The 144,179-nt window shown below is 34.8% G+C and overlaps 3 protein-coding genes across 6 annotated transcripts; 1 reads left to right on the top strand and 2 right to left on the bottom strand.

Moving 5' to 3' along the window:
* Positions 1 to 571: 571 nt before the first annotated feature.
* LOC141386564 (protein RER1) lies at positions 572 to 14,047 on the bottom strand. 2 transcript variants are annotated; one of them, XM_073955291.1, is made up of 5 exons: positions 13,858 to 14,047; positions 13,106 to 13,285; positions 12,766 to 12,976; positions 6,002 to 6,216; positions 572 to 1,678 (listed from the first exon to the last, which is right to left on the bottom strand). In XM_073955291.1, exons 2-5 carry the CDS (start codon positions 13,181 to 13,183, stop codon positions 1,592 to 1,594), a joined length of 591 nt encoding a protein of 196 aa, XP_073811392.1. In that variant the 5' UTR covers positions 13,184 to 13,285; positions 13,858 to 14,047; the 3' UTR covers positions 572 to 1,591. The 2 variants fall into 2 exon arrangements, with proteins under 2 accessions (XP_073811392.1, XP_073811393.1); XM_073955292.1 differs by having other exon boundaries at positions 13,106 to 13,306; positions 13,858 to 14,036.
* Positions 14,048 to 57,878: 43,831 nt separating this feature from the next.
* LOC141404603 (MOXD1 homolog 1) lies at positions 57,879 to 103,046 on the bottom strand. Of its 2 annotated transcripts, XM_073988067.1 has the most exons (12): positions 102,882 to 103,046; positions 101,184 to 102,788; positions 63,589 to 63,744; positions 61,870 to 62,082; positions 61,692 to 61,804; positions 60,197 to 60,390; positions 59,963 to 60,064; positions 59,716 to 59,879; positions 59,400 to 59,615; positions 59,000 to 59,303; positions 58,767 to 58,933; positions 57,879 to 58,696 (listed from the first exon to the last, which is right to left on the bottom strand). In XM_073988067.1, the coding sequence occupies exons 2-12, from the start codon at positions 101,607 to 101,609 to the stop codon at positions 58,502 to 58,504; spliced, it is 2,250 nt and encodes a 749-aa protein (XP_073844168.1). In that variant the 5' UTR covers positions 101,610 to 102,788; positions 102,882 to 103,046; the 3' UTR covers positions 57,879 to 58,501. The 2 variants fall into 2 exon arrangements, with proteins under 2 accessions (XP_073844168.1, XP_073844167.1); XM_073988066.1 differs by having other exon boundaries at positions 101,184 to 103,046.
* On the top strand, positions 62,606 to 63,552 carry plu (plutonium). Of its 2 annotated transcripts, none has more exons than XM_073988069.1 (4): positions 62,606 to 62,722; positions 62,832 to 63,032; positions 63,100 to 63,303; positions 63,385 to 63,552. In XM_073988069.1, exons 1-4 carry the CDS (start codon positions 62,707 to 62,709, stop codon positions 63,465 to 63,467), a joined length of 504 nt encoding a protein of 167 aa, XP_073844170.1. In that variant the 5' UTR covers positions 62,606 to 62,706; the 3' UTR covers positions 63,468 to 63,552. The 2 variants fall into 2 exon arrangements, with proteins under 2 accessions (XP_073844170.1, XP_073844169.1); XM_073988068.1 differs by having other exon boundaries at positions 62,622 to 62,722; positions 62,799 to 63,032.
* Positions 103,047 to 144,179: the final 41,133 nt, after the last annotated feature.

Genomic DNA, 144,179 nt, shown 5'->3' with positions numbered 1-144,179 from the left:
TAAAATTTGTATTTAATTTAACTCCGAAACCGTGCAAAAACGTATCCGTATCACTTCTTTTTCAATATTTATCTTTATTTTCACTTCGAAAACGAGAAAAGAAATTTATCCGACCGTATCAATATTAATTTTTAAATATTTTTTATTTATTTTCGTAAAATGACAGTTAAAACTTTTGCAGACATAAAAGGCTTTCTATGTACATTTTAGAAAAACTTCGATTATTTTGCTATCCCTCAGTAATCTATAAAGTAGTCGATTGGCTACACGTTGCATTACCTGTAACTAGTGAGGTGGCCCAACATATTTAGCAATTATTCTTAATTAGGAAACACATATATTGTCTATTTTACGTGCCAAGTGTGGGGGGTAAAGTAGCTAGTGAGAACAGTAACTAGTTATGTAATTAAGAAAAAAGGGACAATTGACTTTTTTAGAACAACTGGGAAATGATACAACACAACATACATACATATATAAAAATTAAAACAAAATAAATTCAAAACATCATGCAAACTAAATATAAAAAGTAGAAAAATGAAACGACAATCAAATAATAAAACTACAAAAATTTACTATTTATTGGTTTATTTTTTATTTTCTTTAGTTTCATTTCCATTATTTTTTTTTTTGTTTAATTTATAGTACAAATAAGGAAAAAAAGAGAAAGAACATAACAAGAATAATTTAAAAAAAATATCTTCAATTTAAAAATTTTTTAAAGAAGAGATTTATATAATTCTGATTAAACTTCATATTGGTGGAACATAGCAAGAAATAATAACTATTTTTGTTTTGTTTTTAATAACAAATTAATTACATTTTAACTATTTACTAAGGAAAATTAAAAGAACAAATAAAGGCATTTTTTATACGTTCGTTATATTAAAGAATTTGTTGTTTGTTTTAGAAAATGTATAGACTACAATTGCATTAACATAAGAATACGCGTTTTCCAAAACTCATTACGATTCCAGTTAAAATAAGAATACATATTTTAATTATTTAAAATTATTTGCACAAGACACTGCAACGACAGTTAGAAAAAATATATCCCAAATTGATAATATATCGAGATAAATTCTATGTTGGTGTCATCTAATTTAAAAAAAAGTAAACACAAAAGAGCAACAACATTAACATACTAAAAATAATTTACAAAACCCACTCAAATTAATAACTAAGAATTTGAGAATAGTTTCTAAAAATTAAATGAAACACACATTTTAATTCCATTTTCTTCTTTTTTGCAATCGTTATAGATATAGGATTTAACGACGACAATGTTACAATATAAGAAATTATATACACATGGCCATGTTAAGGTAGTTCTGTTTCTTTAGGAAAGAAAGAAAGAATTGTGGATCATGGAAAATTTTGATTTTGTATAGAATTTATTGTTGTTTCATTCATCAATCATTATAATTTGCGGTGGTTTTGCTACTACATTAGTTGTGGTTGCTGCTGCGGCTGTTACCCCCGATAACAATGACGATGGTAATAGGGTAGATACTGTTGTTGTTTCGGCTGTAGTTACTTTTTCTTCACTTCGACTGTCGTTTGTTGTAGGCAATGTCTGTGCGGCTAATTGTCACTTTGATGAATCCGTTGGCTCACCAACACGTTGATAACGAGGCTTATTGCGTGTAAAAGGCAAATACTTGTATTTTATCATATGCTGAAATGAGAAAAAAGAAAAAATAATGATAATATTAGTTATCTTTTAACTTGGGCTACATAAGTCGAAACAATATGTACACTTCAAATCGCAAACATGTTTCACAGACCTATCCATCTGCACCCCTTGCACTTGAGAACGTTGTTTCTGAACTTATTGCAGATAGCTAGTTATGGCGTGCGTGGATGATCTAAATAGACTACTAAATGTGACCCCCTAGAATTTTAGGGCAATTTTTTTGTCGAATTTCCAACTCCTATATAATTCCAACAATGATTTTGGTACATACAGTACCGTGCAAAAGAATAGCAGTGCAGAACTTCTATGTGCGAAGATTGCAATAATCCTTAAAGTAATTTAATTATCTGCATCAGGCGAATGCTTATAAGGTGCCAGACCTCACGGCCTAAAATAAAGGGTGTTTTTTTAAGCTAGATAGAACTTTAAATTGTAAAAAGTAACACAAAAAATTAAATTTTGATGAAACTTTTTTTTTATTTGTTTCAGTATACTCTGACAAATCATCATGAATAGACTCACGCTTGAACAACGCTACGAAATTATCCAAATTTACTTTGAAAATCAGTCGTCGATTCGCGCAACTTATAGACGACTTCGTCATTTGTATTGTGTTCAGCGATGAGGCGCATTTTTGGCTTAACGGGTTTGTTAATAACAAAATTGCCGCATATGGAGTGAGACCAATCCACAAGAGACCCTACAGACTCCATTACATCCCGAAAAATGCACCGTATGGTGCGGTTTTCACGCTGGTGGCATCATCGGACCTTATTTCTTCAAAAATGAGGCCGGAGCTCGCGTTGCAGTCAATGGAGATCGTTACCGCACCATGATCAATGATTTTTTGTTTGAAAATATTGACGACATTGATCCGGAGGAGATGTGGTTTCAACAGGATGGCGCTACGTGCCATACGGCGAACGCAACCATCGACTTATTGAAATCAAAATTTGGCGATAAGTTGATTTCGAGAAGTGGACCTGTCAATTGGCCTCCAAGGTCGTGCGATTTGACACCTCTCGATTATTTCCTGTGGGGCTACGTGAAGTCACTGGTTTATGCTGATAAACCAGCAACAATTGATGCCTTGGAGGCCAGCATTGTTCGTGTTATTCGTGACATACGGCCAGCAGTGCTCGAAAAAGTGGCCAAAAATTGGACGTCCAGAATGCACTTCGTCAAGAACAGCCGCGGTGCCCATATGCCCGAAATCATTTTCAAATGTTAATGTCACGTATTGATCTTTCGAATAAAAAAAAATTTTGATTACAATTTAATTTTTTGTGTTATTTTTTACAATTTCAAGTTCTATCGGCCTTAAAAAAACACGCGTTATTTTACTTAAATATGCAACTATTATGAAATACCATTAAAGTTTTCTGCTTTGGAAGGCTTTTTGAGGTCAAAATAATAGCAGTAAAAATAAGCCATGTAAAATGGACATGTTAAAAGCTATTCATTTATAGGGGGTTATCATGAATGAAATTTCCCCGTGAGTTTCGTCTTTCCGCCGTTGCAACTTAAGGGAGAAAGTGAAAAAATTCACGGGGAATTGTCGTTCATGATAACCCCCATAACTTTTTGCAGTTTAAAAGCATTTTGGAATGAAAATAAGACGAAATACAGACAATATTTTTTACACATATTGCGTGGATCGTCTCTGCCTTTAGTGCATCACTGCAGCACAGATGGCCATAAACATAAAAAAATTAAATTTTTCTAAAGTGACCGGAGTGATTTTTTTTAGGAAAGCCGAAAAGTTAGTGTGTTTGTCATTTATCTGAGAATAGTAGAGTTCGGGTTTTCGCTAAAAAAGGCATAATTTCAAAGAGCTGAAAAGCCAAATGATAATGCCCTTCGCCGGGATGAAATCATGATATTGATAGCGATCAGTAAAATTTTGCAACAGTACAGTTCGTTTTGAAAAACATTACTCTCTCTAATAGAAGGTAATATGAAGTTAATCCATACAATATTAACGTAGCATCTATCAGACGACACATAAGAGATAAATCGAATCCTTTAGAATTGCCATCAGTATTGTGAGTATGTTTGGTTTCCAACATTCATCAAAATAATTATTAATTTTTTAGGTTTAAAGCCTATTTTCGGCTTCCAAAAGACGCTGTTATTTATATAGGCATTAAAAATGACTTTGAAAAAACTGACAGAATCAACAGCCACTCTTTAAAGTCAAAAATCCCATGGCAATGACTTTAACCTCGGGATGGCTCAACCCACATTGTCAAAGGTATTAAGCGAAGTTCTGGAGTTAATAGAGAAAAAATTGTGTAAAATTTGGATTGTTTCCAAATTAACAGAAGAGGAAAAGAGTAAAAATAAAAACTATTTTTATTCAAAAACAAATTTCCCGGGGGTTGTTGGATGCATTGATGGAACACACGTACATATAATGGGACCAAAGGAAGATGTTCGCCATTTATATTTGAATAGAAAAGGATATTGTAGTTTAAATTGAGACATTTTTTCTTTAGTTTGGATTTAAAATTAATTCACACTCTGTGCCATTCATCTGGTGTACGGGTTGGTGGACCACAACTATTTAATTGCTCCGCAACATCCTTCCACACCTCATCAAAAGTGCCTTTAGTTTCGCCAAAAAGTCAGACTCCACCAGCTACGTTTGGGTGGGCTTTCATTTTTTCAACAAGCATTTCAAATTGCTGTTTTGTAGTAATTTTACCATTATAAGTACTGAAACACCAAAAAACTAGAGTTGTTAAAATCTAGTTTGTTTGAACGACCTAGTTCAAAATATAGTTCAGTGGACACCGGTTGTTTCCATGAACGAACTGCGAATGAGTTATATTATCTCTTTGTTTTAATAAAATAAATCATACGCAAACGAACTATGGTACTGAACTAGTTCACAAGATTTAACAACTCTACAACTCTACTCTCGTCTTTATTCATTTTTAAAAATGCAATTTTTTTTTTGTTGTATGGCAATGTAATGTAAAAATTGCATCTGTCAACGCGACACGCGACGCTCGCAATACGGAATAGACCCAATAGTTATATTCAAAAAAATTTTAAAATATAAACCAATTTTCACAAAAACTTCAAAAATTTGGCGAAAAAAATAATAGCACCATTATTAAAAATTCTTTGAAAATACAAATTGAACAATTATCTACTCTTTATCTATCACCCAAGAATAGAAGTACATCTATAGAAACAACAAGTGTCTACTCATTAATACTTCAGTTGATTTCGTTAGTAGGCTTGGTATCAAGCCAAGCAGATTGTGGTATTTGTTCATCTTTAAGGACCTCCCAATACGATTTTCTGGTTGTTTGTTTTGATACTATAGTTGACTTATTGACTTTACTTGACATTTTTTTGTCATAGTCTAGGAACAACGCACAACCCTAGAGAATGGCCAGAACTTCTATACCACAATTTCTTTGATTATAACCCAGATTATAACCCAGATTATTACTGTTCATGACCTTTTGGAAGAAGTGCCAACTTATCTTCTAAATGAAATATAGTAATATTTTCTAGGATGTCAACGAAAACATGTTAATTCTTCACAGTTTTGTTGCCATGTATGTGGTTTATTCTCTAACGACAAACTCAGATCCATACTATTACGGTTAAGCAATCCTCTGTTAATAGGCGTTGCTATATATTTCTGGTTCTATTCCAAGCTTTTTGAGGAAATCTAACTGAGAAAATAAAATATCGCCTCCAAACATACATATTTAGCCCCACATCTACAAAAACATTGTTTCACAGTTGTTCATGGTGGTGCTATTATTGTTTTCGAAACTGTATGCATAATGAAAAAACAACTTTTCACTACTTAAAATCTAACGCTATTTCCTCAACCGTTTAATATATTTTCTTACTGAACACAACGGACCAACCGTTAAGAAAAACCGAAAATTATTGAGACCACAATATGGTTGTTGATTTGCATATTGTGTTTAGTCTTAAATTTCTGCGCAAGTGACTAAAACGTTCTTAATTTTATTTTAGCATTAAGGCGAAGGTCCTTTTGAATATTTTTTATTTTTTGTCTTTCGAGTCAAGCTTTATGACCTAAGAGGTACATTGAAAAATTAGGAGTCTACCGAAGTCATTCACATCAACCATTATGGTACACGTTTCACGGTGGAGTTGCTAAGTTTTTCGGACAAGATTTCAATGTGGATACGATAAACAACAAAGTGCTAAGTATTCTCATTAACTCCGATGTGACATTGTTACCGATTCGACAATTTAAACATTTCAAATGCATAAATCAATTGAAATACCCACATAAATAAAACTTACCTTAATTTGTCGTTTCATTGTTATACAGAATAACGTTATGAAGTACATGACCAGTATAGGCCAAAATACGGGTATATTGAAACAATCAAAGAATGTACAGATTATCGCTATTGTTGTACTTTTTGTAATGCTTAGCCAGAATTTGAATTCAGGCAAGCGTCGTATAAACGGCCGGAATTCCTCATTACTACGTGTTGGCAAATTTGGACCTTCATCTAAAAAAAAAAAAGAAAAAAAAAAATAATTAGAACATTTATTGTAAGTATGGAAATTTATTGTAAATTACATGGTCATATGATTTATTAGATGGAAATAATTTATACAGTATAGATATTAGCATATAAAGTTATTTTAGATTCACCTTGCCCATTTTGTTGAGATGTGCCTGACTCATTATTCGTGAAGTAATTATTTGTAAGCAATTCTATTAGATAAAACTGAATTACTTTTCAAGTAATAAAATGACTATACAATTCTTCGAAAAGGCCAAATTTATTACTATAAAATTATGAAACGGAGCGTTAATTTCGCCATTTCTTATAAAACTCATCTAAGTATTGGTCCAAGATTTGGTCATTGTGCAATTCTTACTAGATAATTGGTAAGAACAGTAGTCTACATTTACATGTTAAATAATAACAACATTCTGAACTCCTTCAAAATTGAAGGGTGAAATTATTATTTACTTTTAAACGGAATTACTTCCTTTTTTTCCACAAATTACTGGAGGATTCACTTTTGTTATTTACAAGTTGAAACTTTGTTTTTTTTTTTTACAAAAGAATTTTGCCTGTATAGAAAACATATCGTCACCATAAATGTCTGAAGACGTAACCACAAAACCAAAACTTTACAGGAGAATAAAAAAAACGTTATAGAATGAAAATCTGTTTTATAGAATATCAATCTTATGAGGGCGAGTATTTGCAGTATTATCAATCACGTACGAATCGGAGTATAGTATGAAACTAAAACCGCCATTACAACATCTGCAATGTTATCCCATTTTTTCCAAATGTCATTTCTTGAATAGGATCGTTATTTTTGAACGTAGAAGCTTGAAATTTTGCCAGAGCATGTATTTAAGCTTTATGTATCAGTTTCCATTAAAAAACGAATATCGATTTTCTTGTGCGTTACGTCTTCCTATGTTAAGCGCAAAAACATAGAAACGGGGCTCATCTACATCAATCAAGTGCACATTTTCCTTTTGGCATAGCCATATCGATTTTCTAATAACTTTCTTTTACAATGAAAAAACGCAAAAGCATTAGTAGACGCTACAGAATGAAAATATAGTTTTAAAGTAGTTTGTTTTGATTTTGTTTCCCTTAGAACAACAAGACGATAACAAAACAAGTAAGAACAGACTATAGTCGGACGGGGCCGACCATGTGATACCCTATACCACTATCCCTGTGCACTAGCTTTCCGGGCTAGCTGTTATAAGATGTGCATTAGAAATTTTACCAATTTTCACACAAAAGTTTTGATCAATTTAACCCGCTAAATATTATCCGATCATACCGTTGACTTGCACGCTACTTCTTCATCTCAAACCAAAACTACGTTTAAAATTTCGCGCCGATCGGACTATTATTGCGACCTACAGAGCGGCTACAAAATCGAGCAAAAATTTTGTTTTTGGTCCATTTCATCCCTTTAACATTTCACGATCATCGCCAAAAACTAATCAGTTCTATTCTGGTCCAAACCCGACCTCCATACTAAATTTCGTGACAATCGGTCCATAATTGCGGCCTCTAGCTTGATTACAATTTTTAATGGACGGACAGACGGACGGACGGACGGACGGACACACATCGCTAAATCGCTTTATCTCGTCGAGATATGAAGTTTGGTATACCACATGAGGGGTCTACGACGAATATTTCGCGGCGTTACATGAATTTTTGGGAAAACAAACTTATTATACCCTTTTCCACATTGTGGTATAGGGTATAATCAATATCCACTGACTTTAGCCCAGAACCAATGTCGAACTGGCAATGACATACAATTCTCATATTCACGAGCGCACGTTTACTTATGCATTTATATAGGCCACATAAAATATGTATATGGACATTTGTTTTATGGCAAAAGAAAGAGAAAAATAACAAAATGAAAATAATAGTAGTCTTAAAATATTTTAAAGAAACAATAAATACTAAAATAAAAGATTTTTGAGCTTGAGGTCTTGTGTTTGTTGGTATTTTATTTTAAATAAAATACCAACAAACACAAGACCTCAAGCTCAAAAATCTTTTATTTTAGAACAAATATAAAGGTCGAAGAAATCACAAAAATTGAAACAATAAATACTGAATAATAATGTGAGAGATACAACAACAACGTGTTATGTCGTTTGTCAATCCTCGCAATGTTTTTGAACAAACAAAGTAGTTATACATTCTTGGTCAGCCTGAAATTCTTAATAAAATTGTATTGAACTAATCCCTTCCGATGATTTTGTGTACAATAATGGTATGAGACTGCTCTGTTCCAGAATCTGAAAGAATGTACTGCTTAACAAATTTTTACAAGTTTTTCTTTTAGAAAAAAACTTTTACAAATATTTCTGTGAAAAGAAGCTAAAAATAAATCGAATTGAGGACGGACATCATGAGGCTCTACATTATCTCTGTGTGTATATATATCCACATAGTTTTTTTGATAAATTGTCCCATTCCATTTTCTCAAAATTTGAAGCTGACTTGTTTGAATAGTACCTGAAACGTAGGAGCAGATATTCGCCAGGAAATCTTAGGCGAACAATGACACATTAAAAACACCAAGATCGGTCCTAAAACTAAATTTAGGCGAACAATTTTAAACTAGCGCGTACCTTTTACAAAATGATATACTTAGTAAGATGAAGACAGATAACGGCTAAATCACCTCCAAAAATATACTTCGAAAGCCGTAATTTCTGATCGTGCGTGAGCAGCACTTTGGTCTTTCATTTAAAGTCCATAGGCTTATCGAACTTTAAATCAAATCCAGCTCAGGTTAGTACTCGCTTTACATGAGTTAGTGGGTTGTATGGGTCGGATTTCAAGTTAGCTAACATTGAATACGATTATAAGCTTGTATAAAATTAGAGAGTTCTGGTAGACTTGGGTGTCTTCTTTATCCTCACTGATCTATGGGATGCCATAAGCCAAAATCATTATTCCGTGGTAAAGTGAGAAATCCATTAAGAGGTTGGAATGGAAAATTTCATTGTGAATTGTTTTTTTTTAAAGGTCATTTTTAAAAGCGTTTGCCTACTGTAGCTCGAAAACAGATGACACTATCTTCATAAGTTTTTGTGGGATTATTATAGACAGACTATGCAATATTTTAAATAAAAAATCCCAAAGTAGCTCAAAGTGTGACCTTCAGATGAAATAAAATATATATGTATACTTATGTACATATGTACATATATTCAAAAAAAAGTTTGTCTAAAAAATTATGGAATTTTTTTTTGCTCAATATGTGGCTATAACCCCTTAAATCTGTTACTAGAAAATACTTTTGCCACATCTACGACTCATAGTAGTCAATGAGATATTAAAGGATTTCGACGCCTAAGAGACTAAAATCATAGCGAATTTTTCAATATTTTTAATTTGTAGATAGACCGATAATAACAAGACGAATTTTTCAATATTTTTAATTTGTAGATAGACCGATAATAATGAGCTTAATACAAATCTAAAGAGAAGTTAGCTAGCTTGCGCATCGGTAGCTTTCAATTTTAGTTAGAAAGCGAGTGTTTTGGTGTTATTCACGACCACAAATTAAGATGGAAGAGAAAGCACAAATTAGCTGGGGACTTGGATTTGAGGTTATACATCGAATATGTGAAACTGCGTATGTCTTGAAATATATGTGTCTCGTATGATTGGACGTTCTCAATTCTAAGTCAAATCAAACGTACATTGAGAAATTTCCAGTCTGCTAAATGAAATGCTAGATATCAAACCATTAAATATCTTAATTTAAAATATATCAGCCCGTGGCGCTTCCAGTCGTAGGGAGATGGAAATGTGGAGCGACTATAAAGGGCAAATGTTTACACTTCGCCTAGAAGTGACTGGACCAACAGTCCGCAGAGTTTGGCTTTCTATACACATCAGATACTCGCGTCTTCCAAGGAAAACTAGAACTAATTTTACTCAGATCTAATCGATTGATTCTAAACGATGAACCTAAGGTTGTATCGAGACTTGTTTGTTTGAGTCGAGTTTATGTAGGATTCATACAGAACACTGTAACACCCATCCTGTAAACTCTATCACGCTATCTCCTATTATATTTATTTTATTTAGTTTAGTTTGTTTATTTATTAAAGAAAATATAGCACAATGAGAATAAAATTCTTATGAATTAGTGCTAGTGGTACAAAGAATATTTCTTGAAGAAAATTATCTGTAAAAATAGAAACAACTTTACATTAATTCAAAGCCATCTGGCCAAAAAAAGGTTGAATTATATATTATGTTTCTACACGATGGACTAATAGTCTCCAAGTGGAGTGGTTGCAACAATGCAGAAGAGCGTTCTCAAATCTGGCCCTGCAATATACAATTCGGCTATAGTTCAAATTTAACCTATTGACAATGTGAGTATATCATTCCTAATATTTTTCACGTCAAGCCTTAGTCCATATTTATATTAGACAACTTTCCTTGCGGCAATTGTCAGTTTGAGGGAGAGAGAGGTGAGGCGTATGGTAACCCTTTCCCTCTCAACACCCTCTCTCACCGACAAACTGGCAATTGCCGCAAGAAAAATTGCGTAATGTAACTCTTCAGTTCGTATCAAAATCACACTTTAGCAGGAACAAGCAAATTACTGTTCCTATAATAAAGTGTTCTTTGTTTGAAAGATCCTTTATTGCTAGAATTGCCCGGTATTGGAATGTGTTGCCCTATAACCTGCGCATTTTTTCTCATTCGAATAATGTGTTTCGTTTGAAGCTAATGCTATACTACTCGGGTAGGAGATCTACTTGAATACCATATTTTTATGCTTGAGTGTATAACAAATTAATCTAATCTCGGAGTTGTTATTATGTTTTAAACCGGATTCAAATTTATTATTATTATTTTTTTCTCTTGCGGCTGGGGAGCCATATGTTAGGGATATTAAATATAATATATTACTCAGGATTTTTTTAAGCTATGTAATATGTATTTTGGCGTGGATGGCTTTGTATTACACTATGGATTTATAAATAAATAAATAAATAAATAAATAAAAAATGTGGATTAAATCCAGTATGAGAGCCCAATGCAAATGCATATATATATTATATTCGGAACTAATTTTGTATTTAAAAATATTTCTTTCTGTTTTGGGGTTTATTCTTTTCTATATATAGTCCAGCCACAGGTTGCACTTCAGTTCCTAATTAAGATAAGATTTTTTATTTTCCAATATATTGGCCTTATGTGGATCCTGGGGCTTCTCAGGGAATTTAAGACCATCAACTACGGGAAGATTACAACAGTGGCTACGATAAAAATGGCTCCTTTCAAATTTTACTTAATTGAGCTTATCATGCATGACCTAAGGAGTTTTGTATTGAAAAAGTGATATCTAACGAAGTCCACACACATCCAACCAATATGCTACGATCGTTTCGCTGGTTAAATATTATGTGAATCGTCGAACATCTACAGGGAATTTATGACCATCACCCACGGACAAATTTTAACACTGGTTATGGTAAAAATGGGCTTAATTTCCTTTAGCGCAACCAAGGTAGGACTTTCAGGAGAAAGACTTAAATCCCCGGCCGAAGGCCGGCTACTTAAAGAAAAATTTACAATTTAAAAGAAAGTTTGTTCCCATTCCTGAGATTTGCACCTGCCCATAGGGCAGGTAGAATCAAGGTTATCTGCTGTGAAAACAAGAAGTCCCTAAACTTCCTTGTCCACACGGTGGACAGCCTTGGTGAACTGTGGAAAGGGTACCAACAAAAGAGTATTGTCAGCATGGGTGCCACCGCTCCCTGTGGACCCCGCAGGCGTGCTGACAATACTAGGTAGACAAAATCCCAATCTCCAGACTAACTCCTGGAAACTCGTCAGTCACCGACCGGAGAATGGGGGCCTTACGATATGGGTGTTAATAGACACACAAGGCCAAGAATACCTGGAAAATCGTGATGGCAAACTGCATTCCGTCTAGGTCGGAATCAGTAAAGGAACGTAAGCGGCAGCCGCTTCGCTTAATGCAGATTAATCTGCATCACTGCAAAGCGGTTGCCGCTGAACTTCTACTTGCCCTCACGAAGACAGAAGTTGACATAGCCCTAGTCCAGGAACCCTATTTACACAAAAACAGGGTTGCTGGGCTGAACGACAGCAATTATACCTCCTTCGCCACGATTCGTTTTTACGAATATCTAGATCTAGAGCAAATGATCAAGGGACCGAAGGTTACAAATTATTGATGTTTTCGAATTATACCCATACTATTGCGTACATGAAAACTGTGCAAAAAAATTGAATTACCCGATGTCATGACTCAATTTTCAAACATTTGTGCAAATAATGTGAAAAAATATGTACACATAGGTTGCAAGAGCCAATTAAAACTTCAAACTGAAACTCACTAATGATAATGTAAGATAAAGCTAATTAATTGATTTGACAGGCATTGAAATGTGCCTGATTAGGCGCACAAAATAAATTTTTTATTGCGAATGCTTATCGTAAATCTATGCTATAGAAAGCAAACCTCTAAGTATTGATAAAGACGCTTACCTTCATTGGCATATGGGTCGAATTCCGGATCGATTTTTGGTGTTAAAAATGCTATAAACAAATTCAAATGAAAAATGCCCAAAGCATAGCAGATAATGTACCATCCTTGGTTTAAAAATATGCGCAGCAGGAATATTAAAACTAGTACACCCGCTGCACTCCAACGCAGTTTTGTGTGTGGTGTGGAACGATCCAAGGCAGATTGATAGATCTGTAAGAGAATCGGAAGCATTAATATAAACAACGACTAGCTAATATAAACAAAACATGCCGACAGTTTTGTTTGTTATGAGCCAAAATGGTGGAAACCTTGTACCCCATTCACTCAAAAGGAACTTACTTGTGATAATCGTTGAAATAACTTTCTCACACCGCCATTGGATGACGTTGACGCACTCGTCGTATCTTCATTCATCATATTCCTCTTGTGAATTGTTTGCTTATGGTGTTGTTGTTATATTGCTATTTGTATTAAACCTAATTACTAGCCTCCACCTTCTCCTTGTCTCGTCGTCTTATGCTAAATCCAAAATAAAGAAAACTAACTTAACTAAGCATATTTTACACGAACAGCATGTAAGGGGGTCTTATCGATCTGGAATCGGAAATGGCTATGTTTATGAAACTTATTTAACAGATAATAATATGGAATCGTATCGTTCTCCGTCTATAGTACAAATATTAGAAACTGCAGATGAAAAAGAATGAAAACACGTCACTTTTGTACTTTTTTTCTCATTCTCATTGAAATTCGCTGAACAACACTCTCTCATCGGTCGTGACTGACTTTTTGTAATGGGGAAAAGTCTCAGACCTGCTCGCGTGCTTTAAATGATGTTCCATTCCATTTACACTGTTCTATGTTCTGTTCTAGACTTGGAATTAGCACAGTCACGGTTGGGCACTTGACCATTTGTTATAATTGGCCTCTTGACTCCTCGATACGTGTAGATATGTTAATATTTTTAGGCACAAAATGACGAAACCTCAACACAACACAGACTTTTTTCAACAATCTCTTAAATTCATCTTTTGATTGTTCTTGAAAAAACTTCTATTAATTCAGCAAATCTGCTTTAGTATGATGCTTACACTTTTTTACAACTTGCACATGGTATTTTATAAAAAAAGGATTTCGTTAAAAAGAAAATTTATTAAATTATTTTCACTGACATTCGCTTTTTTTCTTTTGATTTCTTTTCCAATTATGCCTCTCTTTAATTTTCAACCCCACAGACACGTCACTTCACGTTAGGGATTCTTAAGTTACTATTCGTCTTTCTTCATTCCGTGATTCTCGCCATTTTCGCTAATCGAATCGAAAGTTATGCTGCGTTTACATTAGGAAATGTATTGTAAAACTCGTAAACACATGCCAAGTTCCGTAAAGTTGCATGTCATTTCTAATAAAAGACAAAGACAAATATTTGTTGCTATCATTCTTCAGTGAATGGCTTTTGAATTTTACATAATGTTATGTTACGATATGGTGAAATGAAATTTTTTTCTTTTATACACTTTTTACGTATTTAACCGAATTTACCGATCCAATTGACATGGAATTATTCTTGAATAGATCCTTGAATTCATACATTTCGTTTCTGATACCATTACATGAAATGTTCCTCCTTGGTTGCGATTTTGAATTAACTGCAACCTGTTAAGGGTAATGTTTCTATACATAGTTTCGTAAACATTGTTTTGTTGCATGCATTTTGTCTAGTCTTATTTGTTCTGTCTTTGAAAAGAATAGCCCTGTTCCTTTACCAAAGACATAAAGTAATAAAGACCTGACAAAATGCATGCAACAAAAAAATGTTTACGAAACTATGTATAGAAACATTACCCTTAACAGGTTGCAGTTAATTCAAAATCGCAACCAAGGAGGAACATTTCATGTAATGGTATCAGAAACGAAATTTATATATTCAAGGATCTATTTAAGAATAATTCCATGTCAATTGGATCGGTAAATTCGGTTAAATACGTAAAAATGTATAAAAGAAAAAAATGTTATATCACCATATCGTGATATAACATTATGTTAAATTCAAAAGCCATTCACTGAAGAATGATAGCAAACAAAATGTCTTATCTTGTTGTATTTATGTCTTTGCCTTTACGTTCAAGAATCTTCAAGTTTTACCACTTTTTACTCGAAAAGCGTTCCTTTACTTCAGACACCATACAATTCATATGAGAGCAGTTTACAACTTTTCCTACTTTTGCCGGTTTTACCACTTTCTAAAGTAAAGGAACAGGCCGAATAAAGAAAAATTCGATATATGTTGCCCTTGCTCTTTTACAGCCAGTTTCTGTATATCGAAAGAAGAATGTGTGCGAATGAAACGAATGTGAACGGAAAACAAAAAGAAGTCGATGGTTTTCATTAAAAATTTTACAACTGTTTTTGTAGTTGTCGGGACGCCTACGTCAAACAGGCAAGTTGTGGGATTTTGACAATCAATACATGAAGTCAACTGTCCTGTCATTTGTAAACGCAGGGTAACAAATGAGAGAATTTATCGAAATAAATTAATTATGACAGAAAAAATATAAAATTTAAAAATTTATTAAAAACCCAAATATTTTTAGAAAAACTGCAAAACGTGAATGAGAAGTTAACGGTTTAACGACTAGTATACATTCAAATCATAGCAAATCTTCTCTTCTCTTTTACTACAGATGCATTTCTTGTCCACCGTTTTAAATACGCGTACAAATCAAATTTAGAAACAAAAATCAAATGCCTGCCAGAAAGTCTGTATACCAAAATGTTATTTTGGCAGGTCTCACTCTCGACAATTTTGAAAATAGAAAAATTAAAAAATGTGCTGAAAACACCAAAATTGTGAGGAAAAATAGAAAAGATGAATGAAAATAATACAATTTAAAGTATAGTACACATTGACAAGCAAAACTGACAGTCATCGAGGTGTATTTCGTGAATATCAAAGCCTAACTGAAAAATTTCTTTTGTAATCTCTAAATAATACCGTATATATTGTATTTCAAAAGTTTTTAGCTAAATAAAAGTTGTTATTTGCAGGAAAATTGTCCTAAAAGTACGTTGACTGTCAGTTTTGAATTATAATGTGTACTCCCCTTAATATTAAATAGATATCTGAAAGAAGGACAAACATTTTCTCAGTTCATATCAATTAATTTTACTCGTCTTTGGGCTGAAACGTTCTTTAAAATCAGTAAATAAAAAGTATAAATATATGAATCATGTTTCTATGAATTGTGTACCATGTCGTATGAACGGGTTAATTCGTGTACATAATTATGAGAGCGAACAACGTGATACAAATGCTGGTATGAACATGGCATTACAAAGTCCCGGGCCACACTAGAGTAATTTCATTGAAATTTTTACATGAAATTATGCGTCTCTAGATCGAGTTCTATAGTCGATGGTCAGACTAGCAAGGTTTCTTGAAACCAATTTCGTTAAAATTTCTTTTCAAGTTTCGTTAGTGTCCACACACGTTAACGTGAAATTTCAGATTTTTTTCGTGTCCTCTTTATTTTACCATTCGCGTTTGTTGTGTTTCTCATACCAATAAAAACAAAACAAACATAAATAAACTAAAAACAGCACAAAATAATTAACATTTATAATTAAATTAATATTAATACATAGTTAAATTTTCACTATTTCATTAATTTAATGTTTATATTAAATCTTTTTATGCTTGCTTTGTTCTTAACGTTTGCTTGAGAAAATAAAAATGAAAGAAAATGGAAGAAAAAATCTTGCAACGAACAACAAGAAGAGGCAACACAACAAACACAGAAAACCATGTACATGGGTTTCACTACTTCATACCCCTCGCCTATAAACTTGACGTCGCCATGTTGAAATCGTGCTAGTCTGACCATCGACATAGTAGAGTAAAATCATGAAATTGCTGTAGTGGGGAATTTGACCTAAGAACACCTAATTTCATGAAATTTTGTAATGAAATTCACTCTAGTGTGGACCGGCATAAACTGGGACTTGCCGCAAGTAAACTCGCCTAATGTAACTTGGGACTTTGCATTAAGCTATGCATGCCTAAATACGTCCGTATTCCCAGAGCGTGTGTGGTGAAAAAAGTAGAACACATGTATTCTTATGAATACTACCGAAATACGTCGAGCGTATTTTATTTCAAGTTGAACAAATTCAACTATGACAGAACGTATAATATGTTTTGTATGTATGTGTTTTGTATTTTGAAAACAAAAACCCAACAACGCCTGAAGTACAATTCATTGCAGAGCTATAGGTTTGGCCCTAAAGAAATGGGTACATAAGCTGCTTTGCCTGGTTGCCCTGCTTTCCTGCTTCATTTTTGACATAATAAAAATAAAATAATAAAGGAGGCCGAACAAATTTCGAACTGGGTTGCGCTGTTCTTTTTTATTCTTTTATCAGAAGCAAGCAAGGCAGCTTATGTACGTAGGCCTTAACAAATGAAAACCATGGTAGATCAAATATAAGGTAAAGTAAATACTACAACAAATACAACTCAACAACAACCACAAAGAAATTTGTTTTTGTTTGTAACGTTACTGTCACCGGTACATGTAAACAAAACAAGGAAATGTCTATAAATTATTGGAATTTAAAAAACTAGTATTTTTCACATTTGATTCAATATTTTGGAAAACGTGAATGAAAATTTGTTACATTTTCAATTTGAATGTTTCCACATCATTCCACTAAATGCATAATTTCGCGCAGAAAGTAGAATTCTTTCAAAAATGTTTGGGGTCGCTGGAAATTCATTGAAAAAGCAGAAGCTGGCTCAATCTTTTGTTTTTGAAATTAAAGAAGCACATGTTTATTAGGGCTTTATTTTTTCAAATTTAACAAAATACCTCACATATTAACAGGCGTTGTACCGCCTCTATAAGCGGTGCTTTATTGTGCGGCTCGTCGTTCGGATTTGGAGGAGGTTACATATCATTGATATGAAGAAGTCTTTCTGGGAAATAGTTTTTTTCGGAAAGATATATTTTTTCCTCAAAAAATATATATCCCTAATGTACATCGAAATAGAAATAAATATATAAAATGTCCTATGAAATTTGACACTAACGTTACAACCCAGTTCAGTCAGCTGTGTATTGCTGTTACCTTTTATTGTTCTACCATGAATGAAAACATTTAAATAACTTTTGGTCGCAGATTTTGTGTTTTAAATGTGATTTTGGACCCAACGTATTTGGGTAATAAGGATGCTCAGAGAGCGTTGTTGTGGTAGGAAGGTGAAATATTTGTGTACGTCCCGTCGTTAATTAGGTATAGCAGATAAAAGAACCCAGCAAAAAGTTTGCATCCACGGATACAGTAGAATCACTACAAATGTACGGTACATTTGCCATTGGAGTCATTGGAGTACATCTTTTCCTATGAATTCACTTATGAATTTTACAAGAGAGAGCGCAGCTAGGATGCACTCCATTTTGCTTCCACAGCACACAGCTAGGATGCACTCCATTTTCGATCCAAATCACGGATTAAGATGCAGTGCTTTGGATTGAATTTATATGCATTCTTCGGATTGCATTTTTAATCAGTCTAAACATGCAATTAAAATGCAAGCCATTGCGAAATATACCAAAATAAATAAAATGCACTAATTATTTGTGTAAAACAAGAACACAATGAACTTTATTATATAAACACAAATTAAAAAAAAAGGTTCCATTAAATTCAATCACATTTGAGCTTACTTCCTTCGTTCTCGATTTAATACATGCGCGTCTGATCATCATCCTAAAGGTGTTTTATGTTGCCTTCCCATCACTAGTTCAGCTTTCGACACGGACTCCAACTCCACTCCATCAAAAATTTTTGTACAAGTTCCAATATGGTCGAAAGGACTTGTAGGGGCTCAAATTCTACAGAGTAGATTTTGAACCGAAATTATTGTTGCACAAAGACGAACAACAATATTACCTTTTGCAAACTACAACAAGTATTCTGACGATACTTACGTTTTGTTGTCTGTAAACAAAAGAAAACACTTTGCACCATGGTTTAATAAGAAAGGTTAGCCAAAGCTTTATGTCAATTTAAATTTTTTCATTCGAGTATGCCTAAAACTTCAAAACAATATAAACAAACTGTGTATGTGTGTGTGGTGTTTGAATAATATGCCAAACAATTTTAAAGACAATCGAATTCAATGATTTTTAAAATTGTTTTTAGACCATTTGTATGGAAGAAATTGATGAGATTTGCATTGAAACAATCAGTTTATCATATTCACAACTCGATTATGTGGAGAAAACTTAACTCTTCATTCATTTTTCGCGTTTTTTATAAAAAGATCAAAAATGCATTGTAAACAAACCCACTTGTTGCTTTTATTTTGAAGTTTTAGGAATTCAAGAAAAACAAGGGTTCTATAGATTTTTTTCATTTAAATCTACCTCTTTACTTATACCATGCTTTGCACTGAATTACAATTCAATCAAATTGACGCAGTCGGTCAATTAATATATTGTTACGAATGTAACTGATAGGTTTAAGTTAGTTTAGTTTAATTTCCGTTAATTTAAAAATTTGAATTGTAACGTAAAGTTTTTATTACGCAGTTACTTTATTTAAGCAACAACAACTACCATGTAGAACTCTCTTCATTATTCTTGATGTTACTTTACCTTTCATTAATGTGCTTTTATTTTGTTTTGCCATAATCATGTAATTATCGTTTAGTTTGTTACTTCTTTTCTTGCATTTATTTGTTGTTGTAATTACGTCATTGATCATCCCCCATGTATGTAAGTCTGGTTGTTCGCTTAGGGGTAGTTTACACTATATGTAAATGCCATATGACATGAAATTTTCCATCGTTATATATTCGCTAATATGTGCAATATTGGAGATTTTCCTTACGCCATTTACTCTGTGGGCCCACACCAGCAAAAATGTAAAAAAACTATGTCTCCACATTGCCTCCGTGGGTAGATATGGAATGTTTTTATTTCGTGTCATATGACATTTACATATAGTGTAAACTACCCCTTAGTGCGAATGTGCGTCTGTGTGTTCGTTGTACATATTCGAGGAGTTGCCAGACATTTTCTAGAGGACTCTCGAACAGGGAGACTTTGGGATATAAATATAGGGGAACTGGCAATGACGAGTTGAGTTGTGTTTTAAGCGTTGAACTGAACAGATCGGTTAAATAAGAGCTGCGTGCTAACTAGAGACTTGCTGTGTGCTTTGTAATTAAAGTCGGTTCTGAATAAGTGTAATAAAGTAAATAAAGCATTGTAGAAACGTAATCTAAAACGAACCCTGTTTTATTTGGTACAAATCGTATCGGGGAATAAAACAACGTCTACACGGAGATTAGTTAAATCTAATTCCGTAACAATTGGTGTCAGCAGTGAGATTACGATCATCCTACAATGAAGTTTAAGGATCTGCGAGTGGAAGACTTGAAGAAGGAGCTAAGTAAGTTGGAGTTGTGTTCTACTGGCAACAAGGCCGAACTACAAAAACGCTTGTTGGAAGAGTTCGAGCGCCGTGGAATGAACATCGATGAATATGAGTTCGACGGTAAGGAGGAAGTCGAGTTATCGGCAAAGGACGAATCCAGCGTTGAGGAAGTTACGTCGGTAGCTGCCAGGGGTGACGATTTGAAATCAATGCTGGCTATGATGATGCTGGAAATGAAATCTGACAACAGTAAGATGTTAGAAGAGATGTCTAGAAAGAATGAAGAAACTTCCAGACTTGTGATGGAAATGAAAGCAGAAAATTGTAGAATGATGGAAGAAAATTCCAGTAAAATGTTGGAAGAGATATCCAGAAAGAGCGAAGAAAATTCCAGAAAATTAGAGGAAAAATTAGAAGAGAACTCTAGAAAAATCGGTAAGGGCATGGAAGAGAAACTAGAGGTAAATTCTAGAACAATTAACGAGAAACTCTAGAACATCACGATGGTGATTGAAAAGAGAGTTGAAAACGTGGAGGTACAAATTAAAGAGTTGGATAAAAAGATTTTGTCTGTTGACGAGAAATTTCTGGCTCAAGATGAGAAGATTCTGGGCAAAGAAAAGAAAATCTCGGAACTGGAAATCAAAGGTGGCCCAGTGAGAGCTATTCATAACACGTTAAAAATTAAGCCTCCAGTGTTCGACGGCTCTACCCCTTTCAATGTGTTCAAATTACAGTTCGAGACAGTGGCTGCTAGAGATTCTTGGAACGACAACGACAAGGCGGTATCACTCCTGATGGCATTGAAGGGTGATGCTGCTGACGTATTACAGAGTATTCCCGCCGCTTCTAGGAACAACTATGGAGATATAATGACTGCTCTTGAACGTAGGTACGGTAGTGAACACAAGCAAGAGATCTACCGAATGGAACTGAGGGGAAGAGTCCAGAAGCCAAATGAGACTTTACAAGACTTTGCGGCTGATATTGAGCGGTTGGCGCAGTTGGCATATCCAGGAGAGACACATCCATTGGTGGACCGCATAAAGATTGAGACATTTGCAAGTGGTATTCGTGATCCAGAGATAAAATTTGCGACGTATGCGGCACCGATAGGAACATTTGCAGAAACCGTGTCATTTGCCCTGGGCCAAGAAACCGCGAAGATGCTGGTGAAACTTAAAGCCTACAACGTGCGGAGGCTGCAAGTGGAGGACAACAATTCCCAGACCGTTGTCGACCTGCTGAAAGATGCACTGATGCGTGTGAAACGAGGGGCTGCTAGAACGAAAAAGACTTGTTATAATTGTCGGAAAATTGGACACATGGCCGAAGAATGCAGATTGCAACAAGCAAGGCCCAGATCAGCCTCATCGCCTTCACAAAGCGACGACCAACCGGTGGCCAAGAATCTGGAAAGAGAGATATCAGGTGAATCAAATAAAATGAATTCCGTCGATCACGAGGCGCCGCTGGCAGAGGATGAAAACGACGGCCCCGCAATCTCCATAGCGATAGTCCAGCAGAAGAACCACAACTTAACGGTGAAAGGCTTCGTCAATGGTGTATTGCGTACCTTGACATTGGACACCGGTGCAACAAAGTCCATTATTAGACCGGATTTGGTAAAAGGGAAGGTATTGCCGTTAAACGGAGTCAAATTGCAGACGGCCACAGGCGAGACTACAACGGTGCATGGAAAGGCCTACCAAAGGCTGAGCATGGGTAGAAAATCTGTAAATTTCGATTTTGTAGTGGCCGATATTATGGACGAAGTTATACTTGGTGTAGACTTAATGATTGCCATCGATATACACCTGGACATAAAGCACCGTGTGATGACTTGGTCCAATGTGGAAATACCGATTAATGTGGGCTACAAAGAGAAGAAAAGCATGTGTCGCCCTAGCGCAGAATCTTACGAAATCGCTGTAGATGTCCGTACGCTGAAGGTGGAAGCCGCCGAAAAATGGCCAGTACGAAAGCGGAAAAATCTCGCAACGAGGAGGAAAAAGCGAAGATGTACGTCGAGGAAACGTCCATCGAAAAGCGGCCGTACAACAAGGAAGGACAAGTCCGATGAAGACCAGGTGGCACTTAGGAAGGTGACCACAAAGAAAGAAGGTATAACGTCAAGATTCCTGGAGAGAAAGCAACGTCCAGAAGAGCAGAAGTCCAAAGCTGACGCAGTAGAGGGTACATCTAAATCGGTTGCCACCACTACGGAACGAGAACTGCGTCTAGTCAAGAGGAACAGGCTTAAGCGGGAGGCAGTGTTACCAATGCCCATACCACCGAGAGGGAACTGTGCCTATTCGGGACGAACAGGCTTAAGCGGGAGGCAATGTTACGAATGTAACTGATAGGTTTAAGTTAGTTTAGTTTAATTTCCGTTAATTTAAAAATTTGAATTGTAACGTAAAGTTTTTATTACGCAGTTACTTTATTTAAGCAACAACAACTACCATGTAGAACTCTCTTCATTATTCTAGATGTTACTTTACCTTTCATTAATGTGCTTTTATTTTGTTTTGCCATAATCATGTAATTATCGTTTAGTTTGTTACTTCTTTTCTTGCATTTATTTGTTGTTGTAATTACGTCATTGATCATCCCCCATGTATGTAAGTCTGGTTGTTCGCTTAGTGCGAATGTGCGTCTGTGTGTTCGTTGTACATATTCGAGGAGTTGCCAGACATTTTCTAGAGGACTCTCGAACAGGGAGACTTTGGCATATAAATATAGGGGAACTGGCAATGACGAGTTGAGTTGTGTTTTAAGCGTTGAACTGAACAGATCGGTTAAATAAGAGCTGCGTGCTAACTAGAGACTTGCTGTGTGCTTTGTAATTAAAGTCGGTTCTGAATAAGTGTAATAAAGTAAATAAAGCATTGTAGAAACGTAATCTAAAACGAACCCTGTTTTATTTGGTACAAATCGTATCGGGGAATAAAACAACGTCTACACGGAGATTAGTTAAATCTAATTCCGTAACAATATGTATTATTTATTTAAATAAATATTTTCAAAAACCACAATTCAATTGATCTGACGATCTGCACTTTTCAACGTGAAGAAGAAGAGTGACTAGTTTTATTTATTGGTGATGGGACCTCATCGATTACAATGACTTATCGAGGTTGATGGGGGTTGGGTGAATTCCAAACAATTTCCGTCTCGTGAATTACCGCAAAAATGTTCGCAACTTAAGTTGTTATTTCTTTATTTTATAACAAATTCTTCGAAATGTATACACTCTTGTTTATCTTTTGAAGAAATGTGTAGGGATCAACCAACTGTTTTTTTCTGTAGGGATCTCTACAGCAACTGCTGATAAAACGTATCGAACGGAGTTCATTATTCATAACTCTATTGGACTACATCGAAAGATGTTGTGAAATCATAACTCCAATTGCACAACTTCCAAAATTTTTTGTTGGGTTCATTTCCCTCAATTAGTTACTTCTTCATTCTAAGGAAGCAACGTTGCTACTACTGTAGCCCATTTTAAATTGCAAGATTTTGTTGCATATTTGTACATGGGGATGTAGATCCAGAATAAAAGTGGTCAAAAATAATGAAAGTGGTCAAAAAAAACTATTAAATTATAGTTACTGTCATTTTAAGTGAGGAGTGATGAGATGGATGACAGAGATATTCTCGAAGAAATTATCAGGCATGTCACAGAAATCAATTCCGATCGAAAGTGGAATTGATTCCGTATTTAACTTCTTCAGAAACCGAAAAACGAAAAAATGTTTCGGAATGAAACCACTTTTGGTTTCTCAAGTGGAATTGTATTTTTTGGAAACATGTGCTTTAAAACACTCCAAAAACACTTAAAAATTATAAAAATATTGTTTTATTAACAAAATCACATTTAATTTCATATTTTTATGATTTTATTTAAAAAATTCGCACATTTTCATTATTTCTCAATCAAGGAAACCAATTATTAACAATGTGTTGCCACATAATTGTTCGTTATAAATTTGTAGAAACTAAACAAGAAAACAAAAGAAGAAAAAGCTCAAACAAGATATTTTTCAATGTTATGTTCATTTTTTGCGCCTCAATTACACAAACAATAGAATAATTGAAAATCCAACAAAAATAACTTTCTTTTCGCACAAAAAAGCTTTCTTTAAACACAATATTTTCACAATTTCCACTTCTATAGTGTAGAATGTTTTTTTTGTTTCTTTTGATTTCTCTAATTTTGCCATATTTATACTAAATAATAAGATTTTCGGAATTCACCAAATCGATCGAAATCTGAAGAAGCTAAAACAAAAACGGTCGAAATGGAAATTACTGAATTAAAACCCTTCTGTGACATGCCTGTATTAACGTCAGAAATGCCACCGAAAATAACGAAATGTACAATAGTCGTCCAATGTACAATAGCAGTCCCTCCTAGCTTGAGCGAAATAAAAAAGAACAACTAAAAAGTAACAAATCAGAAGAAGAAGAAGGTTTACCGACGGAAACTCTACAAGCCGACGACAGAAACACAGCTGAGTTACTTCGATCTTACATCATATCAGCGTGGGAGAAAGGCATCGTTGTGAAGTTACCAAAAAATTGTCACTTGAAAGATTGTAACAACTGGAGAGGAATAACCCTGCTCACCATCATATCCAAAATTCTAGCAGCCATAATACAAAAAGAAAGAAAGAATACAAAGGCAAGTAAAAAACATTCTGAGAGATAAACAAGCTGGCTTCAGGCGAAATAGAAGCTGTTTAGACCAGGTCAATGCCAACACCCTATGAGTCATAACAGAACAACCCATGTAATGGCCCACCCCCTGTATACATTGTCTTCGACTTCAAGAAAACTTTCGATACCATATGGAAAGCATTGAGTAAAACGAGAGTACCCCAGAAAATAGTCCGATTAATAAGAACGTGTATAAGGATGCAGAAATCGCAGTTCTTTACAACGGGAACATATGCCAACCGTATCTCACCAACACGGGAGTAAAACAAAGTTGACCTCTGTCACCCCTACTGTTCACAATTGTACTGGATGAAATAATGATTGAAGTCTACTATCAGAAAAGAGGCATAACATGGAGTCTTTCACGACAACTCGAAGACTTGAGGCCTGCGTACATAAGCTGCCTTGCCTGCTTACTTTGCTTACTTCTGATAAAAGAATAAAAAAGAAAAGGGCAACCCAGTTCGAAATTTCCCCGGCCTTCTTTATTTTTATTATGTCAAAAATGAAGCAGGAAAGCAAGGTAATCAGGTAGAGCAGCTTATGTACGCAGGCCTTTAGAATATGGGGATGATATTTTTCTTCTCTATCACAAGATATCCAACATGCAGTCAAAATTAGAAGACCTGGAGAGACTGTTGGACTTGAGATTAACATCAAGTTATAAGGCCAAGCAATTGAATACGTCTGCAGCTTCTGCTATCTAGGAAGCACTGTACCAACGAGTGGTGCAGAAACGGACGTAATCAATCGGACGACTGCAAGGTGTATGGAGAAGCTCACATATATCCATGAAAACTAAGCATAAATTATTCGAAACATGTATAAAATCTATTCTACTATACGGCATCGAAACCGGGATTGTGCCTAAAGGCCTGGGTACATAAGCTGCCTCGCCTGCTTGCCTTGCTTTCCTGCTTCATTTCTGACATAACAAAAATAAAAGAATAAAGAAGCCCCAACCAATTTCGAACTAGCTTTGCCCTTTCTATTATCAGAAGCAAGCAAGGCAAGCAGACGAGGTTGCTTATGTATCCAGGTCTTAACACCATCCACCAAAACTATAGGTAGGTATTTATAAACAAATGCCTCAGCCCAACAGAAAACCTTAGAAAAATTCCTCACTATTGTATGAGAAGTTTGACTTGGCAGTGCTAGATATAGCGGCGAATTCCGCGGGGAAAATATAAAGACAGCGTATCGAAACCGCTGAAAGAAAGCGCATCGAAATCGCTGAAAGAAAGTGCATCGAAAGCGCTGAAAGAAAACGTATCGAAATCGCATTAAAAGGCACGGTTCCGATCCATAACACCCCAAATATATTCATAACTAGAGAACCCGGCGAACTTCGTCTCGCAGTCTGTTAGGTATTGAACTTGATGACTTTTGTTCAGACATATAATACAGTTATTGCTATCACGTTGCAGGGTATCCGAGACCAAGTGCAAATAATTTTTTGCTTTGAACAATTTAGGTTGATTTAGAATCTTTACACTAAGCAATTTTACTTGTGTGAATTGTCAGTCTGTCGGAGAGAAAGGGTATTAAGAGGTAAAGTGTTTCCGTTTTCCTCGACTCTCTCTTGTAAACTTACAATTGCCTCTAGGGAAGGTGCCTAATGTAAATTAAGGTTAAGATGCATTTTTTGAGTAAATAATGCATTTCCAGGTGTAAATTAAAAATGTTGAAGCAAAGTTATATCATCACGGGCATGTTCGTTTCACAATCGATGGTTTTCAGAAAGGTTCGGAAGACGGGATCCTTTTTGGTTGAGATAAAATTGTGACAACTTTTAGCGTTTTCAATGCTATAATATAATAATTAACTGAATTTCAACGCGGTATGAGCGATTATTAAATATGAGCGATTATTAAATGCAGGTAATGCCGTGATTCAAGTGCTCAGTTTGGAACTTTTTCAGAAAAGTAAGTCCGATTTGAAGAGATAAGTCCGATCGTTTTGTGGTGACCACATTCATTATTCGTCTAAATTTCTTCCTGACTTTGTGGTGTACAAATTCCCTGTTATATGCGATCTGCCGAATTCTACATGCAATTGGTGATATAAAATCAAACATTATTAAGATTACTATCACGCTGGGTTGAAAGACGATTTAGAATCGTTGACGATGAACTTGTATTTAATTTTTGCCCAATTATGCGAAGTTATTATTCATCAGATTTTAATTAATGTACTTAATTGAGCCATATGAACTAAATAGTTTTTATTAAAAAAATGGTATCTAGCTAAGAGATGTGTATCACACATCAGTCTCTAAGAGACGATCGTTTTGGTAACTGGTTAGGTTTATCGCATCATAGATGTGGTTAGACAATTTTCTACATTCGGAAACTCATATTTATACGGACACTCTTGCTATTTATTTGCATATACGATTTAAATTTGATAAAATTAGTTGCACAGTTGATGCAAATTAATATTCCCGTTCGATAGAGTTCATTTATCCGCTTAAAGCAAACTCAAGCAGTTGTTGCTAATATGGGTAGCTATTGGGTCCGGGATTTCATAAAAGGATGGATCCCTTTTCGTTAAGATTAAATTATGAATATTTTTCGGAAACTTAATGAATCCATTTGCAATATAGAAATAAATAAACGCTGAGATTTTGTATGGTTTAATTTTATATCGAACATGTGTTTTAACTTTAATAACGCGGGAGTGAATTGGTAATAGTCAAGATGGGTGGTCGCTATTTTAGATGAAGCAACTTCTACTGTCATTTCTATTTTGGACGTATGTCACCCAAGTGCCGTTTAGAATCAAAGATTTTGTATAATGGAACATGAGAATTTAAAGTCAAACTTATGCCTGTAGTGCGATTCTCTAACTAATTTTTTGAGTTAACGACAAATATCGGTAAAATTAAAACGCAAAATTATGAATGAAAAGTTAAAATAAAAGTTGACAACGCTGTTGCTATCTATAGAACTTTACCACTACTTTCTCTTGGTCGCTAACTTACCGAAAAATATCGTTAATTACCGAATTTATAAGCATTTTAATTTTGACGATTTTTGTCGGTAACTCAAAAAATGTGTTAGAGAATCGCAGTACTGATGTCTATGATAGGGAATGTTATGACTCTTATTTTTTATTGGTATAGGCAAATGTCATAATTAAATTGTCCACTGAAGCTGTATAATCCAGTAGTTGTCCCAATAAACTGGCAGAATCCAAACAGAAGAGTGTGAGCAGTAAGTAGTCAGTTATGCAAACGTAATAAATCTCCATTCAAACCGCCATTTGGAGCATTTCTTCCAGAGCTTTGGTGTAGATTTGAACGTTGAAGTTCTGACTCCCGGCATTGTGATTGCGACAGGAAAGTTAACGACATACATAAGTAAATTATAGTTAAATATTTATGTGAATAAAAATCTTCGTGGTTACTTACTTGTGGTACAAAACATTTCGCATAAGCTGCACTAAGAATAGAATTCCAACCCCTTCTGTTTCTTGATTTCATTCATTCCAATTTTAAATATTACGTTTTTCGATATCGTTGATAACTTACTCATTCCAATGGAGTTTTGGCCTTCCCGCTCTGCGTTCTGCCAAGACATTCATTTTACAAACACATGAGATCCTGCATAATTTTCATTGCGTACGGTTAAAAACTATTTCACGACAAAACAATAAGCAGCGAAATCTCTTTGCTTTTTGAAATCGATTAGATAATGTTTACACCGCTGAAACAACTAATATCCTTTTTGGACTAAAGTCACCTTTAATTTTCGCTGTTAACTTGCATAAAGAATAAGTAGAGGGGTAATGCCGATTCCAGATCAGTAATTTGATACCTTTTTACCTCCTGTCTGTGTGTGTGTGTGTGAGAGAGAGTGTGTGTGTGTGTGTGTGTGTGAGAGAGAGAGAGAGAGAAGGAGAGAGAAAGTGTGTGTGTGTGTGAGAGAGTATTTGGAGAGCGAGGGTTAAATTTAACTGCACAGTGGGTCAAAACAACAAAAAATTACAAGAAATATGATAGGCTAAGCCACCTATATGAACGGATGAGGGGGAGAGAGCCCGAGAATTTGAGAGAGACCCACATTTTTTCGATAATATAATCAAGAATACATACATACATATGTAAGCGTTTAAATATAAGCGAGGCAAAATATGAAACAATGTTGCATATTTTACCTCCTGTATGTGTGAAGCAAAATATGAAACAAAGTTGCAAATTTTACCTCTTGTATGTGTGAAGCAAAATATGAAACAAAGTTGCATATTTTACCTCTTGTATGTGTGAAGCAAAATATGAAACAAAGTTGCATATTTTACCTCTTGTATGTGTGAAGCAAAATATGAAACAATGTTGCATATTTTACCTCCTGTATGTGTGAAGCAAAATATGAAACAAAGTTGCATATTTTACCTCTTGTATGTGTGAAGCAAAATATGAAACAATGTTGCATATTTTACCTCTTGTATGTGTGAAGCAAAATATGAAACAATGTTGCATATTTTACCTCCTGTATATGTGCTACAGAGAGCGAGACCGAGATTTGAGGAGAGAACCACATTTACCCTGTATATGTGTGGGAGGGAGCCAGACCGAGAAGTTGAGAGAGAACCACATTTGATCGCTAATGTAAACAAAATACATTTATTTTAATATATGTCTGTCCGTAAGCATGCCGAATCATGATCGTAATCAAAGTGGATTTTTCCGTCCGTCCGCCAGTCTCTCTGTGAGCATGTTCATTCATGTTCATAACTTAACATATGTATACCCAATTAATTTCACAATATTGTGAAATTCATGTTTTAGCATACTACAGTTTTCGTATAAAAAGCAAATAATCTTAAATAAGATTCAATGTATACCCAATTAATTTCACAAGTTTGTGAAATTATTGATGATGGTCAGGTTCGTTCGTCTTTTGAATTTCATAATGCTATGAGTTGAGATGAATGTCAGAGTTTCTCATATTGCAACAAAAACCCAAGAGTAAACATTAAGTGGCCATGAAATGATTCGTACAAATTCTTTCCATTGTTTTACTCCATGTTAGCGTACTGGTGATCGATACATTGACCAAAAATTTGATTTTTGTCAACGAGCATTAGGTCATTTGTTTACATTTAACAAATGTAAACAAATCTGCAGTATTCTATGCTACAAGAATATTTCTTTGTTCGTAGGAATTCTTGCCCTTTGTGGGTATTACACAGTTTGAGTCTGCAATGCATGTGTTTATGTTGACCATCATGTGGAGGGGGATAGGGGGTCAAGTGTGATGTGGGGATTAGGTTGAAGGCGGATTTTGATTCTGGAATACAATCAATACTTTGATTCATTCAAATAATTATATATTGATGGGAATTGTTGAGAACATCATCAGTACTTAACAAGTCACGGATTATTCAACATCGCATTCCAAAATTCTAATTGCTTTTAAAAATGGCTAAATATACTTGCATTTATTGTGCTACTACTTTCAATGTTAAACGCGAGTTTTTAAAACACGTAAAAATGCATTGTAAAAATTGTGGTCAACTGTTTAGTAATTGTTATCAACTAAAATTTCACCAACTGACAAAACATGCCCAATCAAGTGAAACAAATATACAATTCATTAATCAACATCAAGTTTTAAGTGTTACCCAACAACAACAACCAACTGAATCATTTATTCAAAGCTCAGAACTTCAACAACATCAACAAGTTTATACTGGTATCCAACAACAACCAACTATTGCATCTAATCAAATCTCACAAATTCAACAACAACAAGCTTTAACTCTTTCTCAACAACAACCAACTGTAACATCTAATCAGAAACCAAAACAACAAGAACAACCAACTGTATCGCAGATGAATGCACCTAAAATAGACAAAATTAATCGGGCCGATAAGCTATGTGAAGAGTGCAACGTTACAGTGAAGAATATGATATCTCATATTCGAAGTGAGAATCATCGCGGTGTTGTTAGAAAAAATTTGGAAAAAAATATAAAAATTATAAAAAGTGCGTTTAATCAAAACATCACATGTTATGAAGTGGAAAATACTAAAGACATAATATTACCCCGTGATTTTCTAAGAGACGCTAAAGACTCAATAATAAAATGTTTAAAATTTGAGTTGATTGAAAAAAATTGTATCAAAGTCAATATGGAGCTGCAGGGACAATATGTGAAGCCCACCGCTGTAAAAGAGAATCAGTCAAAATCTACAGAGTCGATAGAAACAGAACAAGTGTTTAATCACATATCAAAGACTGTAATCCTTTCCCTAGGTGATGATCTAGATGAAATCTTTACCAACCAAGAGAATGAACTTGTCGACAAATCAGACGAGTTTCAAGAAAGAGGTTCTGGATGGGCCTTGGAAAAACTTATAAAAATTGACATCAATATTAACAAAGTCAATTTAACTCGTGGGTCACAATACATCCAAACGCCAGCATCATTGAGAACAAAAGGCGCATGCATAAACATAAAAAACAATGATGAATACTGCTTTAAGCTGTGTATGGTAGCGGCACTAAGTTTCCCGAGAACAATGAATGTCGATAGACCATCTACATATAAAGTCGATGTCAAGCAGGATGTCATCCGTCTCGATTCAGGAATAACATTAAACTTTATGGGTTTAAGTTTTCCATTGGCTCTAAAGGATGTAAAACAATTTGAAAAAGCCAACCCCGAAATCAGTGTAAATGTTTACGGATATGAGCGATATTCCATTGAAGGGCCATACTACCTTACAAAAGAGGAAAAGAGACATCATGTTAACCTGATTTTACTCAACGATGGGGAAAAATTCCATTACATATGGATTAAGAACATGTCACGGTAATATATCAACATTTAATAATGCTCAAATCATTAACTTATTAATTGTATATTTCCGTTAATTTCAGACTTCTATCAGCTCAAATATCAAAACATGGACACGCGGTATATATCTGTAACGGATGCGTTCAACATTTTCATAAGGAGAAGGACCTCGATGTTCACAAAAAGCAATGTGGAGGGGTAGTTTGCAGCATGCCCAAGACAAAGAAGGACGCGATACTCAAATTTGGAAACTACAAAAAGATGCTGAGGGTGGGTATTAGTATATATGCTGATGCTGAGAGCGTATTGAAACATAAGGAGCAGGAACCCAATAACAGCGGAAAAACAGAGCAAGTAAAAGAGCACGTACCATGTGCTTTTAGTTATAATATAAAATTTAGTTTTGACTCTAGTTTAGATAAGTTCTTTACTTATACTGGCCCTGACGCGCCTAAAGTTTTCTTAGAAAATTTAATTAATGATTGCAAGTTCTTTTATAATAACTATTTGTCAAAAGTTAAACCAATGATTACATTAACACCCGAAGAAGAATTACACTTTAAAACAAGTGTCAGATGCCACATATGCGATGAACCGTTAGGTGGTGATAGAGTTCGTGATCATTGCCACCTAACTGGTAAATATCGCGGGCCTGCACATAATCGTTGTAATCTGCAGTATCAAATACCTAAATTCATCCCAATTTTTTTCCATAACTTCTCATCTTATGACTGTCACCTTTTTATTAAAGAATTATCTAATTTTGGTGGAGATATAAAAGTAATTCCTCAAAATAAGGAACTTTATATATCCATGTCTTATTTCATTAATATGAAAGATGATGAGTCGAATAACACTACTAGCTCCAATAGTAGTGTTGTTGTAGGAGAAGAGGATGAAGAAGAATGGAGTGATGAGGGAGAGGATTCAGAGGAAAAAGATGTAGGGGAGGAAAGACAATGTGAAAAAGACAAGAAGAAAAAGAAGAGACAAAACAGACTTGAACTACGTTTCCTGGACAGTTTTAGATTCATGCCTACAAGTTTAGACAAATTGGCAAAGAATCTGCCTAAAGACGATTTTCATGCGGTGAAATCATATTTCCCTAAGGAGAAAGATTTTACGCTCTTGACAAGGAAAGGTGTTTTTCCTTATGATTATCTTTCATCATTTGAAAAACTAAAAGATACCCAACTACCACCCATAGAAGAATTTTACAATAAAATGACAGATTCTGAATGTTCAGTAGAGGACTATAACCATGCAAAACAAGTTTGGTCACATTTTCGTTGTCAGACTTTGCAAGATTATATGGAGTTGTACCTGAAAACAGATGTCCTCTTACTAACAGACGTCTTTGAAAATTTTCGAGATGTCTGTATGAATATTCACAAATTAGATCCTTGTCAATATTTCACAGCTCCATCTCTATCTTGGGATGCAATGCTTCTCTGCACCAAGGTTGAGCTTGAGCTTTTTACAGATATAAATATGTACAATTTCTGTAAAAATGCTATTAGAGGTGGACTAACCCAGTGCTCCAATAGACATTCCGTAGCCAATAATGAAGATGTCCCCAATTATGATAAAAGCAAGCCAGAAGTAAACATATATTATTTGGACGTTAATAATTTATATGGAACAGCCATGACAAAACCTCTCCCAGAAAAAAATTTCAAGTGGGAAGAGGACTTGGAAATATTTAATGATCCTAATGTGATACAATTAATTCCAGATGATAATATAACTGGCTACATATTAGAGGTTGATCTCGATTACCCTCAGCATCTTCATGACAAACATAATGACTTACCCTTTTGTCCAGAAAACAAATGTGTTGGGGGGTCTAAAACTAAAAAGTTAATTGCGGACTTGACAGACAAAAAATCGTACACAATTCATTATTCTGCTTTAAAACAATGTTTGCAACATGGACTGATTCTTAAGAAAGTACATAGAGTTTTGTCATTTACACAACGTGCCTGGTTAGCTCCCTATATATTAAAGAATAATATGCATCGAGAAAATGCTAAAAATGCATTTGAAAAAGATTTTTTCAAATTGCTGAATAACTCGGTATACGGTAAGACTATGGAAAATATAGACAAGAGGAAAACTGTTAAAATTGTAACAGAGTGGGAGGACAAGAATAACAAGAAGAAAAGAAATGTAGCTAGCAAGCTAATTGCTAAACCCAATTTCCATAGTCTTTCTATATTTTCTGAAAATATGGTAGCTATCCAGATGCAAAACGTAAAAGTAAAATATGATAAACCATTATATTTAGGCTTTTGCGTGCTAGAAATATCAAAGCTGTTAATGTATGCTTTCCTTTATGACTTTCTGAAAGCAAAATTTGGCGACGCCTTTATTTTAAATTATATGGACACGGACTCTTTCATCATAACATTTAAAGGACTTAATCTATATAGGGTATTGACTTTGAAAGAAATAGAGGAAAGGTTTGACACATCAGACTTCTCACCCAACAATAAGTATGGTATTCCTCTCATTAATAAAAAGAAATTGGGTATGATGAAGGATGAAAATAACGGAAAAACCATGATTGAGTTTGTAGGTCTTCGTCCTAAAGTCTATGCTATCAAAGTAGTTGATAGCGACGATGTGAAGAAATCTAAGGGTGTTAAAAAATCCGTAATAAAAAAGTATACAATAGATACATATAGAGAATGTTTATATGATAAAAAGGTTTTGTATGACACAATGTATACATTTAGGTCAAGACAGCATACTATAACCACAGACAAAATTACAAAAATATCTCTAAGCCATCAAGACGATAAAAGATTTATTCGAGAAGATGGTATAAGTACATATGCTTGGGGCCACTATAAACTAAACAATATAAATGAGGATTTAAACACGGATAATTTAGATTCACCTGTCCCAATGGACATTGATTAAAATGTAAATATATTAAATTAAGGAATAAAATAAATTAAGGAATAAAATCTAATGTATAAATATTGGTTATTAATTGCCTTACTGCTAGTATTTCAACATATTATCATTAAAATTTCAGCATTATTTTCATGTTACTTTTTAGAAATTACACATGGTATTTGTATTAATCTTTTTTAACAATGTTTTACTAAATAACAATATATTATTAATAATACTAACTTTACACATAAAAACCATTATTTTTACTAATTATCTATGTACTATTACAAACTACATACATTTATAACGTTTTTTGAAAAAAATAAAACAATACTTTTTTATAATTGAAATTACAAAACAATGTGTTTTATTTCATTATTGAGTTTACATGATGTAATGGTAAGTATACAAAGAACTTATACTATTTTTCGAACGATTCCAGTCAATGGAACATACTCCACCAGACGATCATGGATAATTAAGCAATATGCTGAGGTATTTTGAGGAATTGGTGTATTGGTTTCAAATTGAATTTTTAAATCGATGGGTCCATTCTTCACAGTTTCGTTTTGATTACTGATATCAATAACAGCAATTGGGTTGTCTTTAAAACTTGCATATGTGAGAAGTGGTTGTGGTTCCCTCATATAATACGATTGTTGAAACTTGGCATACATGTCATAGAGTACTGCATAACGATTTTCTCCAAACTTTAGATTCAAATCATCATATGGATAAGTTTCAGAGTTCAAGTGAACTTTAATGTTTTGAAGTTCACAGTGTTGTAGCTTGTTGTCTCTTTCAAATATCAAAGCAACGTATCGAGGTCTTTCATGATTGGCAGACAATTTAACACTCCAGCTGTGTTGTCTTCCACCAGCAAAAGTTGGATTAAAGTAGCAATCCCAGCTGCGGAAAGCTATCGGTAAAGTTTTTCCATCCTTGATTGTTTTCAAGAAATTGATTTTTCTATAGTCTGACAAATGAATGTGTTGTACTTTCCAAACAATGTTTGTAATGGTGAGTTGAATTTCTTCGTTTTCAGTAGTTGAATAACATACATTTTTATCGTTGGCGCTTCTCAAGAGAATCAGGTCATGTTTACTGTTGCAAATTACTTTATTAAAGTCCTCTGCAAAGCCCAGTAGACGATTCAAGGGAACACAAAAATTGAATGAGCTTGTATTAACGTCACCATCTGGAGCCCATCCTGCATTACTCATAACCTTGCTTTCAGATTCACTTAGAGAAATCCAATTTTTAACTTTTGTTGTGGTACCCAGATAACGAGTACGATCAATTTCAATTCCATTTAGTTCATAGCGAATTTCATCAAACATGTAACCCACACAGTTATTCCTTAGTTTAGCATTCTGCGAAACACCCCCCTTTGAGTTTTTCAAATTTCCTTCAATGTATAGATAGCTCTCCGATGGTAGTATGTAAAGATCTTGATTTTGTATACTTATACGAATTTCATCGTTATTTTTAAATGACTGAATATATGGAACATAGCTATGGTAGTCTCTCTTTACAATATTCTCGTCAGAGAGTGGGCGCTCATTAATATCGAGTATTTCAGACATTTGGTTTGACTTTTAATTTTATAAGCTTTAAAAATTCTTTATTTTCCTTGCTGAGAGGAGGTCTTGACGGTTTGGCTCCTTGATGATGAATGTGTTTTGGTGTTTGTTTATGGGTGTATTTATTGTAAATAATCATGGCTGTCTGGGTCTTATATGAATTCGTAGCGTAATTTCTTCTCCTCTAAAGTTTATCAAGCGGCCTTCTTGATCTAATATGAGTATCTCCAGATGACTTATTTCTTTGACGTTCACCGGCAAATAAATGAGATTCATCGGTCTCTCTGCCAATTTATAGCCTGGAGGGACGTCAAGAGCGAATTCGTGTAGAATATGAGCAGGCGACCCATTCATGAATGATCCGGTAACAATATTGCAATGTATTTGTATGGCATTGACCTTTAAAATGTTAACTGGAAGGTTTGAAATGTGCTTTTTGCCAGGTTCCAAAACTTTTCCGGTGAAACCAAAGAGTTTTGCAATGGATTTTTCTTTATCAAAGTATATGGGATCATGAGAGGATAAGATCTCTATCTGTAGCGTATTATTGTTGGCTTTAATCTCAATAGATCTGTTAATGTGGATTGCTCTATACTGTGTCTCCAAGTAGTGAGCAATGTCTTGTAGTTCATATGATCCTATGGGTATCTTTATAATTTTGTCTCCGATATGGAAGAGACTGTTATCATTGTCCACATTTGGAATGGAATTGTAGGATTGAAAATCTATTAAACAACACTCATAACTACCCTCTCCCAATTCAATAGGAGGTGAATAGTTTGAGTGTAAAATTGATGATTTACCCGTCAAAGTAAACGTTGTTGACATTGTAAGATTCTTTCTAGTAATAAGTAAAACATCAAATATACATATGTTTATATAAGGTTTTTATTTATTTTATTAAAATTATTTAAATGTGTTAAGTTTACAATACATTTGTCTTATCTATCCAGGAATTATGCTTGTTTGAAAATCCCAGCCATTTAACAAAGACTTTATCACCCTTTGTTTTTAATATTTTTTCTACTAAATATGTGTTGGGATATTTTGTGGGTAAAAGTTCTTCTTTATAGAAACATCCATGTATGGGATTTCCTTCGTAGTCTTCTAGTAAATAAGTAGCAGGGTTGGTTAATCGTATTCCTCTTATTTTAAATATTTCTGTAGTCCAATTTGGCGTATACCCCTTTTCAAATTGATGTTTATATTTGCTGATGCGAACATGATCACCAGCACGAAGATTTTGCCTCTTAAAGATTTTTATGTGGTTATATACAGTTTTTAACAACATCTGCTCATTCGATGAGTTTACTTGAATAGGTGCCATTTTTATTGTTCGATGACGTGTTTTGTTGTATTGATCAACCAGGTCTCTATAAATATCAATCCATTGATAATTTCCATTGAAGCTAAACTCCTTCCACATCATGCCCTTTAAAGTTCTATTGAAGCGTTCAACAATTGAGGCTTTCAAGACACTGTATGTAGAGTAGTGTTTTATTGAATGTTTCTGCATTAATTTTTTAAATTCCTTGTTGAAAAATTCTTTTCCATCATCAGTTTGCAAATTCTTTGGAATTCTTCCATCTTTCAAAATTTTTTCAAATGCTCTATATACTTCTGTTGCTGTTTTTGTTTTAAGTGCTTCGCACCAGGCAAATTTCGAAAAGGTGTCGATAACAGTAAGCATAAATCTATATCCCCTGTTTGTTTTGGAATAGTTGCCCATTTCAACTAAATCAGCTTGCCAAAGGTCATCGATCCCCTTTGTAATAACCCTACGTCTTTTAAAATTTCTTCGTGCTTGAGAGTGGAGTTCGTTTACCAATCCTCGCTTTTCCATTATTCAAGTTTTGGGGGATATATTAGAGCAATTGAGTTGAATGGGGGTTGAGATAAGACTTTAAAAATTTCCTTATGTGATTGTTTGAGATGGGATATTTCTTCTCTTAGTTGAGTACACTCCTGAATGATATTTTGGTTTAATACTTCTTGTATGTGCTTGATTTGTGAATGTATGTATGCTTGGTTGACCGCATCCGTTCCTTCTGTTGGGGGTGCAACGTTCCTAATTTTTTTATTTTGCACGTCAAGGTTGTTATCTTCGTCAATATTAATTCCCAGTATTCTCGAAACATTTTCTCTTACTTCTATTGAGTGGGTTTTTGGATTATAATGATGACCAAACTTGTCAACAGTCATAGGTTGTGTGTTTCCTTTAAAGTTTACTTAATAGATTATGTTGCCTTCTCGCAGTTCTTCGATAATCGAAACAATCTCATTAGTATGATTATTGTTTCCGGCTTGTTGTGATGCCATCAACAGCTTTAATCGTTCTACCAACTCGTTGGGATCGTCCCAGTATATATAGTTGGGTTTACTTGGATTTAGTGTCATTAAGCCTTTGCCACTGTGAGTATCCCCCATTAACTTTTTAATTATCCGCTTATATTTTTGTCCTTTGTTCCCCTTGATTCTACCATTAGGGTCATAGTTTATTTTAAATGCATTTGAGTTCAACAAGATTGTTTTATATATGTCGAGTTCTGTAGGATCATATTTTTTGGGGTTTTGATAAAATAAGAGTTCAAACAGTCCTGGTGTAAATGCCCAATTTTTATTTCCAATTGTAATCTTTTCGTCGCTGATTTTCAGTGGTTTATCTCCAAACATCCATTCTCCATTTTCATCTTTATGCGGTCCATATACTGTATCTAGTTTTTTATTTTTCTTCAAGAGTGTTAGACTAATTGGATCGTATACATCATCCTCATTTTCTGAATAAAATGTGTCATCTTTTGAGGTATTGTAAGTATCATCATTTTGTGAATAATCTCCATTATCCTCTTTCCCCTCCAATATACTTGGCTCAAGCTTAATCTCCGGTTTATATTTTTTAAAGGGTGTACTCGCAACAAAAGATTCTCTAAATGAATCCATATTCTCCTTCTTGGGTGCAATCATTTTGCTTGCATTCTCAGTTGAAAGCTTTAGTAGTTTGTTTATGGGTTCTGTTAATGGTTTAAAAGTATTTGTCAATTCAGTAGTTTTAGCATCTTCGCCCATTTTAATGCTTTGAAATTTTCTTTTCAAAACATTTTTGGACTTTACAAGTCGTTTCAACATTGCTTCCTCCATGGTTGCAGGTGTACTAATGTAAATATACTATATAACATCTTTTAAATAATATTATGGTTGAATAAATGTATGAAAGCCTTTTCGATATCTCCCAGAGTGAATTTCATCATCTTTAGAAATCGTTAGAAATCCATATTTTTCTTTCCAGCATTCATGACACATGTCTTTGAAGATATCAAAACTCATGTCACATCCAACATGATCGTTGTATATGTGTTTTAAATTCAGATCGTCTTGTTTAAACATGATTATCATATTGGCATTATCACGCAACAAATGCTTTGGGATACGGGTGTATGTTTGACATAAGTAAAATGAGTCAACATTCTTATGTCGACCCATACTAAAGTAGTTTTTAATATTGTTCTGTTTATCACACGCTACATCGTCAAAAATCATGATTGAGTTTGGTTTTATTTCATCTGGTTGTATAACATCATCATTATTGGTGAATGTAAACAACCCCATCCCTTTTACAGAGGAAATCAGTTTCTTTAGGTACTCATATGACGGTTGATATAGCGATTTTGAATAAATGTAAACATTTTCAAATTTTAATCCATTTGGGCTTTCAATCAAACTAAGCATAACATTCGTCTTTCCACAGTTTGATGGACCCACTATTAATGCTCGTATAGTATTGGGTAACAAAGTACTATGTCGAGGGGTTTTCTTTTGTATAAAGTCCCCATTTCGTACTGTAATTTTAGCTTGTTGCTCAACTAATCTCATGTTTACAACTAATGACTAGTATAAGAACACATGACTATTTATAATATATATAATCGATTTACATATACATTTTGTTTAGCACATGTGAAAAAGTATAAAATGATTGTTTACAACGCAAATCGATTTATTAGAAAGAAAGCCGTTAAAGGAGGAGGACTTGTAAATAAGTTGATCAACTCTCTTCCAGTCGAACTTCATCTACCAGGTTACCAATTTTGTGGACCAGGTACAAAGCTAAGAAAACGCATACAAAGAGGAGATCAAGGCGTTAATCCACTGGATGCTGCTTGTAGAAAACACGATATTGCTTATTCACAGAACAAAGATATAGAACAACGACATATTGCTGATCGTGAACTAACTGAACGAGCTTGGGAACGAGTAAAATCAAAGGATAGTAGCATTGGAGAAAAAATAAACGCATATCTTGTAACTAATATAATGAAGTCAAAGACAAAGCTTGGAATGGGGATGGGTAATAAGAAACCCAAACAAATACTTGGTCAACAAATATTTAAAAATGCTATAAAAAATGCAACAGATTCCCTTAAAAGCGTTAAACCAACTGATATTAATGCTGCCATCAAAATAGCAAGGAAAGAAATACAAAAGACATTCCGAGGAAAAAAGTCAAAGGTGGTCATACCAAGAGTAATAAGGGTACCCAAAAGGGGAGGATTTCTTCCTCTCATACCTATTCTAACTGGGTTGGGAGCGTTGGGTGCATTAGCTTCGGGCAGTTCAGCGATAACCAATGCAGTTTTGAATGCTAAAAAAGCCAAAGAAGAGTTGCAAGAGCAAACCAGACACAACAAAACCATAGAAGCTATAGCTATGGGTAAAGGTCTCTATCTCAAACCATACAAAAAAGGCTATGGAATTTATGTTGATGAAAATGAAACGCCAAAAAACTAATAAAACAGCTGCCCAAAGGTCCACTTACCGATACACATATAAATACCTTTGGAAAAAAATACATCCCTTACTTTAGAGGTGTTTATATGCGAGATAAACTACCTAAAAAGCCTTATCGAATCGAATGTGGTGTCGTAAATTTGGATATTGACAGTGGGCCTGGCACACATTGGGTGGCATATTATAAGAATAACAATATCATCGACTATTATGATAGTTTTGGCAATCTTCAACCTCCAGCTGAAATTTTACGTTACTTGGGATCAGCTACAACATATAATTATAAACGAGATCAACGTTTCAATACATACAACTGTGGACATCTTTGCTTAAAATTTTTGTTGCAAATGAGCAAGATTTTATAAATAAAATACACCAACAACAAAATTACTCACTACAGTCTAATACAACTTATCCAAGATGTCGTACCTAATCCAAAGATCGGATGTCGCATTTGCCGACTTTCAATATTGTCATGGAAATGATAAAAACATTTTCATGAAGGAGCTATCATTTATGTGTGGAACTTCTGTTATTCCGAATCATTTTTTGTTTCGACCACCTTATAGTGCAAAGGAGCTTGATGGAGAAGCACTCAGAACAATCAACTACACCAAAACTTATGTTAATGGATTAGACTGGACCGATGGAGAAATCTGCTACAATGATATCGAGGATGTTCTCTCACCATTAAACAACTATCAATACGTTTTTGTAAATGGGAAAGAAAAGAAATGCTTTTTGGAAAACTATCTTCAAACTAATATTGTTAATTTAGAAAGTAATATGAATCTTAGAACTCGTCAAGATTATTTCACCAACTGTCCAATACATATAGATTCTAAGTATAAATGTGCTGTTAATAATGTATTTAAGATATTTGTTTTCATTGAACAGAAATGGTATTATATTCGTGATATAATACAAGATGGATTGTAAAAACCAAAACATAAAATAAAGATTATAAATAAAACAACAAAGATTTGAGTGTTTTAATTTTTCTCAAATTTTATTCATAGAAGTGCAAGCAATGAATGTGAACAATAATACTAATATTGTTTAAAACTCTCTGGTGCCGCAAACATCTAGACCAATTTCAGGGAGGATATCATCTAAAATATCTTGATTGATGGGAATATTGTTTGTATAAAGTCTTCTCATTAGCGGACAGCTGTATGACATTCGTAAATGCTCTGCAACAGGACAGTCAGCTTCTTCCCATTGATGAATAACTAATTCACAAAAATAACATCTGGTCAAATCTCCTATACCAATATAATAAAATCCAACTGCAGCCATCGTCTTTGTATCTGGATACGGTAATGGCCAACCATTGAAGGTTTTTAAACGCTCGTCTTCCCTATTAAGCGCAGACATCTTTATAACTAAAGTACTATTTTCATACTGAAACCTCTATCCCCCCAAATTTAAATAAGAAGCCACAGAAACTTTAAATTTTATAAAAATTCTTTATTTTTGTTTAATACGGTGGATAATAAAATGTTGGAATTTCCAATTGTTTTAACTCTAATTTATATACATCTGCTCCGCTGGAATCTTTCAGGGTAGATTTTGTGATAGCATATCCTCCACCAGCTAATTGTTTCACATGTTCATCTCCTAGTGAAAGAAATCTTGTTGGCAAGTAAAGAATAGAGTCATTTATCCTCAATACAATTCTCTCCCCATATTTTGTTTTGCTCTTGAATGCTCCGGTGATGATGTAATCCTTGTTGTCCTCCATATCCTTCAAAGGAATTATTGATTTGATGTTGAAGGAATTGAAGAAAGTAATTAAATCTCCGCTCGCCATGTCTTCACTTGTACTTTAACTTTTATACTGTGAATCTTATTTAAGATTATTTGCTTTTTATACGAAAACTGTAGTATGCTAAAACATGAATTTCACAATATTGTGAAATTAATTGGGTATACATATGTTAAGTTATGAACATGATTGAACATGCTCACAGAGAGACTGGCGGACGGACGGAAAAATCCACTTTGATTACGATCATGATTCGGCATGCTTACGGACAGACATATATTAAAATAAATGTATTTTGTTTACATTAGCGATCAAATGTGGTTCTCTCTCAACTTCTCGGTCTGGCTCCCTCCCACACATATACAGGGTAAATGTGGTTCTCTCCTCAAATCTCGGTCTCGCTCTCTGTAGCACATATACAGGAGGTAAAATATGCAACATTGTTTCATATTTTGCTTCACACATACAAGAGGTAAAATATGCAACATTGTTTCATATTTTGCTTCACACATACAAGAGGTAAAATATGCAACTTTGTTTCATATTTTGCTTCACACATACAGGAGGTAAAATATGCAACATTGTTTCATATTTTGCTTCACACATACAAGAGGTAAAATATGCAACTTTGTTTCATATTTTGCTTCACACATACAAGAGGTAAAATATGCAACTTTGTTTCATATTTTGCTTCACACATACAAGAGGTAAAATTTGCAACTTTGTTTCATATTTTGCTTCACACATACAAGAGGTAAAATATGCAACATTGTTTCATATTTTGCCTCGCTTATATTTAAACGCTTACATATGTATGTATGTATTCTTGATTATATTATCGAAAAAATGTGGGTCTCTCTCAAATTCTCGGGCTCTCTCCCCCTCATCCGTTCATATAGGTGGCTTAGCCTATCATATTTCTTGTAATTTTTTGTTGTTTTGACCCACTGTGCAGTTAAATTTAACCCTCGCTCTCCAAATACTCTCTCACACACACACACACTTTCTCTCTCCTTCTCTCTCTCTCTCTCACACACACACACACACACACACTCTCTCTCACACACACACACACAGACAGGAGGTAAAAAGGTATCAAATTACTGATCTGGAATCGGCATTACCCCTCTACTAGAATAGTATGGATACAGCAGAAAGCAAATTGTTTTTAATTAATTTATTCAAAAAGATTGTAAATAAAAGTATATCCAGAACTTTCAAAAATTGACATAATAGAAACACAAAAATGTCATTCGCTGTTGGTGCATGTAAAATTTTCGCCAAAATCTGTCCAAAAATGTGTCACGGTATACTCCAAACGCAAAAGCTCGATAAAAATGTGTAGAAAATTTGACTTTTTTCAAAAAATATTTTTGCACATTTTTCGCAGATTTTCGCGGTTTTTTTAAGTTTTATCTTTTTCTGCCATGAGTCGATTCCGAATTGGTACGAATTGTCAAAATCTGTTCAGCCGTTCTTGAGTTATAAGCGTAGTAACTAACATCATCCTTTTTTATATATATAGATTTAAGGGCGAAACCTATAGCTCTGCGTGCTGCGTGTGCGTTCAAAAATACAAAAACAAAATATATAGGTTTCGCCCTTAAACAAAAAATGTATTTATTTGAATACAAAAAGAACAAAAATATACTTAAATATTAATTTTTAGAAACTATTGCTCTGTTCCAGAACCCGCAAGAAGCTACTATTTTTTACTACGATAACATTTTTTCCTTTATGTTATCGAGAAATATAGTACAAAATAGTAGATTCTTGCAGTACTGGAACAGACCATATATCATTCAATATGATAGGAACATATGTTATTCTATCATAGAATAATGAATGAATAGACAGACAGAGAATTTGTACTGTGTTTGTTTTTTTTTTTTGTAGCGGTCGCCCTTACACTCAATATGCTCTGTGTTCACTTAATTGCATTTTGTTCTGGGGTAAATTTCAAGATTTTGTTGATTTTATTTGATTGATTTGATTTATTTTACCCACATATTGTCATTTACCATCATAAATAGTTTAAAAATGCATAGTTATTGCCATTTTAGAAATTGAGTACCTCGTCAACTGACTCAATTCTCACTCAATGAGAGAATTTGACTGAGAGGATTTCTTTGTCTATACATTCATTAGTCCATGATGCAATAAATACTAATTTGAATCAAAATTTTCTACGAGTTGGATGGTCTTGCTTAAGTGTTTTAAGAATAAAGAAGAAAAGGGCAATCTATTCTTTTATTTTATGTTATGTCAGAAATGAAGCAGGAAAGCAAGGCAACCAGGCGAGGCAGCTTATGTACCCATGCCTTTAGTTCTACACCCTTCCTTTCTGCAACCTGTTGCACTTTTGTGCGATATACTCAGATGTGAATAGTTAACGTTTAGGGCTACCCTAATTTCTTCCAGACATTTTAACATGTTTTCTAAGTTGTTGTTGTAACAGTGTTTTATTATTATGTTTGTATGTTCGTTCTTCAGTTCAATCTGGCTCTAAGTCTATCTCCAGTTCCAGGAAGTTGGCTACTTCGATGGGATGTAACCACAGATCCACTGGAGTCAGATGAGTAGGTTTGGCTGGGCAGTTGAAAAGGTGTTTTGCGTCGTGCGGGCCCATGCCGCATATTGGGCAGATGTCTTGCACGGCGCGATCGATGGGAGATGTACTCCGAGTACTTTATTCACACTATAATTGCTTAAGGCCTTGGCAACTGCGACCGTGTGAATGCTATTCAAACCTGCTTGATATGCTTGTTGATCTGGGGTTTCTCTCCTGTATCGTTGGACCTCTCCCTCTAGCATGGATATCCTTCCTGATCTGCCTGAATGTGTCGGGCCTACTCACAAGATGGTGATTGGGATGGCTCACACGGTAACATCCAAGCAGGTACTGCAACGAAAGCATCTCATTGTGTTGCTTTACTGGAAGAATCTTTTCCTCCTCATGTAGATGGTCCACTGAAGATTTGAGGATGGCATTCTGGCAAGTTTGAATCTTTTTCCAATACGTATCACATAATCTCGGGGACCAAACTGGCGCCGCATAGCTTCCCACAAACCGACCTATTGCGTTATATGTGGTCAACAAGGTTTCTTTATCTGCACCCCAAGTGCTGCCGGCTAGGGACTTGAGGACCTTGTTCCTACTTTTCAGTTTGTCGCAGATAGCTGTGGCGTTCGCGCGCGACGTGAAAGTAGTGTCGAATGTGAACCCTAAGATTTTGGGGCAGTTTGTGTTCGGAATTATGCTACCGTCGACCACGACATTCAATTATCTTCCAAACTGCGCTGTCCATGTGGTGAACAGAGTGGCTGTTGATTTTGTGGCGGAAATCTGCATATCGGTTAAATAGTTGTTCAGTCTCTCACTGATGTCATCAGGATAGGTACCCGACGCCAGGATCGTGCCGTCTGGAGGGGGCAGAATACAGGAGAAGTAGAGGTTAAACAGTTCCGGAGATATCACCCCACCTTGGGGAACTCCCTGTTTCACTCTACGGGGTTTGGACTTCTTGTTCCTGAATTTCACGTACGACTGGCGTCCACACATATAATTGACTATCCAACGTTTCAATGTCCTCATTCCTCCTTGGCAGGAAGAGATCTCTTCGCCCTGTCACTCTCGGGGTGCTCGACAAACTGTCGATTGAAATAACTTGCGCACCTCTTCGGGTCAGTCAACGTAACGTCGACAAACGTGACTGAGGTCCTATCTTCCCTTCTCCTTTAACCACTTGTTCCGCTTATGCTCGCCGACCAGCCCGTTAACTTCCAGTGTCAGCTCCCTGAATCTGGGGTCATTGGGGTGGTTCAGCGAAGCTCATCACGCTCATTTGCTAATCCCGTCGCTTCTGCTAGGAAGTTTGGTCTTACTTTGGGTATTCGACCAACAGGGATATTGCGAGCGGCTGCAGCAGTGATGATGTCTCGGAACGTCCTTTCCGCCACCCGAACATCAGAAGGATTGGGCAGTTCTCTGAAGACGTGATTGGTGAACTCTCTGAAACCCGGCCAATCAACTTTCTTATGATTGACGAATGTGCGGCGTTCAGAGGTAATGAAATCGGGTGGTCTGCTAATGGAGACAATTATGGGGAGATGGTCCGATCCAAGGGAAATGACGGGTTGCCAGGTAACGTAATTTGTCAGACCAGGTGACACGATGGTTATGTCTGGCGTGCTGTGACACTCCCCTCTACTTCTGGTAGGGGCGTCCTCATTGACCGTGCAAAACGTAGAGCTGTCTATCTGCTCAGCCAGCGCTGTACCTCTCTGATCGTTTCCGAGGGCCGAATGCCACATCTCATTATGCGCATTAAAGTCCGCCAGGACCAGACGATTATGACCTTCCAAAAGCGGGCTAATGTTAGGCACGTAATCTGAGATACAGCTATTTCTCGGTGGAATGTATTCGTTCAGCAACTCTATCTCGGCAGTTCCACACCTGACTGCTACCCCCATACATTCCATGTACGGGTCATTAGAGACAGGTTCAAGCGAGATAGGTCTGTATTGGACAGACTGGTGCAATAGGAAAGCTAATCCCCCACATCCACTTCTGGTGCGATCCTTCCTTAGCACGTTGTAACCATCGCAACGTTGTAGGCTACAGTTGTTGTTGAGCTTGGTTTCTTGCACGCCAGCGACCTTGATATTCCTCCGACTCATGAAATCTACTATTTCCTGGATCTTACCTTAAATTGCAAAAAAAGCTGCATGTGCGGTTGTTGACGAGGGGACTGCGGCGGAGTCTCATAATCAGACGACGAGGGAGTTTCGACAAACTGAGTAAAAATATATTGGTCCTGGGTTTTTCTCCGACCCGGCACGGACCAAAATGATTCGGAGCAGGCATTCCGGGATATGCTGCTCCCAACACAGAAAAACGAAAGAAATACAAACATATGTACACTGAGGTGGCAGCCGCTGGTCGGAACAATGATGTTGTGTAGTTCCGGGTCAATCCGGTACAAAGAACCCGCTGCCGTGGGATCGAAGTTTGTTGGTGTTCTTTCTTGGTTTCTGGCCAAAGCACGCCACATTCAGACCTGTGCTCAAAGAATCAATTAAAGAATACCCCTTTGGCCACATGGTTCTAACGTATGATTTTTCCATATAAACACTGCATCCCACAAATATCGATGCTGACATTTTGAAGTTTTGATTTCGGCGTTTTTTTGAATTTTTCTTATAATTAGAGGGCGCAACCAGATAATGACATAAGCAATTCATTGTAGAACTCCTGATTCCACGTCGTTTGATGTACATCTCATGAGTGTGCTCTGTACAGCTTCCTAGTAATAGGAATCCAAGGACGAAAATTTAGTGCGTAAATTTTCTTAAAAAATCAATTTTTTGGTTTTAAAATTTACAACTGCCATACAGTTAGCCTTGAACTCTGCGTGAATTTAGTTTTTTTTACGCGCCGGATGTAATGAGAGCTTCCGCGTTCGAATCCATCCACTAAAACGGGGGATATAGATACCTTGAATATAGGAAAATCTGCAAAAAAATATGTTGACAATTCCGCGGATAAAACCGCGATTTTCTTTGAAATTTTTTACATAAATGGAATCCTTTAGACGCAATTATAATATTTGCCAATAGGACTTGTCATAAATTACAGAGAATATAGTGGCACATCAGCGGTTCTTGACGAATCTGTTTAAAATTTTTTATATTGACGCATTTTTATTAGGCGGTCACTGAAATCGGATGCGCCCTACGTAAATAAAATATATAAATCGCGAATTTTTACCCATTTGAAGGTTTTTTGAATGATAAGATGGACCAGACGGCACACCTTGGCCGCTGAATGAAACATGGATAAATGCATACATATTGATAGAGTTGCACTCGCTGTATCCGAAAAGCGCATGCGCCTTAACTGATTTTAAGTCGATGGTCAGACTACCACGATTTCAACATGGCGACGTCAAGTTTATAGGCGAGGGGTATGAAGTAGTGAAACCCATGTACATGGTTTTCTGTGTTTGTTATGTTGCCTCTTCTTGTTTTTCGTTGCAAGATTATTTCTTCCATTTTCTTTCATTTTTATTTTCTCAAGCAAACGTTAACAACAAAACAAACATAAAAAGATTTAATAAAAACATTTAATTAATGAAATAGTGAAAATTTAACTATTAATATTGATTTAATTATTAATGTTAATTATTTTATGTTGTTTTTTTGGTTTATTTATGTCTTTTTTGTTTTTATTGGTATGAGAAACACAACAAATGCGAATGGTAAAATAAAGAGGACACGCAAAAATCTTAAATTTCACGTTAACGTGTGTGGACACTAACGAAACTTGAAAAGAAACTTTACCGAAATTGGTTTCAAGAAACCTTGCTAGTCTGACCATCGACTAAAGGATTCGAGAATTACACGCTTTTTAACTTTTGTGTATTTTCTTTGGTTGTAATCAGTGTTGCCAGTATTTGGGGATTTGTCCCCAAAATGGGGATTTTTTTACAAAATGGGGATGAAAATGTTGAATTTGGGATTTGATGGGGAAATAAGCTCAAAAAATGGGGATTTTATGGGGATTTTCTTCCGCTTTGAAAATACCTGTTACATTACGCATTTTATGAATGAAGCTGATTTTACTGCAAAAAATCATCAATGAACAAATATGTAATAAACAAATAAAACTTTATTTGGTCTTCTTGTCCCCTAAAAATGAATATTCTTAATATTACTTTCCAAAGTAATAAAAGAAAATATGTATGTACATATATATGACTAATTGCTTATATGCATCTTCTCGTTGTGTACAAGAATTTTGAAACCGTATGTAGGGGTAAACCTCGAGGATGAGGATGACCTTGATGTAATAATAATGGAAACTATTAATAATGATTCATCGTTATCATTAGAATCAACTGATTTAGGGTATGATTTCGAAAATAAATAAAAAACCTGCCAGGGCATTCATTAAAAAGGTTAAAAACACCTGCTTTGAATATATGAAGGAAGCATTTTCTGGCTCAGATACTTAAACGTTTACCAGAAATGTGCAGTTTTATAAAACATACAAAAAGTTTTCACGTAATATATGTTTTAATTCTCTGTAGCAAACAAATTTCAGTTCCATAAGAGGATTTTTTGGACACTTTGTAAATATTGTTACGAATGTAACTGATAGGTTTAAGTTAGTTTAGTTTAATTTCCGTTAATTTAAAAATTTGAATTGTAACGTAAAGTTTTATTACGCAGTTACTTTATTTAAGCAACAACAACTACCATGTAGAACTCTCTTCATCATTCTAGTCGTTACATTACCTTTTGTTAATGTTCTTTTGTTTGTTTTGCCATACTAATGTAATTATCGTTAAGTTCCTACTTCTTGTATTTCGTGTAGTTGTTTGTTGTTGTTACGTCATTACTGTGCTTGTCTACTTGTATGTATGTGAGTATGGTTGTTCGCTTAGTGCGAATGTGTGTCTGTGTGTTCGCTTCACAGATTCGAGAGGTTGCCATATGTTCTAGATATTTCTAGACCAAGGAGATTTTGGGTATAAATAGAGTTACGAATGGCAACATTGAGTAGTTGTGTTTTAAGCGTTGAACTGAACAGATCGGTTAAATAAGAGCTGCGTGCTAACTAGAGACTTGCTGTGTGCGAATAAGTGTAATAAAGTAAATAAAGCATTGTAGAAACGTAATCTAAAACGAACCCTGTTTTATTTGGTACAAATCGTACTGGGGAATAAAACAACGTCTACACGGAGATTAGTCAAATCTAATTCCGTAACAATATGAAAAACTCAGTGAACCTTTATGAATCACAGTGAAAGAAATTCCCGTTAATAAAATATAATGATATATTTTGGGAAGATACAACCAATAATATAAACACATTTTGGGACAGGGTATATTCTTATCAAAAATGCAACATGATCAAAGCCTTCTGAACAACTTGCAGAGGTGGTTTTAAACTCGCTTTCGGTGTCAACCAGCAATGCTTGCGTATAATATCGACACCTCCAAATAATACTATGCTAAGTCTAAAAAGTGAGTTTTGCAGGAGAAGCTCTCAAAGTTGGAAATTTTTTTGAACTTCAGTACTATGCTAAGTCAATATTTGTTTATAACTTCTGTTCAGATTTGCCGATCATTACCAAAATTAGACAGAATTTAAGTTAAAGGACGTTCGACTACTCCAAATAATAGTTTGCTAATTCTGAAAAGCGAGTTGTCCTGCAAGCTCTAAAAGTTTGGAAATTTCTTTGACCTTCAGTACTGTGCTAAGTCAATATTTGTTTATAACTTCTGTTCGGATTGTCCGATCATTACCAAAATTTGACAGAATTTAAGTTAAAGGACGTTAAATATAAAAATGTAAAGAACTTGAAAACATGCTAAGTCGACTTAGCATACTATTGTTTGGAGGCGTCGATATGTCAGTTATGAATCCCCTAAAGAAATGTTAATACTGCTGATTCAAACAACTTCTACTAGGCATTTTCTGAAAGTAAATATTGAGGCTACAAAAATCGTAGTTGGGTTATTCGTTGTTAGATTGGGTTTGGATTTTATAGCCTCATCTAGAACAGGCTAAAACGACTGCTTTTGCTCAGATTAAAGCTATATCTCTGAAACTAATGGAAACTTAGCTGTGCTATTTGCATTTTCTTTTATGTTTGTTGCTTTTTATGAGTAATGCGAAACATATACTTGTCTGTGAATTGAATTCCACTGTACAAATATTATTTCAAATAAATAGATTCTCTTTGGTTTTTCACAAGGCATATTCATATGGCAAATAACAAAATTCCTTGCAATTCCATTTGAAAAAAATTAAAAAATTTTTTCGCGAGCACATCTACGATTTTTGGTATAGAGTTAAAGGAAAAAAATCTGGTTTCAAATCTGCTCGCGTTCAAGAAATTGACCGATGCGCGCAAAAGTTATAGCGGTTTTTATCCTCTTATAAAGAAAAAATAGTTTAAAATTTCTTATTTTTTGTATTGAGAAAATGTAAGCGTATATCAGTAACAGCATTTGATATCCATCCGTAGATGCACCAAAATTTCCAAAATGTGTTTTTATTTTCGCGGAAAATCAAAAAAATTAAAAAAATCTGGCAATAAATTCAAATTATACTAACTCAGAGTCCGTATAAACCTCTAAAAACTAAATTTAAAATACGTACAGAAACTAGACAACGCGTAAAAAAATGTGAAACCAAAATTATAAACATTGGCTTTATAAATTGCATATTATTACAACAACAAAAGAGAAACAACTCATTGTTGGAAAATATTGTTACAAATATATTTTTTGGTTTGTTTCGAAAAATTAGAAAAAAATATTTGAGAGTTATCCAACTATTTCGCTAAAATCTAATACATAAATATATGGTTTGCCATCGTGAAAGCTTAACTGCTTACTGTGATAACTTATAAGGATAGGAAATTAAGAGTAATATTGAAATTACTATCATTTAAAAGATATGAAAATTAAAAAGCCTGTAATTCGCGAATTAGTTAAAGTCGGTTGATGCGCATCCGATTTTGGATAAAGCGAATCAATCTCTTTCAATATTTATGCATATTTCGATGTTTCACTCAGCGGCCATTGTGTGCCGCCAGTTGCATCATGCACTGCAAAAAACCTTAAAGTTGGTAAAAGTCGCGCAATGTGCATACGGTTTTGATGCGCATTCGGTTTCATCAGCGCCCATCAAAAATACGTCAATATACACCTATTTCAAATAGTTTCTTCAAAAACCGCGGATGTGCCTCCACATTCAATTTTTGGCGAAATACCCATATTACTCGCGTATCTCTGTTTTTTATGACACGTGTTTTCGCAAATATTATAATCGCGAGTAAAGGATTTCATATATGTAAAAAAAAGAAAATCGCGGTTTAGTACGCGCATTTGTCAAAATATATTTTTGCTGATTTTCCGATTTTCAAGGTATCTATATCCGCGGTTTTAGTAGATGAATTCGATCGCGGAAGGCTTCATTAGAACCGTCGCGTAAAAAAACTAAATTCACGCGGGTTTCAAAAGAAATTGAAAGACAGTTGTTAATTTTACACGCAAAAAATATGTTTTGTAAGAAAATTCACTCATGAAATTTTGGCCTTTCGACTCCAATTACTAGGATGCTGTAAGGAGCACACTCATGAGATATGCACCAAACGACGTAAAATCACGAGTTCTATAATCGTGTTATGAGTTTGGAATATTATCTTCTTGCGCGCCCGGATTATTAAAAAAAATCAAAAAACCCCGAAATTCCGGCTTCAAAATGTCAGCATCAATTTTAGGTGGATGCAGTGGATATATCGAAAAATCATACACAGCTATCTTATTGCCCATGAAGAATTCTGTGATTCATTCCTTGGGAATAGGTCTATAAAATGTAAGGTTAAGCCAGAAATCGCATGGGAACATAAAAAAACTTGTTGGCTTCAACCAATTTTTACCCATTTTTCTACATTGATGCCAACACAGCTTCCACGAAAATTAATTTTAGTGGCCGACATTATGGGATCCCTCCTAAAACACTTCATTTTAAAGTATTGTAGTCATAGTTTATAGAATATGTTAACAGTTCGCGAATTCTGAAAGGGTGAAACTCGGATTTATCGATTGCAAAACATTTTTGTTATTTACCATATAAGGTAAATGCATGAGTTACAACAACTAACAAATTTACAAAAACAACATTGTTGTTATTGAAAATTAATTGTCAAATATAAATATTGAATAATAGGGTCGTTCCAAAAATTTGTTCAGGAAAAACATAAATACATTTTGAAAATCCTCTTAAATATCTCTTGTGCCAGACTCTGAAAATAACACATGAAAATATTTTAGCTTTTAGGAGAGAGCGGAGGTGAAGGAGCTCCCTTTCTCCCTTCTTACCAATAAGCTCAAAACATTTTCATGAAAATTTTCATAGTCTGGCACAAGACTATAACAAATTTGAATCAAAATTTAAATATAAAGCATACAGAACTGTCGTAGGTCATTGTTATTACACGTTTACGGAGAAAAGAAGAATTTTATGGTAGCAAATTTCGAAGTTTCAAATTTCATGAGTAGACCCTATTACATTTTGAAAACTAAATTTACAAAAAAAGTAAGAATACAGCTGATTGTCACTTCTACCTTGTACGAGGGCAGTTCAGAAACTTCTTAGCCTAGCACAAAAAGCGCGGTATAAACAGAAAAAAGTTAAGTGTTTTGGAAACTTCCATCTCTGTTATGAACACATGTTAAATTTTGTTTCGATCTGGCAACTCCTTCATAAAGAAACAGGTGTTCAAAAAGACGCATCCGCAATTTTTTTACAATGGAAGAATTAGAAATGCGTGCTGTCATTAAATATTTACATAAAAAAAGTTTATCGGGACAAGAAATTCATAATGATATGGTGAATGTGTTAGGTGAAAGTGCTCCTTCATATGCAACAGTAAAAAATTGGGTTGCTGAATTTAAACGTGGTCGTACAAGCATTGAAGATGAACCACGTAGTGGACGTCCAAAAATAGCAACAACAACAGACATTGTAGCCAAAGTGCATGATATGGTATTAAATGATCGACGAATAAATACGCGTGAAATTGCTAATATCATGGGCATCTCAAATGATCGAGTCCATTTAATTTTGCATGAAAAACTACAGATGAAAAAGCTTTCTGCAAGATGGGTGCCGCATTTGTTAACAGTCGATCAAAAACACATAAGAGTGAACATTTCTCAAGTTTGTTTGGATCGTTTTAAGCGAAATAAAATGAATTTTAAGCGTCGTTTCATAACTGTTGATGAGACATGGATCCACCACTATACTCCAGAGACAAAAGAACAATCCAAACAATTGACTGAAGCTGGAGGAAGTGCCCAAAGAAGGCAAAAACAATTCAATCGGCTGGTAAGGTTATGGCAACGGTTTTTGGGACTTCAAAGGTATTTTCTTGATTGACTATCTGCAAAAGGGTAAAACAATAAATTCAGAGTACTATTGCAACCTTTTGGATCAATTAAATGTACAAATTCGAGAAAAACATCCTGGCTTACAACACAAAAAAATAATTTTTCATGGAGACAACGCGCACCAGCGCATAAGAGTGTTTTAACAATGGCTAAAATCAACGAATTAAAGTACGAGTTGCTTGACCACCCACCTTATTCTCCTGATTTAGCTCCCAGTGACTTTTACTTGTTCCCAAATCTAAAAAAATTCCTTGCTGGCAAGCGTTTTACCTCAAATGAAGATGCAATTACAGTTGTAAACCACTATTTTGAAGACCTTGAAGAAAACTATTTTAATCAAGGGATAGAGTTGCTAGAAAAGCGTTGGACTAAGTGTATTGAAGTTTCAGGAGATTATATTGAAAAATAAAAATATTTTTGAAAAACTAACTATTCTCTTTCATTGATAGGCTAAGAAGTTTCCGAACCGCCCTCGTATACATATGCCTTGGTTTTTCATAATGCGTATGAGGGGATTTATTTAGGGGAAATTCGATAAAACATGGGGATTTTTGGGGAAAAATTATTTTGAAATTGGGGATGAGAGACCGAAAAATACTGGCAACACTGGTTGTAATTTCAATATTAGGTGTGTACGATAACCCAAAAGTTTGTACAAATTTGTAAAAACTAGGAGGGTTGGCGTTTTTTTGTTTGGGATGACGACTTCTATTTTGTTTTTCAAAATAGTCAGGCTTAATCCCATAGTCGTTGTTTTAATATTTTATTAAAACAACTTTAATTTATTAGTGGGAACAAATTGGCGGTGTTTACCAAGGGGTAAGGCAGGGAATACTATAGTTTCAGATCTCGCCACAGATCTTCATCAGAAGTCGTCATCCCAAACAAAAAACGCCAACCCTCCTAATTGTGAGACCGGGCACCGTCAAAATGTTGTTTATTGCTGTAGTATGCAATACCAACAAATTAGTTATGTGTTTTTTCGTCGAGAATCGACGAACGCATAGCAGTGGGAAAAATTTGGTTTTGTTTGCAAGTGAAGTTGCTAGAGTTTAGGTAGTGCCAAAGAAATTCTCGATCAGAGTGTTTCTTTGCGCACGTATCTATTTGAGCTAGCAATTGACACTTGGGTATAAAAAGTTTCTTGTTGAAAAACAAGAAATAAGGGAACTGATGAAGATCTGTGGCGAGATCTGAAACTATAGTATTCCCTGTCTTACCCCTTGGTAAACACCGCCAATTTTTTCCCACTAATAAATTAAAGTTGTTTTAATAAAATATTAAAACAACGACTATGGGATTAAGCCTGACTATTTTGAAAAACAAAAAAAAAATGTAAAAACTTTTACAAAATGCTGTTCGATAACAAACTTGTAAAGTAAAAGAGTGCGAATTTGGAGAGAATTGCGAGAGAATTTTGGAGAGTTTTGGAGACTTTTGTTACTGAGAACTTACAAGTTTTTGCAAGCAAAATTTTTCTTGTAAGAATTTGCAAGTTTGATCAGCTGATTTTAATTCGAATGTTTTGTGGCGGACATTGCAATGCTTGGCAAAAACATGAACAACATTTGGTTATTAAAATAATTACAAGATAAAAAAGAGAAGACTGAACTAAATAAATTATGGAAAATGGTTAATTTTGAAAATAACCTTCGATTGTTAAATTAAATAATATCCGCCAAACTTCTTGTTTGACAAGTAATCTGACTTCTTGCAAGTTTTTGCAAATTGTTGTTCGATAACATTCTGCAAATTTTTAGCTTCGAGAGAGTAAAATTAGAGGAGAAGTTACTGAGAACTTGCTGAGTAGTTGCAAGTACGTTTTACTTGCGAAGTTATCGTACAGACCTATTACTAGGTGTGTACGATAACCCAATAATTTGTATAAATTCGTACAAATTTTTACTGAATGCTGTTCGATAACAAAATTATCCGGCAAATGAGAGCGAGTTTGGAGAGATTTTTTGAGAGTTTTGTGACTGAGAACTTGCAAATTTTTGCTGGGAAAATTTGTCCCGCAAAAATTTGCAAGTCTGATCAGCTGACTTTTAATCACCTGTTCAATGTAAACAAATCGAAATGTTGACATTTTTGACCAAGAAAATTTCACAATTGAAATTGTTTTTAGATTCTAAAGCGTTGTCGATAGTATTAAAGCATTAAATAAGTAAACTGCAATTATAAAATTTATGTTTTTGTTCCGTTTGGTTTAAAATATCGAAAGAAACAAAAACAAATTTCATACATTTTCGGAAACAGCTGACTTTCTTGCAAGTTTCTGCAAAATGCTGTTCGATAACTTTCTGCAATTTTTCTTGCTTGAGAGAGTAAAATTCACTGAGAGAGGTTGCTGGAACTGACTGAGTAATTATTGCTGGGAAAGTTATCGTACACACCTACTCTCTACTTCTTATTTCTATTGCTTATCATAGAAAGCAAATATTCTTTCACGATGACAAACTATTTTCCTTGCAGAAGTTTTATCAAAATACTTCAGGTTTTGTATGGAAATTTAGCGAAATAGTAGAATAACTCAAAAAAAAAAAAAAAAAAAAAAAAATTCTCAAATGTTTCGTATTAAACCAATGGTAGGCAACATATTTTTCTATTGCATACTTTAGGGGGTGTCATTGTGTGAGTGCTATGTGCTATAGCAAAATATAAACTAAATCTTTGTAATTTTGGTCTCAAATGTTTCGACGCGTTGTTAGATTCTGTACGTATTTTTAAATTATTTTTTAGAGATTTTTATAGACCCTGAGTTAGAATAAATAAAATTTACTCCAAGATTTCTTCATTATTTTTTTATTTTCCGCTAAAATTATAGCAAATATTTAAGCATCTACGGATAGATATCAAATGCTATTGACGATTTATATATACATTTTCTTATTACAACACAAAGGGTATTTTTAAATATTTTTTCTTAATAAGGTATTAAATCCAATTTTGTGAACACGAACAGTTTTTAAACCACGATTTTTATACCAAAAAACGCGGATGTGCTCGCAAATTTTGTTTCAATGGAATTGTAAAGGAAATTTGAAATTTACCATATACCCTCGTTAGCATAAATGCTGAGGGTATAAAAACAATTGATCCACATAAATTAAAATAAAAATTCGGCCAGTTATTTTTGTTATGTATTTATTGTTTTGTTGTTCCAAAAACATCTTATAACTAAACTTAGATTTAATTCTTTGGATTCAAAATTATTATGAATAACATTTTAAACTTCTAATAAGTACAAAAGGCTTACACAATAAAATTACTAAATTACCTAGATTAGAAGAATTAAAGAGAGATTCTAAATGACTTTTCAAAAACCTTAAATTTTATGACTCATTTTGTTCTCCGGATATGTTTGTTTTGTTTGTTTGTTCGTTTTTTACTGACTTTAACAATGAAGTGAAATCTAAAACAGCCACATTTGAATACTTCTTAAAATATTGAATGAATGATAGATATATTGGACAGTTCCTGTAATCATCAGTATGAATTCAGCCTTAAGGCAGATACTAAGCTAAAAAGGTCTGTTGTTTTGAGTTACGAATAATTTATGTGATTATGGGTAAGTTTTCGAAATGTAACTGTTGGAATACTAACAGACCACATTAATGTGAACTTTTAAAACTTTTAAGCTTAAAAGTTCAACTCAACATCTACCTTTTCAATTTAATACAATACTACTTAGACGATGATGTTATTATTTACAAAGGAGTGAAGAAGATGAAATGGGTAAAGTTTATGGCAAACTTAAATGAAATATATAAATAGAGAATAGTTTAATATTATTAAGTAACTTAAGATGTAATAGTTTAGTGGTAAAGTTGTTGTTGTTTTTGTTGACTTTGAGCTTAAGGGAGCACTGTCCATTAACATTTGATAGGGACACAGACTGGGTGGTTTAACAAATGTGGTGAAATTCGGATAACGTATGATTTCAGAGGGCTAAAAAAGGAAAGGGGGAGCATGTTAAATTAGTATTTTTAAATATCAATAAAAAGATTCTAATACTCACAATTGATAGGGCATCATTGGACACACGACAGAATGTCATGTGTTTGCCATTTATCATGCTTTGTTCTACACGCTTTGTAAATAATGGTTCCGACCAAGGCAATTGATTGAGATGTGATAGGAAAGTGCGATCATGAAATTCAACTGGATCGGAAATAATTAATTTATCTGCAAAGAAATATTGGAAATGAATTAGTTCAGTTATTTTAAAATGTTTACACAAAATTTACTTACTTAGCAAGGATTCTTCATAAAGGATGTCTTCTTCGGTCATATTGGCACGGTTGGGTTTTGTTTTTGCATAAATAGTGTTTGGTATGTAGTCCAACACATTTCCATTGTAAAGGAATAAATTCTCAACATCTGTCATATTCAGCGAATAGAATTGATATACACCAAAAGTTTCGAAAAATTCTCTCACTGGTGTCATACTGTAGCAACCGGCCAAATCAATGCGTGGATAATAGGTAATGAAGGACAGACACATTTCCTGTTTGGTCGAATAACCACCAAAGGTTGGACGCTTTCGTGATGTGGTCTGCAGATAAAAGGCAGGTAGATATATTATAATAAAATGTTATTCTAAACCACATAAAATGTTATTCTAAACTAAGTAAGTTTGCCTCCTTCTTACCTCATATGCACAATCGGTTATAATATAGTCACCCGGCAGGACCACGGTTTCATTTTCCAATTGTCGAACTTGCTGGTAGTTGTAATCATAATTATCATCTTCAATGATTCTGGGTAATTCCTTGCCATTTCGTACGTGTCGTAGCGTCATTTTACGGCCAGCACGATGTGAATGTAAAGTTCCGGAAATTATTTTAATACCATCTTCAGGAAACATCTGTTGTGCAACACAAAATAAAAAAAATAACAAAAATGAATACCTGCATACATACATATATTTGGAAAGGTTATGGTTAAATTAAATAAAACACACATACCACGTTTGAACACGATGGACCACAAATACCAACATTACGATAGAGCTTTTGACCGGGTGGTATTAATTGGGTGTCGGATACGGATACTCCAGAAATCATAACACCACCATCATGTTTTCTCAAATGTTTGCTGTAGTGAATACGGAATCCGGAATGGTCAGTGGCTACAAAAATGAAAAGAGCAAACGAAATGAAAATGAAATTGGCAGTAAAAATAAAGAGAAAAGCTATTAGGATATGGTGTTACCTTGCAAAGCTAAAGGATTATCATAGTGTATTTCAAGCATATAGTATTTGGCACCGGTTTTACCGCCCACTGGTATACCAACATGGGGTGGCAAGAATTGACCTGCAAAACACAACATAAAAATAAAAGGGATCAATGTATGGTATATAACGGCATCTACGAACTGCAGCATTGTAAACAAATTGATTTGTTTGTTTTTTCTTCTCCGTTTTGTTATAACGACCAACAACTAACCTGTCGAGCCAATTGACCAGACGGCAACTGGTGTAATACATGCATCCCAATCGCGTGGCGTCAATAAATTGCTATTGCAAACAGCACCACTGCTCTTTACCCACACATCCCATGAAGCCGGATCAGAGCCAGGATATGATTTAGTAGAACATTCAAACAATGTCATGTGGTGTACCAGCGGTTGTGAGGATACGCTGCAAATAAATTACAAATATGAAAATTAATAAATTTCTCATTTTATAGAATGATGCGATTGAATAAAAGAGTGCAGGAGGAGAAAAACTAATCAATTTTGAAAATAAATTAACTCATTTTCGAAAGTATGCACAATCAACGAATAGATGGAATATTTATTGGTTAGAATTTAAAACGAAGATTTATTGATGGAAACTGCGTAGAAACTACCGATAAATTATGACGACACTGTATATGTAATATGTGTAAGGATGAAAATGCTTTTGATGATGGAAATGCTTTTGCAAACCAATATCATCGAAAAAAGTTCCGAAAAAAGGATAGATACAATTAACACGCTGTCTAGGAGGTACCTGAAGATGTGGATCGATATAGACCATATACGAACCTTTGTAGGAATTCGCTATCTTTTATCGATTAAAAAGTTACTGAATTCCTACCCTGATCTACTTCTGGAAGAAATATTTCAAAAAATATTGATATTTTTTGGGGAGGTTCCCAAAAGTGTGGACCGAAATATTACGAGTACCAAACTTAGGACCAAATCGGTTGATCCGTTCGAGAGTTACCATGCGCACCAAACAGCCAGACAGAAGGACTAAATCATGTCCGATTCTAATCGTATCAAAATGTATAAACCCTTGTTAGTATAAGGGATGAGAATATAAAAAAATTTCAAATATCACACTTGGTTTAAATTCTAGCCCGACGACAATAGAGAAGAAATATAGGCATAGTTAAAATTCCTTCTCGTTACTTCAAATGTTTTTATAGAATTAATTGCCAGTTTCTGTAAGACGATTCGAAATGAAATTCGTTCGAATTACTACCAAACTCTTGCTGTTGTAGAAAATATTTGTTTGATTAAAAACGAAAATTAATAAAATATTTTTAAATAACAGAAGTTTGGCAAAAAAATTGTATTCTACTAAAAAAAATTTTCATTTTTTTTGCAATTTCCATGCCAAATTTTGCACAATCTTTGCATGTCTAACCGTTTTTGATGAAGTGGGTTTTTGTCATCTAACCATACAAAAACACTCTTCTATTACGAATTGTTTATCGTCATTTCTTCTTCTTGTATTGGCAAACGACGTTTGCATTGCTCAGCATTATGTCTTTTGTAATGTCATTGTATTGGACTGATGCTTAAGTAATGCAGAGAAGGGGGTACAATGGGGAAAGTGGCAAGGACATAGTTCCAAACTGTCAATAAAAATGACATGAAACCTTTTGTCACAACAACAAATTTGTTTACAAAACTCATCAAATGAAGGGAACAGTTGATGTCAATACAAACCTTGCTCGTGTCAGTAATGCTTCGTAACCAATAATGTGATGCTTCTCGGTGAGACTGGGTGCTTTAACAATTTTACACCAATATAATGTGTCCATGGATGAGTCAATGGTAACCTGTTAGATAAAAAATAAAGTAAGTTTAAGAAGAAAAAATATATAAATTTATTTTTTTTGCTTACATTTTGTACTGTAACGTCCCATTTTTGTGTGTCTTGCTGATGTCTTGCTGCAGTTGTTGATGATGAGGAAGACGAGGAGCTGCCATGATTTTTACGAAACATTGGCCCCAGCAAATGTAGTGGTTTGAACCCTCGATTCTTACCATGACCCTTTAAATTTCCATGTATGGGATCAGTGTCACCAAAAGCCCATAAAACTTTTATTGTGTCGGTCTGCAAAATAAGAGAGAAAACGTGAAAAAGAATCAATTATGAAATAGAAACAAGTCAAAAAATGTTGAACATATTTTTCTATTTCAATAGATACATGAAATGGATTAAGCGGTTTTTTACAAGTCACCGATATCTTATAATACTTAATGCTTCATTGAACAATATTGGCTGATAGGATTTGCCTTGACAGTTGCAATAACTAATTTTTATTTTGTTTTTATTGTTCTCTTCAACCTTTTCATTTTTAAGTAAATGAACGATTTTATGGAGCAAGACACAAGAAATTACGAGGCAAATTAACAAAAAGACTTCAAGCTCGATAAAATCTTTCGTTTATTTAATTTTTAATTTCCTTTTACATCCGTAACGACTTCGTGCGTTAACGACAAAAAGTTACACAAATCCAATAACTGATCACTTGAGTTGTTCGGTTAATCGATATTTTAATTAACACCAATAACTTCACGCAGCCATAAAATAAATCGGTTATTGATTTTTATCTCTCCTTTATCCTCTGATTCTTTTGGGAATGAGAGGAGATAGAATTCTCTTCACTTTACTTAGAACAGTTTTACAGTTAAGCGTAAACAAATTCTCGTTAAAACAAAAAAACTATTTTTTATTATGTCGAAAATAAATGGTAATTTTATACTTGAATAATTTTAAATTTACAAAGCTGATATCTTAATGGAATTTCTATGGTATTTTTTCATGAGAACGAACATCTTGTTATTTCACGCCTTTTCTAGCTCTTACATGCGTCCAACAAAATGACATCTGTTCCCTACGCATTGTCTGCACCATGGCTGGTGACAATAAAAAACATGAATTGGAAGAGGTGGATTGTTATGGTAATACAGCCCTATTAAAGGCATGTTACCTGGGTAAATTGGAAGCTGCTATAACCCTATTACAATTTGGTGCTAATGTCAGAGCTGTTAATCATTATGGTAAGAAAGGGATGAGAGAGTAAGCCAGCAAATAATAACCATGACTCTCGTTTATACACAAACACAGGACAAAATGCTTTGACCTTGGCAACATGTTCGGGTAATATGGATTTAATAAGGGAATTGTTGCGCTATTGTTCGTACAGAGAATTTAATAACAGCACCCTGACACCGGCATTGTGTGTTGCCACAATGCGCCAAAATTGGCCTCTGGTTAAGTTCTACGAGGATTTAGATAATCACAATAGTGAAGATATACAGACGGCTCACGGTAAGAATGGCTGGCAATAAATGCTGTGAATAAATATTGAAAAAAAAAAAAACAGAATAAATTATTTTGGAATTTTTACAGGTTTAAATTGTGAGGATATTATGTCGTTCTTTAATCTACGTAAGCCAGTGGCCACAAAACAGTTTAAATCCATACATATCTAGCCGTATAAGTTTTCATGTATTCATTGTTTATATTCTTTTTATGTTTTTTTTGTAATTTAAATAAATGGAATTTTTTATAATTCAATTTGTTTTTGTCTGTTTTTATGGCTTTACTACTTACTCCCAATGGTATATCGTAGGGGTCACATGTTTCAATTGGTCTATAAAATTCCACCTGTGTATGAGTGCCATTTTGAAAGCCATCCAAGACAATATAATTTTGTGTATCATCTTGGATGGGAGCTGCATTTCGATCCGTAAATGAACCATGACAATCCTGAAAAATTAAAAGAAGAAGTGAATGTTAGAATTGAGTTGAAAACAAATAAATAGTAAGTTTGGTTGCTTATTTTCCTGCAACAATTTCGCAGTAACTTCTTTTTCGGACAGTAAAGGCGCATTTAGACTGAACCCTAATATAATGATAAAGTACATTATCTCGATTAATTTGACGTAAAATGTATAAAAATGTATAAACACTCCTGCCACAAAAATCAGGACACGAAAAATTATTGTAACACATCGAAATATTTTTAGAAGACTCTATAAGTTATATATGTTCTTGATCTAAATCTATGCCGGAGACCCTATAATGTATATATGTTCTTGATCTAAATCTATACAAGCATATACATATAACCACCTAGGATGTTTGGTATTGAAAATGGGCTATATCGGTCCGCGTTTTGCTATAGCCTTCATATGACGGTACCTCCCGATTTTCGGTTTTAGCCTCATTATCACACCAACATAACTGAAATTTAGTATTTAGTTAGTATTCAGTACAGGCTAACGTTTGATATAGCCACCATAGAACTGCACCGCCCGACTTTCGATATTTTCAGGGTTTAGCCGCATTCACAACAGAAATGGTTGCCATTTAGTATTTATTCTTCCTTGGGCCCACAAAACTTTTCCCCAGCAACTTTTCAGTACAGTTTCACGTTTTGATATAGTCCCCATATAACGATATCCCCCGATTTTCGGTATTTAAAAGGGTTTATTCTCATTATCACACCGAAATGGCTGAAAATTGGTATTTAGTCAGAAGAATTGGGGCAACAAATCGTTTCCTCAGAAATTTGTCGGTACAGATGTAAATTTTGATATAGCCCCATAGAACAATACTTCAAGGTTTTCAGTATTTTGAAGGCTTTAGCCAAATTCTTTAACCGAATTGACTGACATTTGGCACTTAGTCTTCGATATGGGAATAAAACATTCCTCCTTTGTGTGTGGGTATCGATGTTTTAATATAGCCCCCATATAAAAGGTATACCCGATTTTCAGAATGTTTTAAGGATTTTAGCTTATTTTTCATACAAAAATGGCAGTAGTTCGTCATTTAAGGTTCCAAGGGGTCAGACAATTTCTCTATGAAAAATTAACGCCATATGTCCACATTCTGGTATTACCCCCATATCACGATACATGACGATTTTAGCTACTTTGAGGTCTTTAACCAGCAAAAATTTGGATCCGGTAGTCATTACTTAACCCTTTACAAAGTAATGTAAACAAGCTTCTTTTCGCATTACAAGTAATCTGAAAAAACCTACTTACTTTACTGCTCACTAAGTAATGACGACTGTGGCACAGCGAGTGTGTGTCCGACTATAAATCCTACGGTTGTGTGTTCAACGCTCGCCGTCGGCACGCGAGTTTTTTTTTAATTAAAAAATAACATTTCGTGGTGCACATGTGTACTGCACATTTAAGTTCTTAAGCAACCCTTAATATTCGTGTGCGTCGCATAGTGTGTAGTGTCTTGGCTTGAAATCAGAGGGTTCGTGGGTTCAATTCGGGCAGACAGCGAAATAAAATAAAGTAAAATAAAAGTAAGAAGTGTGATAAAATTAAAAACATCAACTGTTCTAAAAATATAATTTTTTTCACCTTACTTTTCAACTTCTAGTGGCCACAGAATAACTAGTTATTCTAGTGGTCATAAAATAACTACAAACTGAGTGCGACATGCCCTTGTAAAAATAATGGGGAAGAAAGGGGGTTTGAGTGTAGATACGGCTGCCAAAAATCCCTTACGAAACCCATAATTTTGGGAGGACTTTTTTTGCTGGGTAGCTACATTTCCGACCAAAATAGCTCTAATTTGCAATTTAAGATTTCTAGTGGATAAAAAAACTTATCCACAAAAAATGTAAGCATGCTACTTTCACATATAACGGTTCTTTCCGACCGATGTTGCTGTAATTTCGTACATCGGGTTCTCAGATTGGAAAATAAACGATAAACGTCTTTTATACGAATCCTAGAAAAATTTGTGATAGAAGGAAGTTGTCTCCATGCTGTTGAAATTATTTCAATTAAATTGGACCATAAAACAGCTGATTGTAGTTGTAAGATGTTTCTAGAAGAAATTTGTTCCGCAAAATCTTTCAATCACTCGGTAAAAGAACTGTCAAAATTTCTCTCTTGAATTCCCCTCTTCTATTGGGGTTTTGTGTTCACAGACAACATTAATAACAACAGTAACAATTTGTTTGTTTGGGTTATGAGACAGACCTATTATTTATTAAAAAAAAAGCAATTTGTTGGCATAACTAGTAGATGATACGAAATATTTTTATTTTATTTATTTATTTGCTTTGCAATTGAAGCCAGTTAACAATTCTATGGCCAATGTAAAGATAATTACAAAGAATATACCTGAATATCATAGCTACTCGAATTTGATATTTGGTCTGTCTCTTTACTTTTAAAAATGGTAAAAGTAGCAAAAGTTGTGAATTCTATGGTATTTGAAGTAAGGGAAGCTTTTCCAGTAAAAACTTGAAGATTCAAAAATGCCACAATTTTTATACTTTTCGCACCGTATCTCCAAAACCGTTAATTTATTCTGAATATTTTCTTTTGGAAAAATATATATTATTATATATGGAATATAATACACAACTCTTCAGAACATGTCATTGTTGTAAAATGCCTCTATCCCTTTGTTTTCAGTACATTTTTCAACGACGATTTAATAAAAATGTCAATAATGTAGTGAAATGCGAGAATAAACTGTTGGTGTGAACTGTGTTTGAAATACGTGTTGTAAAATATATGATGCAAAATACCGCTGAAACAACATGAAGTAAGCACTTTAGAGTTTCAGAATGTTGTAAGGAATTGTTGAGAACTTTATTTGGAAGATTTTTGCAAAAAGTTACTTGGTTCAACTCCCAATAGTTTAGCCGATACTGACCAGAATTTCAGCAATTATGTAAAATTTACTATATTTTATAGATTTTGATGCCCTAGGTGGAGTTTTTCTTATGTGGTTTTTTGAAGAGATAAGTTCTACTAGTTTAGGGCTACAATATTGCTAAAGACAGCAAGGCCAAATTCCTATTCGTTTCTGAGATAAAGGCCCGATAAATGCAAAAAAAGTGTAGATTTAGCCCGGTTTAGATGAGGCCATAAAATACGAACTGGATCTGACAGGACAAAACCCTACTAGGGTTTTTATAGTCTAAATATGTACTTTCAAAAAATGCATACTAGAAGTTGTTTGCATTTTCAGTGTTGCATAGTGTTATTAAGGAAATATGTACGTTATTGAGTGAAGATATACGATTAACTCTATCATGAGTAATAGTTCGTTTACATTTACATCTGCATCCCAAATCCAATGGATTTTATTTGACGTATACGCAACGAATTTGACATTTGAAATCTACTCGATTTCGTTAATGTTAAAGCATTACAGCAAACTCTTCATATATTTTTTGACGATTTTCAGTTATACTTTGTGCTTTAATCGTCAATATTAACATTAATAACAGTGGCTAATCCTTTGGCAAAGGTGTTGAGAACAACAACACATCACTCCACTGCTGACATTCATCCATCCATTTGCTGCCACCACTAAGTTTTATTTATTAGCTCCTCAAAAACCAAAATCATTTATTTACAAAAGTCTCTTCTGAATAAAAGCAGCAGCAGTAGTTGATCGTTTGGTGTTTGGTGTAAAACTTCTCATTTTTAATATTTTTTGGTTTATTTTCTCCACATTGCATATTCCGCAAAATTCCCACATGCTGAAGTGACATAGTTTGTCATAGTCATTCATTCTCCCAGCCGCCTTACTGACTGTTTTACTCTTTCATTTTGTTCCCTCCAAACTTTGGTAGGTTTTGTTTTTTATTTTTTTTTCTGGCGTGGGACAATGAAACAATAATTCAAACTGTCACCTGACGAGACATACGAAATGTAATAAAAAAGTCTAAGCACCAAAGACAATGATTAAGAATGAAGGAGCGAACTGCTCACAATAAAAGCAACAACACCAACCACATACTCTATATGAAGTGAAGAGAAATATAAATGAAATCAACTTAAACGGGGCTTTGAATTAATAAAACGAGAAAAAACTGTAGAAAACAAAGAGCAAAAATGTGAATACGACCAGTATTGTTCTTTATCACACCAAGAAAATATTCTATTTTTACAGAACAATTTGAGACAATGCATTGTTGTTGTTGGTGTTAAACATTTACAACGTTGATTGTCCTACATCATCAACATATCATGTGAACAGAATTAATTTAATGGATTCACTTCATATAGACAATGATGGTGATAAAGAAGACGGCTTATTCATATTCACAACTTACTGTTGTTTTAAAGTCGATTACAGCAATAATATGTAGTAGGTTAGATAGTTAAATGTGGGTTGTTGTTAGTGTGACTATATTTATAGTGGCTTCTAAAAATCATTTTGATATTCAGTTATGTTATTTCAAACCACACATAGAAGTTAATAAAACATACACTGCCGGACTCCTTAACTGAAACCTCCTTGGTACTGCCCAATTGAGAGAGTTGTTATTTGTTCGTTTTACAATATCTATGGGCTGACGTAGGGTATGAAAGATACCAAGCAACGGTCCTGTTAAAGCTAGTGAGCTAACATGTGCCGCGCGCTCGCCCATAAGAACGATAAAAACTGACTAGGCGTCGAGATAGTAACCCACATGCTACTATGAAAAAAAAAACAAGGAAAAGAAAATACAAACCCCTCTAAGTTGATGACCTCACAAACGTTTTAAGAACCATGAGCGGCGCATCAGCACCTGGAATGTTCGCACTCTTTATAGAGAAGGTGCAGTTTGCGCACTGGCAGATGTACTTGAAAAATACAAGGCCGATATTTTTGCCATATATACGACCCACTGTATTATAGCTGTCATTCAAAATGGCACCTGCCTATCTCCAGTCCAACACGGAAGTTGGACATCGGAAAGTTGCAATCACAAGAGATAACCACAGCATATTGTACTCAACTTGCCCAATTGCTCAATGAAAGCACCCCTTGTCCCGATACACATTAGTACAGTGTCATAGCATTGATCACTCCATGAAAACATACGCAAAATCCATTCGTTAATACTAGAGGCCTCCAAAAACGAATCCATGGTATGACCAGGGCTACTCTACAATCGGGAGAAAAGGAGAGAAAAACTTCTTTTCCGCAAGAAAAAGGGAGAAATAGAAAAGCGGGAGTGTGAAAAAATCGAGATGTACAGGAGCCAGAATGAATTCCGAAAATTCAAACAAAGAGTGAAAGAAACATCAAAGAGTCCAACAAGGTTATTTAGCATTTTTCAAAACTGTTGGTATTCAATACTAGCGAAGACGACGAAGATCCATGCCAAGTATCCAATTCCAAAAGATGGTATTGAGTGTCCAAGATGAAGTAAATACAGCAATAATAAGGCAGAAGGAGTCGAGCTGTTCAAACTGGATGCAACACGCTGATAAGGTGTATGTATCAGCTAACTATACGCGACGATTGGAATCTGAGCATCCTGAGTTTCGTCAACAAGAAAGAAGGTAAGACTGTATACTAGGGTTATGACTTTTTACAACCTCATATCCCTGTATGATATTTTGATGAGTTTTTACCTAAGATTACATAAAATCTTAATTATAAAGTGATTCGGTAAAAAAAGCTTCCGCACAAAAAGCTTTTAAAGTTTTTTTTTATTTCTCAGAACTTTTGAAAATTTTTTGAAGTCACTGTAAGCAGCTATTTAACTGAAAACATATCTAAAATGACATAACCGCTTGTTTCTCACTAATTTTATCATCGAATTATAACATATATATAATTTTATATTATATATAACTTTATTTCATATATCATAATTTTTTTTTTTTAAATTTGAGTGGAATAAATGTTATTTTTTTCATTAATAGGTAAAAGGCAATCCATTCGTGCAACAGGAAATAATTTTTGAGATTTTTTTTCATTTCATAGAATTTTTTCAAAAAAAAAAAAAAAATCAAAGTGGTCTGTGCGGAACCTTTTGTATAATAAAGTGGAATGAATGTTATTTTAGGCAAAAGTTCATTCATTCTCACTACAGAAAATCACTTTTGAGAAAAAATGTCAAAAAGTCATAACCTTACTGTATACTCTAACTATAAGGGGAAAAAATCTGTTCCCAAGGGTTGATCAGTAAAAGAAGTAACTGTTGATCAGTACTTTTAAAAAAGTCGAAAGAGAATCTGCTAATAAGGATATGACAGTAAAAACCGATAAGACCAAGTTGATGGTATCGAGGCGCAATGCGTCCGCAGAATTCGGTTAAATTGTGGAAGTTGTTACCTATAATTTTAAGGTAGTTAAAGATTTCGTTTACCTCGGCACCGCTATAAACACAACAAACAACATCAGTCGTGAAGTAAAAAAGACGAGTAGTATTGGCCAACATATACTAATTTGGCATAAGTAAAGCAACATCTTGTCGTCGACTTTACAAAACACTGATTCTACCCATGCTAATGTATGGTTCGGAAGCCTGGGTACAAGCGCAAGAAGATAGGACACAGCTTGGTGGTTTTGAGTGAAAAATTCTTCGAAAGTTCTACGTGTCAATATGCGCTGACGGTAAATATCGACGTCATATGAACCATGTGCTGTATTTGCTCTACAACGACATCAGCACAGTTAAACGTATCGAGATACAGCGATTGCGTTGGCTAGACCATGTCAGAAGAATGAGTGGTGATGAACCCGCTAAAAGACGTATAAATACGGGTCGTATGGTGGTAGACACAGAACTGGAAGGCCAAGGCTTCGTTGGAGTGAACAAGTGAAACGCGACATCGGAAAACTCCATATCCCAGATGGGAAAATACAACAACAAACAGAGAGGAATAATGATATTTTCTCGACATATGGAACAAATGTTCTGTAAAAGTCCAGCTAAGTAAGTAAGTATTTGATCTCAGAATATGATTGCTCCAACAATTATCCAAATAATTAGGAATGGTGGGAGGATATTATTCGTGTAACCGGCATTGGATCTGTCTATAGACTATTTAGGTCTGCTCCTACTGATACTAGTAAAATTTATTAGAATTCTGAAGTTTGAAAAGTTAAGATGCCAAAAACACCAGAGGCAAAACCAACTGACATGTTTTTACTTGTTTTTTTTTTATCTAAAAAAATTGATCAGCTGAAAGTCAGTAGTAGTGTCGTAGGCCCGAATATAGACCTTTTTTGTTACAGTTTTGGATTCGCCATTTGCAAAATTATTACAACATCCTCAGCATTTCTAATTCCCAAGGGTTTATTTGACATTATTACAATCCAATAATAATCACTTGAGGTCAATAGTATCATATTATTTCTCTAGGTTTCTTATCGGCCACATCATTATTACCACAGCTTTCGAAAAGTATTCACACCTAACATAAACATGCTGCCAGGCAAACCTAAGCAATGTAATTTGTAACCTTTCCTACTAGGCCTTTAAATGTTATTTCGAGATTTTAATCATTTCGGATTTTATTTATGCACTAACTTACCACAAAAATGCCTTGTGTTGTTTTCGTTTAGAAAGTTTACAGCAAAATGCCTTAATCATTGTTTTTTCTCTTGGTCCTTCGTTCGTGCCGGAGAAAAATTAAAATAAGGTCAACATAACACTTGAAATGGAAGAAATCCAACTTCCTGCCATTTATTTTATCAACAAAAAGTTTAGGCAATTAACACCCCATCAGAAATTGACGTAGAAACACAGGGACGCAGACAATGGCCAAAGACCCCCCTCCCCCAACAAAAATACCCTTTGAATTTCTAAATTAACTCATTTTAAAAATATAAAATGCTTTGATATTTTGTAGGGATTTTTTAAAAAAAATATTTTTTGCATTAGTTGTTTGCTCTTTGCTTTCAGTCTTTCCTTTACTAAACCACCGCAGATGAAAATTGAAAATTATTGTTACAATAACGTATGAGGGTGAATATATCTGTTCTATTGGCGTCAATTATGACCACCGAACTTTTTTTCCTCGCCAAGAAAAAGATACTTCTCATAAAGAATAAAACAAAAACCATGCTAAAAAGTAAACCTAATTTACAACAAAAACAGCTTCGTTGAAGTTTGCCACATGAAGAGGTTTCCTGTTTGCAGAACTCAAGACAGTGGAAATCCTGTGGTATTATGGGGCTTTTGTTAGAGTGAAGTATTTTATGAAAAGTGAGGGTGAGGGAAAGTGTGTAATATTGTAATTCACAAGAAAGGTACACATTTCACTTTTAAAATTTGTTTTTTTTCTCGCCCAAATGTTGATACTTTCTAGGTCTAAAAAGGGAAATAATAACCTAAAGTGGCTGTTTGTATACCCGGCTGTTTGTTGTCTTTTAACAGCTTAGACAACAGTTGAGTGTAATGAGACTACTGATGCGGTAAATTTATTGGAGAAAAATATGATTTTCACAAATTTATTTTTGTACTTGTTCAACCAGACCTTTTCAAATAGAATCATCTCTCATTGGATTATTTACAAGTTATTTCTTCTCTTTCCCCACGACAACCTTGGTCTATTGTCTGTAAAATATTGTCATTAATATGATTTCAAACAATCAATCAAATTTGTTGTTTATTTCATTATTATAATTGGATTACGATTTTGGGCTGGTGCTACTACTACCTACCTACAACTGCCATTGGAGCTTCTTTACAAAAAATGTTCTTGAAACAATGGTATCGCTTCAATAACAACCCTTTTTGATGTTTGATGTTCTAAGAATTTATTAAAAATTTGTTTTACTTATAATAGAGGCAGGAGTATCCCAAAAATTCATTGAACCCTTTTCATTGTTTTGAGAGATAACACTTCTTTGCGACTAACTTTGATTTGCTCATTTGAAATTGATAAATCCTTTTGATAAATTCTATAATGTGCAAAAGGCTAAAAGGCATTTCAAAATGTAATTAGAAAAATATATCATTAATTATAACGCAAACAAGAAGAAGATACGGGTGCTGGGCTAAAGTTTTAAATTGAGATTAACAAGTTGAACAGCAACATTGAATTCATTAACGTTCACAATTTATTTTATTTCAAATCTACTAAAAGATTTACATAAAAGTTTAGCGTCATGTTTTTTGTTGTTGTTCTTTTTTGGCTCAGCTTTCAGTTCCAGACTAAATCAAATGCTGATTGACATCTGTCGTTTATTGTCAAAATCAATGATGCTTTTGTAACACACGCATGTTAGTCGCTTTGAAGGCTATGTAATGCCTTTAACATTGTTGTCATATTGAAACATATGCTTACTTTGCATTGTTTTTTTGGGTTTTGTGCTGCTCCCCCTTTGATAATGCCTTCCTGATGAATATTTGTGTCAACTGTAAAACCCCAGCATTTTGTACTTTTTTGCATACATTTGTATCGACCTACAAAAATTTGTCACATTTCAACAATATTTATTTCATACATCTACTTACTATATTCATGTGAATGCCAGAATATCGGGCTGGGTTGGGATAAGCCTTAAAAAGGAGGCCACTTTCATTTCAAATTTAAATCAATGCAGAAAACATTCATCTATTTTTTGGGTTTACATTTATGTAGTTGGCTTATAGTAGGTTTACATTGTACTGAATAAGAAATCTAATCTGGATACAAATTTGTACTTTGTACATAAATCCTCATAATGTATGTTTACGCCGCAGAAAGATCGAATATTAACATGATATTAAAAGCTATAACTTATTTAGCTGATTTCAATTAATTTTCTCGTAGGTAAGTTTGAATATTTTCATTGGGAAAAACCTTGTAAAGTAGAGGATATGTGTTATGCACATTAACTGTCATTATCACCCATATGTATTCATTTGTACGTCCGAGTTGTCATTTACAATGGATTTATTACATTTGCTTTCACACCTGCTTATATAAATGTCAACAAAATCTTTTTAAACGGCCTATTAGTCGAACTAAAAAAATTTCAATTCCTCTCTATTCGTTGCTTTATTTTTCCAATTTGGAACACCGCGTTTTCGATCTCGTCTTCCACTTGTTTACTCCATCAAAGCATTGGGCTTCCAGTTATGCATGTACCGCCATGCGGCTCGTATTTATATGCCTTTTTAGCGACTCACTCGCTTATTCTTGTGACATGGCTTAGCCAACGCAGTCGTTTTACTGATGCCAATGTCGTCGGCATAAGCAAGTAACATGTGACTATTGGTGTATATTATGGCATTTCTTTAAACTTTTCCCTCTCGTATAACCAGGATGTTGTTGTTGAGCACCGTGTATCAGTTAATATAATAATAATTTTAGGAGAGTACCAAATTCAGACATGGCTGTCGAATACCTTTGGCCTATAGGACTTCTGAAGACTGCTTTATAATCGACAAAAAATGGTAAGTATCTACATATATCTCTTGGTTCTCTTCCAGGATTTACCGCATGTGAAATACCTGGTCAATGGTCAAGATTTTCCAGGTCTAATACCGCATTGGTATGGCCCAACAATTTCGTTGACCATAAGCTTCAGTCGTTTACATAATATCCCTATAAGATAGTGATCTTATAAGCAATAGGGACCAGACTTATGGTCATATAGTTGGATTGATTACTGCCTTCACCTCTTGTCTTGTACGGGCGGTACACATTCAATGCCATCTTCAAAGTTTGGATCTGTGGTATCTTCGATGTCTTCGGTAGTATTGGACACCAACAGTTTGGAAAAGTTTTCTTATCCACACTAGAGTAATTTCAATGAAATTTTGACATGAAACTTTGCATTTTTTGGGAAAAATTCATAATTTCAAGAAACTAGTGTACACGGTTTCATGCACGCAGAGAAAAAATATGATTCATGCCACCATATTTTGAAAGAAAAATATATTTTATAAATATATGGTAACCTCTATCATATTCTAATAATACAATTTTTAAAATATTTTAAAATGTTGTGGTAGCAGGAGAAACATGTTGTGGTTGCCTCTAATAAGTAGTATTTTTATTGGAATTATACTGTAACTTTGTGATTAATTGCCCATTAAAAGATTTTTCAATATATTGTAAATAAAAGTTTTATTTATTTAAGAACAATTGGGATATAATAGAATAAAGAAGTATATAATATAGAATACACTTATACTTTATAACAATAAAACACCATTCTGTTCTCTCTGTTGTCTCTCCGTTTGGTCCATACTTAAACCGATCACATGTTTATGTTGGAGAGCTTTATGAAACAACAACATACGTTTAGGTTATATGTACATACATACTTTCTTTTGTTTGTTTTTTTCGATCACTTGCATACGATTTCTATTAATTATTTAATGTGGGGTCATTGACAAAACGATGCGCAATTTGCACGAAATATTCGGAGATTCTTTTTATTTATGAAGTGTTTGTTACTTAAAAAATGAAACACAACTCCGGCACTGATATCTTTTTGTCACTTTTTGATTTTTCTTTTTACACATTTTCATATCTTCATTCACAAATAAATTGTAGTCATTAATACCGTCAAAAACACTCGAACTATTTCATTCTTTGTTTGGAATGCTGTTTTTACTAATTTTATACCATTCATTTAAATGAAGATTAAACAAAATTTACAACATTTTTGCTCAGCGGCAGAACAACTAATGAGAGAACATTTGCTTTTGGCAGTGAACAGCTGTTGTGGTGCATCGGCAAATTTCCTAGTTTTTGACACTTCATATGTCAAGTTAAGCATATTGTGGTTGGATTGGCCATCAGATAATTATGAAAATATTACCATATATCGAAATTTTGTGATTTCTTGTTGTTTTATATGGCGAACAGAATCAAAATTTGCAATATACATTATCTCCTTTAAAATAATATGTGCGCCGAAAAAATTATTTGGTGCCAGACAAAATAATATTTTGCCCACCACCAGTTAAAAAAATATTTTTTCTCTGCGTGTGTGTTCTGTAATTTTGCTTTGCTGCAATATTCGTATGAAACAAACAGACCGTTTTATTTTACATGATGAAATTATAAGGTGGCGTAAAACGACCAGCTGATTGGTTTCAATCTGTCAATTTGTTTGTTATTGTGAATCATTTGTATGAAAACGTAAACAAACATTTTGACATATTGAAGAATTTTCGGCCAAAATAGAGTTGTTGTTGTGCTACTTACGTGACCTTATAAATAGATCTTGTTTATTTTACATTTTCTTTTACTTTCATGTAAAAATTTCAGTGAAATTACTCTAAGTGTGACCCGGGACTAATCAAATTACCTTGCTCGTCTTTACAGGAGGATGTAATTGTAGCAAGCCATCAGGTTGATGTTTCACATTTTGGCAGAATTTTCGGACTTCATTCTGGCTCCTGTACAATTTGATATCACATTCCCGCTTCACCATTTCTCTCTGGACTTCTGTTGTGTAACCGAAATTAATTTTTCCAAAAAAAATATTTATCAGAATTTTTCTAGAACTTTTTGAATTTTCGGGAAGTATGAACTTTTTGAAATTTTGTGACCTTTATATTAATAATTGAGGCGGAATTGTGGATGTGGGGATATTTTCAGTCCACAAGCAACTCGAAACTCTATAAAAATTTTTAATCATTGAGAAGTCGAAAGGGCAAAATAACAGCTAATTCGGCTGAAAAATAAGACTAAAATTCTCAAAATACAATAAATCTGCAGGTAAGGCAAACATGTTTGGTAAAGAGACTTCACTAAGAACCCTAAATTTAAGCATACAGCTAATTTTACTGCAAACAGGTCTCAACTTGTACTTAAGCCAAAATGTTTGAACTTCTGTGGTAATGGTACCAGAACCAGGACGACTAGTCCGATATACACAATCTTCGAATTAAAAGTAAGTTTGGAAGTACTACTACGCTGTGCAAAATTTGGTACTACCTTCCCTACCACGGAATCCTACTTTCCCAGGGAATCTGCTTGTACAATCCTCCAAGGGAGCTCGCGCTCAATGAGATCAATGACGCGGCAAATTCATATTTTTTTTGTTTGGACACGCACTTTCCCGTTCGGCCACATGGAGATTTCTTAAGAACTAGCCTTTATGGCCACCTACTTTTCGTCTTGATAACAATAGCGAATATCTTATAAACTCAATACTGCTAATTTCTGATACAGCTCCAGGGAATCAACCCATTATGGTTAGCGAAAATTTAAATATACCATTTTGTGTAAACTTGATACATTTACTACTTCTTATACGTTTTATACAGGTATATGAAAATTTTGCATTAAATGAGAAGAAACTCCTTGATTGCCTCTATATGAAAAATACTTCCCAGTTTTTTTTTATATTTTGAAGATATTATTATATTTTGGACTTTTAGTAGAAATTGAGGGAGGTGGCCTTGTTTTTTGTTCATAACTGTATGTCTCTTTTATCCCGCCATATATACATTAGCGTTATGACTTTTTGACCTTTTTCTCAACATTGATTTCTCATTTGTCTATACATGACTAAAATAACGTTGATTTCATTTATGTATAAAAAAAGGTCACACACAATTTTTTAAAAATTGAAAAAATAGTATGGAATAAAAAAGAATTAAAAAACGTTTCTCAAAAAAAAAAAAAAAATGAGCAATGAACTTTTGCCTATAAAATTTAAAAAATCTGTCTAGCTTAAAGACAAGATTTTTATGTAATCAATAAAATATATGAAGATCTGTCCAGTCGTTTTCGAGCTATCGTTGGCACCGACTTGAAAAATGTAATTTTGTGAAAACCGCACACACAAAGCACAACGGGTTCTTCACTTTGAAGGTCATATCTTAGCCAATTTTGCTTCGATAGTGACTTTAAAAAATTGTCCAAAGTGCTGATAAATAAACATTTTATAATCATTTTGTGAGGAAGGTTTTTTCAATTAAGATTTTATATTTTTTATATTTTCGAACGTTCTCAACGCCACTCACACTCACCCCTTCCGAATCATAGTGACTTATTGTTATTTATCTAATCTTAGGTAAAAGCTTATCAAAATATGACACAGGGATATGAGGTTATAAAATAATCATAATCCTAATGTATGTACATATAACAACGAATACTAAAAATGTACTATTTTTTGGTCTATTTTTTATTTAAATACATACAAAATATGGTTGTTTGCATGCTTCGTTGCACCTAGCATGTATTTCATTCATATAATCCATAGAGCGTAAATTTCTTTGTTAATTAACCAGACAGGTTAAATCTAAAGTTACCTTGCCTTAAAAATGTCGTCATTGTCATGAACTTGGTCTTGAAACGTACCATATGTTTTGACAAACTCTTGGATGAGAATTTAAATACCTACATACTTTAAAAGTTTCATAGAGATATAAATAAAAATGTCAGCATATTCATGATATTTGGAGTATGTAGGTAGATGTTAACCAACTAGTTACAGTCATCACTATTATTCTCAGGTTAAACATATATTTTACCATATTCTATAAATATAATCGCCGGGCGCTTTTTAAATAAATCGAGATCAAAGTTCAGATTTTTAGGTTTATTTCAGGTTTTCGCGATTTTGCTTGGAAACCGCAAGTTCTATCGAAATGGGGATTGACCTTTATGAATTGTTCTTAGGTTTTACCATTTTTGAGATACATAAGTTCAGGTCACATTTTTAGGTTTTTTTTGTTAGGTTTTCACGATTTTGCTTGAAAACAACGGGACTAAAGAAAATCTTATAGCTGTGATTGACCTTTATGAATTGTTCTTAGGTTTTACAATTTTTGAGATACATAAGTTCAGGTCACATTTTTAGGTTTTTTTTGTTAGGTTTTCACGATTTTGCTTGAAAACAACGGGACTAAAGAAAATCTTATAGCTGTGATTCTCTGCAAGATTGGCCTTCGTAATTTTTTCCTAGGTTGTACCATTTTTGAGATATATAAGTTTAAGTTGGGAAACTGCAGACAGTTTTTTTCGTGAAAACCTAAAAAAATACTAAAAATGTGAACTTTGACTGCGATTTATTTAAAAAGTGCTCCGGCGATTTTTGTTTTGTTTTTTCTCATCTATGAACATTGTAGTAGTTTCAGTACCCGCAGAAACTTCCCAGGTGTAAGCTCCTTTCATTTAAAGTTGGTTCAAGAGCACCGTGATTAATAATCACTAGACAGCGGAATCCTATGCAAATGCATATATGGTTAGGATGGTTGTAGAGAAAATCTAATTAGACAGAAACTCGTTTTATCACAAAATAAAACGAATTAGGCCCAGACATTTTTGCAAATTTTGCATATCGTGCATATTTTGACTTGTCTGAAGAGAATTTTAAACAAAAAAATTGTACACACAAACATTTTTGTACCTATTATTGAAATATTTGTTGCATAAAAATGTATGCATTTTGCATATGTCATATGTTTCGTTTGTTGCTATGGTATAAATTTGAATTCATCTTCAATACGATTCTACGAATATCAAGTATTTTAGATATTTTAAGAAATTAGTTTGATTTACTTCAATAATTTCCGTAAACAAACTTTAGAAAAAATGATGTGTTATTATTTAATGTGTGCATTGCAATGAATATTAATTTGAAAACAAAGGTCGGGTGTAAGAAAACCGCATGTTTTCATTAAATCATAATTTACATAAAATAACACAGACTCTTTTTACATTTTGTAGTAGCATTAAAGGACTTATGAGTTTATTCAATAAAACAATTATATTTATTGTTATTAATTACTTTAATTAATAGACAAACAATTCAATATTCAGCAGGTGATCCTTACCACTCTCACCACACCTTTCATATTTTTCTCCATATTAGCAATTTAGTTGTTTCGTTAACGTGACACCACTTTTACTGTTTGAAAGAATTTTTACAAATTTTGTTAATTAAAATACTGCCATTGGAGAAATGTCAGAAGCAGCAAAGAATGTGGCGCCCACAGGTGTTTTAAATAGTTTTTGGAATAACTGTCTACAAATGCCATATACTTACTTTCAAATATTTTCATTACTAGAATTTTAAATCCAATTTCATCTGTATAATTAGCACTTTCCACGACGACGATGCTAGCTACGAATGTCAGTTATGTTAAGTAACCGGCATAATTTACTTCAAAAAAGAGACGTGAGCAAAGTTCAGAAGAAATATTCTGCATATAAATCGTATTTAATGAGAGTGCATTGTGATGAATATAAATCTGATAACAAAACTTAGTTGTAAACAAACCACATGTTTTCATTAAATTATAATTTACATAAAATTCTACACTAAGTTATTACATTGCAATGCATATGAGAGAACAATAATAAAACAATCATTAATAATAAAACATCATTACCTTAAGGATAAAGGAAATAGTTGAGAGGATTCCTATGAATGCATAAATAAAAGTGAAATAATAAATTGACTAGTATTGTATTCTTACAATACACATATGTATGTATGAACATCAGCTTAAAGTTAATAGACACAAGAAGTACATATGTATGTATATCAAATACACAAGAAAGGACTTAGTTGATGCACACAAGAAATGAATATATGAAATATACAACAACTACTCAGAACAATAAGAAAATAAGTTATATTCCATGTCAGATTGTTCTTTTTAATGACTATAGTTCTGCAGAACCTACAATATAATACTATATTGTAATATATTTTATTAGAATAAATGAAAGAATATCAGTCGGTTTTGTCGGTAGAGATACATACATATACTCCCCACAGCCTGTGAGAATTGTAATTTCATCTATTTCATCTATGGACGAAAGATCGAATACCGACTATACAACCAAAATTCCTTTACCCCGAAAATTATGTTTAGGGGTTTTCAAAATTTGTTGATTCGGATTAAAGCTCAGAAGTGTTGCGGAGTTTGGACAAAATATGACGAAATCCAAACTTCGGTTGCTCCGTTCAAGAGATATTGCGCGTACCAATTTGGCGAAAATTTTTGAACTCTTGTGAGGGGTGGAGTGCTTCTATAAGCACAGTTTTCGAACTTTAGCAAAGATTTGCAGAAATATTACGAGAATATATTACGAAATATTAATGTTTGGACCAACGAAGTAACCGGTTCGATAGTTGTGCACCATTCTCTCAAGAAGTATAAAATGGCCCCTGAAAAAAATCTTTTACCTGTCATAATAAGGGCCCCTAGGCAAAAAAATGATTTGAGAGGAGGTCTTAAACTGCACTTTTCCGAAATTTTGTGTGGGAATTACCAGAAATAGTGGACCGATATAGCCCATATTCGAACCGCGATTCTATAACACATTTTTTGATTTACTGAGGGAATATTTAATACCACCTTCGAAGGCTAGTTATTGAATTTTGTCATTTTGGTGCGATAATGGGGCTAAATCCTTGAAAATGGCGAAAATTGGGCTGTTCTGAGGGCTATACCATGAACATGTGATGAAAAATTCCTGAGGGAAAGTCTTATAATCCCAATGAAGACTAAATACCAAATTCCAGCAATTTCGGTGGAATATTATGACTAAAATCTCAAAATTTCTAAAATCGGGAGATATTATTTTATGGGGCTATGTGAAAACGTGGACCTATCTATATAAATAAAAATCAAATGTCGTTCGTTGGTAATGGTATCAGTTGAGAACGGCTGGACCGATTTGGATAATTTTTTTTTTGAAATATTCGTCATAACCCAACTTAGGTTTTTATGCAAAGAAAATTAGACAACGCCCACTCTGTTCAATTTTAAATCTTAAACTTTTCTACGAAAACTACTGAACTGATTTTCCTGAATTAAGTTTGTTGAATTTCGGAAGGGGCGGGTTACTTCCCCTATACCCTATTTTTTTAAAAATCCTATATTTACAATAATTACGAATGTATCGGTTTGAAAATTAATCTTCGAGACATTTGTGGTTGTGTCTCCGACCTTACTCACTTTTTTAGGACCCAAAGGCGTGACCACGCCCACTTTTTAAAAGATGCTACATCTACAAAACTACTGACCTACGGCGAATATAAGATGCATATTTTCTTGAATTTCGTAGTGGGCGGGGTACTTCCCTTTGCCATATTTAAAAAACGCCATGCCGTCATAACCCAACTTAAGTGCTTATGGTATAAAATTTTACCACGCCCACTTTTTCAAATTTTCAATTTAATTATTTTTTTGTAAAAACAACTGAAGATTTTTCTGAAATTGTCAGGGAATGTACAGGGATGGCCCCGAACATATTTTATTGAATTCCAGAGGAAGCAGGGCACCTCCCCTATGCGATATTTAAAAAAACGCTATATTTGCAAAAATTACGCAGGTATCGGTTTAAAAATTTACATATTAATCTACAATCTAGGTACTTCATTGGGGCCTAAAGACCCGAGCACCCCTGTTTTTTTTAATATATTATATCTTGAAAACTGATGACCACGCCCACTCTTTTCTATACATTATTTTTCCAAAACTACTGAAGCTAATTTCATGCAATTTTTAGAAAATTTTCAGGAATGTCCAAAATGCTATATATGTGTTTGTAGGAGAATTTCGGGGGTCTATTGTTTTATAATCGCTATATTTGCTAAACTTATGAGTGCATCGCTTGCAAATTAATTTTCAAGACAACGGTGGTTGCGCCCCCGATCAAGAAAAACGATATATTTACAAATTTCCTTAACGGTCCATCCTTCCTTCAACGGTCCATCAGCCATGAACAACTAAAACATATAAGTCTCAACAAGCGGGAGAAATCGACTTAACCATTTTTTAAACTTTTATAATAGACAGGGGACATGGACGATAATAAAACCTAAACAGCATGAATGGGCGAAAAAATCGACAAAGTCCGTAAGGGAAAAGAAAGGTTACAGACAAAATCTGTTGATAAAATTAAAATTCTCCTCGGTTTGAGAATGGATCGAAGAAGTGAGATAGAAAAATACCTATTTTTGAACATTCAAGCATAAAGTCCATAAATAGTTGTCATTAAACCTCGTTACGACGGACCAGCAACGCGGACCGGGGTCTGCAAGTATATTATATTTTTGACCACCAACTGAGACTAAATACCAAATTTTAGAACTTTCGGTTGGATAGTGCGGTTTAAATTAGGTCAAGTCTCTGCGGTTATATTTTACAGCCTCTAACAATGAGTAAACACCAAATTCTAGCTATTTCGGTTGGATAATATGACTAAAATCTTCAAAAATCCCTAAATCTTGTGGGGGCTATGGGGGCTATATGAAAACGTGGACCTATACCGGTAATTTCCTTTAAAAATGGAGACTTAACACCAAATTTAAGCCATTTCGGTTGGATAATAAAGCGGCTAAAATCGTAAATATACCGGAAGAAATAAAATATCCCCAACGAAAACTAAATACCCAATTTCAATAATTTCGAAGGAATAATGATGATAAATCACCGATATAACCAATTTTCAATACCAAACATTTTAGGGGTAATAGGAACTCCTGCAAATATTGCGAGCCGTAGTAGCGAAAGTCCTTGATATGTATATATTAGTCCCTCTTTCATCTTAATGCTTGGTTTACATTCGGCGACGTTTCGTGATTTCGCGCGGAATTAAGCAAAATTTATCATGATTTCGCATACAAAAATGAAATCATCTCATTTCGTGATTTCAGCGAAATCAACATCGAAATCACAGTACACATGATATGCAACCCTGCTTTGCCTAAAAAAGTACCAAAAGTTGCAACACTTTTCACGTATCACAACAAACAAGGTAGATGGTCAATTGCTGCAACAAAAAATTTTAGTATCAAAATTTGTAAACAGTGTGAAAAAATATTAAATTACTTTGTTACAAAGCTATTTTTCATTGTGCTCCCGTACTTTTTAATGGTTATGTTAGAAAAAAGTGCGCATTGTCAAAAATTGCTTCCCCATAAAAATTTCTTAAATTTCTTACGGGAACGGAAAAATGACTGAAATTTCAAAAACTCCAGCAGAAATGTCAAAATCAACGTATCAGCTATCACATTAGATGGCAATGAACCTGCTTGCTGCTAGTTTCTACTAGGCCAATATTGTATGGCAGAAAACAGGAGAAGATGGTGTTATTCGGCGCTATTTTTGTTTAAAGAGAAGTGCAAGTCTTGCTAGATTTCGGAGTACGGAACCGCATTTTTAGCACTAAACGGGAAAACTACTGCAAGTACTAATATTGTGCAGCTTCTGAGCACAACTTTTATCTATCAAAATGTATTATTATGATGTCTCAACGATAAAATAATTTTTTTTTTTTATTTTTTCATTTGTTACTACTATACACAATTAATACGATATATAGATAATTTTACGATAAAATTCCAAATAAAGTTGTAAAGTTCTATATTGTCGTATATTTTTGATGATTAATTCAATTTACAACAACTTGTTTTGAAAATTCATGTTCGATCCGCTGCGCATATGCATCTACCTTGATCATTGTGATATGTTTTAAATCAACAAAAAATAAGAGTAAACACCGGGGTGTATTTCTGGATTTCGTGAAATCCAGTGGATTTTGGAGCGCAAGTGTAAACTTGGCTTAAGTCGGCACCCACGTAGTCTACGTGGTGTCAATTTTGGATGTACATTTCACAACATGTGTCGCCTTTACTTATAAGAAAGATACAAATTTGAATTGTGGCTTCGGCTTAGTAAAAACCTCAATTATGTTAGGGACGTTCGCAAAAATCAACGATCACCAGGTTCAAGCTGACTGCAACAATGGAAATTAAAGAGCCCGGGAGCCGCCCACAAAAACAAACAACATTAGTGTTGGTATAAAAAGAAGAAAACTACTGGCCAACCTATATTAGCTATTATTAATAAAATGCCTGGATGCTTGCGAAAGCACGTGGGGCAATGTATAATAATAATAATTGCTCCACAAACATCCCAGATGGGACAAGGGAGACTTCTCTCATATCAATGAGTGCACCTCGATGCATATTAGCTCAATGATATGGGACCTACAGTTTATAGCCGAGTCCGAACGGTGTGTCTTCAGACACCACTTGTAGAGAAGTTTTACATGGCTGAAATACTCAGGAAATGTCGCCAACATTACTGAGGGGTATTTTGCCTCCGTTGAAAATTGTTTGATGTTGCTTGGCCGGGGAATCGAACCCACGACCTTCAGCATGCAAGGCGGGTGTGCATACCATTGCACCACGGTGGCACCCAAATAACTTTTATTCCATTTAAATATTGTAAAAAGTCACGCAAAAACTACTTTTAATTGATATGATATATGAAATAAAATTATACATAATATAAAGTCATATACATATGTATATGTAATGATATGATGATAAATATGGTGAGAAACAAAAGGTTATGTCATTTTGGTTATGCCGTGTGGCTCCAAAGTTTATTTTCAGTTATATATCTGCTTATAGTGACTTCAAAAGTTTGTCAAAAAAGCTCATATAGAAAAATTTTCAAATTACTTTGTGCGCGAGCTTTTTTTTTTATCGAATCACCTTATAGATTTCATCTAATAATTTTTCTAAATTTTTACTTTCTGAGTTTTAATCATTAAAATATTTACAAGGATACGATGTTGTAAAAATGTCATAACCCTAGTGTATAAATCATGCTGGAGGTTACTTTACAAAACAATTAAACTATTTTTGATAATAAATATTTTCGTTTTCATTATTAGGCCAGAATCTTTTCTAGTAGTCCTAGCAATCTCACAAATAGGAAGTATTTTTTCATGACTCCATAATTAGCAATCCTGATCTCCTAAAGACTTATGTATGTGTGTATGCTTGTATTGTATCTTTGGCTTAGTCTGATTCTAGTTCATATTACTTTTTTTAATGAATTTTTCATAAGAAATATGTGGTTTCGATAAAAATGTATTTATTGTAATTAGCATAGCATAAAACAAAAGAATTTTCTGTTACCGCAAGAATATACACACATATGTATGTGCATAGTCCGTGTTTAGACACACGGGAAAGTAAATTCAGTTTTTAGGCAATAGGGGGTAGGAAAGAATATTGAGGAGCTCTTTCCTCTCCGCTCTCTTCCAAAAACTCAATTTACTTTCCCGAGAAATTTGTGTGTCTAAACCAATGGTGCACAAGAAGAGAATGCTATTTTGGGTTTTTGTATGGGAAAGAGAGTTGTAGTTAACTTTTTCGTAAAGACGTGTGCATGGTAGAGTTGGGTAATCTAGTTCCTAGTTCCTTGTACTAGTTCCAAAACGTATGAGTAACATCATGAAATATAACGTGTGATAGTAAGTATACGCAGTTTGTTCAAAGAAAAAATGTGGGCCATTGGAACTGCGAAGTGAACTATATAGTTCCATATAGTTCCTTTGGCACAACTCTAGTGCATGGCTGGTCTAAACACAGACATACATGCACATATTTTTAAATTAAGTTTATTGTTTATTTAGTTTTTTTTTCTGGCGCCAGTTTTGTGTATCTTACAACATCTTGCAAATAATTTGTTTGTGTTCCTTTAAATTAGATAAAATGAATTTTGTAAAAACTAGAAAAAAATATTGGTATTTGGATGTAAATTCCAGGAATGGCTTGTGGTTTTGTGGTTTTTAGGGAAAGCATTCATATTTACTTTTAAAATATGTATGTAGATACAATACAATTTTTTTATATGAAATATTGCATCTCATTCAAATTTAATACATATCTACAAATTTGCATGCTGTATGTACCAACATTAGGGTTATAACCAAATAATGCCACGCCAGTACCGTGTGGGGAATATTGTCACCATAACGAAAACGTATTTTTCGGTCAAAAAAGTGGATGTGGATGTTTACTAAGTTAAAACAAACGGTTAGAATGGTCAGATATTGAAGATTATTATTCAATTTCAATAAAGAAATAGCTTATTTAAGAACGGTTCTTTGTCGTAATGAAAAACTAAAAGAAATAGCTGCAATGGAAAATTTGCATCCAACCGGTACGGCAACATTTTTACGGCTATGTGGTGGTATTTTTGACATTTGCAAAAAAAAAGATGCAAATGTCAAAAATAACCCTAATTTACATGTAAACATACAAAGGACTAAGTTATTGCTTGTTTCTTTATAACATGTTTGGGGTTAAATACACTCGAGTAAATTCAGAACAAAAATAAGAAAGATGTGTTCTACAAAAAATTTTAGATTTAGATTTTAGTAATAATAAGAATACTCATGGCAACAAAAGCTTTACAAAACGTTATGCCAACTGTTACACATTTTGTCTTTATTTATTTTTGATATGGATGGAGATAGCAATTTGTTATGTTTTATTCGAGTGTTTGTTGATAAATTAAGTTCCCTTTTTGACAAAACTATAATTTACATTCTTATCGATAGATAGTCAGTCACTTCTTATCGATAGAAAACGTTTGTTTTGATGAAAAACAACAACAATATCACACACATTTTATTAGCTATGGTCGTATGTCCTTTGGTTATCCATACACATTTACCAACGTCGACGACACTAATATTGTTCAAGATAATATTTCATTATTAATAAAGCAATTTATTGAAAAGAAAGATCAGAGCGATTTTCTTTATGGTCAACAACAGAGGAACCGGAACCGGATGAGTGACATTGAAATATTCATAAACATAAATTTGAAGTAGGACAAGTAGACGACTGACTATTGACTGGGACTGGGTTTTGTCGACAATACCATTTGTGAAAGTTATGAAGCAGAAAAGATAAAACCGGAATAGTAAAATGTGCCACAATTGTCAATAAGATAATTGCTGAAGGTGTGTGGGATGTTCAAAATGAAAATGTATTAAGAAAAATAGTGACATAATTTATGTAAACAATTGTTGAGCTGTCACAAAAGAAACATATATTAATACGAGGACTACTACAAAAGTTTTTGGCCTAACAGTATTATTGTTTTCTAAAGTATTCTCCAACATGATTTATACACTTTTGCATGCACTCAAACCAATTGTTGAAGCACTTTATCCACTTCTAATGAGACACCTCCAAAACATGGTTTTTGAACGCTTCAACATCATGTGGGACTAAAAAGAAGTCATTGGGTATCATGCCAGGGCTTTACAGCAAAATATCCATCAATTCCACTTTTTGTCCGGTCAAAAAGGCGCTGGTTTGAATCGATGTGTGACTAACATTGTCTTGGTGCACAATGATTCGTCTTCTCTCGATCATTTTTTTTTTCGAATTACTCCGAAGATTTCTGGCAAACAAATTGTGGTGTACTATTCAGAATCGACCTTCTACATTGCTCAAGTGGATTAGTCGCCACATGGCTAGCACTAGCTTGAAATATTATATGTTGTATTTATATTTAAAATAAAATTGTATATACGAATTTTCTAACCAACCACTTTCTTAGACAACAAACAAAGTACGGTGATGGTGGTTGTTGTGCGAAGGTAAATTTGTTTCCGACATTTGGCTCCGAAGGGAAGGGAAGTATAACTTCGACATTTGCATCGTATTCGGAGCGAAATCTGAACGAATTCCCCTACGTAATTGAACGATTTTGATTCCGAAATTGTTCAGACTCAAAGGTCTTATCAAAAGGAACGATTAAACGTTGAAGTATTTCGATCTCGGAACTATTTGGAACGAAGAAAACATAAAGAACGATGAAGAAAAAGATTCGTTGAACTATTTCAATCTCGGAACTCTTTGGAACGAATGAAACTAAATGAACGAAGAAAGTGAAACACTCATTGAACTTCATCGGTTTCGGAACTATTTGAAACTATGGAAGTATATTAAGATCGGTCCTTTCCGAGAACTAGATTGGCTAACTCTACTCTACATCTATTATTAGCAAACAAGCTTAAATCTACAAGCATCTTTCTCTCAAAATTGAATTTACCCCTTTTAGTTTAGTGCTTCAACAACCATTCTGTAATGACGGTTTGTCATACATCTATTATTTATGAATGAACAGGACTAAATGTGTATGACACTGATTTGTCATTCTCAAATGGGCACAATGAGATTTGCATACAGAATACTCTGTCACCTACGTACATACATATGTATATGCACATGTATCTACAAAAGTGACAAATTGAATAAAGGAATTAAGTCAAGAAAATTTATTGGCGAAAACAAAAGAGGAATACGAAATGCCTTAGATAAGAAGGGTAAAAACGTAGAAGAAGTTAAAACATCAACAAAGGAAACAGGGCAGTATACATAAGTTATGATATTGCCGCTTTAAACATATAGCCAGCAAAGACTTGGGAGCCACATGAGCCACATCTTGAGTTGACACACTGGCTATCCAGAAGCGTAATAAAAAATGTACTGTAAAACACTACAAATGATCAATGAACGTCTTGCAAAAGCATCTGTGGGTAGAATTGAGCGAACTAGTTCAAAAGAGCGATTCTGTGAAATGAAAGCTCATTTGTTTATATCGTTCATTTAGATTATTTCCTTCATTTAGCTCCTTCCTCTCTTCTTCGAGTTTATGAAGTTCAACCAGAGAATATAATAATTGCCCATTTATGATGATATTTATCATCAAATGAATCGAATTATGTAAGGGTTTGTATTTTGGGCCTCACTGAATTGTGAACTTCATACACATATGTGTGTATTTCATGGATACATCGCTCGAATGTTATGTATTTTCCAAAACAAATTATTTTTTAAGTCGTTACACACATAAAAAGTATAGACTTAAATGTAATATTGAACGAAAATGAGCCAACGAACAAGATGAACGACCTGGTTCCTTTTGGTGAACGGAATGAAAAAAATTGATCCGCTCAATGAACGAGATGGCCCAAAACTATCTGCGACGTAATGAGAACTACACCAACCCAGACAATTTTGTTTGTACCCTCTGTAGAAATTCAGGTAATATATGATGAAACATTACAGTTATAAGACTTATGGCAAAAATATATTAAGAATTACAAGGGGTTCAATCGATCATATTGTTTAGACCTGATTGCCAAAACAAGAGTAGTAACATTATGTGAAACATTAATACCAGACAGAGACACGGAAAATACTCGCAGGAAATCGCTATCATCAATGCTAGAAGGGAGACTGAGGCTTTGATTTCTATTTAAGAACCGGAAACGAAAACTTGAACAGCCCAGAAATCGAAAACTGTATTGGAGTGCATAAATTCAATCAACGACAACTCCCATAACGGTTCGGACATGCAGGGATTAGGAGTAACAAAATATGTCAGAGAAGTAACAAGGGTAAGCCTAGGCAATGTTAAGTCCATGTGGGCGTGTCTAGAGTGAAAACCATAGGCAAACAATTCTAATATATCCGTTTGGAATATAAGTACAAATAAGTATAAGAGTGAGGTAAGGGAACCTAAAATCCTGATCTCAGAGGATTTCAAATATATAGGCAACATTAAACGAAGTGATGGTACGTGGACGAACACTGTTCTTGAGACGATAGATCTTTTGGCGAAAACCAACTCTGATCTGCGTAACATAGAAACGAGTAGGGCCTACAATAATACAGTAATATGTAATCCAAGAATTTTATGGGCAATTAATACCTTGTAATCCTATTAACCTTCTAGACCTGATGGTATAATTCCGGTGATGCTTCAAAACGCACCTCTTACTTTATTCAGGATATTTTTAGAGCTTGTTTACATACTGCCACTATGGATGGATGTTTCAGAGATATACATTGCCAAGGCTGGGAAACCAAGCCACTCGTTGCCGAAAGTCTAAAGGTCCTATTTGAAATGAAAATAAGATTATTAAGGCCTGATTAGCAATTCTCTACATGGTTATCTGAAAGGGAAATCGACTGAAACAGTTTTACACGAAGTTGTGGATTATATAGAGAAGAACATGGATGATTCGAATTACATTTTAGCTGTCTTCCTCGAAATAACTTTTAATAATGTGAAACTCGAATCTATACACTTGGCTTTAGAGCAACAGAGTGTTCAATCTATCCTAACGGATTGGGCATTCGAGTAGTGGGGAGAGTTCTGTAAGGAAGTCAGTCAGGCACCCAATGTGAAGGAGTTTTATCACCATTATTGCCTCAAGATATTCAGGTTCAGAAATAGACAGCCAGGAATACCTTGATGCTCAAGGAACTGAATATACGAATAGGTAGTCTCATTGGGCAAGGTTTGTCACCTAGGGGAAAACTGATTCTATTTCGCTAACTGTAGATTTGGAGTGAGTGGATGCAGGCTAGCCATTTTCACCGATGGGTCGAAGATGGAGGAAGGAACGACATCTTATTGTACTGTGAAGACCTACACATAGGACACTCATAAAAACTTAACGGCAATTGCAGCGTTTTTTCAAGTGGAGGTCTTTGTATCCCTGAAAGCTTCAGAGTTGTTAGTGGATATACCGGGTTTTCTAAAAGCACTAGGTTCCTTCACCATTAATTCTAAAAGTGTTCAATATCGCAGATCTATGCTGAAAACTTGTTGTAGGGTTGTGCGAGTTTGTTGGTTATCAAGGGTGAGGGAATGAGAAAGTTGATGAACCAGTAAAACGGGATTACTAGTTCCCCGGTCTACAAGCTGCTTCTTCGTCGACAAACTCAACAAGTTCTATTTTGGGTAAACCACAAGAATCTGACAGGATCGACCTGAATGCAAGGTAACGAAGTCAATTTGGCCGGAAATCTCAGGGCGTAGAACAGTAAACCTTCTTTCACTCAGCAAGCCAGAGATCATAATTTCTGTAGGAGTCAGTAATGGTCATTGTCCTTGACAAGCCAGTGGGAAGACAACAGTATTAAGTGCTGCAGGCTCAAAAGAAGAAGGGAAAGAGTTTAATACGATCGAACACATTCTCTAACGTTATCCCAGTCTGATGAACAAAAGACACAGTTAGTTTGGTACCTTTGGTCATAATTTTAGTCTGTTCAAACTTCTTCTTCACCTAAGTTCCGACTAACCTTTTCACCGTCCTCCCTTGTCTGTTTCTATCCACTTTCTACTTCCCTGCACTAAGTAAGGTAGAGATTAGTAGACTGGCAGGAAATGGATGCAAACATTTACGTGAAACAAATAAATCGCGGCGCTAAATGGGTTATGCCTCGATTTGCAATTATTTTCAAATATTTGTTTGATTTCGCAGCACTGTGCTTAAAGAATGTTTTTTTTTTGTTCAAATATGGCATTTAGTAGGTATGTACAGATGTCTCTATGTCACTGTAATTGCTTGTCCTTGTTGATGATGTATTTTTTACCTGTCTAACAAGAAATAAGGTATGAAAAATCTTTTATCCGGTTTTGCCGCAAATTTGTTCATGTATTTTGGGTTTTTAGGTTTTCACCAATACTACAAAATATGCTATTTAAAAAAATAAAAATACATCCACACATACTTATGTGTATATTGTTTTTTGATACTTTGTTCAAGGAAGAGGAAAGTAGCGGTATTGTCAAATATTGCATTGTTTCGATGTGTGACAAAGCAAAAACGAAAACATGTGTTTGTCCTTAAGGAGTTTGAGAAAATAATAGATACAAGTAACATTGCTTCTAATGAACTAAGTTCAAGGAATGTATGTATGCTTGTTGCGTATTTTCGTTATGTTTTATACATGGGTATAATGGGAATAGTATACATTTAAAGAAATGCAAGTTTTATGAGTTTCCTTTCGGGAAAATGCAATTTCATGACTTTAACATGAAATAAACACACAAATATTTTGTTTTTATACCGGAGATTGTGTTTTCGTGAGGTTAGAACGATACTGTATTTAACTAAAATCTATAAGTCCAAATGCAATACAGCAATTAAATATTTTTAAAACAAACGTTATATGTATTTGTAAAGTTTTTTTCTTGGACTTATCGAAAAGCTTAATACCAAAACACCTGAACGACCAAAAAAAAAAAAATCATGCAGTAAATAACTATACTTAATGTAAGAGATTTATTTTGCAGACTTTTAGTATTTTGTACAAGAATACACAATTGTGTTGCCAGCTTTTAGGTTTAATGAATCAAAAACACATACATGTGTATATAAATACACCTACATAAGTACATGAATGTGCCATAAATTCTACTTTACAGCTGTCCTTGGCCCTGATTGTGTCATTGTCAATTAAAATAAAAAACAAACAAAGTTAAACAAACTTATAAATTTCGTATTAAATTCACTTAACAGCTGAACAGACAGACCATTTTTGTTTGTCGCCTAGAAGTATGCAAGCAACATTTGTTAATTTGTATACAAAATTAGTAATCACAGGAGAAAATAATTTGAACATTTTTCAAAGTAGGATTTACCACAAAGAAGCATGTTACAAATGCCACAATTAAATGGAAATGTTGAAGCTATTAATATTATGTATACAAATTCAAGGTTGAAATTAACATACTTTGTTATCTGTTGGTATTTTGAAAATATTAATTAAAATACAAATAAAGTAGCACAAACTATATATTTTACTCAAATGTTTACAATTTGTTGTAAACTTCATTATTATTGTTGGTTTTGTATTGGTTTTCAAATATTTTCTTATTAAGGTCAAAGAAGATTATCTTAACTTGTACGTGATTGTATTGTATATTTTAAGGCTTAAAGTATGAAAGTTTGGAATATAATTTTGTTCTAGTCTCCAAAAAAAGAAAGAAAACAAAGAACAAAAACCATACCAATATGTGCATATTTACGATAATAATTTTATTAGAACTGCCGTTTTGAACATTTCAAAAATTATACAACAAAAGTTAGTCGAACACATAAATTATTTTGCAAATTTATTAATTGACTTGCTGTTTTTTAGTCTAAAAGTAGACCGTAGCTACTTTCAGATTTTACATGTAAGAATTAAATTGAAGCTTCAATGTATTTTATGCTTTTGAAGATTGTAGCCTCTTTAAGTGCGAATATATTCACTTAAACAGAAATACTCTTTTATTGGGCTTAAAGCGCAGAAATAGTCACAATATTTTCTTTTGCATACTTTGGGGAGCTGTGAGTGTTTCGTTTTTCAATTAGATGAACTGTGTGTGGGTGGAGAAAGATACGTTCCCGGAGAGCACGTCGGCTCTCTTTTGCCTATAGCTATTTCATAGTTAAGACGATTATTTGGGATAATTTCTATGAAAGACTTTTAAATTTGTATTTCGATGCTCTTGGGCATACGCTTTAATTGAAATTCCATGAAGTAGCTTATTAGGTTTGCTTATTTTCTATAAACAAATGTTAGCTGAACATTTTTAAGATTGTAGTATGCTATTAATTTTGACGGATATGGTTTTTTTTTTTAGGAAAGAAGAACGAACTAAGATAAGGCCTCAAAATAAACATGACATTTATTAAACAAATCAACCTTCGAACCGAATGACAGTTTTTCTTTTGCATGTGGTTGTCAATTCATTTTCAATTGTAATCAAACATCTAGTGAAAAACGCATGAAGGATTACGGGTCGAAAATAGTCATCACATTAAAACATGGTATCAGGCTATATCGCTCATTTACTCAAAGAGTGACACATCTCAAAAAATCCAGTTTGAAGAAATACGCGTTTTAAGATGGCGATTGCAATTTGACTTCCCAACTTGAAAATATTATTATACCTAAACATAGACCTATGCTGACATTTTTTAGTGAAGCAGTGTTGTGGCTCCTAAGAACCTCAAATGACAAATTACAGCTAGTTACGTTAATAATTGTAGCTAAAACCCTCAAAATACCGAAAACCCGGAAGTACCGTCGTTATATAGGGACTATACCCAAACATATACCTATGTTGACAATTTTTAGTGAAGAAGTGTTGTGACCCCTAAGAACCTAAATGGTAAATTACAGCTAGTTCGGTTAATAATTGTAGCTAAACCCCTCAAAATACCAAAAATCCATAATTATCGTTATATGGGGGCTATACCTAAAAATAGACCTATGTTGACAATTTTTAGTGAAGAAGTGTTGTGACCCCTAAGAACCTCAAATTTCAAATTACAGCTAGATCGGTGAAATTTTTTAGCTAATCGCTCAAAACACCGAAAATCCGGATGTACCGCTACCGTCTAAAATCTCAAATGTCAAGTTACAGCTAGTTCGGTTAAAAATTGTAGCTAAAATCTTCAAAATACCGAATATCTGCCAAAATATGGGTCGCAAATGATTATTTCAATGAGTTACAAACGGAAAACATAAAAATCTGGTCTCCAGATTCACTCCGGTGGATGAGAGAATTGTCAGCATATGTATATAGGCCAAATCTTTAACATCTGCAACTTTATAGTGAGCGTCACCAGGCCGGAGGACATTCCTCTAGTCTATTAATATCCGTATGATGCGAGGAGCGGACATCGATTCGGACCTTTTCCTTGTAGCAGTCAAGGTAGGCACACGTCTTAATGTTGTGGCAAAAGTACGATTTAACACAGGACGGAAACTGGATGTCGAGAAGTTGCAAATACAACAGATACAGAATTGAACTCGAAGACGGTACTTCTTATCCCGATAATCTCCAAATAGCACAGTGGCAAGGAATAGCATGGTACCAAAAACCTCAGCTGAAAAAGCCATGGTGTGATGAGGATTGTCGTAAGGCTACTGAAGAGAATGCTTTACCGAGCATACCGTGCAACACTACAGCCAGTAGCAACACTAGGGAGAAGCGACACGAAGAAAAAATAAGAGCAGGAAAAAAGCCAGAATGAAACTTTTATCAGGTTGTAAAACATCAGACTGAATGGTATGGTGCAGGCACGTCTGCAAAGATGATGAAGACAGAGAGGATCTGGAAGGACCATTTTATAAAGTTTTTAATTTTTGGTATCAAATATGGGCGGTGATGAAGATATCACAGAAACGATCCCAAATGAAGGAATTTAGAGTTTACCACCTAGCCAAAGTGAGGTCATGACAGCAATTAAATTTGGAAGTAAAGTGATACGAATACGAAATAGGGAAGAATACGAAAATACTAGGAAGGTTCTTCCCTATAGGAAGGTTCTTCCCTATTTCGTATTCGTATCACTTTTAGAGGAATGCCAAATGGTTTTGGACACCTCTGACCTTATTGCGCTGTCGAATGCGGCCTTGTAGCCGACAAACAAGTATGTATCCGAGTCTTTTAGAACCAAACCAAGTTTCAGACAATGTGGCAGTCCGTCGTGTGACATTTTTAACATCATCCTGGAATGGAAAAGGTCAAAGTGGATCTGGCAGTAAACGATGATAAGCCCAAGTTTATGAGTCAAAACTTAATGTGTGTTTGAGAGGAAAAGAATTTTAGAATTTTTTTTTTAAATAAATATTGTTGTCAGCAGCAGCACTCTGAATTCCCAAACGTGTCCTTTTTAAAATCGTTGGTAGGAAAAGCGATTATGACAATTGCCTTTTCAAGGCAAAATATCGATTAATCGAAAACCGAATGACATATCCCTAGAACGTTCTTTAAAGCGGGGTACTCACTGTCAAATTTGCTTGTCCAGCCGGATGAACTCCTTCCAGTCTTGTGAGCTTGATAAGTTAAAGCAAAGCTTTCAATCAACCTTCTGCAATCCAAATCTAATAGAAAGTCGAATGAATTTGGTTTCGAAACGCCTTAAGGCCTCGACACATAAGCTGTATGGCATTCTTGCTTAAGCCATATCTGGTAAATGACTAAATACCAAGTTCGACCTAATTCAAATGTGATTCAGAAATCTTTTTATTAGGTCTAACTTGGTCTTTAGTCTTTTATCAGATATGACTTCAGCAAGAATGCCACGTTTGTCGAGGCCTTTAGAGAATTATAGAAATAAAACTGCACCTGAAAAAGTTTTATACAAATTTAATAACGCCTCTTTGCGAACAATTGCAATCTTTCCATGATATTTACCATTTTAATTTCGTCCCATTCTTTCTCATCCCATGCTTCTGTTTCCCGTTATTAAAGGACGTAATTAATTAAAAAACATTTTTGATTGATTTTAAAAGATAAAGCCTTACTTTTTATGTATAGCAATGTATTAGGTGTGTATATGGACAAAGAAGCCTTTTTGTATCACTCGCACTAAAAAAATCTTTCTGGTGGTGTATCCTATTTCTAAGGGTAAGAAATCAGATATCTTTGAGATTTTTTCTTGTTGCTGTTGTTCAAATTAAGTTCATTGTTTTTGTATTGTTTTCAATCAGAAGCCGTTTAAATGTAACTAACCCCTTTGTTGTTGTGGTTGATACTATAGGATATCGAACAACAGATAACGGATGTTTGTGTTTTTTTCTGATTTTTTTTTGTGCTGACACATATTGGCGCAACAAATCCATAAAGGAAATTCATTGTTATTGGAAACATTATTCTGAATGGTTTAATTGAAATAAAATAGATTCTATGAAAAAGTATAGGTGAACTCAACGAAATAGTATCTTTGCATATGAAGTAGGAAGAGTGTCGTTGCTGTAAGACCCTAATTGAGATTCGATATCGCATATGTTGCAAAGTGATGCTACAAATAAAAAATTTTGGAGAGCAATACAGTTTAATGGCGAACGAGTTTTTTGTATGCCTAAAGGTTTATAAAATATTGTACTAAACAAATATGATTCGAACCTTGTTGTATTTTTGTGGCTCCAAAGACCAAATTCAGAGACCAAATTGGAAAATTGCATTACGTAAACCCACCATCTTTAGTCATCGATAAGACGTTATTGTTACAACTAAAAACTGTAAACAACTAAATATAGTATAGGCTGTATTATTATTAATACCTTCTTTAATTCATTTACAGACTGTTTCTGATTCTACCCCCAAAAATTGGAACAAATTTGAGAAAAAATTTGAGAACTAATATATTACATAGTAGTGTAAATATAATATATTACATTGTAGTGTAAATAATATATTACATAGTAATGTAAACACTTTCGTTCTGCATTACCAGAAAGCTGGAAAATAATGGGTTATTTCTTTAAAATTTTACAAGGCGAAACTACTTACTTTACTCATTACTAAGTAACGAGCAAGGTGGCACAGAGCATGTATATTCGACTACAAAACTAAGAGATGGATGTTCAACGCTCACAGTCAGCGAACAATTCTTTTGTTAGCAAAATTACGAACAGTTGTTGGTGCTCATGTAAGCGTTTAAACATTCTGAGATTGGATATTTCCCCGCCAGGGGTGACGACTTGATTCGATGCGCGGATAAGTTTGTAATTTTACCCATTCAACAAAATTGTTATCCAGGTACCAATTAGAGACCCCCTAAACCTGTGCTGATAAGCGAACACGTGTCCATCGGTGTTCTTAGGTTTGCAATATGGTACAGACTATATTAGAATTAAGCCTTGGTGGTAGTTCTTCTCAACGGGTAACATACTTATTGCCAAGTTCCTGTCAAGGTAGTGGCGGGCATTGTCATGAATGTCTTCAATTCAATACAGACAATTGAAGTGGTTACCTACGCATTCCGATTTCCGGAAGAAGAGTGCAAACTTCTCCTATGAGTCTCCACCTGGCTAAGTCGGAGATGGATACCATCTCAATCCAACATGAATGTGTTCTCCAGAAGATGTTCCGGAAGCGGGATTCCAGATCTGGCTGAAACTATGATTCATGACCAGGTGTTGCAAACAGGACAAAATTTCAAGAGATGACTTGCTTGCAGGGTTTTACTCGATTTCCGGAAGGAGAGTGCAAACTACTCCTATGAGTAACTCGGAAGTTCAGGGAAAAGAAGGAAAAGCACGTCTACAAAAGAGCAGTGAATTATTACAACAAATTTGTTTTGCTGGACCCCAAATTATGTTTCGGAAGCGGATATGGTGGTGCAAGGAGTCAAGTGGCTGGAAGGACTCACCTCAGATGAGCAGCTCGATGTCGAATGTAACTAATAAACAAGAGGGTGCCATTTTTGAGGATACACACCCAGTTGCAAAGAGTCACTCTTTCGGGAACTCCAAACTTGTAGAGAACTAACACATAGGGAACTGAAAGAACCCAGGCTCCTTGTGAAAAAGCAGAGATCGGAGGAAATGGTACTGTCAGAAACCAAGTGGCTGGAACGACTGACGAACCATCAACCTCAAAGCAGGCTTGTAGATTGAAGTCTGCTGCAACCAATTCACAACAGGCAAGTGTGAAAAGTTGCGATCTTTAGAGGATCCACAGCCAGTTGCAAGGAAGATAGTTGGCCGTCAGTTTAGGCTACCGGGTACCTACCTCTCAAATATTTTGCAGTTCAACAGCTGTTCGAGGATTGTCTTGAAATTTTTTACCGAAGGTAGTCCTTGTGGTCCTTATTATAACTTCCTGGGGTAATGACCCGAAAAAAATATTTGCTATTGAGACTGCTTCGTCGGCATCTGTCGCTAGAGCTGCAGGTGAAAAAAAGAGCAGGAAGTCATTGCAAGGCCACAGGCTCCTAACAAGTCCAGTCCTCCTGGGTAAGTGGTGGTGGAAGCGGAAGAGGAAATGGTGCTGAAAGCTATTAACAACTAAACAGTGTAGTGACTCGAAGTTGACTGTAACCAATTCACAACATGCGAGTGTGAAGAGGGCGCTATTTTCTAAAGATCTACTGGCAATTGTCAAGAGGATAGTATCTCTTTTCTTCTGCACCTGTTGCTAATGCTGAACGGAAATGGTTAAGGAACCCGCAGGCTCCTAAAAAGTCCTGTCCTTCTGGGAAAAACAGTGCTGGAAGGAGAAGAGCACGGTAGCTTTGCGTTGCGAAAGTACCTATGCACACAATTTTAGCTGGAGAAGTCACTTGACCACTAGAAACCCTAAGTGCCAAATTATAGCCAATTCGGCCGAAACATGTAGCTAAAAACTTCAAAATACCGGAAATCGCACGGTACCGCTATATGGGGGCTACAAGAACACGTAGACCTATGCCCATAATTTATGGTGGTGAAGTTTCTTGGTCATTGGAAACCCTAAATGTCAAATTATAGCTATTTCGGTCTGAACATGTATCTAAAAGCGTCAAAATAGGTGAAATCGGGCGGTACCGCTATATGGGGGCTGTACCAAACCGAGGACCTATGACCATAACTTATGGTGGAGAAATTTCTTGATGACTAAAAATCCTAAATGCCAAAGTATAGCTAATTCGACCAGATCATGTACCTAAAAACGTCAAAATACCGGAAATCGGGCGGTACCGCTATATGGGGGCTATAAGAAAACGTGGATCTATGTCCATAATTTTTGGTGGAGAAGTTTCTTGTCATAATTAAAGCTAATTCAGTCAGAAAATGTGACTAAAAACTTCAAAATATCTGAAATCGGGCGGTACCGTTATATGGGGGCTATACCAAACTTGATCTAAGTTCAGACCAAAAACACATGTGTACGAAATTTCAGCCCTGTAGCTCAACTCATTCGGAAGATAGCGTGATTACAACAGACGGACAGACGGACGGACAGACTTAGAATTTTACGCTGATCAAGAATATCAGAATATCGCTGATCAATACTTTATACGGTCGGAAATGATTATTTCGATGAGCTACAAACGGAATGACAAACTTAATACACCCTCCATATGATGGTGGAGGGTATAACAAGTAAAATTTCCGAATCGCACGATAACTTTCGAAGGTGGAAACCTATTTCTCCATACTTAAATCGTATTGAAGATGGTCGATATCGAATGGATTACATTGTTTACTTAAGGTAGTCCTTGTGATATTCGTGATTTTTCTACCAAATTTAGTATCTCCCTCGCAAAAGTTAAAAAAATAGCTTTTATGCAGTTTAAGGAAGGATCGTTTTGAAATTTTTACTGAAGGTAGATCTTGTCGTATTGATTGCACCGATACGATTTGTACTGTGGAAAGTCTATACTTCATGAGATAATGACCCGGAAGCTATAAAACTCTGAAACTAAATACCTGGCACTCACTAGAACTCTCGGAAGGAGTAACTGTCGTCATACAAACGTATTATTTCCCCCAAACTTAGATCAAGTTACCTCACACACAAAAGTTCCGCACTTTTGGGAGTAAATTCAGTTTAAGTTTAAGTTAATTTTGATTTCTTAGGGATGTCTATTCTTTCCATTATGGAAATTTCCTAAAGCCCTTCAGTCACCAACACAAAAAATTATGCAATTGTACTTCATTCGCGAGTAGACATATGTCAAGAAAATATTTCGGGCTACATCTACTTTCACAAACGTTTGAACATGTTCGTGTTTTTGTAATAAATGAAAACTATGAGCCAAATTATGTCCACTGTTTCTACCATTTCTTCCAGAAATGCGTAACAATGCGGATAGTTTTGAACATTTGAACCGTTTGCAGCTCTTGTGGTCGCCTACGAAAACAAGCAACAAATAATCCAAATATTTGTCTTTTTACTGTCATGGGCTCAGGTTTATCTGTCGACAAAGCCGACTGATTCTTTTTCGCTTTTCTATTTGTGTAAAAATAGTCAAATTTGTTCATATTATATATTCAAGGCCCTTTACACTTTCTCTAATTTGTTTGTATGTGAGAAGAGATTTCTTGACATACTGCATGTAGGTACCAAAAAAATTTCATTATACCTATTTAGAATTAATATGTAAATAAACAAATCAACTTACCAATGCATTTGGTTTTCCGCTGCGATCATCTACCCACAGCAAGACCATATCGGCACCGGACATACGTCCAGATTTTCTCGAAAATCCCAAACCAATGAATCCCTGTGTATTGACGGTGACACGAAAATATATATCTTTGGCTTTTGTCCACCACTCGAGCCAATAGAGGCCATTTGCATCCATCATTTCAATTCGATGCCAATTGCTGTGATGGACACCTGCTGATTTTGAGACTGCATCATTGTTGGCGCCGTCATCCACCATTGAAGTAATATTTCTACCATTATGATGACTACCATGATGTAATTGATGATTTGTGGAGGAACCATCGTGCGGCCATGCAATTAGGCCATTGGGTGGTCGTACGGCTATCAGAATATAGGCCATTAGAAACAAGTGGCAACGGCAAGTTAAAAGGAATTTCATTTTTGTTTTCGTATTTTTCTTTTGCTTTTTTAAAGTGGGGGTGGAAATTTTAAAACTATTTCACTGGGTTTTGTTTGTTTCTTTTAATTGCTTATTAATATGAGATCATTTGATTTTATTTCTTTTTGACTTAGTCACTTTGCTTGTTAATGGCACACTGTGTTGTTGCTGCTAATCCTTGGTGTGTGCAACTAACAGTGACTGTTATGTTATTAACACTCGATCACTTGGCCGTGGGTATTTCTCCTTTATTCCGATAAAAGTATTAATATCGTAAATCGATTGTGTCGTGACACTCGTCGTCGGCTTATACGAACGTTAATATAGCACGCGTAATCCCGTATCGTAAAATATGCCTGTCCTTATGCCATCCATGGACTGTGCGTTGTGTCTTGCGTTAGTGTGTGTGTGGGTCTAGGCAAGTTGTTGTTTTTGTTATCTCTTCACCGTTGATCAGAGACGCGCAGCTGTCGTTTTTATAACTTCCGAAGAATAAATTCAGCGTTGTGCCCCGAGTTGTTGTTGTTTTACCACAACCGCGATGTCAGGCAAACGGCAGTTGTTTTATTTCGAACCGATCAAACAATTGCGCCTGCGCACACCTTTTGTTTTCGTTTTTTTGCTTCCTCTCTTATTTTTCCCCCAGTGTATTTGTGGCATATGTTTGAACTAGCCTTCTGTTTGAGGGGATCGATCTTGTGTTAAATAAACACACACATGGACGGACTTGGCAATACAAATAGGGGTTGTTTTGGAATAATTTCACAATTTTAATATTTAAAAATAACTCAAGCCAAACTAAAACTTAGAGAAAATTTAAAAATAACTTTACAGACTATTTTTTAATTTCTTTCTGATATTTTGTGTTTTTTAATTGGGGAATACTTCAGACTCGTTTTTAATTTTGTAAAATATTTTGTATTATTAATTTTTATCACTTAAAAATAGGCATTTGCTTTAACTCTCATTTGAAATATTCTTATTTTTTTTTTTGCAAAAACTCGTTTCGATTTTTATTCCTTTTTTTGTTATTGTAATCCACTTCACTTTCAACGCATTATCCTTATTTTCTTTTTTGTTCACTTTATTTTCAATTATCGACTGCGCCGGTATACATCCTTTGCGTACGCTTATTCCTTGGTGAATGCTCCGACTATGGCCGGGCATAACTCGTTTGACCTGAAAATGGAATTGTTGTTTATTTTCGTGCTCTCTTCCATTCTCTGCCATTTGTATTGTTCTCACGATCTAACTCTCTCATGGCGCGCATACCTTTACCCTCTCCTTCTCTCAGATGTCATTTGACAATACCGGCTTTAAACGCGTACCTATGGACACAGCTACCTGGTAGGAATTTTTGGCCAAATGGTTCGCTTGTGCCATAAAAAGATTATTTTAGTTCGTCCAATGCAAGCTGCCTTTCGGAAAATACCATTTGCAGTTAGAGAGGATAATAACAATGCAGCCAAATTATTATTACATGGAATTCAAGGTGTAATTATTTAACACGACAGTGTCTAACTGGCCGTTAAAATTAATTGATAAAAATTACCAGTCTATTTTTAGGCGCAGGTAAATTTTAATTTTGTTTGTATATGACACACAGTGTGGTTTAGAATTGAGCTGATTTTAGTAATATCATGTAAGGAAACGGCGTACTGCCTATTTTTAGGCTCAGAGTTATGTTTTATTAATTTGTATGTTAAAAACTATATATGTTAATTAACAGTTTTATTTATTGAAATATAGCTTAAAATAAAGCTTTTTGCGGATTATTGTCACTTTTGACACTTTACGTTTTCCTTTATGTCATGCACTTTGGCTCTCACTGCGTTTGTGTCTCAATTTGTGCTCTTTATTTTTGTGTGCTCAATATTTACTTTATTCTTTACTTTGTTAGCAGATATAGGTGAACAAATTATTTCACATTTAATTCACAAATAAGGCAACACACGAAATGGCTTTTATTAAATTAATGACACAGGGTGTATTATATTTTGTTGGTGTGAGTTTTTTGGTTGTGGATTAACGTTTTTAACGAAATAAAGAGTATTTTATGGGAGCTTGAGTAAAACACGTCCGCACGCGCCAATGGTTTTATTTCTCTGTATGTATCTGCCAATTAGAGATTATGGAACTGTAAAATAGTAGAGCAGGGTATTTTGCTTTAGAATCTAAAACAAGATACATATTTACGACGGTGTCTAGAGAATGACTTTTTTAAGCTGCTAAATGGGATATGGACTATAAATATCACAAATAAACTTGAAGAAAGACCGACTTCCGTTTTGTCAGTTGCTTTGTATTCGTGCATGAAACTAGGGGTTCTTAAATCGATTTCCCCACTACTGCAATTTCATAAAACTACGCTAGTATGGAACTCGAACTCATGCACGAATACAAAGCAACTGACAATACGGAAGTCCGCCAAATTGAGTTTATATTCCGTCCCTTTTTGGTACAGAGGGAAATATTACCATATACTTGTACAAGGTGCGGTTCGGGGAAAGATAAAATACACAAACATGTGAAAAATCAAGTGAAAAAGTATCACTCGGCTTTGTCGACAGAGATATACCCTCAACCTGTGCGAATTGATAGATTCCTTCCCCAAAAAAACTTATGTATTTAGGGGGTTTCAGAATTTTGTGCGTATGAACTTGCCGACAAAAATATAGATTTGGATTAAAGCTCAAAAGTTTTGCGGGAGAGGTACATAAACCGACACAGTCCATTTTGGAAGTGGGTCTTATTTGGGAGTGATTTCTCTCGATAGATATCACGCCTGCCAGTCATTTCAGTTGATCACCATATAATTTAGACCTTTGGACCATAATATCAGGAAACATGGAACTGGCCACGAAAAACATATTATCGCTGTAAACAGGGACACTAGAAGTACCTTCGGTAAACATTTCTAAAGGATCCTCGAACAGGCCCTTAACCTACTTAGCGCGGAGAATTTTTTTGAGAGGAAACTTCAAATTTTGAATTATTCTGAATTGCTTGCGTTTGCATGGAAATGCATGGACCAAATGAAGCTTTATAAGCATGGAATGGCAGATAGCAGACACTACTATAACAAAATGCAAAAACCCACAAAAAATTGCGAAAATATCAGAGTTTTACGTCAATTTTAGCAACCATTTTTTGTGGCGCTTTAAACAACCCAATGGCTTTATGTGGGTTAAACAAAAATGTTGAACATTTGCACGGTGTGCCTTAACAAATTTAAATGGAAGGTGCTTACACCTCGGAAGTTTTTGCTGATTCTGAAACTACAATGCTCATAGATGAGAAATATCAAGAAACAAAAAAAATCGCCGGAGGGATTTTCAAATAAATCGCGATTTAAGTTCACATTTTTGGGGGTTCTTTAGGTTTTCACGATTTAGCTTGGAAACCGCGAGTTCTATGTAAATGGGCCGTTTTTGAGATATGGAAGTTCAAATTGGGACAATGCACTGACTGTATCGTCCCCTTATAAAACAATATTATGCACAGTACCCCTTAACTAACTTTTAATGGAAACCGCTTACACATGGGATGGTTTTGCGGATTCTGAAACAGCAATGTTCATAGATAAGAAAAATAAAAAAAAAATTGAAAAAATCGCCGGAAAATCGCGATCAAAATTCACAATTTAAGGCATTTTTTAGGTTTTCACGATTTTGCTTGGAAACCGCAAGTCGTATCGAAATGAGTCTGAAGAACATGTTGTAGCTGTGAAAATTATCTATAAGACTGACCTTTAGTTTTTTTCGTAGGTTTTACCATTTTTGAGATATAGAGGTTCAGTTCAAATTTTTAGGTTTTTATCTTAAGTCTTCAAGATTTTGCTTGGAAACCGCAAGTCATATCAAAATGGGACTAAAGAAAATAGTGAAGCTGTGAAAATTCTCTACAAGATTGGATGATTTATTTTTTCTAGGTTGTACCATTTTCAAGATATATAAGTTTAATTTGGGAAATTGCAGTAATGGCATTGTTTTATAAGGAGGCGATACAGTCAGTGCATTGTCTCAATTTGAAATTCTATATCTCAAAAACGGTAAAACCTACGAAAATATCATAAAGGCCAATCTTGTGGAGAATTTTCTCTGCTACAATATTTTCTTTAGACCCATTTACATAGAACTCGCGGTTTCCAAGCTAAATCGTGAAAACCTAAAGAACCCCTAAAAATGTGAACTTAAATCGCGATTTATTTGAAAATCCCTCCGGCGATTTTTTTTGTTTCTTGATATTTCTCATCTATGAGCATTGTAGTTTCAGAATCAGCAAAAACTTCCGAGGTGTAAGCACCTTCCATTTAAATTTGTTAACGCACACCGTGTTTGTGTGAATTGTACCGTAAGCAGTGGACAGATAGGGCCACCTTTTGCACATAAACTAAGTTTGGACACAATATTTCGAGATCCAAAGTTTGGACCAAATCGGTTGCTCTGCTTATGAGATATTTTCGAACATTTGTGGGGAGGTAAGGGAAGGAGTGGATCTATAAGCACCACCTTCGGATTTTTATCTAATATTACGATATGCAAAGTGTGGACAGAATTGGTTACTGTCTTTGAGAGTTACCGTGCGCACCATTTCAGTGAAAAGTTTTGAACTGTTGTGGGGAGAGGTACCCAAAGGAGTGGATCGATCTGGCCCATCTTAGAAGTTTATTTAAGTTTGCGCAAAATATTATGACAGTCAAATTTTTGATCGAATTGGATTATCCGTTGGAAAATTATCGTGTGCTCCATCCACAACAAATGGTGCCTTAGCGGGTTTTTACAGCTTCCGGGCCATTTCATCAGGAAGTATGAACTTGCCTCTGAAAAAACTTGTACCGTCGTAATGGGGGCAGCGAATACAAGTCGTTATAATAAAAATTAAAGCGATTCGAGAGGAGGTCTTAAACTGAACTTTTCCGAAGGGGTGGACAAATATGGTCCATATTCGAACATGATCTGGTAGAAAAATTATGATGTGCAAAGGATGGACCAAATCGATTAGTCCCCTCCCTGTTTTCTGAAGAAGTATGGACTTGCCCCAGAAAAAACGTTTACCGTCGTAATTGAGGCATGAAAGTTGCTTCAACAAAAATCAAAATGATTCGAGAGCAGGACTTAAAGTGAACTTATCCGAAATTTTGTGTGGGGGGAACCAGAAGGAGTGGACAAATATAGTCCATATTCGAACCTGATCTACATCTGGTAAATATATTAGGATGTGTAAAGTATGGAGCCGTCACTCCCTTCAAGAGTTATCGTGCGCACAATTTTTCCGAACATTTTTAAACCTTTGTGGGGGAGGTACCTGAAGGAGAGGACCGATATGGCTTATCTTCGAATTTAAACTAAGTTTTGGCAAAATATTACGAAGGCCAAATTTTGGACCGAATCGGCAGATCAGTTCGAGAGTTATCTTGCGTTCCAATCACTACACACGGTGCACCGTGTTGTCAGGTCACCGCGGTGTCATAGGGTTTTTTGAACCTTTCAGGCTATTTTCACAGGAAGTGAAACTTGTGCCGTCGTATGGGGCAGTGAAAATAAGTTGCTTCAACAAAAATCAAAGCGTTTTGAGAGCAGGTCCTAAACTGAACTTTTCCCGAAGGTGGCGACCGCTTGAGTCCATATTGGAACCTAAACTAAGTGTTGTATAAATGTCACGGACCAAATCGGGTACCCCCTTCAAGAGTTATCGTGCCCAAAAATGTTCCGAACATTTTCGAACTTTTGTGGGGGTGGTGCCAGAAGGAGAAGATATAACCCATCTTAAACTAAGTTTGAAAAAAATATTACGAAAGGCAAATTTGGGACCGAATCGGTTGATCTGTTCGAAAGTTATCGTTCGCCAAATTGTCTGAAACGGATATCTTCCGAATATATTTGGGGACTAAAACCATTATGTCTCTGATACACATTTTATCCTTTACAATTCCATTTAAAAAAAAAAATAAAATTTTTTGCGAGTACATCTTCGATTTTTGGTACAGAGGTTAAGGAAAAAACTCTGGTTTTAAATCTGTTCGCGTTCACAAAATTGGCCGATGCGCGCCAACGTTATAGCGGTTTTTATTCTCTCATAAAGAAAAAATATTTTAAAATTTATTATTTGTTGTATTGAGAAAATGTATGCATATATCAGTAACGGCATTTGATATCAATCCGTACGCAGGAAAATATATGTTAGAAATATGTTTGGATCCAAACAAATATTTGTTTGGGACTGATTGCAAACACATGTATGTTTGGATCCAAACATAATTTGTTTGTGTCCAAACAAATACAGTATCGGCCAAAACTATAGCACCCCCTCAGTAATTTATTTTGAAATGATAATTTTTTTATGAAAACTAAATTATAAATTTATTTTTTATTTTTCTTTTTATTTATTTATATCTTTATAATTGAAAAATACAAAAATAAGGAGATCAGAATTTAATAAACAAAAGTTAAAATTCAAAAAACATTTTAGGTCGCAAATATAAGCGGACAAAACTAAAGCACCCCCCCATTTGAGGTACAGCAAAAACTATTGAAATCAATATTTCGTTGCTTATCCTCTATTCTGGATGACACAATCACATCTTTTAGCCATAAAGGATACTAAATTATTAATTATTCAAAATACTGAAAATCGGAAGTTACCGTTATATGGGGGCTACACCCAAACGTGAACCCAGGTCCACGATTTTTTGTGAATATGTTTTGTGACCACTAGGAACCCTAAGTACCAAATTACAGCTAATTTATTAGGAAAATGTGGCTTAAATATCCGAAATACCAAAGATCGGAAGGTACCGCTATAAGGGGGCTATACCAAAACATTAGCCGATATTGTTCATATTCATCCAAAAATGATGCTACAGCATTCTCTGGTCAAATACTAAATCCCTTAGGTTTAAAAATTAGCAAAAGAACGAATTGCAAAAGAACGGTAGACGCCGGCTTATTCGGTCGACGACCACCAACAAATCTTCCGCCTCCATGTTTTACAGCGTCTTTGCAATATTTAGGATTTAACGGTGGCCCATTTGGTCCAAGCCTTTTACCATCTGAATACTTTAAATTAAACATAGATTCGTCGGAAAACAGTTCAAATGGGTCTTGGCGAATGCCAGTCTGGCTCCTTCATTTTTAGTCGATATGAAAGGTTTTTTTTGCTGGTCGTCTACTGAATAAGCCGGCGTCTATCGTTCTTCTGCAATTCGTTCTTTTGCTAATTTTTAAACGTTAGCGTATTGTATTTGACTAGTGGATGCTGTAGCATCATTTTTGGATGAATATTAACAATATCGGCTAATGTTTTGGTATAGCCCCTTATAGCGGCACCATCCGATCTTCGGTATTTCGGATATTTAAGCCACATTTTCCTACTAAATTAGCTGTAATTTGGTACTTAGGGTTCTTAGTGGTCATTTCGATTTCCCGATGATGATTTCAGCAATGAAAATGTGTTTTATTTCACAACTAAGAAGAAGCGTTCAACGATGTTTCCTAATATTTTTTTTCTTTTTAAATGTGCGACTTTTTATAATTTATTTCATTTAGTCTTTCTTTTATTAAAGTGTGTTATGTATTTCCTTGGAATTTTGTATGTGTCTTTGTTGCTTTGCTTTTTTTTCTATGCCATTCAATAAAAAACACCCCCATTTATAAATGTGTTTACATGTTAGAAATAGCCATGTGCTTCACATTGACATTTACGCTCCATTGCTCTCAGAAAGCGCCCACTGGTGCATGTGTTTGTTTTTTTTTTTTTGGATTTTGGGTTTGTATTTGTTTGCACCCAAACATATAATTTGTTTACACCCAAATATATATTTGTTTGCAGGACCGAAACATATGTTATGTTTGGGACTGCTTACAAACAAATATATGTTTGCTGCAAAATATGTTTGGGACATATGTTAGAGAGGCCATTTCTTTCTGTTGGTAGATGCACCATAATTTCTAAAATTTGTTTTTATTTTCGCAGAAAATGAAAAAAAAAAAAATCTGGGAGCAAATCTAAATTATACTACATCATACGGACTCTGATGTAGTATAATTTAGTATAAAAATAAATATGTATATCAACGACACACACAAACACAGCACATTGTTGTAGCGGAAAATCTCTCTGTGCCATAAAAATTATTTTCTCTAGCTCCTGAGAGCGAGAACATGTGACAAACGTTGATAACCATTATAACAACAAATATTGGTTAAAAAAATTCAATGAATTATTTGTTTGAAATCGTTTATCGGTCGCTTTTTAGTAACATTTTCATGTTTGATAAATATATTCTCAATATATTTGAAATATTTTATCGACATTCAACAAAATGATGAAGCTTTTATTTATGCGTAATTCTGGGACGTCCTCATTGACCTATCTACCTCGGCAGTTCACCTGACTGCCACTTCCACACAATCCATATACGGGTCGTTAAAGCCAGGCTAAAGCGAGATAGGTTTGTAGTGATCAGACTGGTGCAGCAGGAAAGTTTATATTCCACCTCCACTTCAGGTTCGATGCTTCGGCAGTATGTAGTAACCCTCACAATGTTGTAAGCTGCAGTTGTTCTTGAGCTTGGTTTTCTTAGCTGGTTTTCTCCCGACTCATAAAGGCTGCATGCGCCGTACCTGCGGGGAGTCTCGTTTTCAGATGTCGGAGACGACTCACAGGTGATCGTTTTCGCACAGCTTGCAGCAACACATTCCCTATGGTAGTACTTCACATGGATGAATTTTGTCACTTTTAGATTTTTAAAGCAAAAAGTCGTCTAATCAATTCAATTCATTTATTCTTCCAGAAAATTTACAATATTTGTACAATGATTTCTTAAATTTAATGGGATTTATATTAAGATAATACAACAAATAATACTTTCATTATATGATTAAGATTTATATTTATAATACAGTATATCAGATTTATAGGTAAAAAAGGGAAAAAACCTTAATTGAAGTAACAAAAGGATAGTCCAAGCATAATATGAAAATTGAAGAGACTAAAGTAGAATATTATGGAAATATGATGCTTTAATACAATTAATTTTCAGTTTGGTAATTTCTGATTTATATTAATTTACAAAAATTCTTAACAATCTCTAATTATTTCATAAGAAGAGTTTCTGACTTGGTTGAAAAAAATTTTCATTTTGTCTATTTAAAAAAACATACAATTCATAACCTGTTACATTATGTAGTTCAAAATTTGGATATCTCCCGGGTTTATTATTTATAATTTTTAGGCATTTGTTTTGAATGATTTGCATTTTCTTAATACGCGTTTTTGCGTCTAATCGAAAGTCGGCATACGTATGTAAATTTCTGTCTAAGACAAATCTGTTCCAAAAGATCCCATAAAAGTAATTAAGGTAACAGATGTTTACATGAGCTTTAGCCAGGTGATATTATAAATTTCCAATTGGGTCTTTCTAATTGTAACTCTCCCCTGGAGTTCTTTGGTAGATATGACTCAATACGACAGCTTAAAAAACTGCTAAAACAACTTCTCTCCATTAAAACAATCTCTTGTTTTATTTTCAAAAAAAGAAGCAAAATATCCGACATTACCATGAGAACACCCTGAGAAACAAATCGCATCAGTATTCATCCATCGCACGTCGAGTAAATGTAAAACTCGTACAAGTGAACGAACGAACGAACCAACCAACAACAACATACTCTCAGACATACAATTTACGGATATTTATTTCTTTATTTGCCTCGTCGTTCTGCCTATTGTCTGTTGGGGAATGAATAGCCGCCGCTATTTTGCTACGCCTTTTTGCTTTTATTTTTAAAATTCAATGCATGAACGAACTCTCCTTCTGTTTTCTTGGAGTGGGCATGTGTATTTGGCCGGGAACCTTCTTAGTCAGCCTGTGGTGCTGCAAACCTAAAAACGTTGATGTTGTTTTTTTTTTTTTTGTTATCTGCAGCAGTTGCAGTTGTTGGACATTATTTCAGCTTTTGAAATTACTGGCGCGTTTGCGCGCATGCGCATCATCATCATTCATTCGTGCAACATTTTTTGTGTGTTCTTGTTCTTCTTTATTTTATTCTTGTTTTTTTGTTCATTTGCTGGCATAGCTTAACGGCAGAGAATACGACAATATCATCATACCCAAACGTCTCGTTTTCAAGAAAACAAGTTCAGTACGACGAGTCGACATGTTGTGGAAATTAAACAGAACTAAACTTGTGACTAAATACTCGACTAACGACTGCTGATATGTAGTGCCCCAATCGATACCTCTTACTGTGTTACCAATCCCTAAGCTGTGTGTGAAACGGTCAATGGGGAGGAGTGTTGCCATTGTAGTTTCATTATTTCACACGATGAATCAAAATTTGCACTTTATATAAAGTAAATACATACATACACCTATAAGTAGGTACATACTTACGTATGGATTTTCATTATTCTTTTTTCGAAAAGTTAGATTTGATTTTTGTTTGCGATGGGCATTTACAACTTAACTAATGATGTTGGTGAATTAGGGCAGTATTTCTGCACAAGTTTCCGCTTATGATGATTTTGCATGCAAAACTAGAACAAATTTGTGTTAAGTGGTTCCTCGAATACCCATAGTTTTGTCATGGGAAAAATTGAATTTCCCTATCTTTGGTAGATTTCGTGAGAAAAAATAGGGAAGTTCTAATTGGTTTTTAACCCACAAGTAAATTAAAAAGTATTTAAAAAAATTAAGCTACAGTGTTTTATTTATAAATGCACTTAAAACAAGAAAATAATTTTGCATGATGGACTCCCAAATAAAACGCTTGCCCTTGCCTGGATTTATGTCCATAACTTTTGGTGGGAATGTTTCTGTATCATTTTGAACTCCAAATGCAAAGTTTCAGCCAATTCGGCCTAAAAATGAAGATAAAATCGTTAAAACACTTAAAATCGTGTGGTCCCGCTATATATATTTTTTTGGAGTAGTGACATATCTGCGCTTTGCATAATGTATTCCATTTATTGTTTACATGTAAGGATTCAATTTAAATAACTAAATAGGATTATTTCATATGCACACTGAGTAGTGATGACATACAAATATGTAATATAATGTAATTCATTTTAATTGGCCTGATGGCTTAGAATTATTGTAAAGTTGATTAATAAAATAAATAAATATAGGGGCTATACCAAAACCAGGACCTATGTTCACAATTTTTGCGGAGAAGTTTCTGTACCATTGGGAACTCCAAATGAGTTACTAAACAGACATCGCTATATGGATGGACCCATATTGGTTTTGGTTTCATATTCATGTATTGTCATCCAAATCTGAGAGGTGTGCAAAGTTTTAGTTCTATTTGCCAACTGAAACTGTGTGGAAAATGAAGTTACTAGATTTGAACTAAACAGACACCAAAACAAGTTAAATAAAACACTGTAAAAACGTTAAGTTCGACCGGGCCGAAATTTGTGTACCCTCCAAAAAAATAAATATCAAAGTGTACCCTATGCTGACAACTTTTAGTGTATAAGTTTTGTGGCAACAAATTACAGATAGTTCGATCAACAAATGTAGCTAAACTCCTGAAAACACCTAAAATTGGGAGATACTCTTATATGGAGGTCATAGCAAAACATGGACCTATATTTGCATATTTGAGTGGAGAGGTGTGGTGACCGCTTGAAACCTTACACGTCAAATTTCAGGTAGTTCGGTCATAAAAGGTACATTCTCAAAATACCGAATGCCGGCAGGTACTGTTATATGGGGGGCAATTCCAAAACATAAACTATCTTTCGGTCTAAAAATGCAGCTAAAATCCCCAAAATATGGAAAAGAAAATCTAGAGGTATATTTTATGTGGGTTATACTATAAGATTGACTTATATTGAAAAATTTTGGTGGAGTAGTTTTGTGACCACTGGAAACCTCAAATGTCAACAACAGGAAGTTAGGTTAAAAGATTTAGCTAAAATCCTCAAAATATGTAGTTTGGTAGATAGATAGTTTTTAGCCTAGACTCACTCAGGACAGTTTGTCGTACGACCATGTTACGTGTTGTTTACAGTGTCTTGAAATAATCACTTTGCAAAAAATGAAATTTACTTGTGAACATTTTCGTCCATGAATTTTTCACAACTTCCGACGTGGATAATCAACGCAAGGGTGTATCGATTAAATTAAATCTTTGTATATCGATAAAGGAACATGCTATAGGACTATGAAAAACTGGTTTAATGAATCTGCACTCGCCAAAAAACAAAGTCGTGATTGTCGCCCAAAATCGGTCGATGTGCCAGAAAAAAAATGTGTCGTGCATGAACGGATAATGCGAGATCGCCATGTTAAATACCGTGAGATGGAGGCATTTCTGGGCATTTCTTTCAACAACTAACGTTTGATATTGCATAAACACATGGCCGCAAAAATGCATTTTTCTCGTTAGAGCCCGCAAAATTGGACAATAGCTCAAAAAAAGGCTCCTGTGAATTGGTTCAAAGAAATTGTGCGTAAAATCGATCGCGGTGCTACAAACGACGTTTGTAAGATCGTCACAGAAGACGAATCTAGCATCTATGCGTTGGAGGCTGAAACAAAGCAGGAATCGGCCGCTTGGGTCTTCGAAAGCGAGCCAAATCAAACGAAAGTTGTTCATGCACTTCGAAGCAAAGGTTGCCCGTTTCTTCAGAAACACTGACCCTGTGGCGACTATACGGCTTGAGAAATATAGGACGGTTAATTCTGAGTGGTAATTTTCGTAGCCAGAAGTTGCTGTAAAAACGTTCAAAAACCATGTTTTGGAGGTGTCTCAATCGGAGTGGAAAAAGTGATTCAGCAATTGGTTTGAGCGCATGAAAAAGAATATAAATCATGCTGGGGACTACTTAAGAAAACAATAAAACCATTTTTGATGCTAAATATTATCGTTTTCATTGTTAGGCCAGATAGTTATCGTCCAGCCCTCGTATTTGTCACTAAAGTAAAAACTTCAAAATATTAAAATTATGATAGCTTAGCGTCTTTTGCACAAACTCTGATATTTTACCATAAATGCCACATTTTGTATTAATTTAAAGCTCAGATGGTTTAGTTTCATTATCAAGCTCCTTACTTGAAATATGTCTAAAAGAAGCAATTCCGACTCTTGAATATTATCTGACCATCACCAAACTCAATATGCTTCTTCCTCTCTGGGAGTCCTATAAACCACCAAAATTTGACGATCCTCTCAAAATTACGACGTGTAGCGTGTTTTAAAAAAATGAAAAAATGGGATGTATTGCCGACTATTGCGATATCTCCGTTATTTGGCCACCTACGCCAACCTGCTTTGCATCATTGTAAAGATGGGATTTTCCACTTTCATAGTCAGGCTTTGCCTTGGGATGGTCCCCAACCAAAGCTGTGATATTCGTCATTATTATTAAAATCGCAAAAATGAAAAGTTGAGTTTTATATGCGACTATTGTGATATCTTCGTTGTTTGACCACCTACGACAACCTACGTTACATTGTTCGAAAGGTGATATTTTCTACTTTCATTGTCAGGAATTCTCCTTATAGACGCTGAGACATTTGCTTTGGAAAAAAACGTTGACTTTTTCTCCAAATAAATTTTTTGCCCATTTTGGCCCCTAAGTATTATTCGACCATCAGCAAAATCAATAGGCTTCTTCCGTGACCCCCATCAACACCCAAAATTTGGTGACGATCCGATCAAAATATCGACCAGTGGCGTGATTAAAAGGTTTAGATGGACAGACGGACACACATAGTCAGATCGACTCAGCTCGTCAAGACATTTATTTTGGTATATGGGTCTACGGCCATTATTTCGATGCGTTACAAACTTTTTGGCCAAAACCAACTTATAATACCTTCCCACATAGTGGTGTAGGGTATAAAAACTTGGGTTTTTGGCGTCGGTTTTGTAACGCTCCCTTAGAAAAAAACATCATTCGGTGAAAAACGAAGGAAAAGAAAAACAAACACGTTTAAAGTTCACGACTCCCGCTAACTTTTTGTAGACCATGATCTGCGAATCTGCACCTGGAATGTCCGGACTCTTTATAGAGAAGGTGCAGTTTACGCACTGGCGGATGGAGTTGCAAAGTAGAAAGGCGTCACAACAACACCTAAAGGTGAAGCACTGTATTATAGCTGTCATGATATAAAACACGAATTTGGTTGCGAATTTATTGTTAGTCGGAGTCTCCATCTTGTCCCGGGTGGATGAAAGACTTGCCACTGTTCGCTCCATTTTTCAACATCAGTCTCATTTGCGCCTATGCCCCCACCGACGAGCAGACCAAAGATATATTTTACGAAGGCTTAGAAGAAATTATTTTAGGCGATTTTAATGCCAAAATTGGAAAGGAGAATATCTTTGGTCCAACAGTCGGAAAATTCAGTCTCCATTATGCAAAGCTCCAATTTGCTCGTTTTTACTCGCGAGTGGTAGTACTCCAAGAGTGCGAGTAAAAAGTCCGAATTGCTTGTTTTTACTCGCGAGGGAAAAATACCTGCGAGTGGGAGTATTGGAAGAGTACGAGTTTTACAAGAAGTTTATTCTTGGTGTAAAAATAAGTGTGCGAGTGAAAATACTCGAAATAGAGTTCGAGTTTGCTCGAAGATTAAAATCGAGTGGAGAAATATATTCAAAGCCAAAACCCATAACGGCCAAATATCCGCGTAAATGTATAAAACACATTTGCATTTGAAAAACGAAAAGTTCTAGGACAGAGAAGCCACTACATAGTCGATACGTCCGAAGATCTGCTTTACCACCAGTGACACCAGGTAACGTAATTTGGTGACTATGTGGGTTCGAGTCCTTGGCTTTCCTTTTTCACTTGCAAATAATTTCCGATCATCAAGCTTAACTCTAAACGAGGAAATTAACAAAAAATCATTAAAAATGATCTTCGCCCTAAAAGGCAAAATTTCAAAAAAAATAAAATATATATATATACTAGCAGACCCCGTTCCGCGTTGCTGGCCCGTCGTAATGAGTTTTAATTCAAAAGTAGGTATTTTCTACCTCACTTCTTCGGTCCATTGTCAAACCGAGAAGGATTTTAAATTTATCAACAGATTTTGTCTGTAACCTTTCTTTTCTCTTACGGACTTTGTCGGATTTTTCGCCAATTTGTGCCTTTTAGGATTTATTATCGTCCATGTCACTGTCTTTATCCTAAAGCGATCTAATAATAAAAGTTAAAAAATGATTAAATCGAATTCTCCCGCTTTTTTAGACATATATGGTTTAGCTTTTCATGGCTGATGGACCGTTGAACCTCACCATTTAAGTACATTTGTAAATATATAGTTTTTCTTGATCGGGGGACAACCACCGTTGTCTCGAAAACTAATTTGCAACCTGATGCACTCATAAGTTTAACAAATACACCGATTATAAAATAATAGGCCTTGAAATTCGTCTACAAATATATAGCATTTTGGACCACGGGACATTCCTGAATATTTTCTGAAAATTAGGTTTAGTAGTTTTGGAAAAATAATGTTTTGAAAAGAGTGGGCGTGGTCATCATTTTTCAAGATATAACATATTAAAAAAAGTGGGCCTGGTCCGGTCCTAGGGTGCGCACAACTTCATTGCCTACCAAAATGTATGCTGAAACCGATATAATCATAAGTTTGGCTTATACATATAGCATATATATAGAAAGGCATGGGGAAGGTACCCCACATAACAACGGCAAACATTGAGCTTTTGCTGCAAATTTTATGGAAATCCCTTCAGTAGTATTGGAATTATGACATACTAAAAAAAACAGGCTTGGTCGGGCCTATAGGCCCCAAAGTTGTAGATTAATCCGTAAATTTTTATTCCGATACATATATAATTTTTGCAAATATAACGTTTTTTTTTTAAATATCGCATAGGGGAGGTACCCCGCCCCCTCTGGAATTCAATAAAATATGTAACCTGTTTTCGGGGGCATGTTAAACTTTTCTTTCCAAAAACCCTAAGTTGGGTTATGACAGCATTTGATTTTTATTCATAAAGGTAAGGCGTTTTTTTTTTTTAAATATGCTCTCTTCAAAATTCAAGAAAATATTCCCTGACATTTTCACGAATATCGGTTCAGTAGTTTTGTAGATGTAACATATTTTAAAAAGTGGGTATGGTCAAGTCTTTGGTTCCTAAAACGGTAGGTAAGGTCGAACACAACCACAATTGTCTCGCAAATCAACTTCCAAATAGATACATTCGTAATTATTGTAAATATAACATTTTTAAAAAAGAAGGGTAAAGGGGAAGTTCCCCACCCTTTCCGAAATTCAACTGAATTTGTAGCCTATTTTAAGCGGGGACCATCTCTGTACATTCCCTGGCAATTTCAGGAAAATCGGTTCAGTAGTTTTTGTAGAAATGATAAAAATAGAAAATTGAAAAAAGTGGGCATGGTCAAATTTTCTTTGCATAAAAACCCAAGTCGAAAATCGGTCCAGCCGTTCTCAACTGATGCCATTACCAACGAACGATATTTAATTTTTATTTATAAAGATTTAAAAGTTTAGACAAATCGCGATTTTCTTGAAAATCCCCTGTAGATATAACCTAATTAGAAAGTGAGCGTGGTCGGATCTTAAGTCACAAAATAAGTACGTAAGGTTGGGGACACAATCGCCATTGACTCGCAAATAAATTCTCAAACCGATACATTAGTATTTGTTGCAAATATTGCATTTTTACAAAAATAGGGCATAGGGGAGGTAGCCACCCGATCCAAAAGTCAAATAATATGTTGCCTATTTTTATCGGGGACCAACCCTGTACATTCGCTGAAAGTTTCAGGAAAATCGATTTAGTAGTTTCGTAGATATAACATATTTAAAAAAGTGGGCGTTGTCCAGTCTTAATGCCCCAAAAAAGCACCTAAGGTCGGATTGTTGCAAATATTGCATTTTTACAAAAATAGGGCATAGGGGAGGTACCCCGCCCGATCCGAAATTCAAACAAATATGTAGCCTATTTCAACCGGGGGCCATCACTCTACGTTCCCTGCAAATTTCAGGAAAATCTATTGAGTAGTTCCGTAGATATAACATATTTATAAAAGTGGGCGGAAAAGTGGGCGTGGCCAATTTTTCTTTGCATAAAAACCTAAAGTGGACTATGACTAACATTTCCACAAAAAATTATCCAAATCGCTCTAGCCGTTTTCAACTGATTCAATTACCAACAAACGACAATTGAGTTTTATATATAAAGATATATATATATATATATATATATATATATATATATATATATATATATATATATATATATCAGCAAAAATGTCTAAAATCGTCTTTTCAATTTCAAAAAAATCAAAAAAAAATTTTGATACTACATCTATGATTTTTGGTACATAGATGAAGAAAAAAATCGTCATTCCAAATCTGTTTTCGTTACCAACTTTGATCGTTGCGCGCAAAAGATATGACCGTTTTAATTATGCTAATTAGAAAAAATTCTAAAAAAATCGCGGCTTAATATAGTAAGCAGTTATATCCTCTTATCGTTAACTGAATTCGCACCCTTTGCGATGATGCAAAAAAAAAAAAAAAAAATCGAAAAGCTTCAATGGATTCGCGAAAAATAAAATTTGTTAAATAATTTCACGTATTTACAAACATATTTTTGAAACAATAGCGCTTATACTTACAAAAATATATATAAAAAAATTATAGCAGCATCCAGACATTGTGGGGAATAAAATGAAACATAAGTCGTGAAGTTTGGAGCTATAGTATTCATGTTATTTGCAAAAATACAAAGAAAATATGACGAAAAAATAAAAATCATGTTGTTCTAATTTTATTTTTTTATGGTTTTATAGGAAAGGTTGAAGAAAAAATTTTTGAGTTCTTCGTCTTTTTTTGTCAAAATTTCGCCCAATAGTGAAGATATCCCATTGCAAAAAATTTTTCGCTTATAGTTTTCCTATTGGCGAATATTTTTAGAACATTATATTAAATCACAAGGAATTCCAATTGTGGCATAACATTAAAATAATGTTATATTGAATATTACAACTTTTGAAACGCACATAAACCGCGTAATAGTGAAAATGACATGATGCGCATCCGATTTTCCAACACAGCGAATCAATCCCTTTTATTTGGTGTACAGTTTGTGAAATTCCATTTGGCGACCACGATGTAGCATCAGTTGCATGTTAGGGTGAAAAAAACAGTAAAATGCCCATAATTTCCACGAAGTACATTTGCATTTTATGCGCATCCGATTTCAATGATCACCATTAAAAAATACATCATCCTATGTCATTTCAATGCGATCCATCAAGAACCGTGGATGTAGCATCGCACTCAGTTTTTAGAAGAAATCAATTATATCTCCGGATTCGCGAACGTTTTTCAATATCTGTTTTCGCACATTTTAAATATGCGTTCGCTCTATTTATCTAAGTAGGAATAACACATCTAAAACGCGTCTAAATACGCTATATTTTTTTTCTACATTGTATTGTAAAGCCACTAATTGAAAATTGACTTAAAAAACTCGTTTCCTTCAACGATTTTTTTCTATTTTTTTACATTAAAACGACCACAGATTCCGCTCAAATTAATATTTTAAGAAACCCATCGGTGAATCGGGCTAAAACAGTTTATTTTACCGAAATGCGTTCAAAAGTTATGGTATAGAACAACTGTTCGCGAGTTACAGTACCCCATACCTCAGTTTCAACATAAGTTAATTTTCTACAAAAAGGTCGATATATATATATATTTTTTTAGCTGTTTGTGTGTTTTTATGCTCCTGTGGACTGAATAAGGAAAGAGCAAGTTGTTCGGAGATCCAGAGGAGGTTGTTCCGAAGTTCGGAGGAGGTTGGTCGGAGGTTCAGAGGAAGTTTGAAAATGTTCGGAAAATTTGTGCGCACGATAACTCTTGAAGGAAGTAACCGATTTGGTCCATAATTTGCACATCGTGAGGTGCAAAGATGAGGCTTCAATATGGACTCAATCGGTCAGCTCCTTCTAGTACCTCTCACACAAATTTTCGGAAAAGTTCAGTTTAGCACCTGCTCTGTAATAGCGTTGATTTTTGTTGTAGCAACTTGTATTCACTGTCCCTTATACGACGGTACAAATTTCATCAGGGGCAAACCCATACTTCCTGACAAAATAGCCTGAAAGTTACAAAAAACCCTATAACACCGTGTGTAGTTGTTGGAGCGCAACAATCTCGAACGGATCTGCCGATTCGGTCCAACATTTGGTCTTCGTAATATTTTGTCCAAACTTAGTTTAAGTTCAAAGATATGCCATATCGGTCCACTCCTTCAGGTACCTCACCCACAAAAGTTCACAAATGTTCGAAAAAATTGTGCGCACGATAACTCTTGAAGGGAGTGAGCGATTTGGTCCATACATTACACATCCTAATATATCTACCAGATATAGATCAGATTTGAATATGGAATATATTTGTCCACTCCTTCGGTTACCTCCGACACAAAAATTCGGCTAAGTACACTTTAAGACCTACTGTCGAATCACTTTGATTTTTATTGAAGCTACTTGAATTCGCTGCCTCAATTACGACGGTAAACGTTTTTTCTAGGGAAAGTAAATACTTCTTGAGAAAACAGCCCGAAGGGTGTAAAAACCCCTATGGCACCTTATGTAGTGGCTGGAGAGCACGAACTGATCAGCCGATTTGGTCCAAAATTTGGCCTTCGTCATATTTTGTCCAAACTTAGTTTCAGTTCGAAGATGGGCAATACCGGCCCACATCTTCCGGTTCTTCCTCCCAATATTTAAATAATGTCACTAAAATGGTATACACGATATATCTTGAAATGGCAACCAATTTGGTCCAAACTTTGGATATCCTAATATTTTGTCCAAATTTATCTTCTAAAATGACCGTTAGGGAATCCCTCCCACAAAACTTCAACATTTGTGTCTAAGTACAGTTTAGAGTCTGTTCGAAGATCCTTTGGAAATGTATACCGATGCTGTTCGTTGTGGTCCTGTTTACAGCGATATTATGTTTTCCGTGGACAAATAAAATAAGATCCACTTCCATAATGAACATCCGCAACACCTTTGAACGTTAATCCTAATACACATTCTTGCCGCCCAAAAGGGCTACAAAAATCTGAAAATACCCTAAATGCATTTAATTCACATAGGCTGAGGTTATATCTCTGTCGGCAAAGCCGATCTATACTTTTTTACTTGTTTTTAGTAAATTAAATGCCCAACATATTTTATAATTAACAAATGTTGCGATTTTTGTGGCTTTTGGTTTAGTAATTATGGTTGCATCCAAACAATTTTTTGTTTGCACCCCAACATATATTTTTTTGCACCCAAGCAAATATTTGTTTGCACCCAAACATATATTTGTTAGCAGGACCCAAACATATGTTATGTTAAGGACTGTTACAAACATATATACGTTTGCTGCGAACTATGTTTGGAACATATGTTGGAGAGGCATTTTTTTCCTCCGTGTATGTATATGTTTCTTGTGTAATATGTGGGTATAATATCAGGTCAAACTGACCCTTTTTGAAATTTACTCGCAACGTGTCGTAGTCTCAATATTTAAGTTGTTTAACAAATTATTATAATATTCAAAATTAACAACGGTTTATAAATATATTTTTTATAATTGTAATGAAAGGTCACCAATGAAAGTGCGTCTTTAATAATTGATGTCAAACATAAGTACAGTTATGATTGATTTTTTTGATTTTTGATTTTGATTTTTTTTTCAAGATCTATTTTAACAATAAATTATGAAAATAGTTGCGAGTAAGATCGAGTTGGACTATGTTATCATTTCATAAAAAGGGACGATTTTTTTACCAATTTCCATCGAAACATCTTGCACGTATTTGCACGTTTTGTTTTAATGTGATAATTTGTCTTGCAAATACATATATACAAATTTTTGTTGATTCAGAATGTCAGGAGGGTTGGCGTTTTTTGTTTGGGATGACGACTTCTATTTTGTTTTTCAAAATAGTCAGGCTTAATCCCATAGTCGTTGTTTTAATATTTTATTAAAACAACTTTAATTTATTAGTGGGAAAAAATTGGCGATGTTTACCAAGGGGTAAGGCAGGGAATACTATAGTTTCAGATCTCGCCTCAGATCTTCATCAGTTCCCTTATTTCTTGTTTTTCAACAAGAAACTTTTTATACCCAAGTGTCAATTGCTAGCTCAAATAGATACGTGCGCAAAGAAACACTCTGATCGAGAATTTCTTTGGCACTACCTAAACTCTAGCAACTCCACTTGCAAACAAAACCAAATTTCTCCCACTGCTATGCGTTCGTCGATTCTATACGAAAAAGCACATAACTAATTTGTTGGTATTGCATACTACAGCAATAAACAACATTTTGACGGTGCCCGGTCTCACAATTAGGAGGGTTGGCGTTTTTTGTTTGGGATGACGACTTCTATTTTGTTTTTCAAAATAGTCAGGCTTAATCCAATAGTCAGTCTAGAATCGACGAACGCATAGCAGTGGGAGAAATTTGGTTTTGTTTGCAAGTGGAGTTGCTAGAGTTTAGGTAGTGCCAAAGAAATTCTCGATCAGAGTGTTTCTTTGCGCACGTATCTATTTGAGCTAGCAATTGACACTTGGGTATAAAAAGATTCTTGTTGAAAAACAAGAAATAAGGGAATTGATGAAGATCTGTGGCGAGATCTGAAACTATAGTATTCCCTGCCTTACCACTTGGTAAACATCGCCAATTTTTTCCCACTAATAAATTAAAGTTGTTTTAATAAAATATTAAAACAACGACTATGGGATTAAGCCTGACTATTTTGAAAAATAAAATAGAAGTCGTCATCCCAAACAAAAAACGCCAACCCTCCTAATTGTGAGACCGGGCACCGTCAAAATGTTGTTTATTGCTGTAGTATGCAATACCAACAAATTAGTTATGTGCTTTTTCGTCTAGAATCGACGAACGCATAGCAGTGGGAGAAATTTGGTTTTGTTTGCAAGTGGAGTTGCTAGAGTTTAGGTAGTGCCAAAGAAATTCTCGATCAGAGTGTTTCTTTGCGCACGTATCTATTTGAGCTAGCAATTGACACTTGGGTATAAAAAGTTTCTTGTTGAAAAACAAGAAATAAGGGAACTGATGAAGATCTGTGGCGAGATCTGAAACTATAGTATTCCCTGCCTTACCCCTTGGTAAACATCGCCAATTTTTTCCCACTAATAAATTAAAGTTGTTTTAATAAAATATTAAAACAACGACTATGGGATTAAGCCTGACTATTTTGAGAAACAAAATAGATTCAGAATGTCAGAAAAAATATAGGGTCTAGGACCTATAGAAACAATTTTATGGCGAACAACTTTGTAGAATATTTTGATCTGATTAAATCACATTTTATATGAGATTTTTCAACAAGGACAAAATTAACGTCAAAGACGCCTTAAGGACCCTTTTAATGACCCGCACGTTATCAAAGAAACTATGTACCTAAAGTGCAAGGATTCCAAGGAATCTTAACACAAATATTTCAAAAATGTAAAAATGGTGGAAACTTTCCACCCAATTTTATTCTCGTTGTTTTTGGCAAAATTGATATTAATATTTCCTTGATATGGAATGCAATTAGATATTTAATTTCTTTAGTGACTCAAAGTAAAATTTAGTGGAGAACATCTTTGTCGTTGACATCATTCTTCTCAAATAATGGTTTGTGGGACAATTTTGCATAAATTCAGATGACCTTAAAATGTGTTTTTGATTTTTACATATTTCTGGAGTTTAAATAAGAGATTAAGTTTTTATATATTCTAGGACCTATAGTAAGATTTTATGGCGAACAAATTTGTAGTATATTTTGATTTGAACACATTTTATAAGAGAAGGGACCAAAAAACACCTTTAATGACCGCATAAGGGTTAATAGTATAAAAAATGAAATCAGCGACCCCAAAATTAAGCACCCAAAGTTAGATCAAAATCCATTCATTTTTATGACATGTTTCTCTAAGATGATTCGCATTCAATTTCGTTCGAATTACTCAAACTCCTGTTGTTTTAGGAAATGTTTGTTCGATTGATAATGAAAACAATTCAAATATTTTTCAGAAAACAGATATTTGGTAGTAGTTCGAACGAATTTATATTCGAATCGTCTTAGTGAAATAGATCATTAGAGTTTAGGCCAGATTTTTGGAAATTGGTCACTGTGCTTCGTTCCAGTTTTCATGGACCTAAAGGAATAATAGCACTGGCTAGGCATTGAACAGAACAAGATCCATGACGAGTAAATGGGAAGTAGACTTGGCCGACTACTGTAGGCTTTGCGAGGATGAGGAAGAAATAGAGACGATTGAGCACCTTTTATGCCGCTGTCCTATGCTCATTTCCAGAAGACTGTGTACCATGGGGGCACATACCATCCAATCATTAACAGCATTTAGCCAAGCAGAGCCATTGGATATACTTCACCTTGCTAAAGGCCTGAAATGGCTCCAACGTACTGGAAATGCGACAAGCACCACCTCTACACAGTAGCATCGTCAAACGCATTCCAACTACATCTCACCCAATTTCACCACCTCAATACTAACAATATTCACTATACGAGGGCGGTTCTTAGCCTATCAATGAAAGAGAATAGTTAGTTTTTCTATGATGTTATTTTTCGGCTTAAGGTCAGTAAAAAGCGTTGTTTATTTTTTGATGATTTTCTTTATTTATTCCGATATTTCGATTGACATCGTCAATCAGCTTCAGGGAAACTATAAAAATACAAATATTACAATATTTAAAACACAAAACGAATATTTAAAACACAAAAATTATTACTTCGTTGAGAAAAGCTGTTGGTTTCTTTCACCGTTTGTGCTAAACTAACTTTTTTGACGTGTGTGCTTTTGTACTAAGTTTCTGTACAGGTGTGCACAGTGGTCTGTATCGCTTTTATAGTTCATTCTAATATCATTTGGTAATTTAATTATATGTAGCATTTCTAAAGTAAATCGTCGTTTGTAGTTGTTTTCTTGTGCCAATATGTCAACTTCATTAAAATTTGGCTTGCAATGTGCTGCTAAGGCCGTCTTTTGCTCCATGGTCTTGTCCGTTTTTTGATCCGACTTATGTCCGGAAAGTCTAGTTTTTAATTTTGTTTTTGTTGTACCAACATATACCTTTTGGCATATGTTGGTTCCGTCCCCCTTACATTTAATTTTGTATACTACATTGCACTTGTTTTCCTTTTTTATCCTACATTTCGTTTTGCTAAATAAATTATTGACATTATTGTTGGTTCTTAATGCTAATTGGTAACGGTCCTTATTGTAAATATTGGAATTGCAGAATCTTTCAGAGAGGCCAGGTACATATGTTATTGCTTTGTAAACTTTTTCCGCTTTATCTCCTTTTTCAGTTTCTCGATTTATTTTGGTGTGTTTCATTAAGTCTTCGATTGTTTTTTGTGGAAAATCATTTTTGGCTAATATTTGATATATTTTCTGTTCATTTTCTTTGCGGAAACTTTGATCGCTTATTTTCATTACTCTATTAATAAAGTTTATAGCCGTATTTATTTTGACTCGTCTTGGGTGTTTAGAGTAGAAATTTATTAGTCGTCCTGTTGCTGTGGGCTTTTGGTACCAGTTTAACAATATTTGATTTCTTTGACGAATTATTATTGCGTCCAAATACGGCAGTTTTTGATTTTCTTCCAATTCATGAGTGAATTGTATATTTTTGTCAAAAGAGTTTAAGGTATTTAATGTATTGTCGATTTCTGATTTCTTCACTATGCAGAAGAGGTCGTCAACGTATTTTGTTAGTAATCTGGGTTTATTCGTCAGTTTTTCTATTGAAGCGTCTAATAATTCCTCCATTACTATGTCAGCAATAATCGGTGACGCCGGTGATCCCATTGGAAGTCCTTTTCGTTGCTCATGCACCTTGTCATCATATACGAAATACCTTGAGTCTTTGATACAAAGAGTCAATATTTCCATAAAAATGTCCTTTGGTATGCTGGTATGTTCGCTAATAATACTCCATTTTTCCGAAATTGTCCTTATTGCTAAATTTATCGGCACGCTTGGAAATAATGAGATACCATCGAATGATATTAGTGTTTCGTCCTCGGACATAAGTCGTCCTCGGACATAAGTCGTCCTCGGACATAAGTCGGACATAAGTCGGATCAAAAAACGGACAAGACCATGGAGCAAAAGACGGCCTTAGCAGCACATTGCACTTTGACGGGACATAAGCCAAATTTTAATGAAGTTGACATATTGGCACAAGAAAACAACTACAAATGAATGAAAATAAGCGATCAAAGTTTCCGCAAAGAAAATGAACAGAAAATATATCAAATATTAGCCAAAAATGATTTTCCACAAAAAACAATCGAAGACTTAATGAAACACACCAAAATAAATCGAGAAACTGAAAAAGGAGATAAAGCGGAAAAAGTTTACAAAGCAATAACATATGTACCTGGCCTCTCTGAAAGATTCTGCAATTCCAATATTTACAATAAGGACCGTTACCAATTAGCATTAAGAACCAACAATAATGTCAATAATTTATTTAGCAAAACTAAATGTAGGATAAAAAAGGAAAACAAGTGCAATGTAGTATACAAAATTAAATGTAAGGGGGACGGAACCAACATATGCCAAAAGGTATATGTTGGTACAACAAAAACAAAATTAAAAACTAGACTTTCCGGACATAAGTCGGATCAAAAAACGGACAAGACCATGGAGCAAAAGACGGCCTTAGCAGCACATTGCACTTTGACGGGACATAAGCCAAATTTTAATGAAGTTGACATATTGGCACAAGAAAACAACTACAAACGACGATTTACTTTAGAAATGCTACATATAATTAAATTACCAAATGATATTAGAATGAACTATAAAAGCGATACAGACCACTGTGCACACAGAAACTTAGTACAAAAGCACACACGTCAAAAAAGTTAGTTTAGCACAAACGGTGAAAGAAACCAACAGCTTTTCTCAACGAAGTAATAATTTTTGTGTTTTAAATATTCGTTTTGTGTTTTAAATATTGTAATATTTGTATTTTTATAGTTTCCCTGAAGAAGATTGACGATGTCAATCGAAATATCGGAATAAATAAAGAAAATCATCAAAAAATAAACAACGCTTTTTACTGACCTTAAGCCGAAAAATAACATCATAGAAAAATTACAATACAACAGGTCAACAATACAAAACAACAAAATAGTTAGTTTTTCAAAAATATTTTTATTTTTCAATATAATCTCCTGAAACTTCAATGCACTTAGTCCAACGCTTTTCTAGCAATTCTATCCCTTGATTAAAATTGTTTTCCTCAAGGTCTTCAAAATAGTGGTTTACAACTGTAATTGCATCTTCATTTGAGGTAAAACGCTTGCCAGCAAGCAATTTTTTTTTGATTTGGGAACAAGTAAAAGTCACTGGGAGCTAAATCTGGAGAATAAGGTGGGTGGTCAAGCAACTCGTACTTTAATTCGTTGATTTTAGCCATTGTTAAAACACTCTTGTGCGCTGGTGCGTTGTCTTGATGAAAAATTATTTTTTTATGTTGTAAGCCAGGACGTTTTTCCCGAATTTGTACATTTAATTGATCCAAAAGGTTGCAATAGTACTCTGAGTTTATTGTTTTACCCTTTTGCAGATAGTCAATCAATAAAATACCTTTGAAGTCCCAAAGAACCGTTGCCATAACCTTACCAGCCGATTGAATTGTTTTTGCCTTCTTTAGGACACTTCCTCCAGCTTCAGTCCATTGTTTGGATTGTTCTTTTGTCTCTGGAGTATAGTGGTGGATCCATGTCTCATCAACAGTTATGAAACGACGCTTAAAATCCATTTTATTTCGATGCCCATGATATTAGCAATTTCGCGCACTTTTATTCGTCGATCATTTAATACCATATCATGCACTTTGGCTACAATTTCTGTTGTTGTTGCTGTTTTTGGACGTCCACTACGTGGTTCATCTTTAATGCTTGTACGACCACGTTTAAATTCAGCAACCCAATTTTTTACTGTTGCATATGAAGGAGCACTTTCACCTAACACATTCACCATATCATTATGAATTTCTTGTCCCGATAAACCTTTTTTATGTAAATACTAGGGGACCCGGCGAACTTCGTCTCGCAGTTTGTTAGGTACAAAACTTGATGGCTTTGGTTCAAACTTATAATACTATTACTGCTATCACCTTGTTCAATGGCAAATATTTCTTTGTTTTGAACTGTTTAGGACGATCTTTGAAGCAGATGCACATTAGACAATTGTACTTTCGACAATTGTCAGTTTGACGAAGAGAGGTACTGAGAGGCAAAGTGATCCTATTTTCCTCGACTCTTTCTCCTATAAACTGACAATAGCCGCGAAAAAATTAGGCAACTGTAAATTTGCGGGACTAAGATATATTTTTTAAACAAAGAACACGTTTTGGTAGCACAGTTGAAGCAAAATATTAGGTCTGTACGATAGCCAAAAATTTGTGCAAATTCGTAAAAATTTTTACTGAATGCTGTTCGATAACAAAATTATCCAGCAAAAGAGAGCGAGTTTGGAGAAATTTTTGGAGAGTTTTGTGATCGTTTCATAATCTATGGTTTTCTGCAATTCTTGTTTTCACCACTGAACTCAAGCAATTGAATACGAAGGAAGGAATGCTATCGTAGGAATTTGAATTTAATGCTGAATATATATAGCAGAGGGATCCGATCGTTATCAGGTAACCACCTTCGTCTGTTTTTTCTGACTTCTCTGTTTAACATGATCTCCCAAATTCTACTTGCGTTGCAAGTTCGGAATTAGGTGCAATTGGACGGACAAATGCGGTAATTGAATTTTGTCTGAGACTGTACAATCCAGTACTTGGTACATTGATCCTTGTTAGTAGAGCTATTCCATTAGTTGCCGTTCTTTGTGTGTTTCGGATGCTTGTCACACTAACACGTGACTGTTGTCGATTACTGGATCAATCTATATTTAATTTCAACTTAAATAACATAGTCAAATTAATATCACAAACTAATTAACGTTTAATAAGTATTTACCTACTTAAGTCGCCCGATAAAGCATATTTTTCATATAATTCGTCCAAAAAATCTCCAGTGCTTCCGATTTCATTTTTTTTTCTTTCCAATTATGAATATCATCCTTTTTCGATGTACTCGTACATACATACAGTGTACCAACAGTACCAGTGTACATATGTATGTATTTGGCCATTTGCAATTGCCTTCCGGCAGAGCACTAAACTGATTGAATTCATACTCTTTTTCAGTGGGGACATCATTATATATCTGGTATCAATATATATCTGGTACAGCTTAAATTTTATACCGCATAAATCGGAAGTTGATCTTTCGAAGATGTTTTTACTTACAGTTTAAAAGTATACATATATGCCACAACCTCACTTCCAATGAAATTAGCTCGGTGCTCTTGATTTTTCAAATAACCCACCATGTTTGCGGATTTGTACCTTTTTCTTCATAACTGTGGGAACCACTTCCGGCGTTACCATCTTCATCTTTTCAATCGGAATCTGACCGAAACCACCACTAATCTTTACAAACTCTAAACTAAGCCCTCTCCTTTTAACCATTTTTCTCTGTTAATTTCCTAAAAAGACACTTGAAAATAAATGAAAATCGCTTTGATTGTGAATAAAAATATTCTATACAACTTTCAAAAATGTACAAAACAGTGGCGTACTATGGACCCTCACAGTTGGTGCATATACAATTTTCGCCAAAAACTGTCCAAATAAGTGTCAAGGTATACTCCAAACGCGAAGCTCGATAGAAATTTGTGGAAAACTTGACATTCTAGAAAAAAATATTTTTGCAAGTTTTTCGCGATTTTTTTTTGGTTTTATCCTTTTCTGCCATCAGACCATTCCGAATTGGTGCGAATTGTCAAAATCTGTTCAGCCGTTCTTGAGTTATAAGCGTAGTAACTAACATCATCCTTTTTTATATATATAGATTTAATGACAGCACGCATTTCTAATTTTTCCATTGTAAAAAAATTGTGGATGCGTCTTTTTTGAACACCTGTTTCTATATGAAGGAGTTGCCAGATCGAAACAAAATTTAACATCTGTTCGTAACAGAGATGGAAGTTTCCAAAACACTTAACTTTTTTCTATTTATACCGCGCTTTTTGTGCTAGGCTAAGAAGTTTCCGAACTGCCCTCGTATATATCCGTATCTAATCAACAACATCACTACAACTATAGTTTCACCAACCTCTTCTTACCGTTACAGACGAACCGCTAATTGCTTCTCATCCACAGGCAACACCTTCACACCACATCATTACACCTATGGTCTCATCTATACACACCCATAGTCTACATCCTCAACTTCTCTCTAACACATGCACATATAGATGCACATCTAAATCTATATGCACACCTAAATCGCATCCATAACCATCAACAATCACCACCACTAATTAAGATGCCGAACAGTCGCATACACACCAGCCCAGAACCTCCAGAATCTAAGAATCTACATCCACAACCACATCACCTACAATCTTCATCTATACATAACTACAGTCACACATATGTATCTACATCATACCATAACATCTTCAAGCAGTTTTCAATATCCAGGATGAACACAATGGACCTCATTGTGGAGTGGTTGCCCATACAGCAGCTGCGCATCCTATAACCTAACCTAACCTAGGCATTGATATCACTGTAGACCGACATTTTTGAGGTTCCTAATATACTCACCAAGGGCTTTAATCCCCTAAAATGCATTTTCAACCCCGAGAACTTTAAAAATTTATAAAGGAAAAAGTATTTAAAATTTCGAAAATAGTTGATTCATGCGGATTAAAGATGACTTTTGAAAAGTAAATACTTAAGGATTAAAGAAAATACAAAGGCTTAGAGTTTTCAATAAATCAAAGGTAATAGTTCCACTTTTCTTTTGCTAAATTTGTTTGTGTATGTGGTTTTATTCCTCCTTATTCATCCATGCGAGAATCGGGCTTTAAGTGTTTCATGGTTCGTTGCTTTGCAGTTGATATGCTTTTGTAGTGTGGTGTTTAAATTCTGTCGGTTTTTGTCAAGTTTTTTTGTCGGTTTTGTTGCTATGAAAGTTTCATTTTCAATGGGGAATTCTGATGAAGTGATTGCAAGTTTTGTATAGTAGTTGCAGATTTAGAAGAGGGCGGAATCATAGTTGTTTTCTTTTGGTAAAGTTTGGATTACACTTAACAGGAAGGTTTTAAATTTTGTTTCAAATTAAGGGAAATAGTCAGTCGCTAAAACCAAATCACTTTCAGTTGAACAATTTATTTAACATTGCCGATAGTATTAAATTTTGTGTTGCTAAAAACTTTAACAGTTTTACGGTTTTTCATAAGGTACTAAAGTTTTTAAATTGATCAGGAAAAGAAACAATTTTGGAAGAGTAAGGTCGTACTGGTCATTTATTCTTTTACCAAAAATGACTTAACCCTTCTTTGCATAATTTTTTTCTTTTTTGTTGAAAAAAATCACGAAGATAGAATTCATGTTCAAAATTAAGGGAAAATATTAAAAAAAAAATTAGTATATGCTTTTAGCATAAATTTAGTAAAAAACAATATGATGGGAATTTCCACCATCATGTAATGCCGGATCAACAGAGAATATTATTGAATAGTTTTTATTTTTTGATAATTGACAAAAGAATTCATAAATTTTTATTGGCACAAAATAGAAATAAAAAATATAATTCAATATTTTTTATGATAACTTAAAAAATATTATACATTATTTTTTTATCATTAGCTTAGTACAGAATGCAAATATAAGAGTATATCAATGGATTTTGATTATTCTTTATTATATTTAACAAAGCAATAGTGATTTTTCTTTAGGCACAAATTTACTCCACATTTACTGCAAGAAATTGTGGAATATCCATTACTGTTAGGGTATTTACAACGAAGTAATCTACCCACTTTTGGTCAATGCATTTATTACCGAGAGTGGAAAATACGCATACACCATTTCTTTGACCTAATTGTTAATATATTATTATTATTATTATTATTATTATTATTATTATTATTATTATTATTATTATTATTAGGGTTATGACTTTCTTACAACCTCATATCCCTGTATCATATTGGAATGAACTTTTACATAAGATTACATAAAATCTTAATTTTAACGTGATTCGATAAAAAAAACCTCACGCAGAAATCATTTGAAAATTTTTATACCCTACACCACTATGTGGGGAGGGTATTATAAGTTGGTTTTGGCCAAAAAGTTTGTAACGCATCGAAATAATGGTCGTAGACCCATACTTATATATACCAAAATGAATGTCTCGACGAGCTGAGTCGATCTGGCTATGTGTGTCCGTCCGTCAGTCCGTCCGTCTGTCCATCTAAACCTTGTAATCACGCTACAGGTCGCAATTTTGATCGGATCGTCACGAAATTTTGCATGTTGATGGGGGTCCCGGAGGGGAAGAAGCCTATTGATTTTGGTGATGGTCGGATACTATTTAGGGGTCGGAATGGGCAAAAAACTTATGTGGATAAAAATACAACGTTTTTTTCCAAAGCGAATATCTCAGCTGCTATACGGGGTATACCAAAAGCAAAACCTGACAATAAAAGTAGAAAATATCACCTTTCTAATGATGTAAAGTAGGTTCTTGTTGGTGATCAAACAACGAAGATATCACAATAGTCGCAAATAAAACCCAAATTTTAATTTTTGCGATTTTAATTATAATGACGAATATAACAACTTTGGTTGGGGACTTTCCAAAAGCAAAGCCTGGTTATGAAAGAAGAAGATCCCATCTTTACAATGATGTAAACTAGGGCGGCGTAGGTGACCAAATAACAGAGATATCGCAATAGTCGGTAATACATCCCATTTTTCCACTTTTTTGAAAATCACGCTACAGGTCGCAATTTTGATCGGATCGTCACGAAATTTTGAGGGTTAATGGGGGTCACACAGATGAAGAAGCCTATTGATTTTGGTGATGGTCGGATAATATTTAGGGGTCGTAATGGGCAAAAAACTTATTTGGGGAAAAAGGCAACGTTTTTTTCCTAAGCGAATATCTCATCTTCAATATAGCGTATACCAAAAGTAGAACATGGGCATGGAAGTAGAAAATATCGCCTTTCTAATGATGTAAAGTAGGTTCTCGTAGGTGATCAAACAACGAATATATCGTAATTGCCGCTAATAGAACCCAACTTTTTATTTTTGCGATTTAAATAATAATGACGAATATCACAGCTTCCGTTGGGGATCTTCCAAAAACAAAGTCTGACGATGAAAGTAGAAAATCCCATCTTTACAGTGAAGCAAAGTAGGTTAGCGTAGGTGGCCGCATAACGGAGATATCACAATAGTCGACAATACATCCCATTTTTTAATTTTTTTGTAATCACGCTACAGGTCGCAATTTTGATCTGATCGTCACGAAATTTTGGGGGCTAATGGGAATCCTACAGAGAAAGAAGCCTATTGATTTTGGTGATGGTCGGATAATATTCAGAGGTCGGAATGGGCAAAAAACTTATTTAGAGAAAAAATCAACGTTTTATTTCAAATCGAATATCTCCGCATATCAAAAGCAAAACCTGCTAATGAAAGTAGAAAATATCACCTTTGCAACGATGTTACGTAGGTTGTCGTAGGTGGTCAAACAACGAAGATATAGCAAAAGCCGCTAATAGAAGACAACTTTTCATTTTTGCGATTTTAATAATAATGACGAATATCACAGCTTTGGTTCAGGACCTTCCAAAAGCAAAGTCTGACAATGAAAGTAAAAAATCCCATCATTACAATGATGTAAAGCAGGTTGGCGTAGGTATCCAAATAACGGAGATATCGCAATAGTCGGTAATACATTCCATTTTTTTTTTTCAATTATTTGGAAATCACGCTACAGGTCGCAATTTTAATTGGATCGTCCCGAAATTTTGGGTGTTATTGGGGGTCCCACAGAGGAAAAAACCCTTTGATTTTTGTTAATGGGCGGATATTATTCAGGGGTCGGAATGTGAAAAAAATATTTGGAAAAAAGACCAACGTTTTATTTCAAAGTTAATATCTCCCTTCTGTAGGAGGTATATCGAAAGCAAAACCTGGCAAGGAAAGTAGAAAATATCACCTTTACAACGATGTGAAGTAGGTTGTCATAGGTGGTCAAACAACGGAGATATCGCAATAGTCGGTAATGCATCCCTTTTTCCATTTTTGTGCAATCACACTACGAAATTTTGATCGGATCCTCACGAAATGTTGGGGGTTGATGGGGGTCTAACAGAGAAAGAAGCCTATTGATGGTTGGCATACATCCCACTTTTCCATTTTTTATTTGGGTTGTACTGTCGATTCACTTAAATGCGTTTCAAAAAAATTGGCCTGTGTTAATGAAGACATTCAGAGCAAAGGCGCTAAGCTATCCCAATTTAAATATTTTGAATTTTATTAGTCAAAAACTTATGAACAGGGGTAGTGGTGTAGGGTATCACATAGTCGGCCCCGACCCGACTATAGCCTTGGCTCACTTGTTGTTTATGCATTTTTGATTTTTTTTGGAGTCACTATAAGTAGATATTTAAAAATATATAAATAATAAAATAAATAATAACTAAAATAATTATACTAACATAACAAGGATCATAAAACACAAAAGAAAGTTAAAGATTCACATTGTCATTGGAGAGAATGAATCTCAATGGGAGGTTGTCCTTGTTACGGCAGGAGTTGCATATCTTTCGCAATGGCGGAAAACACGAGTAAGGTGGAAGAGAAACTTCATGACTTCCTCCAGCCACCTGTTTCCTTAATCAAAGTTGTACCATTACTGAAGGCTGCTTTCAATTGGGCATAGTTTTTCATCAAATCCTTCACAAAAAAGTATTCGATTTTGGTGACGTTGTAGAAGCATGGAGATCATCGTCCATGACAACCCGGTGTAAGGTTTCGCTTCAAACATTTGCAGTCTAACTACAACGCCTGTTTTTTTGCGCACTCGCTTCTATTGTCTTCGTTCGCTTGCACGGGTGAATGGTATTGACAGCAGCAGGTTTGCCGCTTGAATAACCAACACGGCCTTTGCTCTCAATTGGCAGTTTGTAGAGTTTCTCTTCTTATTTGCACATCCACTCGCCCTTTACATTAGTGATGTCAAATAGTTCCCTCATTGGATCAAAGTTTCGTTTTCTTCTGCAGCTCTCGTAGTCTTTCAGAAGTTTTGCCTGAATGGCTTGGTCCGATATATGCAGGAAGTTCAATATTTTACTCCATAGAACCTTAAGCTCCACAGCAATTAGAGCGATCCTCTCTGTCCGTCCTTTTGCAGTAACTGAAGAAATTTAATGGGACCAACGCACAGTGGTGGCACTTACACTTACACTTACAAAATTTCGCGTGGTTACCATGTAATGAATCATTCTGAATTGAAGTATTTTAATGTTACTAACATTTTTCAACCGAATTCGCTATTATCCGGTACCAAGAGTTTACAATGCATAGTAAACCTCCCTGCGAAAAATTGTCAGTATTGGTCCATTACTTGTTATATTCCCTTGTGATGTTTATATCGATTTATTTAGGCGGATGTCAACCAAATATTCTAAGCGAATATGTTCCCTTAATGAACTCAGACTTCAGAATACCATCTTTTAAAGAAATGTCATATCGGTCCACTTTTGACCACAGCCTTGGTACTTTATAAGAATAACCACATTTGTCTGCAGAATTACTTGCAATAATGTATTATTGGTTCTCAGTGAGGGGAAAATCTCGACTTTTTAGCGTGGCCCAACATTAGGGTGAATACCCCCAAATATTTTTTCTTTCGAGAGTTTTTATTACAGCTCTGTGTTACCATGACCACAGAAATCGCTAATAGCACAAAAAACATTATATTAAAACTAAATGTAAGAAAGAATAATAAAATTACTTAAAAATATTCCAAAAAATATAAATTTACCAACAAAAAAGAGAGTTAAACTTTTGGTCATAACTGCCAAAACCGCAAATTTCCGCAAAAAGTCTATACAGTTTTGAAATCTACAGGCGCTAGGCTTCAATTTGGTACTAGAAGCCATTCTTGCGAATTTTTGGAAAGTGACTTAAACTTTAAGGAAATACATACATCTATATTAACTATTTTCATTTTGACCGATATTTTAATCAAAATATATGGAAACTCTTGCAATTTAGAGGAATTTTCATAACTAGAAAAATTAAGCTAAGACAATTTACTAAATGATTTAACTTAAGTTAGGCCGTTAATAATAGTGCTTTGTTTTATAATTTCGCTTAGAAAAAAACATTTTTTCTCATTTTTTAATACAACCTTTTCTTCAAAATTAGTCATGTTTGTGAGGCTTTTTCTCCTTAAGAACGTCGAAAAATGAAAAAATAAGTTGAGTTTCGAAAAATTTGAAATGTCTTGATGCGATTTGCCTTTTTATATTTTTAAAACGATGTCATGAATTTTTTAATTTTTGTCGTTGGGCTCATTTACTGTGCAATGACGTGTATTTTCAGGGGCATGCGACTCCGTTCACTCAGTGCTGTTTCCACAATTGCCACTATGCCTCTTCTTAATGGCGCTTGAAACTGGACTAGGTTCTTTGTCCACGTTTCTTTGTTCTTTTCCGCGTTGGAAGCACACTTCTTGAATGACATGTTATAATTCACTTTTCACTATTCACTTTTAATATTTGTTCTTTTCGGGGTTTTCGACACTTGTTGATGTAACCCAAATAGGTCGGAGCTATTCTTCTATTTTAGTTAAATTTCACGCAAAAAAATTAAGTTTTTTTTATTTTAACCAATTCACGAATGCACGCTAACATCTAGCGGAAGATATGGAGAACGTTCAAATACATTTTGGGTTCCTTTAAATGGGATATAATTTTCAAAGGAAACTGTATCGGGTAATGCTTATTTTGAAATGCGTGCAAATCGCGAAATCCTCAAAATCACTTCTTCTTCTCTTTTAATTTGTAGACATTTGCCAGGATTTACTTTAGTTTATAACAACAACACAGAGCGAAATATTAGCGTTTGGCCGCATACACACCGCCAAAGCAAAAACAGGTTTTTCACACTCTCGTCGTCGCTTCTGCGTCTTCTATTGCAACATACAAACAGGTCTTTTTTATAATAAAAGTGAGATCCCTGTTTTACGCTCTTTGGCAAAAATCCTCTCTTCACCCATAATAAATATGTTCTAACATAAAGAATATGTTGGTACCCAAACAAATAAGATTGAGATATGTTACAAAATGTTGCAAACATATATTTGTTTGCAACCAGTCCAAAACAAATATTTGTTTGGATCCAAACATATTTCTAACATATATTTTTATGCGTGTACAATTTTTAACCGAACTATCTGTAATTTGACATTTGATTTTCAGTGGTCACGAAGTTTCTCTATAGGTCGACATAGGCCCATGTTTTAGTTTAGCCCCGTATAACAGTACCTCCCAATTTTCGGTATTTTGAGGTTTCACCGACCGATTTCCAACCGTTCTCAACTGCTGCAATTACCAACGAACGATCTTTGATTTTTATTTATAAAGGTGTGGCCAAAAATTTATAGATTGAGGCCGTGGTGCACTGTGCGTCGTAATACGGGGTGGAAGGACAAGTTATTGAAAAAAAAAATAAATAAAAAATGAAAAGCTGCACATTTCCGACAATTTTTGAAATTTTGTGTGGGAGATACCCGAAGGAGTGGACCGATATAGCCCATATTCGAACCTCATTGGAACCAAATTGGTTGATCCGTTCGATATTTATCCGCTCCAGATTGACTGACAGAAATCGTTTCCAAATTGTCAGAAACGGATTTCGTGCCATCATGCTTGGGTTCTAAAATCGTTATTTCCATTAGGTACATTTTGGTCGAATGAACGTGTATATTAGGGATATGACATTTTTACAACCTTGTATCCCTGTATCATATTTCGATGAGTGTTTCCTAAGATTAGATAAAATCTTAATTATAAGTGATTCTATAAAAAAGCTTACGCACAAAGTCATTTGAATTTTTTTCTATATGAGTTTTTTTACAAACTTTTGAAGTCACTATAAGCAGACTGAAAACACCAAGTATGAGCGTTTTCCTGTAGAAAAGTAAGAAAGGCTTAATACCCGAACCAAAGAAACATTGTTTGGAACACAATATTTCTCCCAGATGGATTTCGCGAAACGATAAAAGAAAATCAAAACACAGGCAGAATCAATTTGTGATTTTGAACAGAAAAATATTCCTTTTATTGACAGAAAGTAGAAAATAAGTTTGTTGGAAATCGATGCTTACCGAATTGAGCAATGGTTGAATTACAAGTGAGTTGAGAGAAAAATAGAAAACTCCGAGAAAGCACAAATGACATGATTCGAATAAGAAAAGCAGAACCCATACACATGCATGGGTATGAATAGGTGAGCGATAGTGTGAAGGAAAATAGATACGGAGAATGCCAAAAGCCTGAGTTGCCAGAAGTTAACAAGGACCTCTATGACCCAGGATTTTGACATTAACACAGACATATAATTGAAAATAAGCTTTGGAGCCACACGACGTAACCAAAATTACATAACCTTTTGTTTCTCAATAAATTTATCGTCATATCATTACATGTACGTACTATATAATTTTATATCATATATAATTTTATTTCATATATCATATCAATTAAAATTGGTTTGTGCGGGGCCTTTTCTAATATTTAAATGGATACATTATTTGACGGAAGTACCCATAATTTGAAATTCCCTGCAGTAACACTACTTATCAATATTGGTCCACATTTCGATATAGCCCCCATATAAAGGTACCACCTGGTTCACCTGATTGAATATATTTTTTGGATTAGACTAGATAATTGAGGCATTTGGGGTAACCGTGGTCGAAAAATTGTCGGCAACCATTTTATTTAAGAATATTTTATGATGGAGGGTGTAAACAGTTCGGTCCGGCCGAACTTAACCATTTATTACTTGTTTAGGTTTACCTGATGATGATCATATGATTGGATTTTCTTATTTTTCTCTTTGGAGATAAGCTGAATGATCAGATGAATTATCTTCAACCATTAAATGACATACTTCGCACTTGGTGACTGTGCTCATCAGGTGTATGTATTAAGCGGTGACAGTCTGGTTTGCATTATACCTGTATACATACGAATATATACCAAAGCTATTGCTAAATTGCAATTGGAAATTACGTACTTACTTACGTACTTAGTTGACCCTCTACAGAACATTTGCCTTATAAGCCGAACGAAGAAAAGATTTCCATTCCTCTCTAATGATTTTTTTACTGTCAGACCCACTTTAGCAGATTCTCCTTCGATCTTCTTAAAGGTATCAGTTTCTTCCTTTACTGGTAGACCCGTGATGTCACTATCGTCAGCATAAGCAATACGGTGCTCTTGAAGCAACTTTAAATGGAAGGTGCTTACACCTGGGAAGTTTTTGCGGATTCTGAAACTACAATGCCGAACAGCTAAGTGAGATTGCCAATCCATCTTAGTGGATATCACTTTCATGACGTGTAGAAAATAAATGTTGCTCTCCCTATTCCGTATGAGGTATGGACTTTCCGCAGAAAAAATATGTACTGGGAAGTACTTGAAAGAGTGGACCTATGTAGTCCATATTCGAACCTGATCTATGTCCCGTAGAGATATCACGATGCGAAAAGTATGAACCAAATTGGTTAATCCCTTCATGAATTCGTGTGCACAATTTTTCCGAGAGTTTTCAAACTTTTGTCTGGGAGATACCTGAAGGAGTTGACCGATATGGTCTATCTTCGAACTTGAACTAAGTTTTGACAAAATATTATGAATGCAAAATTTTAGACCGTAATGCCAGATCCGTTCGAGAGTTATAGTGCGCTCCAACCACTACACATGGTTCCAAATAGGTTATTTTAAACCTTTCGGACTATTTTTCAGGAAGTATGGACCTGCCCCTGATAAAACTTGTACCGTCTTAATGAATATAGCGAATAAAAGTTATTACAACACAAATCAGAGCAATTCGAGAGCGGGTCCTAAACTGAACTTTTCCGAAATTTTGTGTGGGAGGTACCCGAAGGAGTGGACCGATAGAGTCCTAATATGTCTGGGAAAAGTTTCACGATGTGCAAACTATGGACCAAATCGGTTACTCGCTTCAAGAGTTATAGTGCGGACAATTTTTCCGAACATTTTCGAACTTTTGTGGGGGAGGTATCTGAAGGAGTGGACCGATATGGCTCATATTCGAATTTAAGCTAAGTTTGTATATAATATTACTAACGCCAAATTTTGAACCAAATCGGTTCATCCGTTCGAGAGTTATCGTGCGCACTAGCTAGCCAGACAGACGGTCGGACATGGCTAAATCGACTCCAAATTGTCTGAAACGGTTTTTGTCCCAACACATTTTGCCCGTATGGAAGTGTATATAACCCCGCGATCTTAAAATCTACACGGAGAAAAATATATGTTAGAAATATGTTTGGATGGAAACAAATTTATGTTTGGGTACCAACATATTTTTTATGTTAGAACATTTTTTTATGGGCGGAGAGAGGAGAAAAATTGTATCGTCGAAACTTGGACCGCATATACAACACGTTGCCACAAATATTTGAAAACGATCCACGATAAGTTCTTAAACTGAACTCTTTCTAAACGTTGTGTGGAAGGTACCCGAAAGAGTGTAAGAAATAATACGATGTACAACGGTTGGAAATAATCGGTTTCTCCCTTCGTTATCTTATGTACTACCCAGTTTAGTTGATGCCGGCAGGCGTTTTTGGAGCCTTAGGGCCATTATCTCAGGAAGTATAGACTTGCCTCCGTCGTAACAGGACCCCCAAGAAGAAATTGTTGCTAAAAGTTTCAAAATGATTCTTGACGAGCTGTTAAACAGAAAATTTTCCAAATGTTGTTGTAACAGGGTTTTTTATTGTATGTTTATGTGTTCATTGTTCTGGTCAATCTGGCTCTGGGTCTATCTTCAGTTTCAGGAATGTGGCTGGTTCGATGCGATGTAAGCACAGATCCATTGGAGTTAGATGAGTAGGTTTGGTAGGGCAGTTGAAAAGGTGCAGTGTGTTGTGCGGGCCCATGCCGCATGCTGTGCAGATATTTTGCACGGTGCGATCGATCTTTCCCCTATAAGAATTTAGCCAAAAACTACTCTGGTTTGTCGTGGCAGCTGACGCTCCTCAATTGCGATAGTAGGGGGATGTACTCCGATGACTTCATTCACACTATGATTGCTTATGGTCTTAGCATCTGCGCTCGTGTGATTGCTTCCAAACCTGCTTGATATGCTTGTTGATCTAGGGGTTCTCTCTTGTATCGCTGGACCTCGTTCTCTAGAACGTGAAGATCCTTCATGATGTGCCTGGGTGTGTTGGGCCTACCCACCAGATGGTGATTGGGATGGCTCTCACGGTAATTCTCAGGCGAGTAGTGCAATCAATGTCCTCAAACAGCGTGGAGTGCCTGACAGTGTCAAAGGCTTTTGATAAGTCAAGCGTCACCATCACTGTTCTATAACACGGCTTATCCTGGTTAAATCCTCGACAAATGGTGCTTACGGAATCCATGCTGATGATCGGGAATTGGATAGCTATTTCTAACGCTTGGGCGATAAGGCCTAAGGGGTTTTTGTTACGGGTGACAAAAGCGAAATCGGCCTGTACGAATTACTTTTGGTGGCATCCTTGCCTGGCTTCAGTAGCGGGACCACCCTGCCCATTTTCCATACTTCGGGAAGAATGAGGGCGGCTAGCGACAGGTTGAGAACTTTAGTGAGATACTCCACTCCCGGCTCATCCAAATGTTTCAGCATTACCATGGAGATTCCATCAGGGCCCAACGCTTTGGATGATTTAGCGTTCCTAATGGTATTCCCAACATCCTTTGTAAACTGCGGTGGTTCATCCTCGGCAGGAAGAGATCTTCTTCTTCTTTATTTCCACATCCGGTATTCGGATATAAAGCGATCATACAATATAATAAATATGTTCTTTATACATTTTATTTTATATACTTCATTTTATGTTATGTTAGTGATATTAATTCTCTATTTCTTGCAGCGTGTATTAGATTTCTTTCATTACTGTATCCAGTCCAATCCTGGATGTTTTTAATCCAAGATAACTCTTTTCTGCCTCGAACTCGATTTCCTTCAACACTGCCTTTAATAATGGTCTGGAGAAATTTGTACTTATCGTTCCTCATGAGATGTCCTAGGTATGCAATTTTACGGCTTTTGACATATTTCAGCAATTGTCGATCCAAATTCATTTTTCTTAAGACTTCTTCATTTGTGACCCGCGCAGTCCAAGGTATTTCCAAATTGGACGGTATACCCATATTTCGAAGGCTTCAAGTTTTTTCTCATCAGCTTTTTTTATTGTCCACGCCTCTACTGCATATAATAATGTGGACCAAATATAACATTTTACGAATCTGGTCTTTGTCGAGAGACTCAAGTCATGGTTAGTAAGAACTTTCTTATATTTGTAGAAAGCACCTCTGGCTAACTCCACACGACGTTTTATTTCTTTTGACATGTTCCATTGTTCGTTCATAAGTGTTCCCAAGTATGTAAAGTTTTTAACGCGTTCGATTGTATCATCTTTTATTTTGAGTATTGTATTGTAATTTTGATCCTTTCTGCTGATTACCATATATTTTGTCTTCTTTATATTAATTTTAAGGCCATATAGCTCGCTTACGCATGTAAGTCTATCTAATAGTTTTTGCAATCCTGATTAGAGTTGGGCAATCTCCTTCAATTGAACGATCCGGATCACTGCCTTCGTTTAAAGACGAATGAATAACATCATAGAAACCAACGTGTGAAATTAAGTATACGCAGTTTTTTCAAAGAAATTACCGGTGTCCATTGAACGAGATAGTGATCCGGATCTTTCAATTGAACGAGATTGCCCAACTCTAATCCTGATAGGCTTCCAGCTATTAGTGTGGTGTCATCAGCATAACGTATATTATTTATTAATGTTCCTTGCACTTTTATACCTATTCGTTCAGTTTCAATCGATTCATGAAATATCTTTTGTGAGTATATGTTGTACAGCAGAGGTGATAAAATGCATCCTTGTCTGACCCCCTTAGATATTGATATTTCATCAGTTAGTTCGCCATTTACTTCAATCCGGGCTTTCTGATTCCAGTACAGGTTTTGTATGCATCTTATTTATTTTTCTTCAATACCAATGTCTCTCAGAATAGTCATTAATTTATCGTGCTGGACGTTGTCAAAAGCACATCTCTACATTTCTGAACAAGTACTTGTATGCAGAGAAGGCCTTCTCGGGTACCCATAGCCTCTTTGAACCCAAATTGAGAGTTTCCCATAGCAGCTTCACATTTGGCATATATCCGTTTATGGATAATTTTAAGAAACAATTTTAGAATGTGGCACATCAAGCTAATAATTCTGTAGTCGCAACACCTTTTTGCATTTGATTTTTTCGGTATTGCAATAAAGGTTGAGATTAGCCAATCATTTGG

This window comes from Musca autumnalis, unplaced genomic scaffold (genome assembly GCF_047663935.1).
Source record: "Musca autumnalis isolate F117 unplaced genomic scaffold, ASM4766393v1 scaffold_5, whole genome shotgun sequence".
NCBI lineage: Eukaryota > Metazoa > Arthropoda > Insecta > Diptera > Muscidae > Musca > Musca autumnalis.
Note: the sequence above shows the minus strand (reverse complement) of the source record. Positions and strands in the feature narration are given on the sequence as shown.

Coding starts and splice junctions, on each gene's coding strand:
- plu (XM_073988068.1), top strand. Junction 63,033..63,099: donor CAGAGCTGTTAATCATTATG/GTAAGAAAGGGA, acceptor ACACAAACACAG/GACAAAATGCTTTGACCTTG. Junction 63,304..63,384: donor AGATATACAGACGGCTCACG/GTAAGAATGGCT, acceptor GAATTTTTACAG/GTTTAAATTGTGAGGATATT.
- LOC141386564 (XM_073955291.1), bottom strand. CDS start 13,183: ATGATGAATGAAGATACGACGAGTGCGTCAACGTCATCCAATGGCGGT. Junction 12,977..13,105: donor TATTTCAACGATTATCACAA/GTAAGTTCCTTT, acceptor ATTCTCTTACAG/ATCTATCAATCTGCCTTGGA. Junction 1,679..6,001: donor CAATGAAACGACAAATTAAG/GTAAGTTTTATT, acceptor TTCTCATTTCAG/CATATGATAAAATACAAGTA.
- LOC141404603 (XM_073988066.1), bottom strand. CDS start 101,609: ATGAAATTCCTTTTAACTTGCCGTTGCCACTTGTTTCTAATGGCCTAT. Junction 60,391..61,691: donor GCATTACTGACACGAGCAAG/GTTTGTATTGAC, acceptor ATTTATTTGCAG/CGTATCCTCACAACCGCTGG. Junction 59,616..59,715: donor GTCCATCGTGTTCAAACGTG/GTATGTGTGTTT, acceptor GTTGCACAACAG/ATGTTTCCTGAAGATGGTAT.